At 40.9% G+C, this 144179-nt stretch overlaps 3 protein-coding genes across 3 annotated transcripts in view; all 3 read left to right on the forward strand.

The window, feature by feature from the left end:
* Nucleotides 1-19611: 19611 nt before the first annotated feature.
* LOC131495882 (ankyrin repeat domain-containing protein 26-like) lies at nt 19612-62387 on the forward strand. Its single transcript, XM_058701055.1, has 9 exons — nt 19612-19680; nt 27238-27367; nt 27676-27737; nt 34126-34292; nt 47009-47179; nt 49392-49425; nt 50006-50141; nt 59859-60072; nt 62117-62387. Exons 2-9 carry the CDS (start codon nt 27259-27261, stop codon nt 62370-62372), a joined length of 1149 nt encoding a protein of 382 aa, XP_058557038.1. The 5' UTR covers nt 19612-19680; nt 27238-27258; the 3' UTR covers nt 62373-62387.
* Nucleotides 62388-62518: 131 nt separating this feature from the next.
* Nucleotides 62519-107413, forward strand: LOC131496455 (ankyrin repeat domain-containing protein 26-like). The gene is made up of 7 exons (XM_058702013.1): nt 62519-62668; nt 64792-64914; nt 97328-97618; nt 98158-98375; nt 99617-99845; nt 105904-105948; nt 107326-107413. Exons 1-5 carry the CDS (start codon nt 62519-62521, stop codon nt 99825-99827), a joined length of 993 nt encoding a protein of 330 aa, XP_058557996.1. The 3' UTR covers nt 99828-99845; nt 105904-105948; nt 107326-107413.
* Nucleotides 107414-131226: 23813 nt separating this feature from the next.
* Nucleotides 131227-144179, forward strand: part of LOC131495868 (ankyrin repeat domain-containing protein 26-like) — a 253686-nt gene continuing 240733 nt past the window's right edge. The window contains exons 1-4 of the mRNA XM_058701042.1: nt 131227-131680; nt 136415-136529; nt 136691-136864; nt 143263-143369. Of these exons, the coding sequence (XP_058557025.1) occupies nt 131430-131680; nt 136415-136529; nt 136691-136864; nt 143263-143369 (647 nt within the window). The 5' untranslated portion in view covers nt 131227-131429. The remainder of the gene's footprint in view (nt 131681-136414; nt 136530-136690; nt 136865-143262; nt 143370-144179) is intronic.

Genomic DNA, 144179 nt, shown 5'->3' on the forward strand with positions numbered 1-144179 from the left:
CACTGATGAAGGAAATTGAAGGTGACGGAAAGAAAGAGAAAGACATCCGATGCTCACAGATGGGAAGAATACATATTTTTAAAGTGTCTACACTACCCAAAGCCATCGACAGATGTCATGCAATCCCTGTCAACATACCAACAGCATTTGTCACAGAGCTACACAAACAATCCTAAACGTTGTATAGAACCACAAAAGACGTTGAATGGCCAAAGCAACATTGAAAACGAAGAAACCTGGAGGTATCGCAATCTCAGCTTTCAAGTTCTATTCCAAAGCTGTAGTATTCCAAACAGTATGGTGGGTACTGGCGTACAAAATAGCCTCATCGCTCAGTGGAATAGGACCGCAAACCCAGACATAAATCCACCACTGTATGGTCAGTTCATCTTCCACAAACAGGAAAGACTATCCAGTGGGGAAAAGGCAGTCTCTTCACCAAATGGTGTGGGGACAACTGGACAAGCCACATGCCAAAGAATGAACCTGGACCAATTTCTCTACCATATCCACAAATAAACTCAAAATGAATTAAAGACCTAAGTGTGAGACTTGAAACCATAAAAAAAAAAAATCCTTGACGAGAACACAGGCCGTCATTTCTCAAACTTTGGCTGTAGCCACATTTTACTAGTTATGTCTCTTGAGCCAAGGGAAATAAAGCAAGAATAAAGTTTGGGGACTATATCAACCTACGAAGCTTTTGCACAGTGAAGGAAACAGTCAAACCTGAAAGGCAACCTCTGGAATGGGAGAACAAATTTGGAAATATTTGGCAAATCCAGTAAAGGGTTAGTATCCACAATGTCTAAAAACTTGACACATGTCAACATCACCCCCCTCCAAAAAAGCCCAGTTTACAAATGAGCAGTACACATAACCAGACCCTTTTCCAACGACAACATACAGATGGTCAACAGACACATGAAAAGATGCTCCCCCAAACTACAACGAGATACCACGTCACACCTGTCAGAATGGCTACACTCCAAGACACAAGAAGCTAGTGTTCGCGAGGATGTGGAGACAAAGGAAACCTCTTGCACCGTTGGTGGAAATGCAAATGGGTGCGGCCCCTGTGGAAAACAGTATGCAGGTTCCTCAAAAAATTAAAAACAGAACTCTCCTATGATCCAGTAATTGCACTACTGGATACTACCCAAGAGAATACAAAAACATGAATTCCACGGGACACACGCACTCCTGTGTTTATTGCGGCATTGTTTCCAACAGCCAGCGCAAGCGTCCATTGACAGCTGAGTGAACGAAGAAGAAGCCCTACATGAATGTATGTGTGTGTGTATATGTATATCCATACACACACACACACGCACGCACACACACATGCACACACACACACTGTAATATTACTCAATCATAAAACAATGAAATCTTGCCATTTGCAATCACCTGGATGGAGCCTGAGGGTAGTATGGTAAGCAAAGTCAGGGAAAGACAAATACCATATGATTTTACTCATGTAGCACTTAAGAAACAACAAACGAGCAAAGGGAGGAAACAAAAGGGGAGACAAACCAAGAAATAGGCTCTTAACTGCAGAGAAGAAACGGATGGTTGTGGAGAGCAGGTGAGTGGTGGGAAAGGTGAAAGAGATGATGGGGATGAAGGAGTGCCCTTGTCATGATGAGCACGGGGTGAGTATGGAGTTGGTGAATCACTATATTGTACAACTTAAACTACTATAACTCTGGATGTTTCTATTACTGGAATTAAAATAAAACTTAATGACAAAACCAGAGGCCAACTTTTCATTATACCAAGAAACTTCGTGGAATAAACAGATAGGTGACCTTTCCCTTAACTTTTTTAAATTTTGTTTTTAAATGAATGAACATGTTTTTGTTGTATTTTTTTGCTCTAAAGGCTTTCTGACAAACCTGGTCCTGACGATTCATGGTCTACCTCATCTAGCGAAGACTTAGATTTTGGTACCAAGGTAAAGTACCCTCCCGTGAAACTCACTTTCCTGCTCTGAATTGAGTTTTCTCCCTTATTCACTCTGAAAATTTAAGAGGAGCCTGTGTATCATCATTTTATGTGTGTCATGGAAAGTTAGCAAGGACAAACCACTCTACAGATACATGACGCGTTGAATGTTTTGTTTTGTTTTGTTGTACTTTGGTAAATCCTACAGGTGGAGGCTGATAAATGAATGGGCTGGAAAATATATAATGACCGTCAAATTATATTGGGAAAAGCTTTCCCACAATGGAGGCAATATGACGTTTGCTTAAGGATAAGGATTCTTACTGTGATCATAACATGACTGATAATACTCATGCCTAAATGAAACCTGATTGGGTCCAAGTATCTATTGTAGGTTGCCCCCCGCCCCGGGCACGTTTTATTTTGGTGAGATACAGCATTTTCCTTTGGCTCTATCCTTTGTTCTCCATTTAGAATAAAATCATATTAGAAAATGTAGAAATTTAGATGTTTACATTATTTCTCAACATTTACCTTACAAAGGTGTTCTCCTGTAGTTTTGAAATAACTCCATGAGGGGTAAGTTAAAATTGTGCATCTCCCCGAAGAATACGTATTTTGCTGAAAAGAGTAGCTCTATGGGCAGAGGCTCTTCATAGCCAAGGTGTCAAATTTCTAATTTCAGAAATCTTGCCCATTCTAGCTTTGAACACTATCTCCTCCTAGTCCTTGTGTCAGATTCTAAAATTTAAAGTTTCAGACATCTGATATTTGTTTCAGTATTCATTTCAAAGCCCCTAAATCATGATAAGCTCCTGGAGGTTAGGGAACGCACTGGTTTGACTCCTGGAGCTCCTAAAATAAAGTCTTGCTTGGAAGAAGCAATGTCATGGTTTTTGAATGTGAACAAATGAGTAGGGAAATGGAATTCCGTAGAATGGAGTTTGAAAAGTAACCAAATACGCATGATATATCACAATTAAATATGTGAAGTTAAAAAGTCAGGCTTCAGTTTATATTCCGTTTTAGTGTTTAACATGTATACACGCAAATGAATTCTATTGAGGAAATCAGGAGTTACATAAGAAAGAAGGTTACAGTCTATTTTTAGTATCCTCCCATTGTGAGCTTAGAATTGCAGAGAAAAAGTCCTCAGCCTTTGTTTGTTTAACCCCATCTGTGTCCCATTACCTACATCCTTTGAAGGTTCCCATTTCTTCCTAGAATTCTCATTCCCAATTCTTTCTCCATAGTGAATGTTGACGTGTTAGGAACCTCTCTTTTTCTGTTCTTTTGTTAGTCTAGTAATAATTTCTAGCTTTTCGGAAGCGAAAGATGCCAGGAATTGAACAATGTATTTATAGTGAAAAAAATTAAATTCTTTATTACAGTATTTATAACCAGATAACTGTAGAGTGATAAGAGTCAGTATTATTAGGGATATACTGTGAGTCAAAGCCTCTCTTTTACATAAATATTATATAGACAGATACATAGGTAGATGGATATGGATATAGATAGATAGATAGATAGATAGATAGATATAGATAGATAGTTATAGGTAGAGATATATATAATATACACATATATACACATATATATTTACACATATATAAATACACACTTATATGTATACATATTTATGTTCACCTAAACGTACACACACACACACACACACACACACACATATATATATATATATATATATATATATATATATATATATATACATATCACACATATATAAAGACATATATTTTTAAAAGGTTTAAAAGGGACTATTTTTCATAGTATATTCCCAATCCTACTTATGTACCTGTTGAAAAATGTATGTTGTTTCCACTTGCCTTCTTTGGCTCACATTTTTCCTTTTCTTTTTTGTCTTAAGCTCATGCTTGATTGATTGGTCATTTGTTTTTGTTTTTGTTTTTGTTTCCTTTTTCCCTCTTCTCACCCCGTGCTTTTTACGGTATTTTCAAAATTTTTTCAAAGTTTATTTATTTTTGAGACAGAGAGAGACACAGAGTGCAAGCGGGGTAGGGGCAGAGACAGAGAGAGACACAGAATCCAAAGCAGGCTGCAGGCTCCGAGCTGTCAACACAGAGCTCAAAGTGGGGCTGATAACCACAAACCGTGAGATCATGACTCATGAGCTGAAGGTGGATGCTGAACTCACTGTGCCACATATGTGTTCCCCGCACCAGGCTCGTTTTTAATGGTTTACCCCTACCCTAATTTGTCCTTGCAGAAACGATTTCTTTAGTGTCTGTTCTTTTAGTACATCACTTTCTGTCAACTCCATTGTCAACATATTGGTTATGGAATTCTACTGTCTGTGTGTGGTTTCCATCCAGGACTCGTTGCCCCACAAGGTTTATTATTCTTGTTTTTCTCTTTCTTGGAAGGGGCTGAGCTAAATGTTTTTGAAATGTTTGCATTTCTCTTGGAAAGGGAGGGAGAGAGAGAAAGAATGAGCAAGTGCTCGTTGTTGTGATCTGACAATAGGCAAGGTATGATCTCAGTCCTTTTATATTTGTGGAGGGCTGTTTTGTGACCCAGGATGTCACTTGGAGACATTGGAGAATGTTCTATATGCACTTAAGAAGAATGTGCGTTCTACTGCTGTTGGGTGAAAAGATCTTAATATATCGGTGTTGATACCCGTGTATATAAATGTATATATATGAGGCCAATATATATCTATGTATATCTGAATACATCTGGTCCAGTGACACATTGGATCAGTGTTTCCTTACTGATTTTCTGCCTTGACGATCCACCTTTTGCCATGAGTGGAGTCTTAAAGTCGTCTACAATCATGGTATTTGTATGTATACATTTAATCATGTTTGTGAGTAATCGATTCATACGTGTGGGCGTTTCACTTTGGGGCCATAAACATTTGCAGTTGTTAGCTCCTCTTGATGGATAGACCCCTTAATTACGACCCAATGCCCTTCTGAATCTGTTACTACAGTCTCTGGTTTAAAATCTAGTCTGTCTGGTGGAAGTGTGGCGACTCCAGCTTTCTTTTGACTTCTAGTAGCATGATAGGTGGTTCCGCATACCTTCACTTTGAACCTGGAGGTGTCCTGGGGTCTAAAATCAGTTTCTTGTTGACAACATATAGATGGATCTTGTTGTTTGGTTTTGTTTTGTGTTTTACCCATTCTGATTCCCTTTGTCTTTTGACTGGGGCATTGAGTCCATTCACATTCAGAGTGATTAGTTAAAGATATGGATTTAGTGTCATTGTGTTATCTGAAGGTTTCATGCTTTTGGTGAGGCCTCTGGTCCTTTGTAGTCTCTGCTGCTTTCCACTCACAGAGTCGCCCGTTAGGATCTCCCGCAGGGCTGGTTTAGTGGTCATGAACTCCATGAGGTGTTGTTTGTCTGGGAAAGCCTTTCTCTCTCTTTCTATTCTAAATGTCAGCCTTGCCTGGGAAGGGATTCTTCGCCGCAGATGTTCCCATTCAGCACATTGACCGTTTCCTACCCCTCCCTTCTGCCCTGCCAAGTTTCTTTGGACAGGCCTGCTGCTAGCCTTACGTGTCTTCCCTTGTCGATTAAGACCCGTTTGTCCCTAGCTGCTTTCAGAATCCTCTCCTTATCTTTGTAGTTTTCCAGTTTCGCTATGGCATGTCGTGGTGTTGACCTGGGTTTGTTGATTTGGAAAGGAATTCTCTGTGCCGCCAGGACTTGGATGCCCGTTTCCTTCCCCAGATGAGGGAAGCTCTCAGCTATAAGTTGTTCCAAAAAAACCTTCTGCCCCTTTCTCTCACTCTTCTTCTTCTGGGACTCCTAGGATGTGGCTAATATTTCATCTCACTGAATCACGTAGGTCTCTAGTACCTGCCTCGTGATCTAGTCATTTCCTTCCTTTCCTTTCCCTGCTTCATCTTTGTCCACAATTGTATCTTCTGTTTCACCGATTCTGTCTGCTGCTTCTCCCGTCCTTGCTGTCACTGCATCTAGTTTACTTTGTATCTCCTTTACACCATTTCATGTTCAGCGTTCATCGTGACGATTCCTTAGGTCCTTGATCTCTGAAGCAGGAGATTGTCTGCTGTCTTCTATGCGTGGTTTCAAGCGCAACTATGCGTCTTATGAGTGTCATTCCAAAAATGTGCTCACCTATATGGTTTCTGTCTCTTTTGCGCCCTTCTCTGGCTGTCCTTTCTTCCCGGAATTTTTTTTGAGGGGAATTCTCCGATTTCGTCGTTTTGGCTAGATTCCTGCCCTTTATGTGTGTTAATCGCTTGTTCTGTGTCCCACACCTGCGAGTACTACTGTAATAAAAAGAGCCCCTACACTGTCCAGGGCCTGGCAGTTGAACAAATTTTTTTTGAGTGTGTTGTGTGCACTCTTTGGGTGCGTCTTTGGCTGCTGTCCTCGCTACTTGGAGTGGCGGTTTGGGCCTTCCACCAGGTGTGCTTTGATTTGTTTGTTGAAGTAATCCTGGAAAAAAGGGGAAGAAGGTGGGGAAGAATCCTTAGCCCAAACAAAAAGAGAAATGACTGGAGTTGAAAAAAAGACCAGGAAGTGACTCAAAGGAGCTATAGGGCTTAATCCAGAAAGAGAGGGAGGAAAATGAAGAAGGAGATCTAGAAAAGTATAGAGAAAATGTACAATCAAACAAACAAAGAACCAGAACAGAGGAACAAAGGAAAAAATATATATATAGATATATCTCTATATATCTATGTATAGATATATAGGTATATATTAAGATATATAGATAAATGTAGATATATAATTAGTTTTGACCCACGTGAACTCGAGACTACTAGGCTGTTTCCAAAGGGAGAAGGGGAAAGAGGAGAGTAGAAAGAGAAAAAAGGGAAAAGAGAAGAAAGGGAAAGCAAAGGAAAGAAAAGATGGGCGCTTGGGTGGCTCAGTAGGTGAAGCGTCTGACTCTTGAATTTGGCTCACGTCATGTTGTCACTGTGGGTGGGTTCGGAACCCCCAACAGGTTCTGCAGTGAGAGCATGGATCCTGCTCGGATTCTCTCTCTCTCCCTCTCTCTGCATCTCTTCTGCTTGATCACTCACTCTCTCTCTCTCAAAATAAAGAAATAAACATTAAAAAAGAAAAGGAAAGACAAAAGAATAATAACTCAAATGAAAACAAACAAACAAACAAACAAACAAACTAAGATAGAAAACCGGAGGAGAGTTGTCTATTGGTGCCTGGGACCGGTGGCTGTGCTGGTCTAGAGCAGGGGCTGTCTGGTCCCATCAGTGTCAGTCTCACTCCTATAGAGAAGCAGTTACGAGGCACAGAGTGTCAGGGTTTGGTGTAATGGGCCTGCCTTCACTGAGGCTCACTGTCCATTCCCTGAAGCCCCACGATGTTGGTCATGGGGAGAGACATGGCGACACCCCATCTATCCTGCCCACACGAGGTGTCTCAAAACTCACTGTTTAGGCTATCCTCACGGAATAGCCTGGGGAGCTGGCTTGCCTTGCTGCACAGTCCCCTGTGCCACCCGAGCACTGAGCTGGGATTCAAAACCCTGTAGGATCCCGCTTTGCTCGGACCTGGTAGTGGAGTTGCGCCACTCTGCCCAGTGGACAGAGGGCCTCTGGCTCGTGCCTGCATGGTCTTTTTCCCTTGGGCAGGGCAATACCTCCCCTTTCCACCATACTCAAGGTGTTCTCTCCCAGTGTAGCCCTGAGATTGCTACCAAGCCTAGGGGCGGCTCCCTCCCCACCAGGCATGGGAGGTGGTAGCTCTGGTCGAGAGAAAGTGTGGCCGCCTTGAAAATTCTGTTTTTTACCCTCTAAGGCTGTTTTCCAAAGTAGAAACTGGCTCTCTGGACCTCTCCTTGGTCTGTGGTCCGGACAGGCTTTCTCATATCCAAATGCACGTCCCACAGCCTCTCTCTGTCTCTGCCTTCCTTTCGTTTCTCCACCAAAGGCCTTCCCCCACTCCATGCCTGTGCTGCCCATTTTATTTCTCCCAATTCTCATACACACCCTTCTGTCCCGCCAAGCTGTCACTCTGCACCTGTGGAGATTTTTCTGTCCCTCTGCAGCCTGTATTCCTGGTATTCCAAGTGTTGTGACCTCAATACTGCTGTGTTTGAGGGACAAGGGGAATTCTGATCCCCTCCCCTGCCATCTTAACTCCCCCCTCCACCTTTTGCTTTGCTTTTCGCAATTTCAAAGTTGGCTGCCTAATCGACTAAGTCACCCAGGCCCCCCAAAGAATACTTGTTTTCGATGGGAAGATGTTCAAAGGCCAATAAAATGGCCCTTGTGTCCAGAAAAGAATGGAAAGTTAGAATGGGTTTTTGATGTTCTCATTTGGGGCTATAATAAGTTCCCGTAAGCTCTTAGCGATGACATCATAAAGGTATACATTTGACCCTTGAACAAGATGCGTTTGGAATGTGGGAGTCCACATACATACAGATTTTTTTCAATAAATACAGTACCATCCTGTAAACATATTTTCTCTTCCTTATGATTTTCTTTTTCATCTTGTTTTTTTTTTTTAATTATTCATTTTGGGAGAGTGAGAGAGGACAGAGCACGTGAGTAGGGAAGTGGGGACAGAGAGAGAATTTTCATCAGGCTCCACACTGTCAGCGTTCAACTCAGGAAGTATAGATCATGACTTGAGCCAAAGTCAAGAGCCTGACCCTGAACCGACAGTGCCACCCAGCACCCCTTCCTTACGATTTTCTTAGTAACCTTTCCTTCAGTTTATAGTGTAAAAATACAGTATGTAATACATATAACAGGGAAAACATGCATTAATCGACTGTGTATATTGTTGGTAAGCTCAGCATTCCGTTATCCTAATCCTGACCTCCCACGCTCAGTTTACAGAGTCAATGGCCAAATTAGGCCGAAAAGGTAGATTAGACCTAGAGAGCATATACAAGCGATTCTGCTTTAACGTTCTGGTTTTCAATACATATATACTTTTTGATTTTTAAGTGTGATTGCTTTTAAAGTAGGAAATTCAGTAGGAATTTTTGTTTTTTTTTTTTATTTGGTTTTGAGGTTTCAAAAGATATTTGTGGATTGTCGAGGGCATGGCCATCAGAGCCCGTAACCCTTGCTTTGTTCAAGGGCCAACGGTATAGTGATTGGGTACTTTTGAGATCTTCTCAGTGAGATTAGTGTAAATGTTTTGACCTTAATTAATTGGTCCTTGTATACTGAGTACGTACCAAGCAGTTAGCTGCTGAGTGTACAAGTGGAGGGTTTAGGTTGTTGTGGTCGGAGCAGAAAAGTAAGTCAACAGCAGTCTGTTAGAAGTCACAATAAAGGCTTCATCGATAGGAAATGGACAATGTTAGTTGAGAGAATATTGGGGGCGTTTGTAGTGAGGATGAGGATGAGAGTGGGAGTGGGAATTTTGGTAGTCAGAAAAGATCTGAGAGTGGCAAAAGGTGCCAAGTGAAAGATGAGAAGGCCCAGTCGTGTAGACCGTGGCGAGGGACATTCTGGACAGAGAGGACCACGGATCATCATTTTACTCCAACGCCTTAGAGTGACCAAGCTGTAGGAAGGCTCACTCCATCATCATAATCATTATTATTATTGTTGTGTGTAAAAAAGAAAATGTGCATAGTGAAATGAGTGCTTGGCACATTTTAGGTGACTGAGACATACATGTTCTTATACTTGCCGTTTGAATGCTTACTACACATTCTGAAGAGTTCCATACCTATATCTACATTGTTTCTGCTACTAGTTCATCACAATTTTAAGAAAAGTTTCTCTTCCAACCTTGCCGTTCGATCCAACCCTTCTTTCGTCAAGAAAAAGGTCAAGCCTGTGTTTACCTAAACGAAGCAGCAGCTTCGACAGTGTTTTGTTGATACACAACATGATATACTCCAAAGTTTCTGATCATGTGAGGTATGAATTGACACTGAAACAAATGTCTGCCATTTTATTAGAAGCAGTTTTCCTTTATAGCAAGTACACTTTTAAAGATTCTGTTTCAAAACTTATTTCAAATGTCCTTTCATTTTGGTCAGGAATGCAAAGGAAGGGGTTTTGTTAGTTCCTTTTTGAAATCTGCATACAAGCCAGGCTTCTGCCTTTGAAAGTATTTATTCTGGCCTTCCATGATCCGTTTAGAGAGTCAATAGCCAAATGAAGATTCAAAGGGACGCTGAATCAAGAGAGCATATATGAGGTTTTGTATTTAAATGTTTTGGTGTTCAATACGGTTTTCTTATTTGTAAGTCTGATTGTTATTAAAGTCATAAATTCAGATATTTTCTTGGAAAAGGATTAGGAAGTCTTCACGCAACTCATTACTGATGCTACTTTTAACAGAGTATGTCTGAGAAGCCCAACAAATATGTCCCTCATGTCTCTGGAGCTGTGGATCAGAAAGGGCAAAGTATATTAAATGGACAAGTAGAAGGTAAGCACTGTATTTTATTCAAAGGTCATTTGACAGAATGTTGATTGAAAACAGGAATACTGATATATTCTAATATCTAAAGAAAACGGCCTGTTAAGTGCATAGGAAAGAGAAAGAGATGTGAAAAGGAGATAAGTTGCATATCGTATGTGGTGTCAGCAACAGATTAAATTGAGAGTGCCACCAAAGGAGCTAAATGACTAGTTCCCTTTCAAGACACTGGAAGGCCTAAGGAACCTCAGGAAAGAAGAGACGAGCCAAACAGGGAATGATGTGAATGGCGGAGACTACAGGGAGTAAATGAAGGAAAGTAAGCCGGTGTGTATTGTGTTTCTACTGGAAGGTGGTAAAATACACTAGTTCTTTAAAGGGAAGAGCAGACTATTTAAAATGCAGCAACACTATCAGGTGAGCTTCTCGTACCAGAATTTGCCAGAGTGGTATCCCCAAATGTTCCCACTCTTACTGTGATCCTCACTGTTGGCAAGACATTAAGGACTGACCTAGCTGATGATGCAGAGTTATGTCCTAACTACCATGGGTGAACATAAGCATTTGTAGTCAATGATAAATGTATATACGTTAATGCCTTATAAAATGGGGGTACTTCATACGGTAGTATCATTTAGGGCAAAATAAGAGAATTGGAAGGAGGGTCAGATAGGGAGACATCAAGATAACTCATCTGACATTTTGGATGCCGTATTTGTGGCTTTTGATTATTTTGGCAATAACTGCCTTTAATAGGTGAACTATATTTTTAATGTTCTAGGAACATAAGGGAAAGAAACAAAAGAACACTATAATCAGTAGTATGTTATCATATTCTGTCTGACAGTTCTGATTGTTGTAGAATGATCCCTGTTACTTCTTTGATTCCTACCTGCCAGAAAAATGAACTAAGTCCTAGGTAGTTGGAGAAAATTAACTGATTTTTCATATTTCAGAGAACTTTTATATGGTAGAACATAGGGGCAATCACCAGGATTTGCTCTCTCTCTCTGTTTTTTTTTTTTTCAGAGTAAAATAAGATTGTTGCTTGTTTCACACTTTCTGACATCATGATTTCATCTATTCCTTTTAAACCTTTCTTCAAATGGATAAATAGGGATGTAGGAATTTTCAAGGCAAATACCAAGAAAAGAGATTCCAGGAAAGGTATTCTGTGACATAACCTTCTGACTGTAACCACGTGAAAGACATCAACCGAAATAATAAAATTGCATATAATGCAGTTGTGTTAGAGGCATCCCAATGACACCCAGATTTGATTATTCACTAGAAGAGCTCACAGGACTCAGCATATAGTTGTAGTCATGCGTGTGGCTTGGTATGGGGACAGGCTAGAAAGGCCAATGAGCACCGAGCAATGGTGTATGGGGTGAAGGCCAGAGGAAAGCAAGCGCAGGCTTCCAGGAATCCTTTCTCTATGGAGTTAGCAGGATGTGCTAAATTCCTCCAGCATGAAATTAGGACAGCACAAGTGAAATGTTGTCTGCCAGTACGAGGCTTATGGATACTCAGTGCCCGAGGTTTTCATCAAATGCTAATCACATAGGCATCTTCTCCTTAGCATGTCCCCAAATTCCAGGTTTCCACCAAGGAAATCAAGTGTACAGCCTTAAGGACATTGCTTGTACCAGCACTTAGGCACAGTGAACCACTCTTAACCAGCTAGGGAATGGTGGGAACCCTCCTGAAATCCAAGATCCCAGGGAACCACCAAGGGCCAGTCATTCAAGTAGGATGTTCTGAGGGTAGCCATCTTTGGCCTGCTGGATGAAATCTGTTCTGCATAGGAATTATAGCCCTGACGTCATTTTTGGTGGTGTCTTCAAATTTTGTTTTGCTAGCATGGAGCATGATGGCTACCATGGTACTGGTTTCAGTTTCATCATCCATATGAAGTAGGTATTTGTATAAAAATTACAAGGGCAATATGAGGTCATTATAATCTTTTTTTTATGTGATTAAGCTTTCATTATGATTCTTACGTATGATCAACATAATGATTTTTGATTTAAAATTAGAATGAAAATCTCGTAATTATATGGAAAACCCAGGTTTGATTCCTATGGTGCTGAACCCCTGTTTATAGGTATAAGATTTTGGATCATATTCATCAATTGTTTTCTTGCCTAAGTATACAAATAACCATTGTATTTTTGTGTTTTGTGTATGCATTTTCATACACTTCCAAATGGGAGACAGTACCCCTATTGTGTTACTTTGATCTCTATTTTAATGTTCAAGGTGACTGTATCATGAGTTGGTATATGCTAAGAGTAGCTTCAATGGAAACCATATTTTGTTGTTTTTGTTGTTTCATACATTTAATAAGCCTGATGTTTTACATCAGTTTTAAGTTCACAGCAAAATATAATAGGAAGTACAGAGAGTCTGCATATACCATACCATGCTCCCGTACACGCCTAGCCTCCCCTGTTGTTAACATCTTGCACGACAGTGGTCCATTTTTAGTAGGAATTTTTTATTTCAGTTCCTTGGTTTAGTTTTGAGTGAGAGAGCATGCATGCGTGTGAGCAGCCAAGGGGCAGAGGGAGAGGGGGGAAAGAATCCTGTGCTGTCAGCCCAGAGCCTGATGCAGGACTTGATCCCATGAACTGTGAGATCATGACCTGAGCTCAGATCCAGAGTTGGACGCTGAACCGACTGAGCCACCCAGGCACCCTGACAACAGTGGTGCATTTTCTATGGACACGAACTCTTCATTTGGAGGCCAAGTCTCTAATTTGCATTAGTGTTCAGCCTTGGTGTCATACGTTCTATGAGTCTTAACAAATGTGTAATGATGTGAATCCACCTTTGTGGTATCGTGTGAAAGAGTTCCACTGCCTTAAAAGTCCTCTGTGCCGTGCCCGTTTCTCCCTACATTCACCCCAACCCTTAGCTCCATAGCCTTGCTCTTTCCAGGTGTCATATAGTTAGAATCATAGAGTGGATGTCTTTGAATGTTTAGAAAGTGAAAATATCCTGGTAATTGAATGTAGGCATTCAAGATATTCTTTGCCCTTTGTTTTGTTTAGTTGCTCATCAGTAGAGGATCTGATGACCTCTGCCTTCCATGACAAAAAGTATGATTTCTCTAGCTGTGTGTCACCTAATGGGGAGGGTTGAGAAAAATGACCTCATGAACCACTACAGAGCACTCACATTGGGATCATCCTCCTCTGTGATGTGCGGCGGGTCTAGATAGACTCTCTAGCAATGGAAGGAGACAGCCTCAAGAGGTTAGAACTATATCAAAGTGGAATGCCAAATCTTTCCTTCTTACCTTGCCATTGGAAATAAGGCCAGGGAGAGTCTGTTTGCTATTGTTTGGCCACGCTGCCAAGTACAATAGCTATAGAGCACACGTTGTGAGGGGGTGTTTCCTCCTAAAACTGAAGAGTGTCTGCTGAAGAGCTGGGGAAGTTCTGCCGTGTTACAGCAAAATAAAGATATTCTCTTTCAATTCCTCTAGTAGTGGAAGTCCAGAAAAATCATGCTAGCTTCAGTCTGACATTGTCAGCTCATGATAATCATTCTCCGAACGATACCCGTTTCCTCCAGTGTCACAGTGTCGGTCAGCGATGGCCATTGTAAACATCAGTTCCCCTGTAGGTGTCAAATTCTGATAAAACCCATTCTTGGTTTTGGTCAATATAGAGGAGAAAGTAAGATTTCTTAGTGCTTTAAGCCTACGAATGGTATAATTACCATTCAGTGTAGTGTGGTTTCCAGGTGTGGTCCGAAAGCAATACTTTTTGACAAATCATAAGCCGTACACTTGTAATTTTCCTCTATTTATCGATTGTCGATTTAACATGTATTTTGCTTTCTTCTTTAGGAGCAGATAAGAATGCTGAGGAAGATTCTAGAGCCAGGTAGGATTTTTATGGATTTGTAAAAATGACATTTGCTGGGGCACCCGGGTGGCTCAGTCGGTTAAGGGTGTGACTCTTGATTTCAACTGAGGTTTGTGAGTTCAAGCCCCACGTCGGGTTTTGCGCTGACAGCCTCCTTGGGATATCTTTCCCGATTTCTGTGGGCACTCACTCTCAAAGTATAAAGGAATGAAATGAAATGAAACGGATAATGAAAGGAAAGGAAAGGGAATGAATGAACTGAAAATTATGTGTCTCCTAAGGGAACGCAGAGAACAAAAGCAGTTGTTGCGTGTTCTACACTGGACCAGACACTATATCCTATGGGTAACATCTGTTCCGTTATATAGTCATTGTATAGCTTTGCCAAGTAGCTGTGCTATTGTAGCCTACATTTTATTCCTTTGTCAACTGTGGTTCAGGGAGGTTGATGACTCGACCATGATTCCATAGTTCACGGGTTGCTGAGGGGCTTTGCCCATCAGCCCGTGAAGCTTCCACATCCATTCCCTGGTTCCTCAGCAGCACTGAGATGAAGATACAGATCCTAGGGCAGATCAACTCAGAATGTCAAAGGTAATGATGTCGGAACACTAATTTAGGGTTTGCTTAAGAACCCAGGTTAGTCCAAGCATTTGGCCTCATATATTTGACCACTAGTGCCAACAAAAGTCATTACTGCAGTGGTAACTAGTCCCTTGTTTTTACCATCCGAGATTTTAGGGTGGATGTCAGCTATGGCCATGGTGTCAAGGCTTTTACATAAAAAGCAAGATGTCGTCAGGCAACTCCTTAGATGTAGTGATATCCCCTCTTCTTGAGACAAATGAGTTTTCTGTAAGGGAAGGATATCTAGTTGTAGACCATGTTACATTAATTAAACTCACTCTCTATTTCGAGGATATTGCTATATGATTCTCTGTTGCCTAAGTTCCCAGGCTGGTTTCCCTTTGGGCTAGTATCCTTGTCTAGTTCTAAGAAGCTTTTTGGTTTTTTTGTAGTTTTTTTTTTTCCAATGACTTTTTGTACTGTGTTTTTGCCTTTTGACTTTCTTCTCTTTTTTCCTTGGTATTTCTTCTTCTTTTTTTTTTTCCAATAATTTCCCCACTTCTTCCAGCTAAGGACTCTCCATTTTTCCAGAGGCCAAATCAAAAGCACTTAGAGTCTCCAGATGTAGGGATCCTCAGAGATTAATTCTTCAAAACACCCTCTGGTGTGTCAACCTATGTTTAACCTCCTTGCCCAATGGTTGTTTCCCTGGAGAATTTGAAACTCAAAAGAGATTGAAGTGACCTATTGGGATATGATAAGTGACAGAAATGCGACTTAAATTCTGGTTTTCTTTCTTTCTTTCTTTCTTTCTTTCTTTCTTTCTTTCCTTTCTTCCTTCTTTTTTTGTCTTGATCTTGCAGGGAACTGTTTTAATAATAGAAGCCTGGGGAGTGGGTCTAATGAATACAATGAAGGAGGGTAAGAATCGAATTAGCAGAGGAGACCAGGTTTCAAGGAGAACAACACTGAGTTGGTTAGGAATACGAGTTTGAGAAAAGATGTCAGAATATGGGGGGGTTATGCCAAGTGAGATAAAGGTGAATGACAGGAATGAAGGACCCAGGATTAGGGGAGTTGTTTAGAAAGACATATTCAAATAGAGAGTTCAAGAGGGTCGTGACCAGGTTTCTGCTTTTGTGTGTGTTGGTTTCATTGAAGGTGCGAGCATACCTCAGATTTTCTGATGAGAGAGATTAAAAATCATTTGAGCTTCTGGGCAGAGTCTGTTTACAGCAGATAGAAATATGATATCCCCTACTTCCACCCCAACTGAGGGAGGATAGCTTAGATCCTCTCAAGGAATTGGGGGTGGGGGTGGAGATTCCGAACATCAGAGATGTATGGCCCAAGGCAAGCTGTCTCCTCACTCCACCTCTTTTCCTCAATCTGTGATGCCCTTCCCATGTACTTGTAGGGCTGGGCAGGGGTAGGTCTGACTTGTCAAATCAGTAAGGGAGCTTCATCTGGATCGGTGATAACATGCCTATGTTGAGGTGACTGTGTGGATGAGTGAGACTCCCAATTCGCTTGTTCTCCAGGAGCAGGACATGGTTCCTACCCTCGGTCATTGGAGCCCATCCTTGTTGTAGGAGTGTATGGCTTCATAGGCTAAAGATTGAAAGGTTGGGGAATGCCACAGAACCGTGCCAAAGAGTGATGTAGGAGTGGGAGCTCATAGGGAAGAAAATATTCAGGCAGCGTATAGAGAAATAGAGGCACAACTACCGGGACCATTTTGATCACAATCTCCCTCCTTGGGTAGCTGAATGCCCCTGAAGGCTTGGAGTGTCTTGCTAGTTATTATGGACCTAAATAAGGCAAGACCAGTGTGGGAACAAAGTTGGCCTTGGGAACTTTGAGTCTGTCAATCTCTAGTTAGTACTACCACTCATAACGTAGAAACCTAAACTTTGATACGTTTACTTAAACGGAGGTCTACGTGACACACAATGTAATATGTGATGCAACAACTCTGGATGTTTCACCGTGATCGCCATAAGCGTAGCTCCCATCTGTCAATGTATGAGGCTATTAGGATACCACTGACTAGATTCCCTATGCTGTACCTTTGAGCCTTGTGATTTATTCATTCTATAACTGGAACCCTGAACTTCCCTCTCCCCTTCCCCCATTTTGTCCATCCCCCCACCTCCCCTCCCTTCTGGCAAGAGTCAAATCTCTGCATTTATGGTTCTGTTTCTGCTTTTGCTCTGTTTGTTCATTTATTCCCCTTTTTACATTCTGCACAGAAGTGAAATCATACAGGATTTGTGTTTCTCTGTCTGACTTATTTCACTTACCCTCATGCCATCTAGGTACATCCATGATGTTGCAGATGGCAGGATCTCATTCTCATTTAGAGCTGCATAATATTTCATTGTGTGTGTGTGTGTGTGTGTGTGTGTGTGTGGTCTCTTCATGTATTGGTGGACACTTGGGTTGCTTCCATATCTTGTCTATTGTAAATAATGCTATAATAAAGATAGGGGTGTGTATATCTTTTCAAATTAGTATTTCCATTTCCCTTGGGTAAATAAATACCCAGTAGTGGAATCACTGGATCCTATGGTATTTGTGTTTTTAATTTGTTGAGGCCCCTCCATACTGGCTTTCACTGCGGCGATACCAATTTACATCCCATGACCGGTGCACAAGGGTTGTTTTTTCTCCACACCCTGAGCTACCCTTGTTGTTTCCTGTGTGTGGAAACTGAGCCATTCTGACAGATGTGAGGTGAGACGTCATTGTGGTAAGGTTTACACATTTAATTTTCAACCATTTCAGAGCATTCCCTGCCTGTCATATTTGTTTATGGAAACTGAGACTGGGTCTTTCCTGGAGATTTCACAGGTTAGGAGAGGTCGAGGCCAAATAGAGAACAGAAAGCTTTTTTAAAAACAGGGTCCAAATTGTGAAAGACCTGTACTCTGGAAACCGTAAAACACTGATGAAGGAAATTGAAGGTGACGGAAAGAAAGAGAAAGACATCCGATGCTCACAGATGGGAAGAATACATATTTTTAAAGTGTCTACACTACCCAAAGCCATCGACAGATGTCATGCAATCCCTGTCAACATACCAACAGCATTTGTCACAGAGCTACACAAACAATCCTAAACGTTGTATAGAACCACAAAAGACGTTGAATGGCCAAAGCAACATTGAAAACGAAGAAACCTGGAGGTATCGCAATCTCAGCTTTCAAGTTCTATTCCAAAGCTGTAGTATTCCAAACAGTATGGTGGGTACTGGCGTACAAAATAGCCTCATCGCTCAGTGGAATAGGACCGCAAACCCAGACATAAATCCACCACTGTATGGTCAGTTCATCTTCCACAAACAGGAAAGACTATCCAGTGGGGAAAAGGCAGTCTCTTCACCAAATGGTGTGGGGACAACTGGACAAGCCACATGCCAAAGAATGAACCTGGACCAATTTCTCTACCATATCCACAAATAAACTCAAAATGAATTAAAGACCTAAGTGTGAGACTTGAAACCATAAAAAAAAAAAAATCCTTGACGAGAACACAGGCCGTCATTTCTCAAACTTTGGCTGTAGCCACATTTTACTAGTTATGTCTCTTGAGCCAAGGGAAATAAAGCAAGAATAAAGTTTGGGGACTATATCAACCTACGAAGCTTTTGCACAGTGAAGGAAACAGTCAAACCTGAAAGGCAACCTCTGGAATGGGAGAACAAATTTGGAAATATTTGGCAAATCCAGTAAAGGGTTAGTATCCACAATGTCTAAAAACTTGACACATGTCAACATCACCCCCCTCCAAAAAAGCCCAGTTTACAAATGAGCAGTACACATAACCAGACCCTTTTCCAACGACAACATACAGATGGTCAACAGACACATGAAAAGATGCTCCCCCAAACTACAACGAGATACCACGTCACACCTGTCAGAATGGCTACACTCCAAGACACAAGAAGCTAGTGTTCGCGAGGATGTGGAGACAAAGGAAACCTCTTGCACCGTTGGTGGAAATGCAAATGGGTGCGGCCCCTGTGGAAAACAGTATGCAGGTTCCTCAAAAAATTAAAAACAGAACTCTCCTATGATCCAGTAATTGCACTACTGGATACTACCCAAGAGAATACAAAAACATGAATTCCACGGGACACACGCACTCCTGTGTTTATTGCGGCATTGTTTCCAACAGCCAGCGCAAGCGTCCATTGACAGCTGAGTGAACGAAGAAGAAGCCCTACATGAATGTATGTGTGTGTGTATATGTATATCCATACACACACACACACGCACGCACACACACATGCACACACACACACTGTAATATTACTCAATCATAAAACAATGAAATCTTGCCATTTGCAATCACCTGGATGGAGCCTGAGGGTAGTATGGTAAGCAAAGTCAGGGAAAGACAAATACCATATGATTTTACTCATGTAGCACTTAAGAAACAACAAACGAGCAAAGGGAGGAAACAAAAGGGGAGACAAACCAAGAAATAGGCTCTTAACTGCAGAGAAGAAACGGATGGTTGTGGAGAGCAGGTGAGTGGTGGGAAAGGTGAAAGAGATGATGGGGATGAAGGAGTGCCCTTGTCATGATGAGCACGGGGTGAGTATGGAGTTGGTGAATCACTATATTGTACAACTTAAACTACTATAACTCTGGATGTTTCTATTACTGGAATTAAAATAAAACTTAATGACAAAACCAGAGGCCAACTTTTCATTATACCAAGAAACTTCGTGGAATAAACAGATAGGTGACCTTTCCCTTAACTTTTTTAAATTTTGTTTTTAAATGAATGAACATGTTTTTGTTGTATTTTTTTGCTCTAAAGGCTTTCTGACAAACCTGGTCCTGACGATTCATGGTCTACCTCATCTAGCGAAGACTTAGATTTTGGTACCAAGGTAAAGTACCCTCCCGTGAAACTCACTTTCCTGCTCTGAATTGAGTTTTCTCCCTTATTCACTCTGAAAATTTAAGAGGAGCCTGTGTATCATCATTTTATGTGTGTCATGGAAAGTTAGCAAGGACAAACCACTCTACAGATACATGACGCGTTGAATGTTTTGTTTTGTTTTGTTGTACTTTGGTAAATCCTACAGGTGGAGGCTGATAAATGAATGGGCTGGAAAATATATAATGACCGTCAAATTATATTGGGAAAAGCTTTCCCACAATGGAGGCAATATGACGTTTGCTTAAGGATAAGGATTCTTACTGTGATCATAACATGACTGATAATACTCATGCCTAAATGAAACCTGATTGGGTCCAAGTATCTATTGTAGGTTGCCCCCCGCCCCGGGCACGTTTTATTTTGGTGAGATACAGCATTTTCCTTTGGCTCTATCCTTTGTTCTCCATTTAGAATAAAATCATATTAGAAAATGTAGAAATTTAGATGTTTACATTATTTCTCAACATTTACCTTACAAAGGTGTTCTCCTGTAGTTTTGAAATAACTCCATGAGGGGTAAGTTAAAATTGTGCATCTCCCCGAAGAATACGTATTTTGCTGAAAAGAGTAGCTCTATGGGCAGAGGCTCTTCATAGCCAAGGTGTCAAATTTCTAATTTCAGAAATCTTGCCCATTCTAGCTTTGAACACTATCTCCTCCTAGTCCTTGTGTCAGATTCTAAAATTTAAAGTTTCAGACATCTGATATTTGTTTCAGTATTCATTTCAAAGCCCCTAAATCATGATAAGCTCCTGGAGGTTAGGGAACGCACTGGTTTGACTCCTGGAGCTCCTAAAATAAAGTCTTGCTTGGAAGAAGCAATGTCATGGTTTTTGAATGTGAACAAATGAGTAGGGAAATGGAATTCCGTAGAATGGAGTTTGAAAAGTAACCAAATACGCATGATATATCACAATTAAATATGTGAAGTTAAAAAGTCAGGCTTCAGTTTATATTCCGTTTTAGTGTTTAACATGTATACACGCAAATGAATTCTATTGAGGAAATCAGGAGTTACATAAGAAAGAAGGTTACAGTCTATTTTTAGTATCCTCCCATTGTGAGCTTAGAATTGCAGAGAAAAAGTCCTCAGCCTTTGTTTGTTTAACCCCATCTGTGTCCCATTACCTACATCCTTTGAAGGTTCCCATTTCTTCCTAGAATTCTCATTCCCAATTCTTTCTCCATAGTGAATGTTGACGTGTTAGGAACCTCTCTTTTTCTGTTCTTTTGTTAGTCTAGTAATAATTTCTAGCTTTTCGGAAGCGAAAGATGCCAGGAATTGAACAATGTATTTATAGTGAAAAAAATTAAATTCTTTATTACAGCATTTATAACCAGATAACTGTAGAGTGATAAGAGTCAGTATTATTAGGGATATACTGTGAATCAAAGCCTCTTTTACCTAAATATTATATAGATAGATAGATAGATATAGATAGATAAATAGAGATATATAAGATACACATATATACACATATATTGTTACACTTATGTATAAACACACACTTATATATATACATATTTATGTACACCTATACATACACACACACACATGTATATACATATGTGTATACACATATATGGAGACATATATCTTTAAACGGTTTAAAAGTGACTATTGTTCATAGTATATTCCCAATCCTACTTATGTACCTGTTGAAAAATATATGTTGTTTACACTTACGTTCTTTGGCTCACATTTTTCCTTTTCTTTTTTCTCTTAAGCTCATGCTTGATTGATTGGTCATGTGTTGTTTTTTTTTTTTTCCTTTTTCCCTCTTCTCCCCCCATGCTTTTTATGGTATTTTAAATTTTTTTTAAAGTTTATTTATTTTTGAGACAGAGAGAGACACAGAGTGCAAGCGGGGTAGGGGCAGAGACAGAGAGAGACTCAGAATCCAAGGCAGGCTGCAGGCTCCGAGCTGTCAACACAGAGCTCAACGTGGGGCTGATAACCACAAACCGTGAGATCATGACTCATGAGCTGAAGGTGGATGCTGAACTCACTGTGCCACATATGTGTTCCCCGCACCAGGCTCGTTTTTTTTTTTTTTTTTTTTTTTTAATTTTTTTTTTTTCAACATTTTTTATTTATTTTTGGGACAGAGAGAGACAGAGCATGAACGGGGGAGGGGCAGAGAGAGAGGGAGACACAGAATCGGAAACAGGCTCCAGGCTCCGAGCCATCAGCCCAGAGCCTGACGCGGGGCTCGAACTCACGGACCGCGAGATCGTGACCTGGCTGAAGTCGGACGCTTAACCGACTGCGCCACCCAGGCGCCCCGAGGCTCGTTTTTAATGGTTTACCCCTACCCTAATTTGTCCTTGCAGAAACGATTTCTTTAGTGTCTGTTCTTTTAGTACATCACTTTCTGTCAACTCCATTGTCAACATATTGGTTATGGAATTCTACTGTCTGTGTGTGGATTCCATCCAGGACTCATTGCCTCACAAAGTTTATTATTCTTGTTTTTCTCTTTCTTGGTAGGGGCTGAGCTAAATGTTTTTGAAATGCTTGTATTTCTCTTGGAAAGGGAGGGAGAGAGAGAAAGAATGAGCAAGTGCTCGTTGTTGTGATCTGACAATATGCAAGGTATGATCTCAGTCCTTTTATATTTGTGGAGGGCTGTTTTGTGACCCAGGATGTCACTTGGAGACATTGGAGAATGTTCTATGTGCACTTAAGAAGAATGTGCGTTCTACTGCTGTTGGATGAAAAGATCTTAATATATCGGTGTTGATATCCATATATATAAATGTATATATATGAGGCCAATAGAGAACTATGTATATCTGAATACATCTGGTCCAATGACACATTGGATCTGTGTTTCCTTACTGATTTTCTGCCTTGACGATCCGCCTATTGCCATAAATGGAGTCTTAAAGTCGTCTTCAATAATTGTGTTTGAATGTATACATTTAATCATGTTCGTGATTAATCGATTCATATGTGTGGGCATTTCACTTTGGGTCCATAAACATTTGCAATTGTTAGCTCCTCTTGATGGATAGACCCTTTAATTATGATCCAATGCCCTTCAGAATCTGTTACTACAGTCTCTGATTTAAAATCTAGTCTTTCTGGAGGAAGTGTGGCGACTCCAGCTTTCTTTTGACTTCTAGAAGCATGATAGGTGGTTCCCCATACCTTCACTTTGCATCTGGAGGTGTCTTGGGGTCTGAAATCAGTTTCTTGTTGACAACATATGGATGGATTTTGTTCTTTGGTTTTGTGTTGTGTTTCATCCATTCTGATTCCCTGTGTCTTTTGATTGGGGCATTGAGTCCATTCACATTCAGAGTGATTAGTTAAAGATATGGATTTAGTGTCATTGTGTTATCTGAAGGTTTCATGCTTTTGGTGAGGCCTCTGGTCCTTTGTAGTCTCTGCTGCTTTCCACTCACAGAGTCGCCCGTTAGGATCTCCCGCAGGGCTGGTTTAGTGGTCATGAACTCCATTAGGTTTTGTTTGTCTGGGAAAGCCTTTCTCTCTCTTTCTATTCTAAATGTCAGCCTTGCCTGGGAAGGGATTCTTCGCCGCAGATGTTCCCATTCAGCACATTGACCGTTTCCTACCCCTCCCTTCTGCCCTGCCAAGTTTCATTGGACAGGTCTGCTGCTACCCTTATGTGTCTTCCCGTGTCGATTAAGACCTGTTTGTCCCTAGCTGCTTTCAGAATTCTCTCCTTATCTTTGTATTCTTCCGGTTTCGCTATGACATGTCGTGGTGTTGGCCTGGTTTTGTTGACTTGGAAGGGAATTCTCTGTGCCACCAGGACTTGGATGCCCGTTTCCTTTCCCTGATGAGGGAAGCTCTCAGGTATACGTTATTCAACAAAAACCTTCTGCCCCTTTCTCTCACTCTTCTTCTTCTGGGACTCCTAGGATGTGGCTAATATTTCATCTCACCGAATCACGTAGGTCTCTAGTACCTGCCTCGTGGTCAATAATTTCCTTTCTTTCCTTTCTCTTTCATCTTTGTCCACAATTGTATCTTCTGTTTCACCGATTCTGTCTGCTGCTTCTCCCATCCTTGCTGTCACTGTATCTAGGTTACTTTGTATCTCCTTTACACCATTTCAGCATTCATCGTGATGATTCTTTAGGTCCTTGATCTCTGAAGCAGTAGATTGTCTGCTGTCTTCTATGCGTGATTTCAAGCGTAACTATGTGTCTTATGAGTGTCATTCCAAAAATGTGCTCACATATATTGTTTCTGTCTCTTTTGAGCCTTTATCTGGAACTCTTTTCTTCCAGGAATTTTTTTTGAGGAGAATTCTTCGATTTCATTGTTTTGGCTAGATTCCTGCCCTTTATGTGTGTTAATAACTTGATCTGTGTCCCACACTTGCGAATACTACTATATTAAAAAGAGCTCCTACAGTGTCCAGGGCCTGGCAGTTGAACAAATATTTTTGGAGTATGTTGTGTGTACTCTTTCGGTGGGTCTTTGGCTGCTTTTCTCGCTACTTGGAATGGTGGTTTGGGCCTTCCACCAGGTGTGCTTTGATTTCTTTGTTGAAGTAATCCTGGAAAAAAAGGAGAAGAATGTGGTGAAGAATCCTTAGCCCAAACAAAAAGAGAAATGACTGGAGTGGAAAAAAAGACCAGGAAGTGCCTCAAAGGAGCTAGAGTTCATCCAGGAAGAGAGGGAGGAAAATTAAGAAGGAGATCTAGAAATGTATAGAGAAATTGCACAATCAAACAAACCAAAAACCAGAACACAGCAAGAAAGGAAAAAAATATATATATAGATCTATCTATATATACCTATATATAGATATATAGGTATATATTAAGATAGATATAGATAGATAGATAGATAGATAGATAGATAATTAGCTTTGACCCACGTCAACTCGAGACTACTAGGCTGTTTCCGAAGGGAGAATAGGAAAGAGGAGAGTAGAAAGAGAAAAAAGGGGAAAGAGAAGAAAGGGAAAGCAAAGGAAAGAAATGATGGGCGCCTGGGTGGCTCAGTTGGTGAAGCGTCTGACTCTTGAATTTGGCTCATGTCATGTTTCGCTGTACGTGGGTTCTTAACCCCCATCAGGCTCTGCAGTGAGAGCATGGATCTTGATCGGGTTCTTTCTCTCTCCCTTTCTCTGTACCTCTCCTGCTTGATCACTCACTTTTTCTCTCAAAATAAAGAAATAAACATTAAGACTGAGAAGAAAAAGATAAAAAGAATAATAATTCAAATGAGAACAGACAAACAAAGGTAGAAAACCAGAGGAGAATTGTCTACTGGTACCTGGTACTGGTGGCTGTGCTGGTCTAGAGGAGGGGCTGTCTGGTCCCATCAGTGTCAGTCTCACTCCCACAGAGAGCAGTTATGAGGCACAAAGAGGCAGGGTTTTGTGTAATTGGCCTGCCTCCAGTGAGTCTCACTGTCCGTTCCCTGAAGCCCCACGATGTTGGTCATGGAGAGAGAAATGGCGACACCCCAATCTCTCCTGCCCACACGAGGTGTCTCAAAGCTCACTGTTTAGGCCGTCCTCACAGAATATCCTGGGGGCCCGGCTCCCCTTGCTGCAAATTCTCCTGTGCTCCCTGAGCACTGAGCTGGGATTCAAAACCCTATAGGATCCCACTTTACTCAGACCTGGTTTTGGAGTAGGACCACTCTGCCCAGTTGACAAAGGGTCTCTGGCTCATGCCTGCAGAGTCTTTTTCCCTTGGGCAGGGTAATACCTCCCCTTTACACCATACTCAAGGTGTTCTCTCCCAGTGTTTCACTGAGAGCCTAGGGGCGGCTCCCTCCCCACCAGGCATGGGAGGTTGCAGCTCTTTTCTAGAGAAAGTCTGGCAACCTTGAAAATTCTGTTTTTTAGCCTCTAAGGCTGTTTTGCAAAGTAGAATTGGCTCTCTGGACCTCTCCTTGGTCTGTGGTCTGGACAGGTTTTCTCATATCCAAATACACTTACCACAGCCTCTCTCTCTACCTTCCTTTCATTTCTCCACCAAAGGGCTTCCCCCACTCCATGCCTTTGCGGACCATTTTATTTCTCCCAATCTGCATACACACCCTTCTGTCCCGCCAACCTGTGTCTTTGCATCTGTGGAGATTTTTCTGTCCCTCTGCAGCCTGTATTCCTGGTATTCCGAGTGTTGTGACCTCAATACTGCTGTGTTTGATGGTCAAGGGAAATTCTGATCACTCTCCTCTGCCATCTTTCCTCTTCCTGCCTCCTTTTATTTTCCTTTTCACAATTTCACACTTTTGTGTAGGTTTGCAATATTATATCAGTTTAATATGTTTTATAGATATTTACGATGGGCTTTTCTTACAGGAAGTGTATTGATCTGAATTTTCTCTCTTTTCCTTTTTTTAAAGTTTATTCATTTATTAATTGTAGAGAGAGACAGAGAGAGCATAAGTGGGGAGGTGAAAAGGGACAGAGGGAGAGAGAGAAAATCCCAAGCAGACCCTGCACTGTAAGCGCAAAACCAGATGGGGGGCTTGAACCCATGAACTGCAAGATCATGACCTGAGCCAAAATCAAGAGTCAGGTGCTAACTGAATGAGGCATTCAGGCGGCCCTAATATTTTCTTTGGAAGTCCCCTGGGTACTTTTAATTTAATATGCCTTAGTTTAAAGACATTGTTTCTGACCCATTCCCTTTCCTCTTCCCTGACTCTTTGTAATCTGCTCTGTCATTTGTGTTCCCTAGCCTAATAAATAGCAGCCCTGGAACAGGAAATGTCCTGGACTCCGAACTTCCCTGAAATCACCATATCCAGTCACTCACCACATTCGATATGTTGTACCGGCTTACCATTTTTCATATGTTATTCCTGTAATTCACTCGCTCACCTATAATTTTGAAGTACTCTTCTGGTTTTGCTTCCTTTACGTTCGTCCTACATTGCTGCCAGAGTGACCTTTCTAAAATATACTTGTGACGATGTCACTCCTCTGCTTATTCAATGGATCCCCATTACCTGAAGGTGAAAATTCATGTTCTAGCATAACACTGCTCTTTTTTTTTTTTTGGTTTCGTCCTGATGTTCTAGTAATATCTCCCTGTCTATCCCATTCCCAATAACTCTGTTCCAGTTTTGCCATATTGCATAGGTGTTTTCACTTACTATATTATTTCATACTTGATTCTTTTGCCATTATAGAATGCCCTTCACACCCTCCCTGTGCACTTTGTCTATCTTTTAAGATACAGCCCTATCTTCCCAGCATTTGCTGAGCTTCCCAAATGTAAGTCTTTTCTCCTTTGTGCGTTCACTGTACGTTATTCACTTCCCTTGCAGAACTAGTGGATGTTATTTTTCTGTCCTTACCTGTTTTCATGCATCTCTACTGCTACTAGCATATAGAACAGACTCTGTCTTGTATTTATATTTCCAGCTCTTCCCCAGATCGTGGCTATGACTTGACAGATACAGTATGTGCTTGTCTTTTTGAGTGGGTGAGTGCATGACCAAATGAATCAATGTGATATTTTTCTGAAGTTGGGTTTTTGTTTTGTGCTGTTTTTCTAGGAAGGAACATCAAAGTCAGCAATGGAAGCAAAAGAAGATGGTGTTGGTATTATTGAAAATGTGCCACCAGAGCAAGCAGTTAATGACAGTTTGACTTCTGCTGGTGGAGTGCATAAAAATTACAGAAGCGGTAAGCTAGTGAATCTCTGTGAGTTGTTTTCCTATGATTAAATGCTAGTATGAAAAAAATCTGGAAGTATGTAGATCCAAATATATTATCCTTTTTTCGTGAAGGTATTTTTTTGTTGCTATCTTTCTTTAGAAGTATCCCAAGTACTACCCCCTTTTACTTGTGGAAAATCGTGAACCCCCTGAACATTTTTCTGCTATTGGTTTTATTTTATTGAAATATTCATGAATGGAGATAGACTTGTGTATGTGTTTAAAATTCATAGTAACACATATTTTCATTAATTTATCTGTGACCCTATTCTGTAGATATCATGTCAGCAATAAAATTAGGAGAAGAGGAAGATGTAGAATCACCTTCTCTTCATGAGGTACTTTCTTCTTATTATTTTTAAGTATAGGCATGGAGTGATGTTAAAACATCCAAGACATGCGTTGACTTTGACTTTTGAATGATTAAAATAACATCGCAGTCATATTTGTAGTAATATAAGTAAAGTAATGATGATGTATTCTAAGGTGACAACTAGGGAAGGAGGTAAAAAAGTCCTGATCTCTTAGGCCCAGGCAGCTGCTGCATAATGCTACAAGCGCTGTATTTGAAATCAAAGACATGCTAGCATCTTGGTTCCGTCACTTCCTAGCTGTGGGATCTTGGAAAAACTTGCCCCAAGGTCAATGACCTCGTTCCTAAAAATGGCACCAATACCCACCTCTTGGTTATGCATAATGAACAAATGTGGCAAAGTTTTGTAACCTGTAAAGGGTGCTATAGAAACAGAAGACAAAATGATCACAGTGGCTTTTAGTGACTTACTAAATATTGAGGATACTTTGGTGAATGTTTGTTTATTGTTGAGAGTGGGGTGGGGGGAGAGAAGATCCGAAGCAGGCTCTGCACTGAGAGCAAGGAGCCCAATGCAGGATTTGAGCTCATGAACTGTGAGAACATGAGCTGAGCCAAAGTTGGGCGCTTAATCAACTAAGTCACCCAGGCCCCCCAAGAATATTTGTTTTAAATGTGAAGATGTCTGAAGGCCAATAAAATGGTCGTAGGGTCCAGAAAAGAATGGGAAATTAGTAATGGGTTTTTGATTTTCTAATTTGGCACTATGTTAAGTTCCGGTAATCTCTTAGGGGAGATATCATATAGGTATACAGTTGACCCTTGAACCAGGTGGGTTTGTACTGTGGGAGTCCACTTACACACAGATATTTTTCAATAAATAGAGTACCATAGTGTAAATGTATTTTCTGTTCCTTATGGTTTCTTTTTCTATTAATTCTTTCTTTTGAGAGAGAGAGTGAGTACAGAGTACGTGGGTAAGTGAGGGCAGGGTGAGAGAGAGAATCTTAAGCCGATTCACACTGCCAGCATATTTCTTTCTCTTTGATATTAATTCATTTGGCTGCTAATAATTTAAAGATTTCTAATTCTCTAGTTATTAATCCTTAAAAAGTACTCAAATGCACTTTAGTGCTTGTTATAATGGATGGTAAGCTAAATAGTTTTTAAGGTGTGTAACATTAAAAATCATCTAACTTATTTTTTGGTCGAGTTAACACGTAATGAATTGTTTAGTTCCAAAAACTGACAAGCTTAAGTTTATGAGTTCATATTTTTCTTCTGTCTTAGGCTAAGGCAAGTTAGTTTTCACTTCTTACAGGAAGTTACAATCCAGTGACTTGGGAACAGCTAAACATAGATGAAGAAAGTTAACAGTACAATTGTAATTATTTTCTCATTTTTCTTTGTCCGTACTTGATTACTTAAGGACAAGGTGTTTTTACAAACATGTATCCTGGCAGAAAAGACATGTGAAAATCAAAACAAGGAAATTAACCATCCGTTTTTGCAACTGCAAAAAATGACTCAAGGACCAGCAATGAATAAGGAATGTGATAGGGAGCATGATATATCTCTATATTTAAGACATGCTTCTATGCAAAACTTTGAGGAAATGTGGATCAAATAAGGCAAATTAGACTGGAAAAATAGCTTAAAGCTCATCACCAGTGAGTGAAAGCTGAAGTTTGGTGAAATTTGTTAACAATACAGCATTCCTACTCATCTTGAAGAAGAACCACCACGGGGTCACTCTAAGGAGGAACCAACTGAAAGGAAATACCTTCGAATTGGACAAATACTGTACTTGACTGTGAGGAAGAAGATGCATTTGGAGTGTCTGTCTTGGTAGTATTTCAGGCATTTCCTGAACAAAAAGAGCCTAGTCTTTTTTTTTTTTTTAGAATATTGGTAGGATATTTATTGAAATTATGAACCGCAGAATCTAAGCAGGTCGTGGGGAAAAGGGCAGATGAAAAAAATTCTCTTCTTAAAGAAGAATGTTGTAATAAGTTTAGGAGCTAGACATGAAATTTTGACCCAAACATCTTTAAGATGCACAGACACACACACACACACACACACACACACACACACACACACACACATTTCTTTCTTTTTTTTCCAATATATGAAATTTATTGTCAAATTGGTTTCCATACAACACCCAGTGATCATCCTAAAAGGTGCCCTCCTCAATGCCCATCACCCACCCTCCTCCCCCTCCCACCCCCCATCAACCCTCAGTTTGTTCTCAGTTTTTAACAGTCTCTTATGCTTTGGCTCTCTCCCAATCTAACCTCTTTTTTTTTTCTTCCCCTCCCCCATGGGTTTCTGTTAAGTTTCTCAGGATCCACATAAGAATGAAACCATATGGTATCTGTCTTTCTCTGTATGGCTTATTTCACTTAGCATCACACTCTCCAGTTCCATCCACGTTGCTATGAATGGCCATATTTCATTCTTTCTCACTGCCACGTAGTATTCCATTGTGTATATAAACCACAATTTCTTTATCCATTCATCAGTTGATGGACATTTAGGCTAAAAAGAGCCTAGTCTTGAAAATGTCATTCTCTCTCATTCATACTCTGGGTCCCCAGAATATGCTTGCCAGTGATCTTCTAAGCTTTCTTTAAATGAAAGCAAATCATCCGGGACATATAAATCAAAACCACACTGAGATACCACCTCACACCAGTCAAGAGTGGCTAAATGAACAAACCAGGAGACTATGGATGCTGGGGAGGATGTGGAGAAACAAGAACCCTCTTGCACTCTTGGTGGGAATGCAAACTGGTGCAGCCACTCTGGAAAACAGTGTGGAGGTTCCTCAAAAAAATGAAAAATAGATCTACCCTATGACCCAGCAGTAGCACTGCTAGGAATTTACCCAAGTGATACAGGAGTGCTGATGCGTAGGGGCACTTGTACCCCAATGTTTATAGCAGCACTTTCAACAATTGCCAAATTTATGGAAAGAGTCTAAATGTCCATCACCCGACGAATGGATAAGGAAATTGTGCTTTATATACACAATGGAATGCTACTTGGCCATGAGAAAGAATGAAATATGGCCATTTGTAGCAACGTGGATGGAACAGGAGAGTGTGATGCTAAGTGAAATAAGTCATACAGAGAAAGACAGATACCATATGTTTTCACTCTTTTGTGGATCCTGAGAAACTTAGCAGAAGACCATGGGGGAGGCGAAATGAAAAAAACAAAAAAACAAAAAAACAAAAAACCTTCGAGAGGGAGAGAGGCAAACCATAAGAGACTCTTACAAACTGAGAATAAATTGAGGATTGATGGGGGATGGGAGGGAGTGGAGGCTGGGTGATGGGCATTGAGGAGGGCACCTGTTGGGATGAACACTGGGTGTTGTATGGAAACCAATTTGACAATAAATTTCAAATTAAAGAAAGAAAGTAAATCAGACTATGAAAATGAGAACAAACCAGACATTGAGCATCTTTTTAACAACAATGAGGATTTTAAAAATGATATAGAAAATAAAAAATAAAGAACCCACTAGTTACATTTAAAGTGAAAGAAGGCCAAGAGAGTTTGACATGCAAATGGCAAAAAATATGGACCAAAATACCACCGATTGTATATGTGCTGCCGAAGCGAGCACGACCACCGATTAAAATTAGACCTCAGTCTAGTGATTCAGAGAGCCTTTTTGATTTGTGGCTTGCCTCCTGCGATGTGATGAAACACATGGTTCAAACAAAAAAGCATGATATTTCTGCTGTCACAAACACTTACGAGAAAACAAAACCAGTACAAGACTTTTTTCCAGAAGACATTATATGCAGATAATGACAGTACTCATAACTGTAAAAGTATTGATTCTGAATTAGAAATTGTGAGTTCTTCTTCAGCATCTAGTTTTCCAGCATCTGAAGTACATCTAAGTGAAGAATTACATCAAGATATGCAAAGGTTTAAGAATGAGATAGGCATGTCACAAGTAGAGTTCCTGTCTTTGGAAAGAGATAAAGTTCAACCTCCAAAAGAGAAGGAGGTCTGCCTTGATGTTACTCTTGTTTTTTCTCTTTAGCAATTATCTGATCCATTCTGATTTTCCACTCAAGAGAACAAGAGTGTGCATACAATGGAATTGTCTAAATAAGTAATTGTGTCTGGAAATAGATTATTTCTGCTATCTAACAAATAGGAGTTCAGGGAAATATTCTTGTGATTTGTTTTCCTTAAAGTTTCTGTGTCAGTCTTCCAAGTAGTATATGAACTGGGAAATTAACTTAACTATATAAGTACCATGTGACCTCATGAACCAGAATAACCATAAAGAAACTGCTTAAAAAACATAATGATCTCCAGGTTGTTTTTTTAAAATATATTGGCTTAAATATAAATTGCATTTCCATGAACAATAAAATGAGAAAGAAGCAATAACTAAGAGAAGGAATACAAACACATTCCCAGCTAAAGCAATCTATGTATTGCTTCAGTATGTGTCCGTAGACTCTGGGTCTAGGGTTCTTGCTTGTCTAGCAAGACAGCAGTGGGATGCAGGATTACAATGGGAGAGACAGCTAATGTCCCGGAGAACACAGGAGCCCGGATTAAGGGTCCTTGCTCTGTTTTTAATAGGATCAGAAGGCTTCCAAACATGGTGATGGATGTGCACAAAGAGACAATCAATCTGTGAACATGACCTCATGGGCATGAGGGAAAGGGGGTTTCAAGATATAGGGTGTTAGGGGTTAGGGTCAATGTAAAACAAAATCCTGGTGCCTGGCAGATGGTTGTTAACAGCTGACCTGAGGCAGCTTCTCTATTTATCTTAGCTAGTCTAGGGGAGAAGACAGATGCTACCCCAGGATCCACAAGGCACCTTTCTTTTGCTAATTAGCTCCCCTCTGGGCATCTTCACCCTGCAGCCTACAGCCTATAGCCCTACTTACCTGTTTACCTCATTTGGTCCTTCCTTCCTGTGAAAGCAGCTTTCTGCCATAGTACTAAATTGGGGAGTGTGTCCTCCTGAATATCTAATCTTGTTTACCTCTCACACCTTGGTCTTGGAGCCTTTGCCCCACCCTCTCTATACCTAGATACCTAATATTGTTTACCCAAACTTGGGTGTGAGCATCCTATGGCTTTGTAATTTTCTATGCCTGGTTAACCCATCAGTTCAGGCTCAGGGAATTCCTAAGCTTATTCCCCACAAAAATAGGCAGTCTTGTCTGTTTTATTCACATTCTTGGAACTTAGAATTTCAACATGACCCCTTTGAGATAGGCTTAATAACAGCTATTTGTATTATCACCCCTTTTTTCACATTTTTAAAATCTCATTCTCAGATGTTTCTGTTGAGTCAAACCTTCACTAAAGTATGATACCTTTTGGCCTGTATGATTTTTACCATGTAGGTAGCATAAACCTTCAGCAAACCTTCAGTATTTAACTCCAAGGGAGAAAACTGAGTTTTGAGATGTGTGGACTTTAGAAATAGACAAAATCTAGAGATACCCTCCTTTAAAAGAATAAGTAGCTAATCTCCTCATCCCCTATCAAGGTATTAATTTACTGTGCCAAAGTCACACTTTTCATGCATCTGACTAATTTAATGAATTTGTGGTCATTTCTCTGATTCAGCATTCAAGAATTGTATCGTCTCTTTTGGTGCCATAAAATGCTAGCTAATGCCACTTTAGGAACTTGGGACAAATCGTTTAAGCTTTTTGAGTTTTACTCGCATTATCAGTAGCAAATGGGATTAAAGGTGATCATTACTTTTATACCCTCTCCCTATAAAATTTTATGGTTATTGAATGTGAGATTCGGAGAGCATTACTAATTACCCATAATTCCACCCTAACGTCCATTTCACTTTGTTCCTTTTGGGTTGTGGCAGACTTTGGTTCATAAATTTTAGGGGACACTGTGACTTTTTTTGAGAACCTTAGGATCCAAAAGAAAAGAATTGTAAAAGGCAGTCAGGGAAAGTATAGCTCCGTGCAGAAAGAGGAAAGCTTCCTGGTTTTGTTACTGGAGCACCTCCATGTCACATGTTTTAAATCTGGCTGTTGTGTTAAACCCAGGTGGTAAGGATAGAAAAGGACAAATTTTGTCTCTTGTCTTTTTATTTCTTTGTATCTCTTGGTCAGATGGGGTGGGGGTGGGTGGGGAATTCTCAGTAGCAAAGTGTGGATATGAATAAGAGTACAAAATTAAGAAAGCCCTTTTAGAAATTTTGGTAACTTCTGCCTTTTTTTATTTTCAACAGAAATGAAGCAGAGTTTATAAAAATTACAATTATTGTAATGATAAAGTAAACACAAAATATTTTCCTCCATTGAATTTATGACAAACTAAGTGTCAACTGATAAAGTTAATGAAAAAACCTTCTTTTTATTGACTAAAGTAACAATTACCTTTAGTATCAAGTTCCATTAAAAGTTGAAGAAAAAAAGAAGCACAGAGGAAGTGACATGGAAGTATCAGAAAACATACATGATGCTGCGGCTGCTGGATTAATTCCACAAAGACAGAATGGAAAAACTGATAACGATCAATTGCCTATTACAGAAAATAAAGATTCTGATATGTAAGCCTATAGCAATATTTAAATAGTAGATAATTGTTATTTTCCTATGCAACAATCTTTTCTAGTTTGAGCTAATGTTCTTGATGAACAAATTTCGTATTTTTTGTGGAGAAATTTCATCCTACGTGCTAATGAGAAAAATGTAAATACCAATGAGATACCATTTTTTGCAGTCATAGTGATAAATATTTTATTTAAAAAAATAACCAAAGTTAGGAAATGTGAGGAAAATGACATTCTTAGACACTGTGGCTGGATGAAATTGGTAACTCCTTTCTGAAAGGTGATTTAGCAGTGTATTTCAAAATTTCAAATATGTTGGGCCACGTGGGTGGCACAGTTGGGTAAGCATCCAACTTTGGCTCAGGTCATGATCTTGCACTTCATGAGCTTGCGCCTTGTGTCAGGCTCTGTGCTAACAGCTCAGAGCCTGGAGCCTGCTTCAGATTCTGTGTCTCCCTCTTTCTCTGTCCCTCCCCTGCTTGTGCTCTGTCTCTGTCACTGTCAAAAATAAATAATATAACGTGAGAAAAATATTTCAGGTAGGTCATCTCTTTATTCCAATGGTGTCATTGCCAGGACTGGGTCCTTCTGAAATATGTGACTTCTATAAGCAAGCGTGTGTGCCTGCACATGCAAACACATACACACACACACACACACACACACACACACACACTATAAGGGCATTTATTATATATTACATATACAAAATAGGACAGATATATTAAGGTTACTTATATAAATATGTTACATGTATATGTGAAGGATATTTATTATAGCATTCCCATATCAAACATTTGGAGATAGTCTAAATGTTTATTGAATTATTTTGAGAGACAGACAGAGAATGTGCACACTCGGGAGCCCAAGCATTGAGGGGGAGCAGAGACAGAGAGGGAGAGAGAGAGAATCCCAAGCAGACTCCACATTAACAGTGCAGAGGCCAACACAGGGCTCGATCTCACGACCACAAGATATGAGCTGAGCCAACATCAACAGTCAGATGCTCACCAGACTGAGCCACCTATGGGCCCCAGAGATAGGCTAAATATCCATTCATTAATATGGAAGTAAAGTTTCACTTCTATAAAGTAATGGAGTATGTGACCATTTTAAAAAATGAATTTAGGTCTATGTGTACTGATGGTTTAACAAAGTATATTTAAAGCATATGGTTTGGTTTGACGTCATGTCTTATGCACATTTTGTTAGAATACTTTTAATATCTACTGAATTGCAAACGGAAGTTCCCTGCTACACTGGCAGTCTACCAACAAAATTGCTAGTTATTAGATTTTTGGTTTTGTTTCCCAGTGCATGAGTGCTCCAATGTTGGACCCTCAACTTAATCTGATTATTGCCAAGAGGATTCACGTGGCAACATGTCTCATATTCTATATAAATATTTCATGGCCCCTGTGCTATAAGCCAAGATTCTGGTAATGCAATGAATCGTTTTTATAAAGGTACCTTGCTTGCATGCCATTATCCTGCCTTTTTAGAGAATATATTTCAACATGAACCACAACAAATTTTTCAACAGTGCCTTCATGTTATACAATTTGTGACAATTCAGTTTACAAAGTAGGACTATTTTCTGCATTCCCAACCCCTTTTACTTCTGTGTATAAAATTTTAATATGACTCATTACTTTGGATAGTATAAAATATCCTAGAGTTGGGTGACGTTTTAAAAATGTTTGTTTATTTTGAGAGAGAGAGAGAGAGAGAGAGCGAGAGAGCATGCACACATGAGTGGGGGAGGAGCAAAGAGAGAGGGAGAGAGAGAATCCCAAGGAGGCTCCATGCAGTCAGTGCAGAACTCAATGCTAAAGAACCTAGAGATCATGTCTGAGCTGAAATCAAGAGTTGGATGCTTCGTGCACTGGGCTACCCAGGTGCCCTTAGAGTTCAATAATTTTTATCAAGCACGAAATACTGCCCTTGAAACTTAGTTTTTCTGTGGTCTTTCTAAGCATGAGAAAAATGGTAATCAGCTTATATAATATATATCTAGAAAAAATTTAAGGAGTCTTCTCAGTGTATAATTTTGTGAGTTATTTTGTACCTTGGTCTGGCATTTTAAAAAAGCAAAAAAAAAAAAACACAAAAAAACTAGTGTTACATATATGCAATTTTTAAGACTTCCAAATATTACAAGAATACCTAATCATTATGTAACAATTGAAAACTACAGCAATAATAGAAAATTAAATCAACCATGACCATTCCACTTAGCTATGAAATCCATCAACAGCCTTCTTCACTCTTTGATCCTGATTTCCCTCCCTCCCATCCACTCTTGAATTCATTGTAGCAATTTTCCCTCTCATTCCTCCAGAATTGTTTTTTCAAGGTTACCACCGATTTTCACTTTAATAAATCTAAACAATTTCATACATCTCATTTTACTTAACCTTTCAGCGATATTTGACCCAGTGGAAAACTCTCTCCTCCAAAATTCTGTCTCCATGTTGCTTGTAGGCTGTCACTCACTCATCTGATTTTCCCGCTGTCTTTCTAGTCTGTACACCTCAGCCTGATTTGCTTGTTTCTTCTCGTCCCCCACCTTTTAACCCATTGATGTCTTCCAGGAATTTGCCTTTGATTTTCCTTCTCTTGACTTTTACTATCTTGTATATTCTAATGATCCTCAAGTTTACTTCTCCAGCCCGGATCTCTCTCCATAATTCCAGGCCCGCCTATCAAACTGCCTACTTGATATCTCTTTCTCGATAGCTATTGCAAACTTAACATGTCCCAAATTGAACTCCTGATATTCTTTCTTTATATTTGCCTTTCATGTCTTTCCTAATTGAGTTAATAACAGTTCTATGAGTTGCTCTGCTAAAAAACTTGGTGTCATCTATGACTCCTGTCTTTCTTTTCTTTTTCTTTCACTTTTTCTTTCTCTTTTCATTTTCCTTTTCATACACATCACATCTCATCTGTCAGCAAATCTTGTCATGTCTTCCTTCAAATATATCGAGAGGGGCGCCTGGGTGGCGCAGTCGGTTAAGCATCCGACTTCAGCCAGGTCACGATCTCGCGGTCCGTGAGTTCGAGCCCTGCGTCAGGCTCTGGGCTGATGGCTCGGAGCCTGGAGCCTGTTTCCGATTCTGTGTCTCCCTCTCTCTCTGCCCCTCCCCTGTTCATGCTCTGTCTCTCTCTGTCCCAAAAATAAATAAAAAAACGTTGAAAAAAAATTAAAAAAAATATATCGAGAATCCAAACACATCTTCCATGACCAAGAGACTATCATCTGTTGTTTATATTGGTGTAATAGGTAACTAAATGGTCTTCTTGTTTGTTTGTTTCTTCTTTTGTTTTTCCTCTGTTTCCGTTAATTCTAAACACATTGGATCTAGTAAAACGTAAGTCGGATTGTGTCTTTCCTCTGCTCAAAGCTTAATTGCCTCCCATTTCACTCAGAGTACATGACAAAACTCTTTCTAATGCCGACAAGGCCTGTATATGATCAGGTGTCTCCTTCTCTCTCTCTGATTTGAACTCTTTTCTACCCCTTTCATTCTGTCCAGCCATACTGATTTCTCACTACTCTTTAAGTACTTCGGACATACTTCTGTACTTGCTGTTGACTCTATCTGCAATGCTTTCCCTCAGATACCTCATGGCTTGCTTTTTCCTTTTTTGTTTGTTTTTCCTTTCAGGTTTTTGCTTAAAAGTCACTTTCTCAGCAAGGCCTTTCTTGGCCATCCTGACTAGTACTTCAACTACCCTTTTCCCTATAACACATCAAAATGTGATTTCTCTGCTTTCGTTTTTCTCCTCTAATACTGTATATTTTGCCTGTGTAGCTTATTGTTATTGTATGTTTACTTCACTCATGAGTAGGATTGTTATCTGTTCATTGCCATGTCCTCAGTGCCTAGAAAATGTTCTAGTCTATATAGTACTTCTTCAATAATGTTTATTGAGTGAACGGAGTTTAACTTGTGTGTATAGTTTTTAACATAATACTAGTCCCCACCTTGACAAAGTTTGGCATGGGTTCATTCTGACAAGTAAACCTGCCAGTTATATACAGTTTTTGGATTTTAGGGGGCCCAATATTGTGTTTACTTGCTACTTATTCTTTTAGTTGTATTTATGTTAGTTTTCATTATGGTGAAATGTATCAAAGGAATAGCAAACTTCCTTTATATTTATTAAGGAAACTAAAATATGGTGGCAAATTATTATAGGACTTAAAAAATTCTCGCCAAAGATTATGAGCCCTCAATATCTGAAATAAAAAGATGAAGTTGTAATTGATCACTTACAAATAAGAGCGAGCTTTGCTGGTTAGGTATAGTCGTTTCTGACAGAGCAGTCTGCTATTCTTATACAGGGTTTGGGGAAGAGTGGAGTTTAAGGATGGGGGGACTTTCAGAAAATTAAATGGTTTGTCATCATCTGAAGCACCATGCTTATTTGGGTGATACTGTTGTGGATTGGTTGCCACGCTGAAGCATGTGTATTGGAGTCATTTTTGTCCTTTATTTGCTGTCTTTCAGAAGGAAGGAGCTGAAATGGATTGGTTGGTGAGTAGGGCTGGTGGGCATTGATTAACACATTTAAAACTGATTCTGGTGGCTTCTTGTTACCATGGCTACGTGTTAGGGTTTCTTTTTGTTTTGTTTTGTTTTTTCTAAGTTTGAGGTGGCTCTCACCAGATGTTTTCTACTTAAAAGTTGCTTCTATTGACTGGGTTCAAATTGAAAGCTATTTCAAATTCTATAATTACAGATTCATTTTTGAAATTTGAGTTGAGAGGAATTGTTTGACAATTGCTTTCAGAAAGATTCTTCTTTTCTTGGATGTTATTTCCACGAAGAAAGTTATCTGTATAACAGTTTTTGAAAAAAAATTGTTAGTTTTGTTTTTGTTTTTGGTGCTCTTCGGGGCTCATGTTTAAGTCTTAAATAATCCGTGGGAAATTTCATTATTTTTGGAAATGTACGTAGCTGTATGGTAATAATATTCTGTTGCATGCATTTAGTCCATGAAAACAGAATTATAATTTTCTTTTTGGTGAATCCCCCATTTTTTTCTATCAGGATTAGATATTAGGCTAAAAGTATACAAAATTTACCAAATCATTTTTTTTAATTGTTTAAAATGTTTCTTCATTTGGAGAGAGACAAAGTGAGAGTTGGGGAGGGGCAGAGAGAGGGGGAGACAAAGATTCCAAAGCAGGATCCAGACTCTGGGCTGTCAGCACACAGTCCGATGTGGGGATTGAAGCCACAAACCCTTAGATCACAAACCGAGCCAAAGTCATACACTTAACGTACTGAGCCATCCAGGCGCTGCAAACCATTTTTTTTAAACAAAAGCACAACTAATCAGATGATTGTCATTTTTGAGTGATAGATAATAACATATGAGTACTTTTGAATTTTTTAAGTTTTTCCAGATTTATGAGATATAAGTAACATACATCTGTGTAACTAACTGTAAGGTGTACCTGTATTAATTTGATACACTTTTATATTGTCAAATGATTACCACAATAGTGTTAATACTTCCATCATCTCACATAAATATCATTTTTTGTTTGTGATGATCTAGTCTTGTAGCAACTTTCAAATGATATGATACAGTATTGTTCACTGTAATCACCATCCTGCACATTAAATCCCCAGAATTTATTAATCTTGTAACAGGTAGTTTGTACCCTTTGACCAATATCTACCCATTTCTCACAGCCTCCTAACCCTGGCAACCACCAGTCTGTTCTGTTTCTTGTGCAGTTTTTTTTTAATTCCACATATAAGTCAGATCATGCAGTGTTTGTCTTCTGTGTCTGACTTCTTTTCACTAAGCATAAAGCCCTCAAGTTTCACTCATGTTGTCACAAATGGCAGGATTTCCTTCTTGTTTGTGGCTGAAAATATTCCATTGTAACTGTATACCATATTTTTTTAATCCATGGATCCACTGATGGATGCTTAGGTTGTTTCTTGACTATTTTTTTTAATTTTTTTTAGCGTTTATTTATTTTTGAGACAGAGAGAGACAAAGCATGAACGGGAGAGAGTCAGAGAGAGGGAGACACAGAATCTGAAACAGGCTCCAGGCTCTGAGCTGTCAGCACAGAGCCCGACGTGGGGCTTGAACTCATGGACCGTGAGATCATGACCTGGGCCGAAGTTGGCCACTTAACCGACTGAGCCACCCAGGCGCCCCAAGTTTCTTGACTATTGTAAATAATGCTGCAATAAAGATAGGGCTGCAGATATCTCTCCAAGATAAGGATGTCATGGCTTTAAGATATATACCCAGAAATGGGATTATTGGCTCATATGGAGGTTCTATTTTTAGTTTGTTGAGGAGCCACCATACTGTTTTACATAGTGGCTGTCCCCATTTACAGTCCTACAGGAGTACAAGGAATCCCTTTCCTGTACATCCTTGCCAACGATATCTCTTGTCTTTTTGACAATAGCCATTTTAATAGGTCAAAGTGATATCTATATACTGCAGTTTTGATTTGCATTTCCCTGATGAATAGTGATATCGAGCACCTTCTTGTGTACCCCTGGCCATTTGAATATGTTTTGAGGAGAGACGTCTTTTAAGGTGCCTTGCCCAGTTTTTAATTATATTTGTTTTTAGCTGTTGAATTGTACGAATTCCTCACACATTTTAGATATTGACGTTTTTCATATTTGTAGCTTGCAAATGTTTTCATCCTTTCCATAGGTTGCCTTTCCGTCATGTTGCTTGTTTCTTTTGCTGTGCAGAAACATTGTTGATTGCATTGGTTGTTTTTGCTTTTATTACTTGTACTTTGGATGTCCTATTCTATTTCCTGGAGATTCTTCTGAGGGGAATTCTTCCGTTTGGTCATTTTGGACAGACAGTCCCTGGAGTGGTGAGGACCCGCAGGGCACTTCCCCCGTGCTGTGGTGTATAACTGGAGTTGGTGGGCGGGGCCGCAGTCCGACCTGATGTCTGCCCCCAGCCCACCGCTGGGGCCACAGTCAGACTGGTGTGTGCCTTCTCTTCCCCTCTCCTAGGGGCGGGATTCACTGTGGGGTGGTGTGGCCCGTCTGGTCTACTTGCACACTGCCAGGCTTGTGGTGCTGGGGAGCTGGCGTATTAGCTGGGGTGGGTAGGCAAGGTGCACGGGGGCGGGAGGGGCAGGCTTAGCTCGCTTCTCCTTAGGTGATCCACTTCAGGAGGGGCCCTGTGGCAGCGGGAGGGAGTCAGATCCGCTGCCGGAGGTTTGGCTCCGCAGAAGCACAGAGTTGGGTGTTTGCGCGGAGCGAGCAAGTTCCCTGGCAGGAACTGGTTCTCTTTGGGATTTTGGCTGGGGGATGGGGGGGGGAGATGGCGCTGGCGAGCGCCTTTGTTCCCCGCCAAGCTGAGCTCTGCCGTCCAGGGGCTCAGCAGCTCTCCCTCCCTTTGTCCTCCAGCCTTCCCGCTTTCTGAGCAGAACTGTTAACTTCTGACCTCCCAGACGCTAAGTCGCGCTTGCTGTCGGAACACAGTCCGTCCGGCCCCTCCGCTTTTGCCAGCCCGACTCGGGGGCTCCGCTTGGCCGGCGAGCCGCCCCTCCGCCCCGGCTCCCTCCCGCCAGTCCGTGGAGCGCGCACCGCCTCGCCGCCCTTCCTACCCTCTTCCGTGGGCCTCTCGTCTGCGCTTGGCTCCGGAGACTCCGTTCTGCTAATCCTCTGGTGGTTTTCTGGGTTCTTTAGGCAGGTGTAGGTGGGATCTAAGTGATCAGCAGGACGCGCGGTGAGCCCAGCGTCCTCCTACGCCGCCATCTTCCGGAACTCTCTGGATGTCCTATTCTAAATCATTCGTAAGATCTATGTCAAGGAGCTTTTATCCTCTGTTTTCTTCTAGGAGTTTTATGATTTAAGATTTTATATAGAAGTCTTTATTTGCGTTTGGGTTGACTTTTGTGAGTGGTGTAAGGTAGAGGCACAGTTTTATTCTTTTGCATGTTAATATCCAGTTTTCTCACCATCATGTATTGAAGAGATTACCTTTTCTCTTTTGAGTATTCTTGGGTCTCTTAACAAAGAGACTTTATGCATGGGTTTTTAGTTGACTTTATGCATGGGTTTATTTCTGGGTTCTTGATTCTGTTTCATTCATCTTTGTGTTTTGTTTTTGTGTGTGTGTGTGTGTGTGTGCAACTTCATACGGTTTTTATTACCATAACTTTGTAATAGTTTGACACCAGCAAGTGTGATGCTTCCAGCTTTGTTCTTCTTTCTTAGGATTGTTTTGGCTATTTGGGGTCTTTCTTGTTCCTTACACATTTGAGGAATGCTTTTCCTATTTCTGTGAAAAAGGTCATTGGAATTTTGACAAGGATTGCATTAACTCTGTGGGTGGTTTCAGGTAATGTGGATATTTAATGATACTAATTTTTCGAATCCATAACAACGGGGTATCTTCCCATTTGTTTGTGTCTCTGCTATTTCTTTTACCAATGTCTTGTAGTTTTTACTGTACCTATCTTTCAGAAATCCTTGATTAAAATTATTCCAAAATATTTTGTTCTTTTTGATGCTTTGGGGAAGGGGATTTTTTCCTTATATTTCTTTTTCAGCTATTTCATTGTTATTGTTTAGAAATGTAACGGATCTCTTGATGCTGATTTTGTAATTTTTTTTTACTAAATATAATCTATTGTCAAATTGGTTTCCATACAACACCCAGTGCTCATCCCAACAGGTGCCCTTCTCAATGCCTATCACCCACTTTCCCCTCTCCCCCACCTCCTATCAACCCTTAGTTTATTCTCAGTGTTTACAAGTCTCTTATTGTTTGCCTCCCTCCCTCTCTGTAACTTTTTTTCCCCATCCCCCACACCCATGGTCTCCTGTCAAGTTTCTCAGGATCCACATATAGGTGAAATCATATGGTATCTGTCTTTCTCTGCCTGACTTATTTCACTTTGCATAATTCCCTCCTATTCCATCCACGTTGTTGCAAATGGCCAGATTTCACTCTTTCTCATTGCCAAGTAGTATTCCACTGTATATATAAACCACATCTTCTTTCTCCATTCCTCGGGTGATGGACATTTAGGCTCTTTCCATAATTTGGCGATTGTTGAAAGTGCTACTGTATACATTGGGGTACATGTGCCCCTATGCATCAGCACTCCTGTATCCCTTGGGTAAATTCCCAGCAGTGCTATTGCTGGGTCCTAGGGTTGTTCTATTTTTAATTATTTTAGGAAGCTCCACGCTGTTTTCCAGAGTGGCTGCACCAGTTTGCATTCCCACCCACAGTGCAAGAGGGTTCCTGTTTCTCCACATCCTTGCCAGCATCTGTAGTCTCCTGATTTGTTCATTTTAGCCACTCTGACCAGCTTGAGGTGGTATCTCAGTGTGGTTTAGATTTGTATTTCCCTGATGAGGAGTGACGTTGAGCATCTTTCCATGTGTCTGTTGTCCATCTGGATGTCTTCTTTGTGAAAAGTGTCTATTCATGTCTCCTGCCCATTTCTTCCCTGGATTATTTGTTTTGTGGATGTGGAGTTTGGTGAGTTCTTTACAGGTTCTGGATATTAGCCCTTCCTTTATGCGATATGTCATTTGCAACTATCTTCTCCCATTCTGTCGGTTGCCTTTCGGTTTTGTTGATTGATTCCTTTGCAGTGCAGAAGCTTTTTATCTTGACGAGGTCCCAATAGTTCATTTTTGCTTTCCATTCCCTTGCCTTGGGAGATGTGTCAAATAAGAAATTGCTGCGGCGGAGGTCAAAGAGGTTTTTTTTCCTGCTTTCTCCTCTAGGGTTTTGATGGTTTCCTGTCTCACATTCAGGTCCTTCATCCATTTTGAGTTTATTTGTGTGTATGGTATAAGAAAAGTCGTCTAGTTTCATTCTTCTGCATGTTGCTGTCCAGTTCTCCCAGAAGAAAGAGACTGTCTTTTTTTCCCATGGGATACTCTTTCCTGCTTTGTCAATGTTTAGTTGGCCATACATTTGTGGGTTCACCTCTGGGGTTTCTATTCTATTCCATTGGTCTGTGTGTCTGTTTTTGTGCCAATACCATACTGTCTTGATGATCACAGCTTTGTAGTAGAGGCTAAAGAGACAGAGTGTGAACAGGGGAGGGGGAGAGAGAAAGAGAGAGAGAGAGAGAGAGAGAGAGAGAATACAAAGCAGGCTCCAGGCTTCGAACTGTCAGCACAGAGCCCAATAGAGGGCTTGAACCATAAACCATGGGATCATGAACTTAGCTGAAGTCAGAAGCTTAACTGACTGAGCCACCCAGGCACCCCTGCATCTTTATGTTGATTTGGTATCCTTCATCCATGGAACAGCTTTTTGGTGGTATCATCAGGATTTTCTATATATAAGAACATATCATCTGTAAACAAAGACAGTTTTACTTCTTCTTTTCTGATTTGGATGCCTTTTATTTCCTTTTCTTGCCTGACTGCTTTGGCTAGGACTTCCTCTATCCTGTTGAATAGGAGTGGTCAAGTGGGCAACTTTGCCTTGTTCTTGAACTTAGAGTAAAAGCTTTCCGTTTTTTACCACTGCATATGATGTTGGCTATGGGCTTATCATATTGGGTTTCATTATGTCCAGGTGTGATAATTCAGTACCCACATTGTTGAGAGTTTTTATCTTGAAAAGATGTTGAATTTGGTCAAATGCTTTTTTCTCCCATGCTGGGATGATGATATGATTTTTTTTATCCTGTTAATGCGGTGTATCAAATGTATTTATTCGATTTGATTTCTGAAGGATAATTTTGCTGAGTAAAGTATTCTTGATTGGTAGTCTTTTTTCTCTTAGCACTTTGAATATGTAATCCCACTGCCTCCTGGCATGGAAGGTTTCTGCTGAGACATTGCTAATAGCCTTATGAGGGTTCACTTGTAGTCACATAGTCTTTGCTCACTCTTTTTCATTCTTTTGACTTTGTTCTCTGCTGACTGGATAATCTGAGAGTTCCTGTCTTTCAATTCACATTTTTTTTTTTGCTTGACCCATTTCCTGTCAGTGATCACTCTTGCTTTTTTCATCTCCTTCATTATACTCTTCAGCTCCAGGATTTTTGTTTAGTTAGCTTTTACTATTTCCAGCTCTTTGTTAAGCTTCTCATTTTATTCATAGAGTGTTTTTCTGATTTTATTGAATTGGCTTTTTGTGTTTTTCTTGTAACTCACTGAGTTTCCTTAAAACTGCTATTTTTGAATTCTCTTTTGATTAAATTACAGATCTCCCTGTGTTTCCGATTGATTACTGGAATATTATTGTGATCCTTTGATGGTATAATATTTCCTTGATATTTTATATTCTTTGCAGTTTTGCATTGCTGTCTTTGCATTTGAAGTAGCAGTCACCTCCTCCAATCTTTAATGACTACCTCTTCAGTGTGTCCAAACCTGATTTTTTTGCTCCGGTGGGATGCTGGAAATTCTCTGCAGGACACCTGGTTTTCCAAAAAGGCTCTCTCATCCACGGGTGATTATCTTAGAGAGTGTTTTCCAGGGAGGGGCTCACCGATGTGGCTGAGAGGGAGGGGCTGGAGGCGCTTTATGGGCTATTGCTAGGTCCACAGATTAGACTGTAGTATGTCTGCCTGTTACCTGATGCACGGGTAGGCAAGACTTGTCCTCGGTCCCTTGGAATACGGTGCTAGATCCCCACAGCTCCTGCAAAGGCAGTTTTGCCCGTGGGTGGATGAGATGCCAGTTTGTTGTAGGTGGGGAGACGCAACAACGTACATCTTGTTCAGCTATGATACTGATATCGCTCTGACATATGGGTATTTTATTTTTTTCTTTTTTTTTTTTAATTTTTTTTCAACGTTTTTTATTTATTTTTGGGACAGAGAGAGACAGAGCATGAATGGGGAAGGGGCAGAGAGAGAGGGAGACACACAGAATTGGAAACAGGCTCCAGGCTCCGAGCCATCAGCCCAGAGCCTGACGCGGGGCTCGAACTCACAGACCGCGAGATCGTGACCTGGCTGAAGTCGGACGCTTAACCGACTGCGCCACCCAGGCGCCCCCATATGGGTATTTTAAAAGTAGTTTTTCCCCTAAGATATTTCCCTGATTTCTTCTTTCATGTTATATGGACCTCCTGCTACTTTAAAACTTTGTTGAAATTAAGCATTCTTATATTTAAAAGCAAAGCCACAAATAGAGCACACATCTAGTTATTACTCCCATGTCTAAGAGTCACTGCCTTTAGGAAATGAACTCTAACTTTTTAGTGTAACCTTCAAGGTTCTTCAGAATTTCTTTCCTGACTGATCTCTTACTACTTGCTTCCATGTATTTTATGGTTTTTTTTCCAAGTTCCTATAAGCTTATACTTTTTCCTTTCAAGGCACCTAGATGCCATCTGTGTAATCTTTGTGCTCACATTCTAATCTCTAAGAAAATGGTTTTCTCCCGTTTCTTTCCCTGGCGACCTCTGCTGTTTATTTTCCCTCTTCAGTAAAGCCTTTCTCGTCCTCACTTACAGCTTTTCACATGTCAATTCTTACAAATCACATTGTATTCTAATTGTATATTTACCTGTGTTTGAAGCAACAGATGAGTATTTCCTTTTGTACGGTTGGTACTTCAGCACTGTTCTCTGAATTAATCAAATTAAGTCAGATGGGTAAAATTCAGAACTTGATGAAAATTGTCTTTTTATTCTTTATCAGTAAAATTATTAGAAAACATTGGCTTTTTTATGGCTTTTTAATGGCTTTGTTTTTTTTTTTTAAGGAGGGAACCTGGTTTACATGTGAAGAAGTTAAAGAAAGGTGAAAATGAAAAAGGGACATCAAAAGGATCTGTGATCACACCAGTGTTGCAGAAGGCAGATTCCCTAACTGGTGGTCCACTACAAAAGAATGATGGCAGCCATTTCAGTGAAAAGGATCAGCATGAAAGCAGGTAAAATCTATAGATTCTTTATGTGCCTGTGAAGGAATTTTAGCAGTGATTACCTTTTGTGGAAATAAAATGCTGTAGTGCAGGTAGGTCCAAGCTAAAGCAAGAAATACTCAACATATCAAACACACTGCTTGAAAAGTTGTGATGAGGGTAAATGACTTTGTCAAGGAGCAGTTTGAGTAGTCACCATGAAGCATGGAAGATGAGTAAGTGTAAACAACTCCTTACAGCATTTTAATAGGGAAAGGTAATAGAGAAATGGATGATAACTGAAAAAGAATGTGAATTGCAAAGGCATTTTCTTTCTCTTTTTATTTTAAGATGGGAGCTTTTAGAGAATGTATTCTGTTGGAAATGATCAATAGAGATAGACATGGTTAGTTAATTTAATTTTGTTTGCATTTGCAAACATTAGGAAGTTTGTTGATTGTATTACATTATCTTTTAAAAATTATAGTAATTGTCTTTATTACTCTTATTCATGTGATTTTGTGCAAGAAGTTGATTTATTCTGAATTGGTTCCACAATGGGGTATTCTCATACAATTGAATGTGCAGATTTAAAAATATATATGTATGTATCCAAGTATATATATATATATATATATATATATATATATATATATATTTGTATATATGTATATATATAAAATATATTAAATTAAATTAATTAATTTATTAAATTAATTAATTTAATTAAATAATTAAATAATTTAAAATAAGTAAATCAATTTAATTTAATAATTTAATTAATTAATTAATTAAATATATATTTATATATATGGCTGTATAATTTCTTATATGTATGTATATGTATATTTATTATATGTATATTATATGTATAATATACATATTATATTTTTATGTATATGCATATGCATAATATACAAATTATATGTATAATTTCTTATATATGTATATATAAGTATATGTGTATAAGTTCTATATGTATATATTTGTATACACACACACACTTATCATAAATGTATGCAAACACTGAGGCCATTCTGAATAAAACTAATCCTTCCTTGATGATTTTACATATCCAGTGCCTTTGATAGTATCACAAATAGCTATGATTGTGTTAGGGACTTTAAAGTATCTGGTTCTATTAAATTAATATTATTTAGGTTCTGGGGAAAGGGGAAGATTTTGTTTATTTACAATTGGAAAAGAAACTAGTAATCCATAACAGATTATTCCTTTTGGACTAGAGAGCTCTAAATTACCAAAACCATGCTTCCTGTACCAACAGTGCCATTGACACAGATTGTATGCTCAATAAGTATGTGTTAAATGTGGAATTAAACAGTGGAATGAATGAATGAATGAATGAATGCCTGTTGAGGAACTTCTCTAGAAGAAGCAAATCTTTAGTTTACTGAAAGTAGATTTCTCATCTTGCCAAGTATAAAGTCTCTTAAAAAATGTGTAAGATTCAGAAATTGTTATGTATCACTATAGCTAGAAATCGAATCATAATATAGATTCATTTGCTGTCATATTAGTTAGAAACACTGGAGTATTACTTTAACCACATAGTATAAAACACATGCTTTGAAGGCACATTCCTGGGTTTGAATTCAGGGTCTGTTCTTGGCCAGCGACGAGGTCTTCTTGGGAAAGTCACTTCGACTTTCTGTGCCTCATTTTCTTCCTGTGTAAAATACCTAATATAATAACCTACTTCATAGGATTGTTGTGGGGCTTCAAATACCTTGAAGACATGTAAAGTGCTCATAGTAATGCCTAGAGAGTAGTTGCATAGTGAATCTTCAACACGTTAATATCATGATTGTTAAAAAGGGGTTCTTTCATATAGGGACTTAACTTGCACTTTCCAAGTAGGTTTTAGTGCCAGTAAAAGTTTATTTTTAGTAAAATGACAACAACACAAACAATGGTATCATTCCTATCAAATAATGCAAGTAGCATTAGGATTTTCCTTTGCTTTTGTTAGTTATTACCTAACTTTAGTACTTTGTTGTGCTCGCTTCAGCAGCACATATACTAGAACTGGATACACCTAATCCCTTGTTAATATTAGCAGTAGTATGTTTTCTATGTTGTTTAATGTTACTCTGTTGTTTAATCCCCTTTGTAGAAAATTAGATTCAAATGCAGAGATTTTATATCAGAAACAATAGGTTTAGATACGCTTTGTATTTTAAGTATTTAATATTTGCCTGAAAAGAATTGTTTTTTTTTTCAGACCTGCAAAGAAAATTTCTAAGAAAAAGAACAAGGTAAGCAAAAGAGACAATGTAATTTTATTTTATTTATTATTTGTTTTATTTTTATTTTATTATATTATTTTGATACATATTTGTTAGGAATATTGTTCAGTGGCAAAAAATTACTTTATGAAAGATGTAGTGAAAAAATAGAAAATCTTCCTTTGTTGTAGAGACATTTGCTGTGAAAAAGTTATTTAGAAATACTAGCTATGGATAACAGTGTCTTTTTGATAAAAATCCGTTCTTTTAAAAAGTCTCTATGGTTTTGCTTTTAAATGTTCATTCACTTATTTTTAAAATGTATTTTGAGAGAGAGCACGCACAAGTGGGGGTGGGGGCTGAGAGAGAGGGGGAGAGAGAATCCCAAGCAGGCTCCATGCTGTCATTGTGGAGGTCAACGTGGGACTCAAACTCAGGAACCCTGAGGTCATGACCTGAGCCAAAATGGAGTCGGATGCTCAACCGATTGAGCCAGTCAGGTGCCCCTGTTTTTGCTTTTATAAAAAGATGGCTATTTATCACTTCTCTACAACTAGTATATTTTATAAATATTTGGGGGACATTTTGAAATGGTATTATTCATTGGTAGGTCAAAAAGCAAATTACTTCTATGGATGATCTTGTCGACTTCATTCAGTCATCTGAAGCAGCTTCAGAGCATTGTGAGTTGCCTTACTCTAAGAATTTCATGTTGCTGATTGAACAACTTGGCATGGATTGTAAAGGTACGTATATTGCTGTAGTAATATGTGCACACCTTGCCTACTACTGCACCATAGAACACTGCTGTATTATAGAGCTGCTCATCTCAGAAATATGTTTTATATTAAAATAAAAGCAGAACTATTGTATCCTCTCAGCCAAAGAGTCATCATTTCTACTGTACCTTTCTTAGAGGGAATGGCACATCTAATGTGTTTGTTAACTCTGCTTCTCTTCTGTGCCTTCACCCAGTTCAGGTCATTATTTTTCTCCTAGATGACTGAAATAACTTCAGGACTGTTTTCCCTGCTGTTCTACCTCCCAGGACCTTGGTCTACACTGCAACCATAATTAGTATATGTTTTAAAACAATGTGTCTTTCATCATGGTACCCCCTTGCTTAAAGCTTAGCTAGTACTTCTCATTGCTATTAGGTTAAAGGCCACAGTCCTCTGGCTTCATCTTGTATTGTTTTACATCCTTCTTTCCGTCTGTGTCTTATCCACTGTTTTAGACATTTCTTCCTGTGAAAGAGCTTTTCGTTTCCAACATTTTTAGTTCATATATGAAGTTTAGTTCATATATGAAGTGTGTCATTTGATAGTTTTGACATATGTTTACACGTATGAAACGATAACCATAATCCAGACAGTTAACATATTCATCACCCTTAAAAATCTCATGTCCCTTCATATTCCCTTATTATGAAGCTGCCAAATTGTTTTCTAAAGGAGTTGTACGGTTTTCCATTCCCAACAGCAGTCTGTGAGAGCACCAATTCCTACATACATATTCATGAACACTTAGTATTGTCAGCTTTTTGAATCCTAGCCATTCGGATGGATATTTAGTATATATCTCATTATGGTTTCAATATACATTTCCCTAATAACTGATGAGCATATTTTCATGTGCTTGTTTGCCATCTGTGTATCTTCTTTGAATTGTCCAAATCTTTGGTTGTTTTAAAAATTTGTTTGTTTGTTTTCTTACTTGTTGAGTTTTCAGAATTCTTTGTATATTCTAGACACAGTTCCTTATTTTGTTTTCTTTTTTTTGTGGTTGTTGTTGTTGTTGTTGTTTCCACTGAGGCATTTTATTTTCACATATGTATTACATCCCTAGAAAAAGAATCCCAGGATTTCCCCTTCTGTGTGTTTTCATCTTGCTTCTTCATGGTCCATGACTGTAGCTGAGGTGGTCAGTATAATGAAACCAAACTGAGCAGATTATTCTGCCATTTTTCTAGATCTTTGCATTTTCCATCAATTCTGGGGCCAGTCACTCCACGCTTGCTTAACCTGCCTGTGAGTTTCACAACAATTTACCCAACTCTTTTGATCATCAATGATTTTAAATTCACCAGTGTAACCATGCTTCATCATCACAGTTAGAAAGTGGACAATGTCTTTGGAGCATGGCCTAGTAAGAACCTGGCGTTTGCTTCTCTTTTCAGTATTGTTATGCTTTGGGAAGCATCTGCCACGACATTCACTTGCATCATGATGGTGGCACAGAAAGATGGTGGAAAGAGCTAGGTACAGTTCCTTTCTCACCTCTCTTTTTTTTGCAAGGTTTTTCTTCTCCCACTCTGTGACTTTTCCTTGTCTCAACAGTGTTCTTAAATTTTTTTTCAACGTTTTTTATTTATTTTTGGGACAGAGAGAGACAGAGCATGAATGGGGGAGGGGCAGAGAGAGAGGGAAACACAGAATCGGAAACAGGCTCCAGGCTCCGAGCCATCAGCCCAGAGCCTGACGCAGGGCTCGAACTCACGGACCGCGAGATCGTGACCTGGCTGAAGTCGGACGCTTAACCGACCGCGCCACCCAGGCGCCCCTCAACAGTGTTTTTAAAGAGCAGTTTTTCTTTTTGGTGAAGTCCAGTTTACACATTCATTTGTTCTTGTATGATTCTTGCTTTTGGTTTTCATATCTAAGAAATATTTGCATAGCACAAGGTCACAAAGCTTTTATCTCATGCTTTCTTTTAGAAGTTTTATAGTTTTTAGGTCTTACATTTAGATCTATGACCTATTTTATATTCTTTTTTTATTTGTGAAACAGAGTATGGATACAAGTTAATTCTTTTGCATATGGATATCTAGTTGTTCCAGCACCATTTATTGAAAAGGCTGTGTTTTCTCCACTTTATGCCATTGTTCCTTTGTCATAATAAGTTGGCCACATATGTGTGGCTTTATGTATGGGCTCTATTCTGTCTCATTGATCTCTTTGTCCATCTTTGTACCAATATTATGCTGTTTAAATCACTGCCAGTTTATAAGGATTTTTGAAATCAGGTAGTGTTTGTCGTCCTGCTCTGTTCTTTTCAGTGTTCTTCCGCTACTCTGGATCCTTTGCATTTCCACGTGAATTTTAGAATCAGTTTGTCTGTTTCTTAAAACAAACAAACAAACAAACAAACAACAACTCTGGTGGTCTTCTGGAAATTAAGTTTAGATTATGTTGAATCTACAGATTTATTTGGGGAGAATTGGCTTCTTGACTCTATTGAATCTTTTAACCCCTGAACAGAGTATATATCTCTCCCTTGATATAGGTCTTTTAAAATTTTCTCAGTAATATTTTGTAGTGTTTAATGTATAGGTCTTTCTGTCTTTTATGATATTAACTGTGATTATTTTTTTATTTTAAGTGCAATTGTAAATAATACATCTTAAATTTAATTTTTTTTAATGCTTACTCTTGAGAGAGCGACAGAGCATGAGTTGGGGAGGGGCGGAGAGAGAGGTAGACAGAATCTGAAGCAGGCTCCAGGCTCCAAGCTATCAGTACAGAGCCCGACGTGGGGCTTGAAATCACCAACGGTGAGATCATGACCTGAGCCTGAGCCCAGTGCTTAACCAGCTGAGCCACCCAGATGCCCTGAAATTTTAATTTTTGATTCTTTATAGCTAATATATAGAAATACAGTTGATTTGTGTGTAATGATTCTGTATCCTCCAACCTTGATAAATTTATATGTATGGATATATTTAATATTAGAGAGAATACATGAGCAGGGGAGAGGGGCAGAGAGAGAGAGAGAGAGAGAGAGAGAGAGAGAGAATCTTAAGCAGTCCCCATGCTCAGTGCGAGCCTGACATAGGGCTCCATCCCATGACTCTGGGATCATAGCCTGAGCTGAAATCAAGAGACAGACATTCAACCGACTGAGTCATCCATGTGCCATAATACATTCATTTATTAATTCTAGTAGCGTTTTTCTTAATCCTGTCAGATTTTCTACATAAGCAAAGGTCATAAAATTCATTTTTAACTACTATTTTACTAACAATGGTAAATATTGTAGACTTGTAGCCAATACATTCTCTGTCACAACTAATCAGCTTTTCCATTGTACTATAAGAGCAGCCAATAGATACTGCATAAATTAATGGACATGGCTGTATTTTGATAAAATTTAATTTACCAAAACAAGTAACATGGACCATAGGCTGGAGATTGCCAACTTCTATTTTGTGACCATGTCCTTGCTAGTAGAGACAGTTTCACTTCATTTTCTATCTGGATGTCCTTTGTTGCTTTATCTTGTTTGATTGCATTGGCTAGACCTGCTAGTATAGTGCTGAACAGAAGAAGTCATTCAGTGAATGTCATTCCTGTCTTCTTCCTGATCTTATAGGAAATGCATTCAGTTTTTCACCATTGTTTATAATGTTAGCTATAGAGTTATCATGACTTGTTTTGTTTTGTTTTAAATCATATTGAAGTTCCCTTGTATTCCAGGATTGCCAAAAGTTTTTATCTGGAATGGATGTTGAATTTTGACAAGGAACTTATTTTATCTACAGAGATAGATACGGTTTTTGAATCTTAAACCAACTCTGCATTTCTGGGATAAACCCCATTTGGTAATAACAAATTATCCCTTAGCGTATTGTTAGATTCCCCCCCCACAAACACACATGGCTGTAGTTTAATTAATTAATTAATTAAATATAATTTATTGTCAAGTTAGCTAACGTACAGTGTATACATCGTGCTCTTGGCTTTGGGAGTATATTCCCATGATTCATTACTTACATACCACACCCAGTGCTCATCACAACAAGTGCCCTCCTCAATGCCCATCACCTATTCTCCCCTTCCCCCACCCCTCCATGAACCTTCAGTTTGTTCTCTGTATTTAAGAGTTTCTTATGGTTTGCTTCCCTCTCTGTTTGAAACTATTTTCCTCCTTCTATTCCCCCATGTTCTTCTGTTAAGTTTCTCAAAATCCACATATGAGTGAAAACATATGATATCTGTTTTTCTCTGACTGACTTATTTCACTTCACATACTACCCTCCAGTTCCATCCATGTTGTTGCAAATGGCAAGATTTCATTCTTTCTCATTACCAAGTAATATCCATTGTATATATAAACCACATTTTCTTTTCCCATAAATCAGTTGATGGACATTTGTGTTCTTTCCATAATTTGGTGATTGTTGATAGTATAAATGTTGGGGTACATGTGCCCCTATGAATCAGCACTCCTGTATCCCTTGGATATATGCCTAGTAGTGCAATTGCTGGGTTGTTGGATAATTTTATTTTTAACTTTTTGAGGAACCTCCACTCTGTTTTCCGGAGCAGTGGCACCACCCATGCATTCCCACCGACAGTGCAAGAGAATTCCCATTTCTGCACATCCTCACCAATGTCTGTTGTTTCCTGTGTTGTTAATTTTATCTACCCTGACCGGTGTGAGGTGGTATCTCAATGTGGTTTTGATTTGTATTTCCCTGATGATGAGTGACGTTGAACATTCTTTCATGTGCCTGTTGGCCTTCTGGATGTCTTCTTTGGAAAAGTGTCTATTCATGTCTTCTGCCCATTTCTTCCCTGGATTATTTGTTTTTTGGGTGTTGAGTTTGGCCAATTCTTTCTAGAGTATGGATACTAATCCTTTATCCGATATGTCATGTGCAGATATCTTCTCCCATTCCGTTGGTACCTTTTAATTTTGTGGATCGTTTCCTTTGAAGTGCAGAAGCTTTCTACATTGATGAGGTCCCAATAGTCCAATTTTGCTTTTATTTCCCTTGCCTTCAGAGATGTGTTGAGTAGAATTTGCTGTAGCCAAGGTCAAAGAGGTTGTGGCCTGTGTTCTTCTCTAGGGTTTTGATGGTTTCCTCTCTCACATTGAGGTCTTTCATCCATTTTGAGTTTATGCACGGTGTAAGAAACTGGTCCTGTTTCATTCTTCTGCATGTTGCTGTCCAGCCCTCCCAGCACCATTTGCTAAAGAGCCTATCTTTTTTCCATTGGATACTCTTTCCTGCTTTGCCAAGGTTTAGTTGGCCATACATTTGTGGGTCCATTTCTGGATTCTCTATTCTATTCCATTCGCCTTTGTGTCTCTTTTTGTGCCAATAGTATACTCCCTTGATGATCGCAGCTTTGTAGTAGAGGCTAACGTCTGGGATTGTGATGCCTCCAGCTTTGGTTTTCTTTTTCAACATTATTTTGGTTATCTGGGATCTTGTGGTTACATACAAATTGTAGGATTGTTTGTTCTAGCTCTGAGAAGAATGCTGGTGCAACGTTGATTGGGATTGCACTGAATGTGTAGATTGCTTTGGGTCATTATCGACATTTTCACAATGTAGCTTCAATGCCAACTTCGTGAAAGCTTGTCTTATCTCTCTACTGCTTGCAGTCCTGGATACTCCAAGTAAACTGTAAACATCCAGATCTGTGCCCACTAAAATGGCCATATACACTATTAGGAAACAGAATGACCCTTTTCAGGTCCCGGACGTAGTCATTTTCATTGAACCAGACTCCCATTCTTTCTCTGATACAAGTTCTGATGAAAGTGAACATTCATATATACAGCTGGTTCCAACTGAGAGGATATGCAGGTTTGAGAACTTGTGTTCACGTTACTCCAAGAGCGAATCAAGCATCATGAAATTTTCTCCCAAAATGTCAATCTGTGTAGGCTCAGTAATCTCCACTTCCTCAGATCACAAAAGATATCAAAATACTTTGAGGAATCTAACCTTCTTAACATTCTGTTTCTCCTTTCTTCCTTTAATCCTAAATGTCTAAATCTTCTCCTTACCTGAGAATGGTCTCTGGCTCATTTCTAACTCCTTGTCATGCAGCCAAAACATACGTTTGTAAAGTATAGCGGTGGAGGTAACAAATATTCAGACTAAAATAAGCAACCAGAGGAAAATCGAGAACATATTGTCCAATACCACCATGGGACAAGTGGTTCTCCTAGGGGTCCTTCTCAGCGTGGGTGTGGTGGACTTGATCTGCGCCAAGCTTCAGGGCCAGGTAGAAACTGCCGGTAAATGCAATAGGAAGGATTTCTGGCTGCCATCAGCCCAGAATAGGATGTGGGGAGAGGGGAAGGATGGGGACATCCCATGAAAGAGAATGCTGGCATATGAAGTCTCTGGCAGGACTAGGGTGAAAAGAGCCTGAGTAACTGAAGCTTAAGTGAGAGAAAGGGTCGCAAGAAGCTGGGAAGCGAAGTCAGAAGAAGGCTGATGATGTAGGTAGTGAGAAAAAGGTGGGGAGCTAGAACACAAAACTCATAGCAGGGGCGGAGATGAAGGGAGGAGAGACAGGTGCACAGGCATTGGGATTTCCCTTCCAGAAGGCCATGCCTCTGCCACTGCCGCCGCCTCCCGCTCCAGCAGAGCCTGGGGCCCGGCCCATGCCCACCTCAGTCTAGGGGGGTCGCCTCCTACAGCTACTCCCCCACCTTCAATTCCCGGCAGGTGGCGGACCCCGCCCCCACAAGGCCAAGTGCCTGCTGTGAGCCTGTGAACAAAACACCTGCTCTCCAGCCACTGCCAGGGTGGGGCGGGGCAGGGCGGGGCACTTGGGAAGCTGGGGGAGGAGCCACAAAGGCAGCAAGGAGCACCGCACTTCCCTCTTCTTTTTTAATGTATACATTCAGTGCTATCAGTCTTCATGTGAGTGCTACTAGGGTAGCACTACAAATTCTACTATGTTTTCATTTTCATTCAGTTCAGAATCCTTTCTATTTTTTTTTTCTTTTTTCATTACTTCTTTGACCCAGGGGATATTTCGAAGTGTTCTGTAGTTCACAAACAGTTGAGTATTTTCCAGAGATATTTTTGTGCTTGTTTTTGATTTGATTGTTTTGTGGTCAGGGAACACACTATTATGACTTCAGGCCTATTGACTTCTTCCTTTTATTAAGGCTTATTTTTGACCCAGAACATAGTCTTTTTTGGTAAGTGTTCCATAGATCCTTGAGAAGAATAGTGGTGGCCAAGTCTACTATGCCCTTGCTGATGTTGAGCCTATTGAAATATCAGACTATAATTGTGAATTTGCCTATTTCTATTTTCAGTTCTATCAATTTTTACTTCATGTACTTTGAAGCTATTAACAGATACATGAACATTTAAGATTGCTCTTAATTGACCCTTTTATGATTATATAATGACCTGTTTACTGCTGGTAATGATTTTTTTGCTTGAAACTGTTTTGTCTGCTATTCATATAGCCACTCTAGCTCAGCCTTCTTTGGTCAAGTGTTAGTGTGGCATATCATATTTCTATCTTTTGAACAAATTTCTGTCTTGACATTTAAAGTGCATTTTGTATAGGTGGCATATAGTTGAGTCTTCCTTTTTTATCCATTTTGACAGTCTGCGTTTTAGTTGAGGCTTTTAGACCGTTTTCATTTACTGTGATTTTTTTTCAATATATGAAATTTATTGTCAAATTAGTTTCCATACAACACCCAGTGCTCATCCCAAAAGGTGCCCTCCTCAATACCCATCACCCACCCTCCCCTCCCTCCCACCCCCCATCAACCCTCAGTTTGTTCTCAGTTTTTAAGAGTCTGTTATGCTTTGGCTCTCTCCCACTCTAACCTCTTTTTTTCTTTTTTCCTTCCCCTCCCCCATGGGTTTCTGTTAAGTTTCTCAGGATCCACATAAGAGTGAAAACATATGGTATCTGTCTTTCTCTGTATGGCTTATTTCACTTAGCATCACACTCTCCACTTCCATCCACGTTGCTACAAAGGGCCATTTACTGTGATTTTTGAGATAGTTGATTTGAATCTGTCATCATGCTGTTTGATTTGCATTTGTCTTATCTGCTCCTTGTTCCCGTTCTCTTCTTTTTCTGCTTTCTTTTAATCGAGTAATTTTTATGATTCAGTTTTATCCATTTATTTATTTATTCACGTATTCATTTATTCATGTATTCATTTTTTCACTTATTTATTTAGGCTTCCTAGCTAGAACTTTTCAGTTTTGCTGCTTTAGTTGTTGGTTTAGGGTTTATAGTCTATGGCTTCAGCATCACAGTCTCCCTTCCAGTAATGTTATACCACATCGTATATAGTTTAGGCAAATTACAAGAGTTGACTTCCATTTCTTCTTTCCTAGACAGATCCTTCCTGGGTCAGTGGGATTATAGTTTTCATGAAATTTAGGAAGATTTGGGCCATATTTTTTTCCTGTCCCTTTCCCCTGCCTCTTTGGGCAATTGTATATTTCCCAGTTGAAGTTTTCTCCCAGGTTTCCAATGTTAAACTTCAGTCTTTTGTTTTGTGATGTCTAATATGTGTTTATTCCTACCCATCGTATTGTTCATGGCTAACATAATTTACATCTCTGTAAGTGCTATTTGGTTTTTAAAACTATAGCTTCTATGCCTCTAGTTATCTTTTCATGCTTTGTTTGGAGATATAGTTAAGTTACTTACAAACAATTGGATCCTTTAATCTTGCTCTTACGAATTATTGGCTGAATCCAGAGTGGTGATCAGCCTAAGGCAAATTATGAGTTTTTCTATCTTAGCTAATGTGAATAGACACTGTCCCTCGTGCTGTGGGAGCACCAGGCAGAGTTTCCTCTACTCTTTTCAGATTTTTTTCCCTTGATGACTAGGAAGTAACAACCATGTATGCACTGGTTGTTACTCTGCTGAATAGCCAAAGGGGACCCTGTGCAGATGCCCAGGGTTCTTTCTGTGTCCTGCTTTCTCCTCTCCTGGATGCTGACCTGTCGTCTCTATCTGTCTTGACTTCACCACACTCTCAGTTTTGCCACCTTGACACAAGGAGTATGGTGAAATCTACTTAAATAATTTATGTCTCCTGTGTCGTAGCCTGAAAACTCTCTCAAGGGAATGAGTTTGGGCATACGTGTTAGGCTAACGTGTTTTGTTTTCAGGGATCATTGTCCTTCATTTTCTGAAGATCTGTGTCTTGAAAATCATGTTAAAATTGTATTTTGTCTGTTTTGTTTTTGCTTGCTTCAGGTAGGAAGATAGGAAGATCAATCAGTATGTGTTACCCCATCTTGTCCAGAAGTAGATTACAGTGGAACTTCAGCACATGCTCTAGACTGTCGAGAGTGCTTGTCTTCCTCCTTTGCTTAATTGCCTCCTGCTCCTCCTTCATTCCTCAGTATAGTTATCTCTTCCTCAGGGACATCTATCTTCCTTGGGCCCAATCTAGATCAAGTTATGATCACAGAACTCTGTCTTCTAATAGGAACTATCTGAATTTAGAATTACCGTTTGAGTTGTCTTTCTCCTTCACTAGACTTTAAGCTAATCAAGAGCCAGGGGTCTTCTCTATTGTATGTGTAGAGCTGAGTATAACATCTTCCAATGAAGGTATATATTTATTCAATGTTTGAATGAGTGAATTGAAGATGCACAGGCCTGTATATGCAAAAAGTACTCATCTATTTTATTTCTGTTTCTTCTCTGATGCAGATTATGCTGGCTTCTTAAAAATCCAAGATATACGTGTTTCCTATGAGAAATTAAGGAAACTTAACAAAAATCACTGTAAACTTCTTATGGGAAAAATGACAAAAATGGAAAAAATGGTTAGTGCACTACAAAACGAGCTACAAGAAACCAAAGACATGATATCACGGTTAGAGCATCAAAAAGTTGAATGGGAACGTGAATTCTGCAGTTTGAGGTACAGCATCTTGGCTTTAAGGAAATATTTCAACTGTTTCCTTTTTTTCCAAAGATGTGTAGAGGCAGTTTTGTAATTGCTGACTTACCTTATGGGATTTTTCTGGAAAGAATACTTGTTTAGTGTTGTGAGGTGTGCGATTCTTGGAAAAAACACAGCAAGTTCTTAACAGTGAATACTTCTAATACTTTAATGTATATTCCAAATCACAATTTTAATGGCCATATAAAAGTCCACCATAGTCCAAGAAACATCATTATTTAAGAGATTGAATTCTGCCTGTTTTTCATCTTTCTGTATTTTAATTAATGCTGTCAAGAATGTCTTTTATAGAAATCTGTTTCTACATGTCTGGTTACTTACTTGGAATCAATTCTTCAATATAATGTTATCTGGATAAGGTATAAAAATTTTAAAAAAGGTCTCTGATCCATATTTTTAAATTGTTCTCAGGAAAGTTTATATTACTTTCTGTACCTACCAACAGAGTATAAAATGGTCATTTTTCTCAAGACAGTAAAATTCCCCAAAATTGATTCCGTTTGCTTCTTAACATGCAGGGGTTAAAAGGTAAAGTGGGGGTGCCTGGGTGGCTCAGTTGGTTAAGCATCTGGCTTCGGCTCAGGTGATGATCTCGTGAGTTTGAGCCTTGCTTTGGGTGGGCTCGAGCCCGGCTTTGGGTGAGCACGAGCCCTGCTTCAGGTGAGCTCCTCTTCTCTCACTGTCTCTCCCTCTCGGTCTGCCCGTCATGGGATTCTGTCTCTCTTTCTCTCTCTCTGCCCTCGCTCACTTGAGTCATCTCTCTCTCAATAAAAAATTTAAACAAAGTAAAATGGGGGCGCCTGGGTGGCTCAGTCAGTCAAGCATCCGACTTTGGCTCAGGTCATGATCTCAGGGTTCGTGAGTTCGAGCCCCACATCGAGCTGTGTGTTGTCAGTGCAGAGCCCACTTTGGATTTTCTGCCTCCCTCTCTCTCTCTATGCCCCTCCTTTGTTTGGATGGGCTCTCCCTTTCTCAAAAATGAATAAACTAAAAAAAAGTAATACAGAAAGTGATTACTGATAAGTTTTTTCAACATCTCTGTCATAGGTAGATAAAATTAATTCAAAAGTGTATGCTGAAAGGTCATATTACTCTTTATTGTTTACTTAATTAATACGTATCCTGTCGTGTTCTAGAATGGATGTTTAAGTGATTCCTAAAGTAGGTATGCATCAACAAGGTAAGTTGCAAGTGTTGTGGAAGAAGAAACAAAAAGCATAGGCAACAGATATTAGACTAGTCAGCGTAGTCTTGGATGACAGTAATCTGCACATGTATGTTGTGTAAACAACATCCACAGATGCTCTCTTTCACTGCACATCATTTTTGGAGGTACCTGTAAGGTTTCATCAAGTGGAGATTTCATTTCCAGTGAGTTGATAAACTTGCTTATAAACAGCAACTTCTCTTTTTTTTTTTTTTTTTTTAATTTATTTTTGGGACAGAGAGAGACAGAGCATGAACGGGGGAGGGGCAGAGAGAGAGGGAGACACAGAGTCGGAAACAGGCTCCAGGCTCCGAGCCATCGGCCCAGAGCCCGACGCGGGGCTCAAACTCACGGACCGCGAGATCGTGACCTGGCTGAAGTCGAACGCTTAACCGACTGCGCCACCCAGGCGCCCCCAGCAACTTCTCTTTTTAATGAGAAACTGAATTATCTGTCCTATGGAGGAATAATTATACCTGTGGGAAAGGGGGTAATTTTCAACTCTAACTTTCCTGAATAATTTCAAACTTCCTTTCCTACAACATCTACCAGAGTTATTACTGACTGAAACTAACGAAGTTGCATAATGCTTTCTCCTGGCTTTTTTTCAACTGTATATATGGTTTGGAAGAGATTGAAGTGACAAATTAAAAACATGAGCCCTACAAGAAAAACAATCGGAAAACATAGAAATTTTTCATTTGGATAATAAGCCAACATTTGTGGAACCAGATCATCAAATGAACTTTTTATGTCTAACAAAGCAAATTTTAAAAGAAGCACATGTAATTGCAGATGTACCTTAAAACAAGAAGAAGAAGAAGAAGAAAGAAGAAATGCTGATATGTTATATGAAAATATTAGGGAAAAGTTAAGAAGAAAAGAAGACGAATATAAGAAAGAAGTTGAAACAAAACAACAAGTTGAACTCGCTCTTAGAACGCTAAACATGGAATTGAAGGCCACCAAAAATCAGGTAAATCAGTTTTTGATAAAAACTGTATTTCCATCCATATTACATAGTGTAATATTATACATATATATTTTATAGTATCCCTTTGACTCAAGATATATTATTTAGGTTTAAAATAAATTAAAACATGGGATTATGTTCTTTTGAACATTTTTTTAAAGTTCTCCACTTCAGCTTTTGACCTTTTTTTTTTTTTAACGGTATGAGACCAGAATCATAATGAAATGTGTCTCCAGGTTTTAGAAGAGCGCAGTGACACTCAGTGGCAACTTTCTCCAGATCAGAAGGCCAGAGTCTTACAAGATGGAAGTCCAAACAATCACCTTTACAAGCAAAAGGAGCTAGAAATGGCTCATAAGAAAACTAGTTCTAAGGTATCTTCTTTAGTTATTTTGAAGTACATGTGTGTATGTATTTGTATATATTCTATTTTTGAGTTATTATTACTTTTTTCTAGGTGTGTGTGTATGTATATATATATGTATGTATGTATATATATATATATGTGTGTGTGTGTGTGTGTTATGTGTACATATATATGTATGTATATATGAAACTGAACTGTGTTCATCATGGAAACTATAGAGGATTTTAAAAGCACATATATTTTGAGGAGGGTCATGGGGGATGGTGGCATTTTTGCTTCACTGGATAAAATAATATTCTTGATTAAATGCATTTGTCTGCAACAAATAGTGACATTCATAATGTCCTCATCCAAGGGAGAGGCTTTTATTACTTTCTGTAGGAATTGATGAGCTCTCCCTAATCTCAAAACTATTGCTACTAGCAACATGTGTTTTGGTTTTGAACAGTTACTTCACTGCCTTGATATATTACTAGGTTAGTTGAACACTTCCGCTAATGGACAGGAGGGCAAGTGTAGCCAGTTCACTGATCATATTTTCGGTATCAAGTCTCCTACTTTTGAGAAAAGTAACAGTTTTGCTTCAAGAAGCATCCTATTTCATTACAAGGAACTTTTGATAACAATGGTATGCTGTGGTATATACTTAATGATAATTTATTGATAGGTATTTTATTCCTAATAAAATAGCTGAGTGTATTTCCCCTCTTTTATATTTATTACTGTTTTCAACAAGAGGCAATACAAGTTATTGTAGCAGTAAATAATCTCATGGTATTCTAAGAGATGTATAAATTTCACCTTATTTCCTATGAGTATTTTGAAATACAAGACTTCTTTCGTACTTGTGTATTTACACTAGAGAAGTGGCAGTGGTTGGTGCAAGAGCACTTGTTGTGGAGTGAGAAGACCTGGGGAGAGTCCTACAGCTCACCATTTTAATCTCTCCATTCTAGAATTGTGATAACCAAATGAGTTCATTGATGTGTGTAGAAGTGTTTCTATTATAGTACAGTGCCTAGATTTTTCAGTTATCAATAGATATAATTCTTATAACTGACTATAGAAATGGTAGCAAAGTAGATACCTATGAAATATTCTCAGGAAAGAAAAATTTAAGGAAATTTAATCTGTCCGAGTATATGCAGAGCTAAGGATTTTACTGTGGGGTCTCTGTGTTCGATATCTACTGTAAACTCAATTTTTAAGTGTAGTCAGGTTTATTAATCTTTTATTTTAGGCCTTCTGGTTTGTTGTAAATCAGAGAAACGCTTTTCCAATTCTGAGATTCTGAACACTTTTCTCACAAATTCTTTTTAACTTTCATGCCTTCATTTTCTACAGTTAAAGTTCTGAACTTTTTGGAACTTACGCTTGTATAAAATTTGAGATTTGGAGCCAACTTTATTTTTTTTCCAGTTGGATATTCACTTACTGTAATCCTTCCTTCCTTCCTTCCTTCCTTCCTTCCTTCCTTCCTTCCTTCCTTTCTTCCTATGTTTCTTTATTCATTAGAGAGAGAGAGAGAGAGAGAGAGAGAGAGAGAGAGAGAATGCAAGCAGGGGAGGGGCAGGGAGAGGAGAGGGAGAGCGATAATCCTCAGCAGGCTCCTGACTGTCAGCACAGGGCCTCATGCGGGGCTTAAACCCACAGAATGTGAGATCATTCCCTGAGCCAAAATCAAGAGTCAGACACTCAACCAACTGAACCACCCTGGCACCCCCTGAAACCTTTTCATTGTTTAAACATAGATTATGCTTTCATTTAAAAGAAAATCATGATAATGCCATTTTATTGAGTGCTATCTGAAAATGTTTTTGGTTTTACTTAGCTTTCTGATGATCATGAGAAAACACAAGATCGGTTGCATAAAAACCACATGTTGCAGGATAAAATTGTCGTGCTGAGACTGGAAAGAGACACCATAAACAATCAGAAGTAGACAGGGAGATAACACCTTTTGTGTCTTTAACTGAATTCAGTGAACAGGAATGTGTATGTGTTACAAAAAGACGGTGAATTGATGTATGTGTTGATATTTCTCAAAGTACGTATGTGAGAGTTGTCTATTATTAACATAATTTAATAATAAGATGATTTAGAAAATCAGTAACAGAAATGTCTTATTAGGTAGTTGTGAGACAACTTCAACAAGAACTGGCTGATACTCTGAAGAAACAGTCTATGTCACATCTTCATCTGGAAGATGAAACACGGAATCTCAAGAAGAAATTAGGTCAAATCAGAAGTCAGGTATGTAGTAAATGTAACCTGTCAACAGCTAACTTATAGCTAGTTAAATAATATAAAGTGTTTTAGGATACCAATTTCCATGGACCACTTTCTTTGGTATTTTCATTATAATTAATTTATTATGATTTTAGTATCTTTACAATGCATTTATTTCATAAACTTCTGCCTCTCCTTCTCCTATTTGTGTTATACATTGTTTTCTTATAATACTTACTTTTAGGAAAGTTGAGGCTTTTGTATCCTTCCTCAGAGAAATTGAGAGACTTTTTTCGTTCTTTCTTTAATTTAAATTTTTTTGACAGTTTATTTATTTATTTTGAGAGAGAAAGTGAGAGAGAGTGTGTGCATGCATGTTAACAGGGGAGGGGCAGACAGAGGAGAGAGAGAGAATCCCAAGCAGGCTCCATGCTGTCAGTTTAGAGCCAATGTGAGGCTCAGTCTCATGAACCGTGAGATCATGACCTGAGCTGAAAGCAAGAATTGGACGCTTAACTGACGTAGCCACCCAGGTGCCCCAAGAGACTTTGTCCCCTACTAAACAATGTTTTTTAATGATATCTCTATTACCATGATGAGGCAAGCTGGATCAAATCAGAAGATAATGTTTAATGGAATGATTCAGATAATTATCTTAGTTCTCATCTTCACTTTTGAGAAGAATGTATATTGATTTCAGGATGACTTGTACAGAAAGATCACTTAACAAACCACTTGAACTTCGGCATTTCCTTCATTTTCTTTGCCTTTTAGACATATTGTCAAAGCACGGAAATATTCTGATCATGTGTAGTATGGACGCCCAAAAGCGAGAATTAAGAACATTCTCTGTGTCCTGCCATTGGGTTTTTTTTTTAAAGCTATTTTGAGGTACAATACACATACCATAAAAGTCACCCATTTGCCACGCACAGTTCACTGTCTCTGTGTACACTCGTGCAACCATCACTGCCATCAAGTAGAATGTTTTCCTCATCCTGAAAGGAAACCCTTACCATTGCCCCCAGCCTCAGGCAACCACCAGTCTACTACTTGGTCTCTCAATGGAGTTGCCTCTTGTGAATATTTCATATAAATGGAGTCACACAACGTGTGGTCCCTTGGGACTAGCTAGCTTTACTTAATGTTTTCTGGGTTCATCTGTGTTGGTTACAGCTTATATCAGTGCTTCATTTCTTTTTATTGTCAAACAGTACTCCATTGTGGGCTAAGGCCCTTGTTCATTCATCAGTTGATGGACCTTTGGGTTGTGTCCACTTCTTGCCTATTAATACGGCTGCTTATGAACATTTACGTAGTTCTTGTGTGGATATCCGTTTTTAATGTCTCTGCCATCAGATTTTATCCTCTGAGTTAATCGGGTTGATTTTACCATCTCTCAGCCGTTACTCATGCTGTCCTGTCTTTTTAGTTTCTGTTCCTCTTGAGTAAACCTATGTTATTCAGACTTGGCTCACAGTCTCCTTTCCAATGAATTTTCTCTGACTGTTCTAACTCCCATTAGCTTTAACTCTCTTGACACTTGTCATCTAGCCTGTGCAGAACAATTTAGTCCTTTATTTGACATTGTTTTTATTTTTTTCATGACAGGTAATTTCATCTTCCTAAGTATAAATTTAAGGGATAGTAATATTTGACACGGGTGATACTTATCCTTGTATAAATTGAAAATACTTTAACTTAACAGTTTTTCCAATAAAATTAATTACTTTATACCGTATCAATAAATTCTTCTTGAAAACATTGGTATAGCAAAGCTTTTATTCTAAATGTATGCTAAGAAATGAAATACTAAATTGAGGGGTGCCTGGCTGGCTCCAGTCTGATTAGAGTCTGCCTTTGGCTCAGGTCATGATCTCCATGTTCTTGAGATGGAGCCCTGAATTGGGCTTTCTGCTGTCAGCAGAGCCTGCATTGGATTCGTTGTGTCCCTCACGTTCTGAGCCACTCAGACTCGTACTCTGTATCAAAAAATAAACGTTAAAAAATGTGTGTATATCTCTATACACACACACACACACACACACACACACACACACTTATATAAGTAAAACTATTAATGAAAGCACTTAATCAAATAGAGGAGAAATGTTCAATCAAATGTTTAGTTTTTTTTTTCCCTCTCACTATGAAAAAGCACGCTAAATTTGTCTTTCTTTCTTACACAGCCAGAACTGTGATTTACAGATTTGTATCACTTTACCAATGCAAATATCTGGGGACAGCTTTTCTGATATGCTTTTACCACAAACCCTTAATCTCTTCATCAGAGTACATGCTAAAGCAGCCTAACGTAAACAGTATGGACATGAAATGATGGAGGAACTTTAGTTTCACAAGTCTCGTTTATTTCCATGTCAGTGGCTTTCCCTTGCCTCTGATGGTCATGTAAAGGATCTACTACTGAGTCAAAGAGGTGCTATTTGTACCGTAGTCTGTGAGCATTGTCCACTCAGTGGTATAGAGAGGAAGTAAGTTAAAAGGATTATAAGTGGAAAAAAGTACTGTTGGCTAGTGGCATTGGCAAAGTTTTTTGAAGTACTGAGGAGAGATTCTGGGCCTCATGCTCCCCATTTGCTACCACTTGCGGTGGAATGAAGAATAACTTCAGTATAATTTGTATAGGGGAAAACTTGTATTGGCAAGCCACCTGCCTAAACTATCACATTGTATTGGAACACAAACTACAGCAACAGTAATCATGCTACATGCAGACACTTAGAGCTGACTATGTGCCACGTACCCTTCTAAGTTGTTCATCTATTATTTCCTAATTTAATCTTCACAACATCCCAGTGGGGTAGATACTATTATTATTTATTTTGAGATCACTTTTTTAAGGTCCTTTGTTTTGAGAGAGACAGAGAGAATGTGGGGAAGGGCATGTAGGGAGAGAGAGAAAAAGGGAGAGAGAGAGAGAAAGAGAGAGAGAGAGAGAGAGAGAGAGAGAGAGAGAATCCCAAGCAGGCTCCTCACTATCCATGCAGAGCTCGATGTGGGGCTCAATTACATGACCCTGTGATCATGTCCTGAGCTGAAATCAAGAGCCAGACACTGAACCAACTGAGCCAGTCAGGTGCCCCAGTAGGTGCTATTATTACCTTCATTTTACAGATGCAGAGATTGAGACATGGAAGTTTTAGGTAGTGTGCTCAAGGTCATACAGCTCATAATGAGCAGAACTGGGAAATCAGACCCAGGCATTCTGGCCCCTACTAGGATATTATTTCTCAAATTCTTCCATTAAATATCTTGTTGTCACTGAAAATAGCATGTTCAGTTTTATAATCATGAGAATAGCAACGTCATTCACCTATGTGAATATGTAAAATCATAGTTGATGTGGTGCTTGGAATATGAAAATAGAAATGTTTACCATGAGGTAAATTCTTATATTTCCTCCATTTGACCAATAGATACATTTGTACATTTATGTGATCATATATAATTTAAAAACATTAACAATGTTATGTTTTTGTAGGAGAGTAAGGTTGGTAAACTATTCTGTAAGAGTATTGAAACATTTCATCTTTGTAAGCCATAGTCTCTGTTGTAGAAGCTGAACGCTTTTGTTATGACCTCAAAGTAGCCATCAATCAGCATGTAGAGGAGAGAGTGGCTGGCTCCAAAAATATTTTACTTACAGCGGCGCTTGGGCGGGTTAGTTGGCTGAGGTCCTGACTCTTAATTTCCACCCAGGTCATGATCCCAAATCCCACATCATGAGACCAGTCATGAGACAGAGCCCCACATCAGGCTTCGCCCTGAGCTTGCAGCCTGCTTACCATTTTCTCTGTCTCTCCCTCTGTCTCTTTTCCCCACTTCTGCATGCTCTCTCTCTCTCTCTCTCTATTTCTCTCTCAAGTCAAAAAAATTAAAGAAACAGGTGATAGTGTTCTAGTAGATTTTCAGTGGTTAAAATTATTTTTTCTCTATTTTAGTTGCAAGAAGAACAGGAACGACATGCAGAGGCCGTAAGATATGCTGCGGAGATGAAAGATCATGTGCAAAAGTATAATTTAAACCTCTTAGAAAATAACTTGTTTATTTATAAAGCAGATAAACAGTGTAGTATGGGAAATGTATTAGTTATGCCAGTATATCATTGTTAAGCTGGATACAAATTCCAGCTTTGAGCTATTTTTAAATGCAGAATTGTGGCATATTATCTCTCAATTTTGCACCTTATCCACAAAACACGATGAGAAAAATGGCACAATTCCAAAATCTTCCTCTTGACGAAATTTTAAGGATTTCTGTAATACCCTCATTTGTTCAGAAAGTATGTGTTGTTGTTTTAAATTTATGTGTGAGAATAATTACCTTAAGATCTGCATTTTAGGCTACAGGTTAAAAATGCCATGCAAGAAGCAACCATCAAACATCAAGTGGCCCAGATTCAAGATCTTGAGAGCAACGTGATAAAGACACGTTGGGTAAGTCGGTCTCTTAATGTCTGTCCTACTGAAAAGGAATCCGTATTTCACTAGTAGTAGTACATAAGAATGTTTTGGATCCCATGGAAAATCTCACTGCTGCAAAGGTTTGGTTGATATTGTTCCTACTTGCTACTAGTGATGTAATTCTTCTATATAGATGAAGTTGATTGAATTCATAAAGTAATGACCTTTATAGTGAGATTTTCATAAAAACATTGTGAGAATCTAAAAAAAAGCAACATTTTATATATACCACATTGAGCATCTGTTTTAGTCCACCTTTGGCTACTGTTAATAATGATGCTGTGAACATTGGCATACAGATGTGTGAGTCCCTGCTAATATTTTTCAGCGTGATTCAAACATCCCCAATCTTTGAGTGGTCATTTGATCTTGAATACTGACATTCTCTTGTAATCTCATCCCTTCAGTGAGAGTTTGAGAACGGGTTATTTTAATGATGATTTGTTGTAATTTGTAATTATAAGTTTGCAATTTATTATCTTCATTAACAATGACCGGCAGATCATTATGCAAACGTCCTTCTCAAAGGAATGGACTTTTCTCCTTGTTGGATTTTGTAAAGGAAAAGAAATGCCAGTGAAAAAGGAGAAATGGCTGCTCTGTCAGGGCCTTACCTAGTAACATAGTGCTCCTACCATTGCAAGTTCAGACTCATTTTTTTTTCCATTCACTTCAGTTAGTCAGACTTTCAGAGATTTCACAATTCAATCTCAGAAAAGACTAATGTGCCATTCAGGATTCTCATTTATTGATATGTAGTGAAACCCCAACTGTTTTCCAACCAGAACAGTTAATGTCCTCACACTCTCACCCTCCTTTGTAGGATTCTCATTGTAAATCCTAAGTGGGAGCAATGAGGTAGATACGCTGACCAACTCGTTTCTGTCAGTCACAAAAGCTATATAATATACATCCAAGTTTCATTAGACAGCTATACCCGTCAGGGGAACTAGAACATTCTGTTGACTGGTCCTTTTTGTGGCTGAAGAGACATTGAAAATTACTTCCTTTTCTAGACGTCTTATTAATGAGTCACATTGTATTAGGGAACTTTTCATGCGAGTAACATGATACTCAGTTGTTCAGTCTTCTATGAATGAGAGTGCTAGGCATTGTCCTGCTACTGTGTCCTGAAGAAATCTTTAAGGTCTCAAAAACTAAAATTTGTAAGAATATCCGAAACTGGTGAAGCTTATTAAAGAATAACGAGGGATTTAGTGTAGATACCTATAGGAAGGAATTAGGGTTATGGCATGAAATTACCTGCCACTTTAAGGTCTTCTCTGCGAATCAAAAACTTAAGATTGCATTAGGCCAACTCAGTCCATAGCTCTGACTTCTCTAGAAGGTCTTTATCTCCTGAATCCCCAAACCAGGGGCTACCTGGGTGAAGGCATTTGATGCACACAATTTTGAGGTGAAGAATCTGGATTGGGAAGAAGAGGTAGCTCTAGCCAACTTAACCTTCCTAACAATATAGTCAAGTATGCATCTGAAAGGAACTTCAGAAGACTTCCATAAGTTGAAATCTCTATGGACGAAGAAGTTACTCAAAAGGAAACAAAGGCAAGCCAGTGATCATCCAGCCCTTGTGATAAATGTCGTGTTATAAGAAAAGTGAGACAAAGTATGCTGGTCAGTATCCTAAGGGTAAGGGTGCTCCCTAAGACTCAATAAGAAAAACACACTCAAAGTAACACCAAAAAGAGTCCAAATAAAATGTACACGATTAGCTGTCTACAAAGGTACTCCATGTCAAGTAATGATTTTTGAGTGTGCGGTTGAGGATGTTGTCTATGAGCACCTACATGGAAGAGCGAAAAGTACACATGGCCTAGGTAAAGGGGCCCAAGCTAGAAATGTGAATTAGAGAATCTGGTTGTGAAGCCTTAAGAGCAATTCAAAACACAGATAGCAAGGGGCAAGGACTTAATGTCAGGGGTTGCCGTCCTTCAGAATTACAGTGTGGTTAAAAGAGAAGAGGGAGGGCATGGTCATATTTCTCAGCTGCTGCTGAAAAGTGAAGCAGGATAGAGACCTTAATAAAATTAAAAAAAAAAGAGGTTCTTGATGACTCTCAAAATGTCTTAGTGGAATGATAGGAGTGAAAGTTAGATTTTAGTGTAAAAGAAGGAAATAAGTGAAGAAAAGTTGATTCTGTGGATGAGACGATACATTAAAGAATGCTCGAGTCCACTGCAAGGGGAGAAGCAGCGTGATAGGTGGACAAATCTTCAAAAGTTAAGCAAATGGTTACTAGAAACGGAGAAATTGAAATCTTTCTTCCTTATGCAGCCAGTGCTGGAATTTACAGATTTGTAGCACTTTACTAACTGCAAAGCTCTGGGGCCAGCTTTTCTGATATGTTGTTACCACAAAGCCTTAATCTCTTCATCAGAGTACCTGCTAAAGCAGCCTAATGTAAACAGTATGGACATGAAATGATTGAGGAACTTTGGTTTAGCAAGACTCGTTTATTTCCATGTCAGTGGTTTTCCCTTGCCTCTGATGGTGATGTAAAGCATCTCTTACTCAATCTAAGACGTGCTTTTTGTACCGTGGTCTGTGAGTATTGTCCACTGAGTAGTATAGAGAGGGAGTTAGTTAAAAGTATTATAAGTGGGGGGAAAAAAAGTACTGTTTGCTAGTGGCATTGGCGAAAGTTGTGTGAAGTACTGAGGAGAGATTCTGGGCCTCATGCTCCCCATTTGCTCCCACTTGCGGTGGTATGAAGAATGACTTCAGTATAATTTGTATAGGGGACCACTTGTATTGGCATACCACCTGCCTTAACTATCTCATTGTATTGGAACGCAAAATACAGCAACAGTAATCATGCTAAATGCATACACTTAGAGCTGACTATGTACCACGTACCCTTCTAAGATGTTCATGTATTATTTCCTAATTTTATATTCCCAAGATCCCAGTGAGGTAAATCCTATTATTATTTATGTTTCAGATCACTTTTATAAGATTCTTCATTTTGAGAGAGAGAGAGAGACAGAGAGAGAGAGAGAGAGAGAGAGAGAGAGAGAGAGATTGTGGGAAGAGCAGGTAGGGAGAGAGAGAGAGGGAGGGAGAGAGAGAGAGATTGTGGGAAGAGCAGGTAGGGAGAGAGAGAGAGGGAGGGAGAGAGAGAGAGAATGCCAAGCAGGCTCCTCACTACCCACCCAGAGCTGGATGTGGGTCTCAATCACGTGACCCTGAGATCATGTCCTGAGCCGAAATCAAGAGCCAGACGCTGACCCGACTGAGTCACCTAGGTACCCCAGTAGGTGCTGTTATTACTTTCATTTTACAGATGCAGAGACTGAGACACGGAAGTTTTAGGTAGTGTACTTAAGGTCATACAGCTCATAACCAGCAGAATTGGGAATTCAGACCCAGGCTTTCTGGCTCCTACTAGGATTCTGCTTGTCAAACTCTTCCATGAAATATCTCGATGTCACTGAAAACAGCATGTTCAGTTTCATAATCACGAGAACAGCAATGTCATTCACCTATGTGAATATTGAAAATCATAGTTGATATGGTGCTTGGAATATGAAAACTGAAATGTTTACTATAAGGTAATTTCCTATATTTCCTCCATTTGACCATTAGATACATTTGTATGTTTATCTAATCATATATAATTTAAAAATATTAACAACGTTATGTTTTTGTAGGAGAGTAAGATTGGTAAACTATTCTGTACCAGTATTGAAATGTTTTCGGCTTTGTAGGCCATAGTCTCTGTTGTACATGCTGAGCTCTTTTGTTATGACCTAAAAGTAGCCATCAATCAGCATGTAGAAGAAAGTGTGGCTGGGTCCAATAAGATTTTAGTTACAGGAGTGCTTAGGCTGCTTAGTTGGTTGAGCGTCCTGACTCTTAATTTCCACTCAGGTCATGATCCCAAACCCCACATCATGAGACCGGTCATGAGACCGAGCCCCACATCAGGCTTTGCCCTGAGCTTGCAGCCTGCATACCTTTTTCTCTGTCTCTCCCTCTGACCCCCTTCCCACTTGTGTGTGCTCTCTCCCTCTCTGTCTCTCTTTCAAGTACAAAAAAACAAGAAACAAAAACATTTAGTTACAGAAACAGGTAATGGTGTTCAACTAGATTGTCAGTATTTAAAATTATTATTTTTTCTTTATTTTAGTTACAAGAAGCACAGAAACGACATGCAGAGGCCGTAAGATATGCTGAGAAGATTAAAGATCATATGCTAAAGTATAATTTAAACCTCACAGAAAATAACTTGTTTATTTATAAAGTAGATAAGCAGTGTACTATGAGAAATGTATTAGTTATGCGAGTATATCATTGTTAAGCTGGATACAAATTCCAGCTTTGAGCTATTTTGAAATGCAAAATTTTGGCATCTTATCTCTCAATTTTGCACCATTACCACAAAACACAACTAGAAAATTGGCACAATTGCCAAATCATCTTCTTGATACAATTTTAAGAATTTCTGTAATACCCTCACTTGTTCAGAAATTACACGATACAGTTTTAAAATTATGTGTGAGAATAATTATCTTAAGATCTGCATTTTAGGCTAAAGGTTAAAAATGCCAGGCAAGAAGAAACCATCAAATATCAAGCGGCCCAAATTCAAGATCTTCAGAGCAACTTGCTAAAGGCAAGTTTGGTAAGTCGATCTCTTAATGACTGTCCTACTGAAAAGGAATCCTTATGTCACTAGTAGAAGTACATAAGAATGTTTTGGACCATATGGAAAATTTCACTGATCAAAATATTTGGTTGATATTGTTCCTGCTTGCCAGTAGTGATGTAATTCTTCTATATAGGTGAAGTTGATTGAATTCATAAAGTAATGATGTTTGTAGTGAGATTTAAATAAAAATATTGTGAGAATCTAAGAAGAGCAACATTTTATATATACCACAGTGAGCATTTGGTTTAGTCCTCCTTTTGGCTATTGTATATAAAGGTGCTGTAAACATTGACATACAGATGTGTGAGTCCCTGCTAATATTTTCCAGTGTATTTCAAATGTCCCCAGTCTTTGAGTGATCATTTCATCTTGCATTCTATCTTTCTGTTGTAAACCCAACCCTTTAGTGAGAGTTTCAGAAAGAGTTCTTTTAATGATGATATGTTGTAATTTAAAATTACAAATTTGCCACATATTCTCTTCATCAACAATGACTAGCAGGTCATTATGCAAACGTCCTTCCCAAAGAATAGAGTTTTCTCTTTGTTGGTTTTTGTAAAGGAAAAGAAATGCCAGTAAAAAAGTGGAAATGGCTGCTCGGGCAGGGCCTTACCTAGTAACATAGTGCTCCTACCATTGCAAGTTCAGAAACTCATTTTTTTTTTCCATTCAGTTGAGTTAATCAGCCTTTCAGAGACTTCACAATTCAATTTCAGAAAAGACTAATGTGCCATTCAAGATTATAATTTATAGATATGTAGTGAAACCCCAACTGTTTTCGAACCAGAACAGTTAATGTCCTCACACTCTCACCCTCCTTTGTAGGATTCTCATTGTAAATCCTAAGTGGGAGCAATGAGGGAGATACACTGACCAACTCGTTTCTGTCAGTCACAAAAGCTATATAATATACATGCAAGTTTCATTTGACAGCTATATACGTCAGGGGAACTAGAACATTCTGTTGACTAGTCCTTTTTATGACTGAAGGGACATTGAAAATTACTTTCTTTTCTATACGTCTTATTAATGAGTCACACTGTAATAGGGAACTTTTCATGCGAGTAATATGACACTCTGTTGATCAGTCTTCTATGAATGAGAGTGCTAGGCATTGTCCTGCTACTGTGTCCTAAAGAAATCATTAAGGTCTCAAAAACTAAAATTTGTAAGGATATCCGAAATTGATGAAGCTTATTAAAGAATAACGAGCGATTTTCTGTACATCACTATAGAAAGGAATTAGGGTTATGGCATGAAATTACCTGCCACTTTAAGGTCTTCTCTGCGAATCAAAAACTTAAGGTTGCATTAGGCCAACTCAGTCCATAGCTCTGACTTCTCTAGAAGGTCCTTATCTCCTGAATCCCCAAACCAGGGGCTACCTGGGTGAAGATATTTGATGCACACAATTTTGAGGTGAAGAATCTGGATTGGGAAGAAGAGGTAGCTCTAGCCAACTTAACTTTCCTAACAATATAGTCAAGTATGCATCTGAAAGGAACTTCAGAAGACTTCCATAAGTTGAAATCTCTATGGACTAAGAAATTACTCAAAAGGAAACAAAGGCAAGCCAGTGATCATCCAGCCCTTGTGATAAATGTCGTGTTATAAAGAAAAGCGAGACAAAGTATGCTGGTCAGCATCCTAAGGGTAAGGGTGCCCCCTAAGACTCAATAAGAAAAACACACTCAAAGTAACACCGAAAAGAGTCCAAATAAAATGTACACGATTAGCTGTCTACAAAGGTACTCCATGTCAAGTAATGATTTTTGAGTGTGCGGTTGAGGATGTTGTCTATGAGCACCTACATGGAAGAGCGTAAAGGACACATGGCCTAAGTAAAAGGGCCAAAGCTGGAAATGTGAATTAGAGAATCTGGTTGTGAAGCCTTAAGAGCAATTCAAAACACAGAGAGCAAGGGACAAGGATTTAATGTCAGGGGTTGCCCTCCTTCATAAATAAGGTGGGGTTAGAAGCGCAGAGGGAGGGCATGGCATTTTTCTCAGCTGCTGCTGAGAAGGGAAGCAGGATAAATACCTTAATAATTTTTTTTTAAAAAGGTCCTATATGACCCTCAAATTTTCTTAGTGGAATGATAGGAGTGAAAGTTAGATTTTAGTGTAAAAGAAGGAAATAAGTGAAGAAAACTTGAATCTGTGGATGAGATGATACATTAAAGAATTTTCGAGTCCACTGCAAGGGGAGAAGCAGCGTGATAGATGGACAAAGTTTCAAACTTAAGCAAATGGTTAATAGAAAAGGAGAAATTGAAATCTCTCTTCCTTATGCAGCCAGTGCTGGGATTTACAGATTTGTAGCACTTTACCAACTGCAAAGCTCTGGGGACAGCTTTTCTGATATACTGTTAGAACAAAGCCCTAATCTCTTCACCAGAGTACCTGCTAAAGCAGCCTAACGTAAACAGTATGGGCATGAAATGATTGAGGAACTTTAGTTTAGCAAGACTTCATTATTTCCATATCAGTGGCTTTCCCTTGCCTCTGATGGTCATATAAAGCATCTACTGCTCAGTCTAGGCGGTGTTATTTGTACTGTACTCTGTGAGCATTGTCCTCTGAGTAGTATAGAGAGGATGTAAGTTAAAAGTATTATAAGAGGGGAAAAAAAAGTACTGTTGGCTAGTGGCATTGGCGAAAGTTGTGTGAAGTACTGAAGAGAGATTCTGGGCCTCATCCTCCCCATTTGCTGCCACTTGCGGTGATATGAAGAATAACTTCAGTATAATTTGTACACGGGGCCACTTGTATTGGCATGCCACCTGCCTAAACTATATCATTGTATTGGAATGCAAAACACATCAACAGTAATCATGGTAAATGCATACACTTAGAGCTGACTATGTGCCACGTACCCTTCTAAGTTGTTCCTGTATTATTTCCTAAATTTATATTACCAAGATCCCAGTTATGTAGATACTATTATTATTTATTTTGAGATCACTTTTTTTAAGGTTCCTTAATTTGAGAGGGAGAGAGAGAGAGATAGAGTGAGAGAGAGACAGACTGTGGGGAAGGGAAGGTAGGGAGAGTGAGAAAGAGGGAGAGAGGCAGAGAGAGAGAAAGACAGAATTCCAAGCAGCCTCCTTGCTGTCCACGCAGAGCCCAATGTGGGGCTTAATCACGTGACCCTGAGATCATGTCCTGAGCAGAAATCAAGAGCAACACGCTGAACCGACTGAGCCACTCAGGTGCCCCAGTAGGTGCTGTCATTACCTTCATTTTACAGATGCAGAGACTGAGACATGGAAGTTTTAGGTAGTGTGCTCAAGGTCATACAGCTCATAACCAGCAGAATTGGGAATTCAGACCCAAGCTTTCTGGCTCCTACTAGGATACTGCTTGTCAAACTCTTCCATGAAATATCTCATTGTCACTGAAAATAGCATGTTCACTTTCAATCACGAGAATAGAAGTGTCATTCACCTATGTGAATATTTAAAATCATAGTTGATGCAGTGCTTGTAATGTGAAAACAGAAATGTTTACCATAAGGTAATTTTCTATATTTCCTCCATTTGACCAGTAGATACATTTGTATGTTTATCTGATCATATATAATTTATAAATATTAACAACGTTATGTTTTTGTAAGAGAGTAAGTTTGGTAAACTATTCTGGAAGAATATTGAAACATTTTCAGCTTTGTAGGCCACAGTCTGTGTTGTAGCAGGTCCACCCTGCTGTTATGACCTAAAAGTAGCCATCAATCAGCATGTAGGGGAGAGTGTGGCTGGGTCCAAAAAGATTTCAGTTACAAGGGCACTTGGGTGGCTTTGTTGGTTGAGCGTCCTGACTCTTAATTTCTGCTCATGTCATGATCCCAAACGCCACATCATGAGAGCGGTCATGAGACTGAGACCCACATCAGGCTTCACCCTGAGCTTGGAGCCTGCTTACTAGTATCTCTGTCTCTTCCCTTGACTCCCTTCCCCATTTGGGCATTCTCTCTCTCTCTCTCTGCCTCACTAAGTCAAAAAAAATTACATTTGGTTACAATAACAGGCGATGGTGTTTTACTAGATTGTCAGTAGTTAAAATTATTTTTTTTCTTTATTCTAGTTGCAAGAAGCAAAGGATCGAGAGGCAGAGGCCATAAGATATGCGGAGAAAACGTAAGATCATATGCAAAAGTATAATTTAAACCTCACAGAAAATACCTTGATTATTTATACAGCAGATAAGCAGTGTAGTACGAGAAATATACTTGTTATGCCAGTATATTATTGTTAAGCTGGATACAAATTCCAGCTTTGAGCTATTTTGAAATGCAAAATTGTGGATATTATATCTCAATTTTGCACCTTATCCACAAAACACAAGAAAAATGGCACAATTCCCAAATCTTCCTCTTGATACAATTTAAAGAATTTCTGTAAGACCCTCATTTGTTCAGATATTATATGGTATTGTTTTACATTTATGTGTGAGAATAATTATCTTAAGATCTGCATTTTAGGCTAGAAGTGCAAAATGCCAGACAGGAAGAAACCATCAAACATCAAGCGGCCCAAATTCAAGATCTTCAGAGCAACTTGTTAAAGACAAGTTTGGTAAGTCGGTCTCTTAATGTCTGTCCTACTGAAAAGGAATCCGTATTTCACTAGGAGTAGTACATAAGAATGTTTTGGATCACATGGAAAGGCTCACTGATCCAAATATTTGGTTGATATTGTTGCTATTTCCTATTAGCGATGGAATTCTTCAATAGAGATGAAGTTGATTGAACTCATAAAGTAATTACTTTTATAGTGAGATTTTCATAAAAACTTTGTGAGAGTCTAAAAAAGCAACATTTTTACATATACCACAGTGAGCGTTTGGTTTAGTCCACCTTTTGGCTACTGTTAATAATGCGGCTGTAAACGTTGGCATACAGATGTGTGAGAGTCCCTGCTAATATTTTTCAGCGTGTTTCAAACTTCCGCACGCTTTGAGTGATCATGTCATCTTGAATTCTGACTTTCTCTTGTAGTCTCAACCCTTCAGTGAGAGTTTGAGAACGGGTTATTTTAATGATGATTTGTTGTAATTTGTAATTACAAGTTTGCAACTTATTCTCTTCATCAACAATGACTAGCAGGTCGTTATGCAAACGTCCTTCTCAAAGGAATGGACTTTTCTCTTTGTTGGATTTTGTAAAGGAAAAGAAATGCCAGTGAAAAAGGAGAAATGGCTGCTCTGTCAGGGCCTTACCTAGTAACATAGTGCTCCTACCATTGCAAGTTCAGAAACTCATTATCTTTTTCCACTCACTTGAGTTAATCAGCCTTTCACAGATTTCACAATTCAATCTCAGAAAAAACTAATGTGCCATTCAGGATTCTCATTTATTGATATGTAGTGAAACCCCAACTGTTTTCCAAGCAGAACAGTTAATGTCCTCACACTCTCACCCTCCTTTGTAGGATTCTCATTATAAATCCTAAGTGGGAGCAATGAGGGAGATACACTGACCAACTCGTTTCTGTCAGTCGCAAAAGCTATATAATATACATGCAAGTTTCATTTGACAGCTATACCCATCAGGGGAATTAGAACATTCTCTTGACTGGTCCTTTTTGTTGCTGAAGAGGCATTGAAAATTATTTTCTTTTCTAGACGTCTTATAAATGAGTCACATAGTAATAGGGGACTTTTCATGCGAGTAACATGACACTCTGTTTTCAGTCTTCTATGAATGAGAGTGCAAGGCATTGTCCTGCTACTGTGTCCTGAAGAAATCATTAAGGTCTCAAAAACTAAAATTTGTAAGGATATCTGAAACTGATGAAGCTTATTAAAGAATAACGAGGGATTTAGTGTAGATCCGTAAAGAAAGGAATTTAGATTATGGCATGAAATTGTCTGCCACTTTAAGGTCTTCCCTGTGAAACAAAAACTTAGTTATCTTTCAGGCAACTCAGTCCGTAGCTCTGACTTCTCTAGAAGGTCCTTATCTCCTGAATCCCCAAACCAGGGGCTACCTGGGTGAAGGCATTTGATGCACACAATTTTGAGGTGAAGAATCTGGATTGGGAAGAAGAGGTAGCTCTAGCCAACTTAACCTTCCTAACAATATAGTCAAGTATGCATCTGAAAGGAACTTCAGAAGACTTCCATAAGTTGAAATCTCTATGGACGAAGAAGTTACTCAAAAGGAAACAAAGGCAAGCCAGTGATCATCCAGCCCTTGTGGTAAATGTCGTGTTATAAGAAAAGTGAGACAAAGTATGCTGGTCAGTATCCTAAGGGTAAGGGTGCTCCCTAAGACTCAATAAGAAAAACACACTCAAAGTAACACCGAAAAGAGTCCAAATAAAATGTACACGATTAGCTGTCTACAAAGGTACTCCATGTCAAGTAATGATTTTTGAGTGTGCGGTTGAGGATGTTGTCTATGAGCACCTACATGGAAGAGCGAAAAGGACACATGGCCTAGGTAAAGGGGCCTAGGTAAAGGTGTGGTTAAAAGAGCAGAGGGAGGGCATGGTCATTTTTCTCAGCTGCTGCTGAAAAGTGAAGCAGGATAGAGACCTTAATAAAATTTTTAAAATTTTTTTTCAACGTTTTTTATTTATTTTTGGGACAGAGAGAGACAGAGCATGAACGGGGGAGGGGCAGAGAGAGAGGGAGACACGGAATCGGAAACAGGCTCCAGGCTCCGAGCCATCAGCCCAGAGCCTGACGCGGGGCTCGAACTCACAGACCGCGAGATCGTGACCTGGCTGAAGTCAGACGCTCAACCGACTGCGCCACCCAGGCGCCCCAATAAAAATTTTTAAAAAAAGAGGTTCTTGATGACCCTCAAAATGTCTTAGTGGAATGATAGGAGTGAAAGTTAGATTTTAGTGTAAAAGAAGGAAATAAGTGAAGAAAAGTTGATTCTGTGGATGAGACGATACATTAAAGAATGTTCGAGTCCACTGCAAGGGGAGAAGCAGCGTGATAGATGGACAAATCTTCAAAAGTTAAGCAAATGGTTACTAGAAGAGGAGAAATTGAAATCTTTTTTTCCTTATGCACCCAGTGCTAGGATTTACAGATTTATAGCACTTTACCAACTGTAAAGCTCTGGGGCCAGCTTTTCTGTTATGCTGTTACCACAAAGCCTTAATCTCCTCATCAGAGTACTCAGTAAAGCAGCCTAACATAAACAGTATGGGCATGAAATGATTGAGGAACTTTGGTTTAGCAAGACTCCATTATATTCATGTCAGTGGCTTTCCCTTGCCTCTGATGGTCATGTAAATCATCTATTACTCAATCTAAGAGGTGCTATTTGTACTGTAGTCCGTGAGTATTGTCCACTGAGTAGTATAGAGAGGGAGTTAGTTAAAAGTATTATAAGTGGGGGAAAAAAAAGTACTGTTTGCTAGTGGCATTGGCGAAAGTTGTGTGAAGTACTGAGGAGAGATTCTGGGCCTCATGGTCCCCATTTGCTGCCACTTGCAGTGGTATGAAGAATGACTTCAGTATAATTTGTATAGGGGACCACTTGTATTGGCATGCCACCTGCCTTAACTATCTCAATGTATTGGAATGCAAAATACAGCAAAAGTAATCTTGCTAAATGCATACACTTAGAGCTGACTATGTGCCACGTACCCTTCTAAGTTTTTCACCTGTTATTTCCTAATTTAAGCTTCCCAACATCCCAGTGGGGTAGATACTATTATTATTTATTTTGAGGTAACTTTTTTAAGGTTCTTTATTTTGAGAGAGAGAGCGAGATTGTGGGAAGGGCAGATAGGGAGAGAGAGAGAGAGGGACAGAGAGAGAGAGAGAGAGAGAGAGAGAGAGAGAGAGAGAATCCCAAGCAGTCTCCTCGCTGTCCACGCAGAGCCTGATGTGGGGCTCAATCACATGACCCTGAGATCATGTCCTGAGCCAAAATCAAGAGCCAGACGCTCAACCGACTGAGCCACCCATGTGCCCCAGTAGGTGCTGTCATTAACTTCATTTTACAGATGCAGAGATTGAGACACGGAAGTTTTAGGTAGTGTGCTCAAGGTCATACAGCTCATAACGAGCAGAATTGGGAATTCGTACCCAGGCTTTCTGACTCCTACTAGGATGCTGCTTCTGAAACTCTTCCATGAAATATCTTGTTGTCACTGAATACAGCATGTTCAGTTTTATCATCACAAGAATAGAAATGTCATTCACCTATGTGAATATGTAAAATCATAGTTGATGCAGTGTTTGTAATATGAAAACAGAAATGTTTACCATAAGGTTAATTCCTATATTTCCTCCATTTCACCAGTAGATACATTTGTACATTTATCTGCTCATATATAATTAAAAACATTTAAAAACGTTCTGATTTTGTAGCAGAGTAAGGTTGGTACATTATTCTAGAAGAGTATTGAAACATTTTCAGCTTTGTAGGCCATAGTCTCTGTTGCAGCAGCTCAACTTTATTGTTACAATCTAACAGTAGCCATCAATCAGCATGTAGCGGAGAGCCTGGCTGGGTCCAATAAGATTTAATTACAGGCGCACTTGGGCGGCTAGGTGGTTGAGTGTCCTGACCCTTAATTTCCACTCAGGTCATGATCCTAAACCCCACATCATGAAAGCGGTCATGAAACCGAGCCCCACATCAGGCTTCACCCTGAGCTTGGAGCCTGCCTACGATTTTCTCTGTCTCTACCTCTGCCTCTATTCCCCACTTGTGTGTGTTCTCTCTCTCTCTCTCAAGTAAAAAAATAAAAACATTTAGTTACAGAAACAGGTGATTGTTTCTACTAGATTGTCAGTAGTTAAAATTATATTGTTTTCTTTATTTTAGTTGCAAGAAGCAAAGGATCAACATGCAGAGGCCATAAGATATGCTGAGAAGATGTAAGATCATATGGAAAAGTATAATTTAATCCTCAAAGAAAATAGCTTGATTTTTATAAAACAGATAAGCAATGTAGTATGAGAAATGTATTCATTATGCCAGTATATCCTTGTTAAACTGGATACAAATTCCAGCTTTTAGTTATTTTGAAATGCAGAATTGTGGCACATTATATCTCAATTTTGCACCTTATCCACAAAAGACAATGAGAAAAATGGCTCAATTGCCAAATCTTCCTCTTGATACAATTTTAAGAATTTCTGTAATCCCCTCATTTGTCAGAAATTATATGGTATTTTTGTAAATTTATTTGTGAGAATAATTACCTTAAGATCTGCATTTTAGGCTAGAAGTGCAACATGCCAGGCCAGAAGGAACCATCAAACAGCAAGCGGCCCCAATTCACAATCTTCCGAGCAACTTGTTAAGGACAAGTTTAGTAAGTCAGTCTCTTGATGTCTGTCCTACTGAAAAGGAATCCTTATTTCAATAGGTGTAGTACATAAGAATGTTTTGGATCATATGGAAAAATCTCACTGATCAAAATGTTAGGTTGATATTGTTCCTACTTGCTATTAGCAATGGAATTTTTCTATAGAGATGAAGTTGATTGAACTCATAAAGTAATGATGTTTATAGTGACATTTTCATAAAAACATTGTGAGAGTCTAAAAAAGCAACATTTTATATATACCACAGTGAGCGTTTGGTTTAGTCCACCTTTTGGCTACTGTTAATAATGCTGCTGTGAACGTTAGCATACAGATGTGTGAGAGTCCCTGCTAATATTTTTCAGCGTGTTTCAAACTTCCGCACGCTTTGAGTGATCATGTCATCTTGAATTCTGACTTTCTCTTGTAGTCTCAACCCTTCAGTGAGAGTTTGAGAACGGGTTATTTTAATGATGATTTGTTGTAATTTGTAATTACAAGTTTGCAACTTATTCTCTTCATCAACAATGACTAGCAGGTCGTTATGCAAACGTCCTTCTCAAAGGAATGGACTTTTCTCTTTGTTGGATTTTGTAAAGGAAAAGAAATGCCAGTGAAAAAGGAGAAATGGCTGCTCTGTCAGGGCCTTACCTAGTAACATAGTGCTCCTACCATTGCAAGTTCAGAAACTCATTATCTTTTTCCACTCACTTGAGTTAATCAGCCTTTCACAGATTTCACAATTCAATCTCAGAAAAGACTAATGTGCCATTAAGGATTCTCATTTATTGATATGTAGTGAAACCCCAACTGTTTTCCAAGCAGAACAGTTAATGTCCTCGAACACACACCCTCCTTTGTAGGATTCTCATTGTAAATCCTAAGTGGGAGCAATGAGGGAGATACACTGACCAACTCGTTTCTGTCAGTCGCAAAAGCTATATAATATACATGCAAGTTTCATTAGACAGCTATACCCGTCAGAGGAATTAGAACATTCTCTTGACTGGTCCTTTTTGTTGCTGAAGAGGCATTGAAAATTATTTTCTTTTCTAGACGTCTTATAAATGAGTCACATAGTAATAGGGAACTTTTCATGCGAGTAACATGACTCTCTGTTGATCAGTCTTCTATGAATGAGAGTGCTAGGCGTTGTCCTGCTATTGTGTCCTAAAGAAATCTTTAAAGTCTCAAAAACTAAAATTTGTAAGAATATCCGAAACTGGTGAAGCTTATTAAAGAATAACGAGGGATTTTCTGTGTATCCCTTTAGAAAGGAATTTAGATTATGGCATGAAATTGTCTGCCACTTTAAGGTCTTCCCTGTGAAACAAAAACTTAGATAGCTTTCAGCCAACTCAGTCCATAGCTCTGACTTCTCTAGAAGGTCCTTATCTCCTGAATCCCCAACCAGAGGCTTCCTGGGTTGAAAAATTTTGTGTGTGTGTGTGGGGGGGGCGTTACTCTTTTGTTGTATCTTTAGTTTTATTTTTTTTTAATTCGCATCCCAATTAGTAAGCATTTAGTGAAGCAATGATTTCAGGAGTAGATTCCTTAATGCCCCTTGCCCATTTAGCACATCCCCCATCCCACAACCCCTCCAGCAACCCTCAGTTTTTTCTCCATATTTATGAGTCTCCTGTGTTTATCCTCCTCCCTGTTTTTATATTATTTTTGTTTCCCTTCCCTTTTGTTCATCTGTTTTGTCTCTTAAAGTCCTCATACTAGGGAAGTCATATGAGTTTTGTCTTTCTCCGACTAATTTCACTTAGCATAATACGCTCCAGTTCCATCCACGTAGTTGCAAATGGCAAGATTTCCTTCTTTTTGATTGCCGAGTAATACTCCATGGAATGAATATATATATATATATATATATATATATATATATATATATATATATATATCACATCTTTTTTTTTAATTTTTTTAACGATTTTCTCATTTTTGAGACAGGGGAGACAGAGCGTGAACAGGGGAGGGTCAGAGAGAGGGAGACACAGAATCTGAAACAGGCTCCAGGCTCCCAGCTGTCAGCACAGAGCCCGATGCGGGGCTCAAACCCATGAACCGTGAGATCGTGACCTGAGCCCAAGTCAGAAGCTTAACTGACTGAGCCACCCAGGCACCCCGAACATCTCCCTTTTAACGTGATTATTATCCATTTCTGTATCGTCTTTAAAGAACTAATCCATTCTTTTGCCCGTTATTATATTGGATTGTCTTTTCATTATTGGAAGAGTTATTTAAATATCCTACATGCAAATCCCTTAGCAGATATGGGATTTTCAGGTATTTTCTCCTATTTAGTCACTTGCCTTTTCACTTTCTTGATGGTGATATTTGAAGCATAGTAGTTTTTAATTTTGATGAAATAAACTTAATCTGCTTTTGTCTTTTGGTGTCATGTCTAAGAAATCATTGTGAAATCCAGTCACAAACACATACACGTAAGCTTTTTTCTAAGAGTTTTATCATTTTAGCTCTTAGATTTTAAGTTAATTTTCTATATATGCTATGGGGTAGAGGTCTGATTTTATTGCTTTGCATGTGGATATCCATTTGTCCCAGTACCGTTTGTTACAAAGACTAGTCTTATTCCATTTAATTGTCTGGCACCCTTGTGGAAAATCAGTTCACTATAATGTGAGAGTTTATGTTTAGATTCTCAATGTTAATACATTGATCTGTATGTCTGTCCTTATGCCAGTACCATATCAAATTTTATGAAAACTTTTTCCATGTTATCTTGCAAATTACCAGTCACTTATGTAATAATAAAAAGCCAATGTAGTAGAACTTAACTTTGCTCCTATAGAGATTTTTGTTTCTTGAAGGACCCTTTCGCCAGCCTATGCCTTGCTGACCCCATGACTCGATGTGAAGTCAGGCTCAAAAACATAAAATGCTCTTTCTTTAGTGTGTTCAGACTTTTATTTATTTATTTATTTATTTATTTATTTATATTTATATATTTTTTAGAGCGTGCACAAGCAGGACGAGGGGCTGTGTAGGGAAAGAGAGAGAGAGACAGAGAGAGAAGAGAAGAGAGAGAATTTTTAGCAGGCTTCACACTTAGTGTGGAGGCTGACAGGGGTCTTGATCCCATGACCCTGGGATCATGACCTGAGAGGTTGAGGTTCAACTGACTGAGCCACCCAGGTTCCCCGCCTGTGCAAACTTTTAGTGTCTCAGTCAGTGCTGCCCACTTTCATTTCCATCATATCTTGGCCATAGGATCTCTTGACTCAGTCTACCGTTTACTTCATTATGTTTTATTATCTCATTATAATGCATAGACTCATCCATAGTTTTCACCATCTAGGAAGGAAAAGATTAACTCTGGGCTATTCCTCTTTCCTGTTAAGCAATCTTGCTAACCCATCATCTTACAATTCACAATGAGATCCTCTTCTGACCTAGTTCTTGTGTGTAACACTGGTGTTAATCCTGTTCTTGGCACAGAACCTACATTCTTGGAAAACACAGTAGCCTGTTTCCCCTTCTTTCACTTAAATAGAAAGATATGCATAGCTATATGTTTTAGCTCAGTGTATAATTAATGGAATAAACATTACATCATTCAAATAATACAGCTGTACAAAGTGAGGTAGTATTAAGTTGATTTATCAGAGACAAATAGTAGATTGGTAATTTGAATGACAACAAACTTTTGAAGCCAACTTGTATGATATGGAGAAGCATTGTGGGACAACACAAAGATGAAGTGATCTTACCTCCCCACACAAAGAAGGTTGGAGTAAGGTAAAGGAGAATGTGGAGTTAATTTAAGTAGTGCTAAAGGACAGTGCATTTGTTTTGCTACTGAAAAGATGAAAAATGATTCCATAACATTCTCTTTATTTCCTCACCGAGGAAAGGAGAATGAAGATTGAGCATTCAATGGTTTAAAAAATACTCAAAACTGCCTATTTCCTTTAATTTAAATCAGATCAAAGGCCCAATTTCGGTTATCAAATTGACTCTTTCTAGTTTTTCAACTATTGTGCTTCAAATCGTATGTCTCTGTGTTTCTACCTTAACTTGAGGGGACATTCTAAAGAGGCATTCCTTCCTACTTGTAAGAATTGTTGGAATTGAAGGGAATCTTAGAAAAAGATCTTAGAGATAGGAAGAAGGCAGAGGAGTAGGAGGACTCTAGGCTTGCCTCATCCCACGAATACAACTAGATAACAATCAGCTCACCCTAAATACCCCAGAAATTGACCTGAAGACTGACAGAACAAACTCCACAACAAAAGGGAGAGAAGAGGCCACATCAAAGAATGTCCTTGATGCAGAAATGTCGTCTAGAAGAGAAACAGATCCTGGCTTCTGCAGAGGGGAGGGAGTTGAGGTTGTGGGTAAGGGTGAGAGAGAGGAACGCACAAGGGAATGCACAAAGAGAACATTTCCCCATAGCCACTGGCTTGGAAAAATTTCGTGAGTTCTTGCAACCAGTAGTGCGTAAAGTCTGGAGTTTTAAAGGGAATCCGGTTTAGCTGGTTTAGAGCCCTGAGGTACTGCACTGCTCATGGACAGAGGGCAGGCAAACAACGTGGGAGCATATAGCATGGGTAGAGTGGTCTGAAGAGTGCCTGGGGCACACAGTGGGGAGATTATTTGCTCTTCTCAGAGCACGTCCCTCAGAGGCAAAGTTCAGAGAGACCTGTCTGTAGGAACAAAGCCGCTGGCTGGCACCATCTCCTTCTCCTGCCCCTCACCACAAACATAAAGCCACCTGTAAGAAGCAGTGCATTGCTAACACTGGGTACCTAACTTGCTTACACCAAACGCCACCCCCTTGCACTCTGGTGGAACTACCTTTCTCAATCACTCTTGCTTGAGTTCCAGCACAGCTACCCCTCCCCCAGAAGACAAGGACAAATGCCTGCCCACACCACATCTCCCAACCAGAGAGTTTCCCTTGGCCTCAGTTCCAGGAGAGGTGGTGACAGGTCTCATTTCCTAAGCAGACCAGAGCACACCTAGTTAAAACTCGCTATGTTCAGGCCAGGGACCAAACACTCACCAGACCAGGCAAAGAGAGCCTCTGCAGATGACTGGCCTGAAGGATAGCATAGCCAGAACACAACAGCAGACCGCATGCAGCACACACTGGTGACACTCCCTGAAGTGCTAGACCCTGGGCATTACATGACGTCTTTTTCCTAAGTCCATTACTTTCGGGAGCAGGTGACATAACTGGCTTCTCTAACACACAGAAGCTGGCAGATATTTAGACAAAATAAAAAGACAGAGGCATTTATCCCAAATGAAAGGACAGGATAAGGCCATGGCCAGAGACCTAAATGGGACAGATGTAAATAACACGCCTAATGGAGAATTTAAAACCATGATCATAAGGATATTCACTGGACTTGAGGAAAGAATGGAAGACATCCGAGAGACCCTTACCACAGACATAAAAGAGTTCAAGAATCAGAGATGAAGAGGGCAGTAAAAATGAACAGCAAGCTGGAAGAAGCAGAGGAACAAATTAATGACCTAGAAGACAAAGTAATGGAAAGCAGTGAAGCTGAAGAAGACAAAGACGAATTATCCAATGCAAGAATAGACTTAAGACACTCGATGACTCCGTCAAATGTAAAAACATTCATATGATAGGAGTCCCAGAAGAAGAAGACAGAAAGAAGGGGACAGATAATTGATTTGAAGACACAATAACTGAATAATTCCCTAATGTGGAGAAGAAAACAGACATACACATCCAGAAGGCACAGAGAACTTCCATCAAAATCAACACCCAAGACATGTTGTAATTAAATTTGCAAAATATACTGCTAACATCTTTTTTTTTTAGTGTTTTGTTTTTTGCTTTTTTTTTTTTTTTTTAATTTCCGTGACAGAACGCAGACACAAGCATGGGAGGGGTAGAGACAGAGAATCCCAAGCACTCTCTGTGCTGTCAATGAAGAGCCCACTGGAGGGCTTAAACCCACGAACTGCGATGTCACGACTTGAGCTAAGATCAAGTCATGCTTCACCGACTGAGCCACGCAGGCGCCCCACTGCTACAAATCTTAAAAGCAGCAAAACAAGTCATTCACTTCCAAGGGAAAACCCACAAGGCTAGCAGGAGTTTTTTCAACAGAAACTTTGTAAGGCAGAAGGAAATGGCATGATATATTCAAAGTGCTGAATGAGAAGAATCTGCAGCCAAATATACTCTATCCAGTAAGGCTATCATTCATAATAGAAGGAGAGATAAAGAATTCCTCAAACAAAAATGGAAGGAGTTTGTGACCACTAAATCAGCCTGTAAGAAATATTATCGGGGACTCTGAGTGGAAAGGAGAGATCAAAAGTGACAGTATAAAGGAAGGAAATGTAAAAGCAGTAAAAATGTATATTTCTGTAAAAAAAATATCAAGGAATGCCCCCCAAAAGGATATACAATATAATAGCTTATCAAAACATGGGGAGGAGAAAAAAAATGAGCTCTAACTTAAGTGACCATCAACTTAATATAGACTGCTACACGCAGAAGAGGTGATATACAAATTAATGCTTATCATATACCAAAACCCACTAATAACCATGCAAAGAATAAAGAGAAAGAAATCCAAATATATCATTAAAGCAAATTAGAAAGACATCAAAGGGAGAAAAACAATAAAGGATTTGAGAAAATCTCCAGAAACAACCACAAAACAAGTAGTAAAATGACAATAAATACATACCTGTCAATAATTACTTTGGATATAGATGGAATAAACACTCCCAACCAAAAGACCTAGGGTGACAGGATGGATTAAAAAGACCCATCTGTATGCTGCCTATAAAAACCTCATTTTAGACATAAAGACACCTGCAGATTGAAAGTGAGGGGATGCTTGCACTGTTGGTGGTAATGCAAACTGGTGCAGCCGCTCTGGAAAACAGTGCGTAGGTTCCTCAAAACAATTGAAAATCGAACTACCCGACGACCCCTCTATAGCACTACTGGGAGTTTATGCAAAGGATACAGGAATGCTGATTTATAGGGGCACATGTACTCCAATGTCTATAGCAGTGCTGTCAACAATAGCCAAATTCTGGAAAGAGCCTAAATGCCCATCAACTGATAAATGGATAAAGAGATGTGGTTTATATATACACTGAAATACTCCCTGGCAAGGAGAAAGAGTGAAATCGTGCTATCTCTTGCAATATAGATGGAACTAGAAGGTATTATGCTACATGAAATAAGTCACAGAAAGACAGATATCATATGTTTTTGCTCCTATGTGGAACTTGAGAAACTTAACAGAAGACCGTGGGGGAAGGGAAGGGGAAAAATAGTTACAAACAGAGCAGGAGAGGGGCAAACCATAGGAGACTCTTGAATGCAGAGAACAAAGAGAGGGTTGATGGGGGCGGTGGGTAAGAAGGGAAAGTGGGTGGTGGGCATGGAGGAGGGCACTTGTTGGGATGAGCCCTGGGTGTTGTCTATAAGTGATGAACCACGGGAATCTACTCCCAAAACCAAGAGCACACTATACACAGTGTATGTTAGCCAAGTTGACAATAAATTCTATTAAAAAAAAATGAAAGCGAGGGGATGAAGAAAAATTTATCACGTTAAAAGAAAAAAAATAGCGATACTTTTGTTAGACAAAAGAGTCCTTAAAACAAAGACTGTGGGGCACCTGGGTGCCTCAGTCATTTGAGCAACTGACTAGGTCTTGGCTCAGGTAATGATCTTATGGCTGGTGCCTTTGAGCCCCATGTTGGGCTCCAGGCTGACAGCATGGAGGCTGCTTGAAATTTTCTCTCCCCCTTTCTATGTCCTTCCCCAACTCTGTCTCTCTCAAAATAAATAAACAACCAAAAACAAAGACCGCAGCAAGAGCCAAAGAATGCTACTATATCATAATAAAGGGTACAATCCAATAAGAAGATCTAACAAATGTAAATATTTATGCACCCACCACGAGAGCACTCAAGTACATAAAACAATAACCAACATAAAGGAACTAATTGATAATAAGACAGTAATAGGGTACTTTAACACCCCATTTACATCAACAGATCTTAACAACCAAAGAAACAATGGCTTTGAGCCATACAGAGAAAGACAGATATCATATGTGTTCACTCTTATGTGGATCCTGAGAAACTTAACAGGAATCCATGGGGAAGGGGAAGGAAAAAAAAAAAAGAGGTTAGAGTAGAAGAGAGCCAAAGGATAAGACACTCTTAAATAAAACTGAGAACAAATTGAGGGCTGATGGGGGTGGGAGGGAGTGGAGGGCAGGTGATGGGTATTGAGGAGGGCACCTGTTGAGATGAGCACTGGGTGTTGTATGGAAACCAATTTGACAATAAATTTCATATATTTAATAAAAAAAAAAAAGAAAAAGAAACAATGGCTTTGAATGACAGAGTGGCCCAGATTGGACTTAAGAGATTTTTTCAGAACGTTCCATCTTGAAACAGAATACACGTTGTTTTCAAGTGTCCATGGAATATTCTCAAGAATGGATCACAAACAAAAAACAGGCCTTAATTATTAAAAACAATACATGCAGGTTAAATAACATGCTACTACACTGGAATGGGTTAAGCAAGAGATACAAGAAGAAACTTAAAAAATTACGTGTATACAAATGGAAATTAAAAAAAAAAACAAAAACAAAAAAAAACAATGGTCTGAAACCTTTGACATGCTGCAAACGTGGTCCTAAGAGGGAAGTACATAGCAATATAAGCCTACTTCAAGAAGCAAGAAAAAATTCGACCAACCTAACCTTATACCTAAAGGAGCTAGAAAAAGAACAACAAATGAAGCCTGAAGCCAGCAGAAGAAAGCAAGTAATAATGATCAGAACAGGGGCCCTTGGGTGGCTTATCTGGTTAAGTGTCTGACTCTCGATTTTGGCTCAGGTCATGATCTCACAGTTGTGAGATCGAGCCCCGTGTTAGGCTCTCTGCTGGCAGCATGGAACCTGTCTGGGATTGTCTCTTTTGCTTTCTCTCTCTCTCTCTCTCTCTCTCTCTCTCTCTGCCCATCCCCCACTCATGTGTGGTGTCTCTCAAAATAAAATTTAAAAAAAGAGATTAAAGCAGAAATGAATGATAGACAAACAGAAAACAGAAAATACTAGAACAGATCAATGAAACCTAGAGCTGGTTCTTTGTAAAAATTAATAAAACTGATAAGGTGTTAGCCAGAGTAATCAACAAGAAACTAGAAAAGACCAAAATAAAACCACAAATGTGAGAGTAGAAATAAGAACCAACACCACAGAAATACAAACATTTATGAGAGAATATTGTGAAAAAATGTATGCCAACAAGTTGGACAACTTAGAAGAAATGAATAAATTCCTGGAAATATATAACTTACCAAAGTAAGACAAGAAGAAATAGAAAATTTGAAAAAAAATCAATAACCAGCAAGGAAACTGAATCAAGAATCAAAAAAACTCTCAACAAACACAAGTCTAGGACCAGATGCCTTCAGACGTAAATTTTAACATGTAAAGAAGAGCTAATACAAAAAAAAAAAAAAAAAAAAAAAAGTTTAACCTGTCCTTTTCAAATTGTTCCAGAAAAACATAAAAGGAAGGGAAACTTCCAAATTCATTCTATGCCAGCTTTACCCTGATACCAAAACCAGATAAAGATGCCACAGAGAGAATTACAGGCCAGCATCTCTGATGAACATGCAAAAATCTTCAACAAAATAAGCAAACTGAATCCAACAATACATTAAAAAATCATTCACCGGGGGCAGAAGCAGCTGGGTGGCTTAGTCAGGTAAGCATCCAACATCAGCTCAGGTTATGATCTCATGGTCCATCGGTTTGAGCCCAGTGTCAGGCTCTGTTGACAGCTTGGACCCCGGAACCTATTTCAGATTCTGTGTTTCCCTCTCTCTCTGTCCCTCCCCTGCTTGTGCTCCTTCTCAAAAATAAACATTAAAAAAATCATTCAATCACTCACTATAACCAAATGGGATTTATTCCTGGTTTGCAGGGGTGGTTCAATATTTGCAAATCAATGAATGTGATATCTCATATTAATTTTCAAAAAAGCATAAAGTCATATCATTGCAATAGATGCAGAAAAAGAATTTGACAAACTATAACATCCATTCATGATACAAACCTCAACAAAGTAGGCTTAGAGGAACCATACCTCAACATAATAAAGGCCATATATGGAAAATGAACAGCTAATATGATCCTAGCTGGGGAAAAACTGAGAGAAAAATTTCTTAGATCTTGCTTCTAGTTATCTGCTTCTCATGAGCACCATTGGTTGTTAATAAATTAATCTTAACATTTATTATATCCTACTTTAATGGAGACCAATTTCTCCTATACAAGTTTATGTGTCTTTTTTTTCATCCACTTTTCAATTTATCATTTTTGTTTTTTTCTTAACAAACTCCCCAAAGGTTAGATTTATTTTGTTCACAAATCTGTTAGGAAAAGTGTGGCCAGGACAGCTAGTCTCTGCCCTGCTCAGCTTCAGGTGGGGCAACTGAAAGGTTTGGGGCTGGATCCATCTGAAGATTTGTTCACTAACGTCTGGTGGTTGATGCTGGCTGTTGCCTGGGACTTCAGGAGGCAGCAGAAACAAACTGACACACCTAGACCCTCTTTGTGGCCTAGGATTCCTCACTAGATGGGGAGCTAGATTCCAAGTAAGCAGCCTGAGATACAGAGCAAGGCAGAAGCTGTATCGCCTTTTGTCATCTAGGCTTGGAATACACACAGGATCATAGTCACATATTCTGTTCATTAGGAGCAAGTCACTAAGGTTGTTCCATGGCCTTTTTTTTTTTAATGGAATTAATATTTAAAACCTATGGGGCGCCTGGGTGGCGCAGTCGGTTAAGCGTCCGACTTCAGCCAGGTCACGATCTCGCGGTCCGTGAGTTCGAGCCCCGCGTCAGGCTCTGGGCTGATGGCTCGGAGCCTGGAGCCTGTTTCCGATTCTGTGTCTCCCTCTCTCTCTGCCCCTCCCCCGTTCATGCTCTGTCTCTCTCTGTCCCAAAAATAAATAAAAAATGTTGAAAAAAAAATTAAAAAAAAAAAAAAAACCTATGGACACCTTTAAAAAGTAGTATAATTTACCCGCTGGCCACAAATGTTTGTATTCTTCCCACCTGAAAAATACATTCACTCCCCTCCCCCTCGAATACCTCCTGCAAGTCTCAGTTATCATGGCATCAGCTTCAGGGCTTGAGTCCAAGATCTTACCATCTTAATCAGGTGCAGTGGGGATAAGCTGCCTGGGTTATGGTATCTCAAGTATAGCCCCTTGATTGCAAGGGTTCTCAATATGAGGACTTGAGAACGAAAGAGACAGTTATTTACCACTCACAAATGGAACATTCTAGTCAACTGCTGAAGACTCTCCCATTCAGAAAAAGAAGATGGGAAGCACCATAGTCCATAAGAGTTTTGAAATATAGCCTGATGCATGCTGTCAGTTTTTAAGTTAGGACTTAGTCCTAACCACGGGAATACTTCCTCCATGTCTCTTCCCTTTCTTTACTCTTTAAACTCTTGGTTCCTTCCTTTTCATAAGGAATGACTTGTATTTGCAGCTGTTTTTTCATCCTGCTTCCTCCCTGTGGGACTTCTAAGACCCAAAGGCCTCTTTTCATTTTACACTATTTGGCCCCTTTTAGTCCAAGGTAGCAAATAGTATGTTTGCTACTATAAATCTCTTACCTTTTTTAGTTTTCTGTAAATATTACTGGATTTCATGTCGTGTTTTAGCAAAGCGACCCTCGCAAGTCCTTTTGAGATAAGCTTTTCGCTTCAGTTTCCTGTGAAGCTCTTATAGGAAAATGCCTTTAAAATTCGTCTACTCTTGGGGCTCCTGGCTGGCTCAGTTGGTAGAGCATGTGACACTTGATCTCTGGGTGCTGAGTTTATGCTAATTCCACACCCATGTCGGGTGTGGAACCTACTTTAAAAAAAAATCTTACACTCTTAAGATCCTTAAAGAAATTGGAGGCATACCTTAAATCTTCCTGTTTTCCTGGTAGCACCCTGGATTTTTTCTTAACCCAAAAGCCATTTCTTTATTTTAGCATTATTTGACAGTTCAACATGTAGAGAGGCTGTAAAGGAGAAACAGATACTTGAACCCTGTAAGTCCTGGTTCCTTTCAGTTGCATAGTCTTTCTTTAGTTTCTCTTTCCTATCCGTTTCACTTTCAGGTATTTTGTAGCATGACTTTCCTTTCCTCCGGTGTCATTTTCTTCACTTGCTTAGAGACCCTTGCTGTCAGCCTCTTCATAGGCCTTCAGGGTTCCACTAAGAGTCTTGTGGAGGCCATTTTTGGGTCTCATCCTTACGCTTTTCTACATCTTTCCACTTCCACCTACTCTTGGTTCAAAGGAAGTTTACTTTTAGGGTTTTTTGAATAGCAGCACACCATTTTTAGTATCAGTATCTGTGGTAGCAATTTACTGCTGCATAATAAGCCACCTCAAAACCTAGTAGTTCAAAACAGCATTTCTCTTGTTCACCAATCTTATTTTAGGCAAAGCAGAGTAGGGCAACTCATTTCTTCTTCATTTGGCATCAGCTGGCATAACTGGAAGCTGGAGACTAGAATCATCTAAAGGCTTGTTCACGCACGTGTTTGGCTGTTGAGGCTGGCCTTTGGCTAGGACGTTGGCTAGTCTCAGCTGGAGTATCTACACGAAGACTCACTAGGTAGCCTAGGATTCCTCACAACGTGGTGGCTGGGTTCTAAGGGTGAGCTTCCCTAGAGAAAGAAAGTCAGATGGAAGCTGTATCACATTTTCTAAACTGGCCTTAAAAATCACAGCAGTTGGGGCGCCTGGGTGGCTCAGTCGGTTAAGCGTCCGACATCAGCTCAGGTCACGATCTCGCGGTCCACGAGTTCGAGCCCCGCATCGGGCTCTGGGCTGATGGCTCAGAGCCTGGAGCCTGCTTCCGATTCTGTGTCTCCCTCTCTCTCTGCCCCTCCCCCGTTCATGCTCTGTCTCTCTCTGTCCCAAAAATAAATAAATGTTAAAAAAAATTTTTAAAAAAATCCCAGCAGTTCTGCATATTCTGTTCACTAGAAGCCAGTTACTGAAGCCAGCATATATTTAAGGGGAGGAATTTTCACAGAAGTATCAACGAATTTATTAAACCACCACATCCATTCACCTTGTCTTACCAATCATATAGAATGGATGGAAGTCCTTCCCAACTCAGCATCACTGAAACTCCACCAGTTTTGTTGTTGTGGTTGTTTTTGTTTAGTATGATCTCTTATTTTCTGGAAAGTAACAACGGATTACAAGATAACAGTATTGAATTAAATATTTTTTTGCTTCAAAAAATATGTGGATCATCCAATTAATGTTTTATACTGGGAGATGTGATTTCTTAACACATCCTGGAGAATCATTTCTCCTGTGAATGCACTTCAAATTAGCATAAAACATTTGCAGTTCAGAAACAGACCATGGTGTTAGAGTCATTACTTATAGATTCATGAATTAGAGTCTTGTTTCCAGAGTCTTATCTTGGGACGTATTTTTTGACGTGGGCATACATAAGTCAATATGATATTGCTAAAACTTCTTTAAAAGTTATGGAGTGTTAAGATGGGGGAAGGGCCAAGAGACTTTCTCCTAAGAGGGGACTTATGAAAGAAAGATATGAAAAAATCATAGAAAATAAAAGTATAGAATTGAGTGCAAATGTTGTGTAGTAAAGAGAATGATAGCAAAGATCTATTTCAGTAACACCTGATGGCTTTAACTTGGCTCTTGATTTTCTGAGTTGTTTAAGGTTCCACATTCTAAGACAGGTAACATTTTATTGCAAATGCGTTTATTTAAAATTTGAGTGCCTGGCTGGCTCAGTTACTCTTGATCTTGAGATTGTGAGTTCAAGCATCACACTGGGCATAGAGATTACTTAAAATCTGAAAAAAAAATTTTTTTTCATAGTAGTTTTGAGTTAGACTCTTTTCACTCCCTTCCAAACTATAGTGTTTTATTCATGCAGGCTGATGTCCTTACAACAGAACTGGAAACTACATCTTCAAAATGTCTACACCTGGATGCAAAAAATCAAGTTCTTCAACAAGAGTTATTATCAATGAAATCTTTCGAAGAAGAACGTGAAAAACTAGAGAGCAATAACAAGAAGTTACAGCAAGAAGTAGTAAAATTGAAACAATTTATGGAAATGAATATGGTAGAACGCAGTCAAGTGGAACAGTATAAACGGGAGATTGAAGAAAGAGCACGACTGGACATAGAAGAAAAATTACACGAAGTCAACCTGTTTTTACAGGTTAATTGATTGATCTGTAATGTGCTGTAATTCATTTCACTGCAAATTACATTTTGGATAGATGTATTGTAGGGGTTTCCTCTACTTGCTTTATGGTAATTTGTAGATTTCTGGAGGCATTTGTTCCCCCCTTTAAAGATTTCAGTTTTCATCATTATTCCTACTAAATCGAGAGGATAAGAAAAAATGATGATTTAAACAACTAGTCTCACTATGAAGAGGAAAAGAAAAATGATTTAAAAATTGCACTGTACTTGGATTATTCTTAAGTTTATTGTTGACTTTTAAAATTTTGTCATTGATTCTACTATTTGAATTATCAGATTGTGTGAATACTAATACAAGAATGATTCAACTTTAATTTTATAAATCATATGATAAATATGATATGATATTTATGATATGATAAATATTTTACATTTGAGCTTTTTTTCATTTAAAATTGCTCTCTGAATCATTGACTCCGAACTAAAGGAAACAGGTATAATTAGTTATTCAGTTTATAGCTATTTTAAAACTATCCTGTTAATTTGCTTTAGGCACAAGCAGCAGCTCAAGAAGACTTGGACCAGTTAAGAGAAAATGCTCATGCTTCAACGAGAAGTCAAATGGAACTTAGAATTAGAGATCTGGAATCTCAGGTCTCTACAATGAAGACTTCTCAAGAAGATTCGACTAAAACAGAGTTGGAAACCTACAGGCAACTCTACCTAGAAGAATTAAAAGTTAGAAAGTCCTTGAGAAATAAGCTGAACAGGTAAGTCAAAACAGAATCATAGACAAGAAATTTAGCTTATTAATTTGCTTCTAAAGCATAATTTCTGTGGAGCCAAGATCATGAGATGAGTAGGAAGTGAAAGCCAACTAGATCGTGTCATTTTGAGAAATGATGTTTCTAAGTGAACTTACCTTTGAAATGTTAGTCCAGGACAGTTTCAATCCCTCCTCTTTTTTTCGGTTTTACAGACCTCTTCCCCCACCCCCTCCCACACCCCCTGCCCTGTATATTTTCCATTGATCGGATCTGCTAGTCTTTAAGTGCATTGTTTGAAGCTTTCTCATTTAGAAGCATATTAGTATAAAATTGATTGTCAGAATTACCCTAAATAGAAATGTCGATGAGTTTCTTTTTGGAAGATTACATCTTTAACCTAAAAGGTCAAGTACTACTACTACTATTCATCCTGGCAGCTTGGTACATTTATTCTCTTGATTGTGATCTTTGGTATGATTACTAGAGTGGGCCTTGAGAAAAACTATCCTTTATGCTTTTTCTACATTACATAAAGGCATACAGGTGAAATACAGAAAGACTCACACAGGGCTGAAGGGTAGTATAATTCCCAAAATGGCTAAAAAGAGCACCATGGTGGAAGGGAGATATGTGGAAGACTGAAGACAGAAAGGGCAGATTCTGCCTCCAGTGCCTTGGTAACTGTTATAAGCTAATTGCCTCTGTAGCTGTTTTAGTTCTTTCTGATCACACGTCTGTCATCTACTATCTCCCCTAGAGATTGTTGGTCTCATGATTCCTCAGTGTCAAATGCTCAGTTTCTTTGAGATAATAAGTGAAATGTACAAGAGTGGTGAAAGCAAATGCTTGAAAATGTCTTTGAGGGATGGTTTAGTTTTATATCTGTAAACAGGTTTACTAAATATAAGTGTGTATATATAATGGTATCCTGAAGCATCCTGTCAGTACAGCCATCCCAGAAGACAGCAAGTATTATTTGTTAAGCCATGTACATCACTGATAGCCACTTATTTCCCTTCCCTAATTTGAATTGTTAGGAATCCCCCTGGAAACAAAAGTATTTCTTTAGAACAGTTTTAAAAGTACAATTTTAGATAGTAGGTGTGCTCTGTCACATGTTCAGTGCTAAAACACTGTTCAATGGCAAATGCTATTTACTATTATGGAAACTTAAAAAAAATGTATGTCATTTAGGAATGATTTAGGGAAAAAGAAAATGTATTTGTGTTTTTTAATCTTCACAGGACTAATGAGAGACTGTCAGAGAGCAATACAAAACTTCTTGTGGAGAGACAGCAGCACCAAACTTTACTCAGGACCCTTACTATGAGCCCAGGCCTGGAACCACCTTATTGTGGACATTTTGAAAATAATTTAGTGCTCAATGGAAACTTTACTCCAGGAGGAAACTTAGTGATTCCTACCTTGAACCCACGGCCGTCATATGACTACTGAGAGACTTCCTTGTGGAAGGTTAGTTATATTATCTGTTTTACTTTGGGTTTCAGATATCTGATATAATAGTTACTTTTATTTTGGTGAAATTCTGAGTTGTTTAAGTAACTAATACATACGAAGTAAAAGTCATAATTATATGTGCTAAGAAAGAACTGAGGTAAAATTATATATATATATATATATAATATAATATATATAATATATTATATATATAATATTAATATAATGTATATAATATATATTATAATATAATATATAATATATATAATATTAGTCCCTTGATCTCTCATTTCTAAGAGATACTTATTTTTATTTTATTTTACTGAGAGAATGAGTGAGTGCATGCAGGGGAGGGGCAAAAGGAGAGGAAGAAAGAGAATCCCAAGCAGGTTTCATGCTCAGCACAGAGCTGAATGTGGGGCTCTGTCTCAAAACCATGAGATCATGGCCTGAGTCAAAATGAAGATTTGGACACTAAAAACAACTGAGCCACACAGATGCACCACAAGAGACACCTAGTATTAACTGTATTCAGTAAATACAACTAAACTGACCCATGTAAAATTTCCTGAAAAGCTTTCATTTAAATTTGATTTTAGAAAGTAAATGTGATTGCCTGCTAACCATAGGTACACTTAGATGCTTGGACTTATTTTCAGTTGGCAGTGGTTCATAAACATTTGAACGTTTTGTTATAATCCAGTTTTTGCACCCCTGTATGTCAGTGAATGTTCGTCCTCCAAACACTTAACGACATGAATGTTTACTATTTAAAAGAATCCATGGGGGTGCCTGGGTGGCTCAGTCAGATCAGCGTCTAACTCTTGATCTCAGCTTAGGTTTTGATCTCAGGGTCATGAGTCCAAGTCCTGCATTGGGCTCTACGCTAAGCATGGAGGCTACTTAAAAAAAAAAAAAGAATCCATGGTAAGTCCTTTTTATGAATTAAATCAACTTGTAACACTAAAAAGATTAATTTCTCTTTTAAGTTAAAATTTTGCTATTTTCTTACACGAGAATACATCTTTAATTGCTTTCTTATTTATGGCACTCTTTTTTCTTTTTCCTTTTTTTTGACTTATACCACCTTTGTTTCTATTTTTATAAAATATCTTGATGAGTGATTGTAGAGCATTTTATAAATAGCTAAATCAAGCAAATATTTGAATTTTTAAAATGAAACCTTTTTTTCTTCAAATGAGTTCTTTGCCCCTTTCTCTTTTCTTTTTCTGGAAGCCCTTGAATGCAAGTATTATTACACTGGATGTTGTCACACAGGTCCCTTAACCTAGCCTCATTTTAATTTTTTTTTTTTTATTTTTTATTTTTGGCTTGGATGATTTCTACTACCCTGTCTTGCAAATTGTTGATCTGTTCTTCTGCATCTTCTTATCTGCTGTTGATTCCCTCTAGTGTATTTGTCATTTCTGTTATTGTATCCTTCAGATCTGATTGGTTCTTTTTTATATTTTCTGTCTCTTTGTTGATGTTATCACTGGATCCATTCATTCTTCTCCCAAGTTCACTGAGCATCTTTATGACCATTACCTTGAACTCTTTATGAGGTACATTACTTATCTCTGTTTCACTTAGTTGTTTTCTTAGGTTTTCTCATGTTCTTTCATTTGGAATGTACTCCTCTGTGTCCTCAGTTTGTCTGACTTTCCATGTTTGTTCCTAAAATGGTTCCTATCAACTTTTTCTCTCTTTCGAGTGGGCGTTGCTTTTGAACAATGTACGTTAGTTATGAAGTCAAGGAAGAAGAGAATGTTTCTGTAAGTGTTGTCTAGTCATTTTTCTCGGTGGAGCTGTGACAGGTGACACTGGGTAGGCGGCAAGTAACCCTGGTCTTTTCTTTCTAAATTCAGAACACAGGAGACAGGGAGATGGAGATAAACTTAGTAGCTTTATTACTAATACACACTAACAAATTGGAGGATATGATTTAGGTTATGTTAGCCACATTGGGCTTCCTCCCAAATTGGGCACTTCCCCACACAGTTGTAAATTGAGGAAACAAATGCTTGACACCCACCCCGGGGGCAGGGTGCTTACCACAGAGCTGAGAGCAGACCCAAATTCATGTTACTGTGGGCAGGCACATCTTTTCAAAGAGGAGATTCAGAAACACATCAGCACTGCTTAGCTCCTTCTCCCAAATTCACCTGTTAGGTAAGTCTCCTTTCCCGTCGGGAGGGAGAGAGATAAGTCCACATGTGAGAAGTGAAGATTCACCTATAATTTCCGACTGGATTTAAATTATTAATAAAGTCAATTGTGTCTTTTGTACATACCAACGAATGATGAGAGGTTAGGCAGAAGCATGCTAGATGGGAAAGAGAAATCTGTGTTGGGTTTCAAATTTTGCTATAAATAACCACACCATGGGTTCACTCATTGGTTGATTGATGTTGATAAACCAAATTTTCTTTGGAAAGAATAAATAATGCTTTCAGGAAGAATTTCCTCAGTTTCAGCTTGCTTGCTTCACCTAAAGATTTTCTCTTTCAAGTTCTCTGTCCTGTGGTTTAAAAAAGTTGTGCTTGGCGCGCCTGGGTGGCTCAGTCGGTTAAGCGGCCAACTTCGGCTCAGGTCATGATCTCGCGGTCTGTGAGTTCGAGCCCCGCATCGGGCTCTGTGCTGACAGCTCAGAGCCTGGAGCCTGTTTCAGATTCTGTGTCTCCCTCTCTCTGACCCTCCCCCATTCATGCTCTGTCTCTCTCTGTCTCAAAAGTAAATAAACATTAAAAAAAATTAAAGAAAAGTTGTGCTTAAAAATTGACTGCTACTAAAAGAAGTTAACATAATTTCTGTTCCTTTATTTTCATTCATGACTTTAAAATTTGTAATTTAGTTAGAGAGCTACTATTGTGTACCTCATACCTAAGCATTACTGAACCACATGACAAAGTTTTATGTATTCATTTTCTCTGAGTCATACTTAAAATCCACGTATTTTTCCTGACTATGAGGAAGTAACTGGCATAGAACTCTAGGCTTGGTAAGACCACAAGTGTATTCCTGGTCTGCATCTAGTTGGTTTCATGACCTCAGGCAAAGTACACTCTCTCTGAGCCCTATTTGTCTATTACGCAAAATTCGGGATTTTGACTAAATTAGTGACTTTTATACCTTCAAAATAATTTTTTTCAAAGAAAAGAACGTTGTTTTTTGTTTTTTGCATTAAACTGTATTGTGTAAAACAGAGAGAAGTAGAGCTGTCTAACTAAAGGAGAGATGGAGACTACGGCTGTGACTTCCTTGTCCCTCAATCCTGCAGTGTCCCCAACCGAACCTTAGATTTCTATGGGCCATATTTGAATGTTAACAGTTAATGAGAAAATCCTTCTAATTAAAAATCCTTTAAAAATGTTCTTTGAATTAAAATTTGCTGATATATAGTTTTTCTGTGTATAATTTTCTCACCCTCTTATATTTCTGATCAATGGAAAGGTATACATAAAAGTACACATGTGTTCTTATTCATGGACTTGAAAGCTATTTTCACCATCGAAACACAGTTTTTACTTAGATAAAAATATAAAGGTCACAAAGGTAAATATTTAGGAAAAAAGCTTTTGGGGAAAAGATGCAACATTACCTTGGTAGCTCCTTAAGTCATGTCATATAGAAAACGAGGTTTATATTTTATATCGTATTTATTAATGGTAATATAAAATTGTTTGAATAAAGCCTTCTCCCATCATCTGGTATTGAGTTATTAATTTTATAAGTCTGGTATAGTCATGTTGTCCCATTCATTTTATAAGGCCTGAATATAATGCTACTGTCAAAAAAGTGTTATGGTTCCTCAAAAACTTAAAAATAGATATTCATTAATTCCACTGCTGCGTATTTACCCAAAGAAAATGAAAACACTAATTTGAAAAGTTGTATGCATCCCTATGTTTATGGAAACATTGTTTGCGATAACCAAAATAGGGAAGCAACCTAAATGTCCAAGGACAGATGAATGGATAAAGACAATGTGTAATATGCATACAATGAAATATAGCTCAGCTATCAAAAAGAATGAGATCTTGCCATTTGTGACAACATTGATAGACCTAGAGGGTATTATGCTAGGTGAAATAATTCGGAGAGAGACAAATAAATACTATCTTATTTCACTTACATGTGGAGTACAAAAAAAAAAAAACAAAACAAGTGAACAAACAGAATCATAACTACAGAGGACAAATTGGTGGTTGCTAAAGGGGAGGTGGGTAGAGAGGTATGGGCAAAATAGGTGAAGGGGAGTAAGAGGTACAAATTCCAGTTATAAAGTAAATAAGTCACAGGAATGAAGAATACAGCATATGGAATATCCTCAATAATATTGTATTAATGTTGTATGGTGACAGAGGGTAACTACACGTATGGTAGCAAGCTTAGCATAGTGTATACAATTGTCCAATCTGAATTTGTATACTGAAAAACTAGTGTAACATTGTATGTCAACTATACTTCAATTATAAAAAAGGTATTAGGGAAAACAGTCTTTGAAAATATTGGGAAATATGTCAGCCAAAACATTTGTCCTCACACCTAAATTTGTAAAGACATTGGAATCCTTATCACCACAGTGTTGATTATGTCCTGTACACTATTTTGGAGCCTGTTTGGGGCATTCAGGGAGAGGCTACCTTGTCTAAGAAAGATCTAAATAAGAACATTCTAGACAGGAACAGTTGTAATATACAGTTGACCCTTGACCAACATGGTTTTGCACTGTGCGGGTCTACTTTACTTACACATGGATTATTTTTGGATACTGTACAGTACTGTAAGTGTATTTCCTCTTCCTTCCATTTTTCTTAATGTCATTTTTTGCCCTAGCTTATTCTACTGTACGAAACATGTATGAACCGGCTGTTTATGTTACCGGTAATGCTTCCAGTCAACAGTAGGCTATTAGTAATTAAGTTTTGGGGGATGAAAAATTATATACAGGTTTTTGACTGTACCCCACCCCTGTGTTATTCAAGGGTCACCTATGGTTTTAAATATTCGTACACATTTCATAAGTAAGTGGATAACCATAACTTTAATAAGTCAAGTGTTTCAAAACTTGGTCCTAATTTGGAGAAAGGAAACAAAGTTACAATTGAAAATTGTATATTGTTTTCCTTATCTCTAATGGAGAAAGTTATACATCAGAAGCTAACTTTGAAAACTGTTGTAACCCTCTATTTTTCCTTTCTTCAAAGAGATTTTCTGAAATCTTTGTGTGCATATGAAAATAAATAAGTGTTTTAGTCATAATACAGATAGCAAAATATTTTTACTCAATTTTTTGACAGTAGAATTTCCACATGACAGTAAGACAGTCCCACTTTTTTCATTTTATATGTATTTAAGAGTCAGTCCTGAAAAATTAATAGCAAAAAGCATTCCTTCAAATTTTGTTTTTCTAAAAGTGAAAAAATGGAAAGCCCATTTTAAGGAACTATTCATTAAGGTAAAAAACTGATTAAACTTTCATAAATGGCAGTTTTTCTAATCATTTCCAAGTAATAATTCAGTATACAATATGATTCTTGTTTAAACTTTTTGTACCAGTAAGACCAAACATCACGTTTCAGAGATTATACACATTCAATAGATCAATATTGATTGTGCTTTTTATCACATTCACTTAAATAGTATTATATATATATGTATATATACATATATATATATAATATGCACATATTATATGTATTAGTATAATACACATAATGTATTATATATATAATATACACATATTATATATATGTATACAAACACACGTGTATATGTATACATATATATAATACATATGTATTATACATACATATACACGTGTATACATATACACGTGTGTGTGTGTGTGTGTGTGTGTGTGTATGTATCTGTTCTCCGTTATCTAAAACTAAAATAAAATAGGTAGGAATTTATTTTATTCATGTGATAGTTTTTCTATTTAAGCAATCCCTAACTTTGGTTTAATCTCTACAAGTATTATTTCAAGACCACATGTCGTAAGCTGTATATAATTCTTACCATGTCTTGTTTACCTTACACATTCTAAATAATATTTGGCTTATTTCAGATGCAGCGGGAGTTGGAAAAAGAATAACCAGAGCACTAGAAGAAGGTATGTTGCCAAAATGTATGAAGTTATATATCATTGATTTCTGAACTAAACTATAAATAGTAAATGTCATCCCTTTCCATTGTTTGGATAATAGATACTACATTCACATTTTTTGTACATATCTAATAAAAAATGTAAAAGCATGAGCATAATGAAGAACACAATTCCTCCTCATTTAGTCCTCATGTTTCATAGCTCTTTTAAAATCTCCCACAAGTCTAGGGGCACCCAGGTGGCTCAGTCGGTTGGGCGACTGATGTCAGCTCAGGTGGGTTCAGGCCCCACAGAGGGCTCTGTGCTGAAAGCTCGGAGCCTTGAGCCTGCTTCAGATTCTGTGTCTCCCTCTCTCTGTGCCCCTGCCCGCTTGTGGTTTGTCTCTCTCTCAAAAATAAACGTTAAAGAAGTTTTTTCAATCTCCCTAAGTCTATATATCTGTTATTATTTCTGGCGACAATCTTCCTTCACTGGTGCCATCCCTGTGGAACTGTCAACCTGCACAAGTCTCAGAAAAGGTGTGCTTTATCAAATTGTTGTTTCTGCTAGTGATAGAAGACCCAAAAATCCAAAGTCGTCTTAGTAATGCTTGGTTAAGTAATTAGAGGTCATATAGCTGTCACTTGACAGGTAACGGGTTTCAATCTTCACTCATTGACTTTGTCATTGCTTTTGCCCTCGGGTAAAACTTCAAATTCCTTAGCATGGAATGAAAACACCCAAATCAGTTTGCTTCTTGCCAGATGATTCAGCCTTGTCTCTCACTATTTGCCCTACTCTGCTGCTTTGCTCTAGCACCTTGTCAAACTAAACTACTCATAATTGCACAAGTGTTCTTCCTCACTTCTAGCTCTTTGTATGTGCTTCTTCCCTCTACCTAGCATACTTTTTCCTTGTCCTTCAGGTATCAGCTGACATATCACCTTCACCAAAGAGCAGACAATATTGACACAAAACTGGGATGTCCCTTCCGTATGTTCCAGTAGTGCTGTGTTTTATACCTGTCACTTACATCTGTTTACTTGGCTCTGTTTGGAAATGCCTGTTTGATTTTTCAGTTTATAGTTTATGATGGTTCAGGGTGGACTGTGTCCTCATCTTGTAATTTCACCTTGTAATGAAAAAACCAGAAACTCTGATATGTATCCACAATAGCAATTAATTCAGTGTGCAACCCTGAGCAAAATATATTTAATACTAATCTTGGGTTTCATATTGCAGTTGTACATAGGTATTTTTCATTTTTCTTAACATCATAAAGGCCCCAACTTTCTTTTTGTCTTTTTCTTTTTTTTTTCTTTTCTTCTTCTTTTTTTTTTTTTAATCACTTGTAGTTGAAAATTATTTTGGAGAAAGAAAATAATTCTTTCTTTTCCTTTTCAGCTGCTACCGAATTTGAATGAGGATCCTGTAGAAATCCTTTAGTATCTACTGATGATTCAATTCTAAATCAAGATCCAGTATGGAAAGCGCCACGAGAATATGTACAGATTTTGAACAAAAATTATACAATTTGAAAAATAAATAGAAAAAATTTACTGGATGCTTACAAAACATTTTCATTGCTTCCCAATTGAACACACTATACGGCAAAATCTTGATTAAAGGAAAAAGTTTTTGTTTCATATGTGTGTAATGAAAATCTTTATAATATTTCAAACTATGTTTCTTGGCATCCCATTAACTTTTAAGCACATTTTGTACGTGGAAACCAGCACTAGAGGGTTTTACATACATCAGACCGCTCCACTACCAGCGGTTTGAACAGCACCCAAACAACCAAGTTGTCATTAATACTTCAGTAGTGTTCATGGATGGCTTTTTGTATTTTCCAATTTTTATGACTATATGTGGGCCTAAAGATTTAGACATTATTTTGATGTATTCCTGCTGTGGCTATTGACAATGTTTGTACATATTACATTTTTTTTATAGTGCCATAAAACCTATCTATGATTTTAATTGTAAACACTGATTCGTAGCTCTTTCCACATGGAGAAATAAGATTTGCCAAAGGCTTTTCACCTTTTCTAGTTATTTATTTATTTATTTTTGATTTGCTTTTTAGAAACAAAGTTAGAGAAAATAAAAATTAGAGAAAAAAAAAGAACTCCCCCCCCCCGCCCCAAAGCCATTTGCAAGTAAATTGCTAATGGGATGCCTGATTCCTGTAGCATTTAAATCCTACAAGTCAGTACATTCCACATAACTACCATACAACCTTCACAATCAGAACATTAACTCTAATACACTGGATGCTTGAACAATGGGGTTAAGGGCTCTGACCCCACCCTCCACAGTCAAAAAGCCATGAACAACTTTTGACCCCCAAAGACTTAACCACTACTACTACCAATAATCTTTTGTATATGTATCATACTCTATTCTTAAAATAAAGCTACAGAAAAAAATACCATGAAGAAAATTATAAAAGAAAATACATTTCCAGTACTGAAAAAAATATCTGTGTGCAGTCAGTGCACCCATTAAAACTGTTTTGTCCAAGGGTTAAGTATAATTCTATCATTTATTCCTCATAATTCTTTTTTTTTTTAACGTTTATTTATTTTTGAGACAGAGTGAGACAGAGCATGAACGGGGGAGGGGCAGAGAGAGAGGGAGACACAGAATCAGAAGCAGGCTCCAGGCTCTGAGCCATCAGCCCAGAGCCCGACGCGGGGCTCGAACTCACGGACCGTGAGATCGTGACCTGGGCTGAAGTCGGACGTCTAACCCACTGAGCCACCCAGGCGCCCCCTCATAATTCTTTTTAAGTTTGGTCACTTATCTGTAGTATACGTTATACCAAGGAAGGTCCTGTTCAGAGCCATGTATTGAATTCAGTTGTATGTCTTAGTCTCTTTCACTCTAGAACAGTTCCTTTGTCTTTCCTTGACTTTCATGACTTTTAACCTTTTGACGAGTAAATTCCAGTAATGTGGAATGTCTTTCAACGTGGATTTTTCTTAGGTTTCCTTATGGTAAAATTCAGACCATACATGTTTAGCAAGAGTATCACTACAACCTACTCTTTGCATCCTATCATGTGACCTACAATTTTGAATTGTCCCCATACTGGTGATGTTAATGTTGGCCACCGGAGGTAGTATCTGCCAGGTTTCTCGCCTGGAATGTTAACTTTCCACTTTCCAATTATTTAGTATTTTATGGGGAAGTACTTTGAGATACGTAAATATCTCCTTTCTCAGACACCCTGTGCCAGGCTACGTCTTCTGCAGATGATTTGCCCCCTGCAGGTTCTGAAAACCCACACTGGGCTATTCTTCCCCTGTGCAGATGCCTCCCTACCCTGTTGAGTCTGTGATACTTCATTATTCTATACCATTCACTTTTCAGGGATGCTGTCACTTGAGCTCCAACACGGTGCAGGGTGACCTTACCGCACGTAATGCCTTCCCATTCTAAGCTCCAACACCTCACTCTGGACCCCAACTCCATGCCTCTGTTTCTAGGACTGGGAACTAAAATGTTGGGGATGAGAAAGAAGAAAGGAAGGAAGGGCTCCACAGGTCTTTTATAATCAACTTGGCAAGCTCTCCAAAGCTGTTTCTCATTGGAATTGCATCGAATCGGTCAACAGTTTGTAAGGAAAGACATTTCTTATACTGATTTTTCCAAACACTTAGTCTTTTAATTGTCTAAGCTTATTCCCCACAATATATTGTTTCTTACTCGAGTGTTTTATCTGCAGATTCCTTTGTATTTGGTACATGCAGCGACATATAATCTATAAATAGTGGCATTTTTGTTTCCAATTCCTAGAGCTTTCATTTTTTTTTTGTTTCCTACTATAAGAATGATGTTGAGTAAATGTGAGGATAGTGAGTGTTCATGTCTTCTTGAAATTGCAACATGTAAAAGTAGTTTCCTATAACTATGTAGATAGTGGGGTTTTTAAAAGTTTATGTCTTATTAGTCTCTTAGTTTGCTCTTGCCGTTTACAACAGATCACCATCAACACAGCGCCTTAAAGCCACACACATTTATCTCACATTTTTATGGGCCAGAAGCTAAGCAATGGCTTAGCTGGGTCCTTTGTTCAGGTTCTCACAAGGCTGTACTCAAGGTGTCTGCTAGACTACGCTTCCCCATTTGGGTGCTTCAATGGGGAAGAATCTGCTTCCAAGCCCATTGAGTTTGTTTTTAAGAGAATTTCCTTGTGACTGTATGACTGGACTCATTTCCACAGCTCTTTGCTAGTTGGAGGCTAGTTGGAGGCTTAGGTCCTAAGCGTTCCCAGACACTTGTCTTAGTCCTTTTGGCTGCTCTAACAAAATGCCATAGGATTATGAAAAAGAAAGTTTTATTTCCACCCTTCTGGAGGCTGGGAAGTACAAAATTAAGGCACTGGCAGATTCAGTGTACAGTGACGGCCTGCTTCCTGGTTCATGGACTCTGGTCTTCCTGCTTGGCGCAGGGCCAAGGGAGCTCTCACAGCCCTCCTTCATAAGGGCACTAATCCCATTCAGGAGGGCTCCACCTTCGTGACTTCATCATTTCCCAAATCCCCCACTTCTAAATACTATCACGATGAACATTAAGAGTTAACACATGTATTCGGGTGAGTGGGGACACAAATATTCAGCCTAGAGCAAGGCTGTTCCTTGTTCTTGGCCACGTAGACTTCCTCAATACAGCCACTTAGTTTAGGAGGCCAGCAAGGAGAATGTCACTTCAGAGAAGGCTCAGTCCTCCTTGGAGGGTGTTCACGTGATTAGATCAGGTTTGCCTAGCATAATCCTCTTTTGACTGACTCTGAATTAACTGAATTTTGTCTGCAACCTTCCTTTACATTTGCCATATTCTAAATTTTTTTCAACGTTTTTTATTTATTTTTGGGACAGAGAGAGACAGAGCATGAACGTGGGAGGGGCAGAGAGAGAGGGAGACACAGAATCGGAAACAGGCTCCAGGCTCCAAGCCATCAGCCCAGAGCCTGACGCGGGGCTCGAACTCACGGACTGCGAGATCGTGACCTGGCTGAAGTCGAACGCTTAACCGACTGCGCCACCCAGGCGCCCCTACATTTGCCATATTCTAATAGCTAGAGTCAAGTCACAGATCTTAAGAGAAAAGAATTATAAAGAAAAGGTGACAACACTAAAGGACAGATATTATGGGGTCACTTAGGGTCTTTCTGCTACAAGTATATTAAGCAAGTTCCCTTATAATACTAGTTTTCTAAGTTCTGTCATGAATGAATATGGAATGTTAAAAGATGTTTATTTCACATCTATTGAGATAATTATTTTTAACTGTTTATTTTTAAGAGAGACCAAGGAAGCCAGCAGGGCAGGGGCAGAGAGAGAGGGAGAAAGGATCTGAAGCAAGCTCTGCACTGACAGTGGTGAACCTAATGCGAACAACACGTGGGGCTTAAACTCATATACTGTGAGATCATGACCTGAGCCTAAGTTGGATGCTTAACCGACTGAGCTACTCAGGCACCCTGAGATAAGTTTTTAAAATATTTGTGTTGGGGCGCCTGGGTGGCGCAGTCAGTTAAGCGTCTGACTTCAGCCAGGTCACGATCTCGCGGTCCGTGAGTTCGAGCCCCGCGTCAGGCTCCGGGCTGACGGCTCGGAGCCTGGAGCCTGTTTCTGATCTGTGTCTCTCTCTCTCTCTGCCCCTCCCCCGTTCATGCTCTGTCTCTCTCTGTCCCAAAAATAAATAAAAAAAAAAAAAATAAAATAAAATAAAATATTTGTGAATGGGGGGAGAGGCCAAGATGGCGGAACAGCATGGAAGTTTTGTGTGTGTCTCCCATCCATGAAATACAACCAGGCCAACACGAAACCATCCTACACACCTAGAACACTGATTGGAGGACTAACACAACAGTCTGCACAACCCAAACCACAGAATTCAGTAGGAATTTACCCCAAAAGAAAGAGCATGAATAAACGACAGCCAGGGATTTAACCAACACAGGTACAAGCAAGATGTCTGAACCAGAATTTAAATTCACGATAATAAGAATATTAGCTGGGGTCGAAAATAGATTAGAATCCCTTTCTGCAGAGATAAAAGAAGTAAAAAATAGCTAGAATGAAATTAAAAATACTATAACTGAGCTGCAATCACGGATGGATTCAGTGGTGGCAAGGATGGACAAGGCAGAACAGAGAATCCGCGATATAGAGGACAAAATTATAAAGAATAACGAAGCAGAAAAAAAAGAGGGAGCTTAAGGCAAAAGAGCACAATTTAATCAGAGAAACCAGTGACTCATTAAAAAGGAACAACATCAGAATCATAGGGGTCCCAGAAGTGGAAGAGAGAGATATAGGGGTATTAGGTTTATGTGCGCAAATCATAGCGGAAAACATTTACGAAACCTGGGGAAAGACACAGACATCAAAATCCAGGAAGCATAGAGGACCCCCATTAGATTCAACAAAACCGACCATCAACAAGGCTTATCATAGTCAAATTCACAAAATACTCAGGCTAGGTGAGAATCATGAAAGCAGCAAGGGAAAAAAAAATGTTCCCTGACCTGAAAGGGAAGACATATCAGGTTTGCAGCAGACCTATCCACAGAAACTTGGCAGGCCATAAAGCAGTGGCGGGATATATTCAGGGTGCTGAATCAGAAAAATATGCAGGGGGACCTGGGTGGCTCAGTCGGTTAGGCATCCGATTTCAGCTCTGGTCATGATCTCGTGGTCTGTGAGTCCGAGCCCCGTGAAGGGATCTGTGCTGACAGCTCAGAGCCTGGAGCCTGCTTCGGATTCTGTGTCTCCCTCTCTCTCTGCCCCTCCTCTGCTCATGCTCTGTCTCTGTCTCTCTCTCTCTCTCTCTGCAAAAATAAACATTAAACAAATAAAATAAAAAAATAAATGCAGCCAAGAATTCTTTATCCAACAAGGCTGTCACTCAAAATAGGAGAGAGAAAAAGTTTCCCAGACAAACAAAAATTAAAGGAATTTGTGACCACTAAACCAGCCCTGCAAGAAATTTTAAGGGGGACTTTCTGAGGGAAGAAAAGTTGAAAAAATATATACATACATACATACATATATATGCATATATATATATATATATATATATATATATATATATATATCTCAAAAGCAACAAAGATTAGAAAGGAGCAGAGAACACCACAGAAACTCCAAGTGTACAAGCATCATAATGGCAATAAATTCATATCTTTCAGTACTCACTCTAAATGTCAGTGGCCTCAATGCTCCAATCAAAAAGCATGGGGTAACAGAATGGATAAGAAAACAAGGTCCATCTATATGCTCTTTACAGGAGACCTAGTTTAGACCTAAAGACACCTTCAGATTGAAAATAAGGGGATGAAGAACCATTTATCATGCTAATGGTCAACCAAAGAAAGCTAGAGTAGCCATACTTATATCAGACAATCTAGACTTTAAAATAAAGACTGTATCAAGAGATGCAGAAGGGCATTATGTCATAATCAAGGTGTCTATCCACCAAGAAGACCTAACAATTGTAAACATTTATGCGCCAAATGTGACAGCACCCAAGTGTGTAAATCCATTAATCACAAACATAAAAAAACCCATCGATAGTAATACCATAATAGTAGGAAACTTCAACAGCCCACTCACAGCAATGGACAGGTCATCTAATCAAAAAAAAAAATCAACAAGGGAACAATGGCTTTGAATGACACACTGGACCAGATGGACTTAACAGATATATTCAGAACATTTCATCCTAAACAAGCAGAATATACTTTCTTCTCCAGTGCACATGGAACATTCTCCAGAATAGACCATATACTGGGACATAAATCAGTCCTAAGTAAGTACAAAAAGATTGAGATCATATCGTGCATATTTTCAGACCACAACATTATGAAACTCGAAATCAACCACAAGAAAATATTGGGAAAGGTAACACATACTTGGAGACTGAAGAACAACCTACTAAAGAATGAATGAGCCAACCAAGCAGTTAAAGAGGAAATTGAAAAGTATATGGAAGTCAATGAAAGGGATAACACCACAACCCAAAGCCATTGGGACACAACAAAGGTGGTTATAAGAGGAAAATATATAGCAATCCAGGCCTTCCTAAAGAAGGAAGAAAGATCTTAGATACACAACCTAACCTTACGCCTTAAGGAGCGGGAAAAAGAACAGCAAATAAAACCCCAAACCAGCAGAAGACAGGAAATACTAAAGATTACAGCAGAAATTAATGCTATCAAAACAAACAAACAAACAAACAAACAAACAAAAAACAGAAAAATACCAGTAGAACAGATCAATCAAGCCAGAATCTGGTGCCTTGAAAGAATTAACAAAATTGATAAACCACTAGCAAGTCTGGTCAAAAAAGAAAAAAAGGAAAGGGCCAAAATAAATAAAATCAAGAATGAAAGAGGAGAGATCACAACCAACACAGCAGAAATAAAAACAATAACAAGAGAATAGTATGAGCAATTATATGCCAATGAAATGGGCAATCTGGAAGAAATGGACAAATTCCTAGAAACATATACACTACCAACACTGAAACAGGAAGAAATAGAAAATTTGAACAGACCAATAACCAGTAAGGAAATTGAATTAGTAATCACAAATCTGCCAAAAAACAAGAGTCCAGGGCCAGATGGCTTTCCAGGGGGATATTCTACCAAACATTTAAGGAAGAGTTAGCACCTATTCTCTTGAAACTGTTCCAAAACATAGAAATGGAAGGAAAACTTGCAAACTCTTTCTATGAAGCCAGCACTACCTTGATTCCAAAACCAGTCAGAGACCCCACTAAAAAGGAGAACTATAGATAACGTTCCCTGAGGAACATGGATGCAAAAATTCTCAACAAGATATTAGCTAACTGGATCCAACAATACATGAAAAGTATTACTCACCACGACCAAGCGGGATTTATACCTGGGATGCGGGGCTGGTTCCATATCTGCAAAACAATTAATGTGATTCATCACATCAACAAAAGAAAGGGCAAGAACCATATGACCCTCTCAATAGATGCAGAGAAAGCATTTGAAAAAATACAGCATCCTTTCTTGATAAAAACCCTCAAGAAAGGAGGGAGAGAAGGAGCCTACCTCGAGATCATAAAAGCCATATATTAACAACCCAATGCTAATATCATCCTCAGTGGGGAAAAATGGGAGTTTCCCCTCTAAGGTCGGAACAAGAGAGGGATGTCCGCTCTCGCCACTGTTACTCAACATAGTATTGGGAGTCTTAGCCTCTGCAATCAGACAACACAAAGAAATAAAAGGTATCCAAAACAGCCGGGAGGAGGTCAAACTTTCCCTCTTCGCAGATGATACGATACTCTATATGGAAAACCCCAAAGATGCCACCAAAAAACTGCTAGAATGGATTCCTGAATTCGGCAAAGTTGCAGGATATGAAATCAATGCGCAGAAATCGGTTGCATTCCTATACACCAACAATGAAGCAACAGAAAGAGAAATCAAGGAATCGGTCCCACTTACAGTTGCACAAAAAGCCACAAAATACCTAGGAATACATCTAACCAAATAGGTGAAAAATGTATATACTGAAAACCATAGAAAGCTTATGAAAGAAATTGAAGAAGACACAAAAAAAATGGAAAAAAAAAGATTCCATGCTCCTGGATATGAAGAACAAATATTGTTAAAATGTCGATACCACCCAAAGCCATCTACATATTCAATGCAATCCCTATCAAAGTAACACCAGCATTCTTCACAGAGCTAGAACATATAATCCTAAAATGTGTATGGAACCAGAAAAGGCCTCGAAGAGCCAAAGAAATCTTGAAAAAGAAAACTAAAGCAGGAGGCATCACAATCCCAGACTTCAACCTATACTACAAAGCTGTAATCATCAAGACAATATGGTACCGGCACTTGAACAGACAGTCAGAACAATGGAACAGAATAGAGAACCCAGACATGGACCCACAAACGTATGGCCAACTAATCTTTCACAGAGCAGGGAAGAATATCTAGTGGCATAAAGACAGTCTCTTGAGCAAGTGGTGCTGGGAAACTGGACAGCGACATACAGAAGAATGAACCTGGACCACTTTCTTACACCTTTCTTACACAAAAATAAACTCAAAATGGATGGAAGACCTCAATGCAAGACAGGAAGCCATCAAAATCCTCAAGGAGAAAGCAGGCAAAAACCTCTTTGATCTTGGTCGCAGCAAATTCTTATTCAATACGTCCCTGGAGGCAAGGGAAACAAAAGCAAAAATGAACTAATGGGACCTCATCAGACAAAAAGGCTTCTGCACAGAGAAGGAAACAATCAGCAAAACGAAAAGGCAACTGACAGAATGGGAGAAGGTATTTGCAAATGACATATCAGATAAAGGGTTAGTATCCAAAATCTGCAAAGAACTTGTCAAACTCAACCACCCAAACAACAAATAATCCAGTGAAGAAATGGGCAAAAGACATGAATAGACACTTCTCCAAAGAAGACATCCAGATGGCCAACTGACACATGAAAAAATGCTCCACATCACTCATCATCAGGGAAATAAAGATCAAAACCACACTGAGCTACCCCCTTATGCCTGTCAGAATGGCTCACATGAACAACTCAGGCAACAACAGATGTTGGAGAGGATGTGGAGGAGGATCTCTTTTGCACTGTTGGAGGCAATGCAAGCTTGTGCAGCCACTCTGGAAAACAGTATGGAGTTTCCTCAAAAAACTAAAAATAGAACTACCCTACGACCCAGCAATTGCACTACTAAGCATTTATCCACAAGATACAGGTGTGCTGTTTCGACGGGACACATGCACCCCATGTCTATAGCAGCACTATCAACAATAGCCAAAGTATGCTAAGGAGCCCAAATGTCCATCGATCGATGAATGGATAAAGATGTGGTATCTAGATACAATGGAATATTACTCGGCAATCAAAAAAGAATGAAATCTTGCCATTTGCAACTACATGGATGGAACTAGAGGGTATTATGCTAAGTGAAATTAGTCAGTCATAGAATGACAAAAATCATATGACTTCACTCGTATGAGGACTGTAAGAGACAAAACAGATGAACATAAGGGAAAGGAAACAAACATAACATAAAAACAGGGAGGGGGACAAAACAGAAGAGACTCACAAATATGGAGAACAAACTGAGGGTTGCTGGAGGGGTAGTGGGAGGGGGGATGGGCTAAATGGGCAAGGGCACTAAGGAATCTACTCCTGAAATCATTGTTTCACTCTATGCTAACTAATTGGGATGTAAATTCTGAAAAATAAAAAAATAAATTTAAAAAGTAAAAATAAAAAAATAAAAGAAAGTATTTGTTAATGTGTGGAATTACATTATTTGCTCATGTTAAACCAACTTTGCATTTCTCAGATTAACTGAATATAGTTGTGATTTCATTCATTTTTTTTTCTTTTCATGATTTTATATTTTTATGTTTATTTTTGAGAGAGAGAGAGACCGAGTGTGAGCAGGGGAGGGGCAGAGAGAGAGGGAAACACGGAATTTGAAGCAGGCTCCAGGCTCTGAGCTGTCAGCACAGAGCCTGACGCAGAGCTCAAACTCATGAACTTCGATATCATGACCTGAGCTGAAGTGGTCAACCAAGTGAGCCACCCAGGTGCCTCTAGTTTATTTTATTTGGGAGAAAGAGAGAGAGAGAGAGAGAGAGAGAGAGAGCGCACACAAGAGTGGAGGGGGGCAAAGGGAGAGAGAGAGAGAATCTTAAGCAAGCTCCAGTCTCAATGCGGAGCCAGACGCAGGGCTCAATCCCATAACCCTGGACTCCTGACCTGAGCAGAAATCAAGAGTCGTATGCTTAAACCACTGAGACACCCAGGCACCCCTCAGGGCCTACATTTTCATTTGGCACTGGGCCCCACAAATTTATCACTGCAAAGTTCCCACCAGGGCACATCCCCCCTCCCCCCACCCCACCCAACCTCCTCCCACAAGACCCTCCCCTCGACCCCACTGCACACTAGTCTCCCTCAGAATGAAATCCAACCTCCTCTCTGGGCCCACAGACCCCACCAATCTGGTCCTCAAATCTTTGCTGCCCTCGCCGCCCTCGTCCACTCGGCTCCAGTCACAGTCTCCACCTTTCCGTCTCAGTGTCCTCCCACTGGCTGCTCCTTGGCCTGGAATGTGGCTGCCTGCTCAGAGGGGCCCTCCTGGCCCTCCAGCTACAGCGGCTGTCCCCTGCCCAGGTCTTCTGCTCCCCAGCACTCACAGCGGAAGCTAGCAGTCTCCTTGTTTACCTGTTCGTGGTCTGTCTCCTCCACCCACACCCTGGCGCTCAGAGTGTCAACAGAACAGGGTCATCTTAAGCCTGCCAGCCTCAGTCAGCGGTCACCGGTCACAGTGGAGCCCCACCCCCTAGAACAAAGCCTGGCCCCGAGCAGACACTCCCTAAACAACTGGTGTCTGAAGACACACCTTGCCTGAGAAGTGATGACAAGTACCATCTAGTGTGGGGTGGCAGGCCCGGCCAGTGCGAGCCCATACATGGCAGGGTGTTCTCCCCTGATCCCAGCCCCAGAGAACCCGCACCCCCCACTCCCCGCACTCCCCATCTGGATCCGCACTGCCACTGAGATCAGCACAGGGTGTCTGGCAGTGCCAGCCCCTCCCACCAGGCTCCCCCATCCTCCAGGGGGACAATGTGCAAAGGGCCACTTCAGCACGGAGCTTCAACTCCATCTCTAGCCCACAGGCCTGAGGTGGGAGAGGGGAGGGGAGGGTGGGCCCCAGCCCTCTTCTGTCCTCTTGGAGCCTGCTCCAGCACAGGGCCAGGAGGGTGACAGATTCAAGCTGTAGTGCGGAGAGGCTTTGTTCCAGGAGCTGAGCCTTGCGGCCTGGGGGAGATGCCCTTGCACAGCGAGTGGATGAGACACATCAATGCACAGGGTCAGCGTGCTGGGGCAGAGGACAGTCCCTGTGTACCCAGGCAGCAGGAGTGGAGTGGCGCTCGCCCATGTGTACAGGGCACAGTTGTGAAGTGCAGCCATGCACTCAAGAGGCTAAAGTGCCTGTAGGGTGAAGGGAGAGAGAGGAGCAGACCAGGCGGGGTCTGGGCCAAGCTGGAGGGCAGAGGCCTGGGCTCAGAGTCGGCTCCCATCCTGCCTGGGACCCTCCGCCGCAAAACCAGGCACAAAGAACTCGCTCAAATACTGTTTCCCAAAACCTGAGCTGATAACCCGAGATGTGACCATCCACCCAGTCTCCCAGGCCAGGAGCCCGGCAGTCATCCTGAATCTGGCTTCTCGTTGACCTCGAGCTCCCCATCGCCAGGCACATCTCTTCGATGCCCAGGTACTTGTCATCCCACCCGGCCCCCTGTGCCACTGTCCCATGCTGCCTGCGCCACCATCCCCGCTCACCTGGACAACAGCAGGAGCCTTGCCAGGGAAGGGGCTCCTGGCTTCAGCCCCAGGAGCCAAGCAAAAGCCACATCTGATGTTGTCCCTCTCAGCTTGGAACACCTGCTCCCAGGATAAAGTCCAAATCCTCTAGGAGGCTCCAAGTTTCTGTGTAATCTTTCACTCCCTGCCCAGGTAGGCTCAGCTGAACTGCAATTCCCCGACTGACGAAGGACTGAGCTCCCTCACCCCTGGCCTGCACATCAGGGCTCCTCACCCTAAACTGTACAGTGCTGACCAACTCTCCTGGGGCCCCAGGACAGACCCTGATACAAAGGAGGTGCTGACGACAGCCCCCCCTCCGCCCCCAAATCCACATACCTGCACCTGCAGTCAGTGCTGCTGGGCTCTCACAACTGGTCGGGGGTTGTAAAAAGTCTAGTCCTGCCTGGGCAAGGCACACCCCGATGAGGTGGCTCATGTACAGGAACTCGACAGGTCCCCCACAATGGGAGGGAAGTGGTGGAGAGCGGAGACATGGGGAAGGGCTCCAGCCTTCAAAGCGCTCTGAGCAGGACGGCTGATGGTCCGGAGGAGACCGGCAAGGAAGGAGGGGAAACAGGAAGGGATCTCAGTTCACCTCTGGGTGCTCAGTTCACCCCTGGTTCACCCCATCAGTGCCTGGCACCATGCCCGGCTGCTGCTGGCTCAAAGGATGGGCTGGGACCCTTGCTCTGCCCCCCGCCCCCAACTCTGGAATCCTACTCTCTTGGAGGCAGAAAAGCGGGGGCTGGTAATGCCGCCTCACGGGGATCTGGGGAAGTGACCAGGCTGCTCCTGGCCCAGATCCTACAGCTCCGGCTCTCTGGGAGCCCGATCAAGGTATTCCACCTCCTTCAGGAGAGGTGGCCTGGAGCAGGTGCGCCTGGGGAGCCTCCGTGTAGCTGGAACAATGAGCCCTTTCTCTTTTCCCTTCCCAATGCACCTCTGCCCACCCCTGCCTTCGAGGGTCCGTGGTGCCCTCGGCTCAGGACCCGACTGTCTCCACCGGGGGACACTCAAGAAGCCCTCACCAAATGGCACAGGGCACCATGCAGGGCTGTAGGCACCGGGCCCCTGCTCCTTCATATGGAGCCGTCAGTCTGTTCTTGCTCCTCTGATTAGTCTTTTCCCTCTGCTAGATCCCGAGAGCATTCCAGAAAAGGGCCGCAAGTGCCCAAATGTCCCACTGAGTGTGAGAAAGAAGAGAAAGGAACAGCAGTGACCAGACCATCACCACAAGGGGACAGAGTCATTCAGGAGTCAAGTGGCCAGGGTCCAGGCCTTAGCAATGCCACTAAGCTTGCCGGGAGAGCCTGAGCACCAGGTGAAGTGCTCCATCTTGTCTCACCATCACGTGACCATTTCACAGAGGGGGAAACTGAGGTTTTCAGAGGGGACAGGACTCGCACCAGGTCAGGCAGCAGCGAGCTGTGGAGAGGTCCTGGCTCAGCAGAGACCACGTGCATGCCACTGCAGCTCACCAATGCTCAAGACCTCCCCGTTCTTGCCAGACCTCAGTTTCCCCCACTGACCATCAGGGGCACAGACTGGATCTTCCAGCTTCTGGCTGACTTGAGTGTTCCAGGTTCTAGAAGGCCCACATTCTAGGTCTGCTGCTCCATCTTCCTCCTCTGAGTTCCGTGATCCCGCTTCTCTGGTCTGGATCATGGGGTTCTACTTTCCAGGTGCTGTGTTCTGGTGCCTGGTCCCCAAGTTCGCCTCTCAGAAAGGTCTGCAGCCCAGGCAGTTTCTCCAGCCCACATGCTTCATTTTCATTCCCTGTATTCTCTCCCAGCCCCCAGCAGTCGGGGCCCACAGGTCACCACCTGAAGCTCCAGTTCCGTCGGCCTTCAGGGCTGCTTTAGGGCATGAAAATAGCTGGGGAGGCCTGTCCCAGGCCCCAGGTCACTGGGCTGAAGGGGATACTGGAGATCATACTCACAGCTGGGCAGGAACACTCTTCCCCACTCTTCCCTGTGTCTCCAGGACCACGTTTCTGACCACCCCCAGCCCTGCTGGCTTCTGCCCCCACGAGTCCGCACGGCGACAGCCCCCAAGATGGCACTTCCCGAGGACAGAGACCTTGGGTCATTTTTCTTTGGGGTCAGAGCCTGGTACTTCCTTAGTGGGTGTCTGTTAAACACTTGCAGAATGAATTAACCAGGTGTGCCCAGAGTCCCAGCAGGATTACACACTGTCACAGCCTCAAAGACAAGAGTTCACATATGACAGAGATGCTCACGCTGTGTGTGCGTGCAGGTGATGTGCACAAAACACGTGCTCAAAAACACAGACACGTCACATCCTCAAGTTAGCAGATCTGTGCCCCTGGCACCTAGCCTGGGCCCTGGCACTTGGCTGAATAATAGCTGATCGAATGAATGGGTGCTCTGTACTAGGTATATGGGGGAGATGGAGATCGAATCCTCACCCAGGATCAAGGCTCAGCTGTGATTCCAAAGACCATTTCCACGAGGTCGAACTTGACTACATTGTAGGAAGACCCCCTGGAAAGGCACTTCGGGGCCGGAGTCAGTAAGGAAGGCAGTCAACAGTGCTACACACCCACCTGGGCACCCAGATGGAGGTGAAGCAAATAGCCTTAGGGCCACCTCTGGCTGGGAGGGGCAGAGGGCAGCCTGGGGTGGGGTGGCTTTCCAGGTGGAGGTGGGAAGGCGAGGGCCCTGAGGCCTAACCCACACGACAGAAAGGACAGCAGAGGTTTGAATGGAATTCTGGGTGTGCTACATCCCAGTAGTCCCAGGTCTGGACTCTCTCTGACCCCAATCCCGAGAAAGAGAGACACATAGGCTAAGCTGTCTGCCCCAGGCACGCCTGTTCTGGGGGATGGGCCCGGGGCCAGGGTCCCTCTGGAAGCCACTGACACTTGGTGACCCCAGAGTCTCATGAATGGGGAGCTGGCTGCTCTCAGGGCACCTTTTCTTAGACCTCTCTCCTTTACATGGTAACTTCATTTTTCTGGCTATAAAGGTTTCACCTACAACCTAGGAAATGTGAAAATCACAGCGAAAGAAGGGTAATATCACCCACCATCCCTGGCCTAACATTTGGGCCTAAGTTCTCACAGGCTTTTTTTCCCGTGCACCTTCTTGCTAGAATGAGCTATCGATGTGGATTTCCTGCCAGCTTTTGGACAGCAAGCCTTTTCTCTAAGGAGCTTTGTCCTCCACATGGGAAGACCTAGTGCAGACCTGAGCCCTGGGGACTTTGCTCTCCTGGGCTTCTTCCCATCCCCCTCAGACCTGACCTGGATCCTGCAGACAAATGTTCCAGCCGGGGACCGGAGTGGGGGAGGGGTACGGCCACATAGCCCTGGGCTCTCCTCTTACAAGCCACAAAGGGACTACCAACCACTCCCCAGGGTGCTCTGGGTCAGTCCCAAGCACCTCGGGCCTTCAATGTTTCCTCTGTGAAATGGACGTGTTTGGCTAGCTCCCCAGCGTGGTCTCCTCTCTGGGCTGCAGGGACAGTTGCCTGAACTGGGCTGCGCCTTACAGCTGTTTTCCCTGTCCACTCCACTGGCATCTCAGACCAGGCCCTCAAGGTTCTCAGCATCTTGTGGAGCAGCCAGATGGAAATCCTGTCAGGGTGGGTCAGCCTGGCCCTTGGGGTTGGAGTCAGGCAGGGCTTCCTGGTGGGGTCTTAAAGGATGATCCAGCACCTGCCAGGAGAGGAGGGGAAGGCCACTGCAGACAGAGGGATAGCAACTGCAAAAGCCCAGCGGCAGGGCGGGGCGGGGCGGGGCGGGGGTGGCGGAGGTGTGTGTGGGGGAAGCCAGCACCTGGATTCTAGTCTGGATGGGGTGCTGGTGCATTTCACCCTCCCCACATGCCAGTGCCTGGAGGCAGACCACAGAGTCTGTTACATCCCCCACTGGTGGCTGTAGGACCACTGCCCCTACTCAGGTATGGCCCTGAACTTCCGTGACAGCAATAATATGCCAGGCCCCACAGCAGTCCTGGACACCCCTGAGAGGGGGTTTGCCTGGGGGCCCTTTGGGGCCAGGCTCTGTGGTTTAATGGCTCTGACAGAGGTCATCCCGCACACACAGAATGCCCCTGCCCCATTCCCTGGACCTCTCCGCCTTGGTGGAGGAGCCTCACACCCTCTGCTCTAGTCCTTATGGCAGGTATAACCTTGGACCCGTCATCCACACCCTGTGGGCCTTGGCTCAAAGACTGGAGACTGATCTGGGCTGTTCCAAGGTCCAGATGGGACCAGAGCTGGCTCTGCCTGAACTGACCACAGGGATTCCCAAACACCTACTATGTGCCAGAGCCCTCAACACTGCCTCTTTGTTTCTCTCTCCTGCCAGCCCGGAGGCAGGATCTCTTCCCACCACCACAGACACAGAAGGCCCCTGGATGCAGGTTTTCTGACCCTGGGATGTGGGCATAGGTGAAAATGTAGAGCCACACCTCCAAGCCACAGCTAGAACCAACTGAGATAATGTGTTACTGCTTCAGAAACTGTAGAGTGCAGACTCATTTATTTTTTTTTTCACACAATGGGCAAGGCTCCGTTCTGCAGGACCCCTCCCAGCTGTGTGACCCTACTAAGTCACCTGTCTAGGGCTCAGTTTCCATTGAACGAAATAAGGATTACATCAGCACCCCCTCCCAGGGCTCCTGAGATACTGAAATGAAATCAAGCAAGAAAGCACCAGCCCCTCACTCCCATCCAAGCCATAAATGAGTTCGGACCATTAATATTCACGGTCCTCAGAGATGGCCCGGAAGGCACCTTCTCCATCTTTTGCCTAAACCGGCCAATCTGCACTGCTTCTGGAAGTGGCCCTCACCTGTCACACGACCCAGCACCATTCATTAAGCAGTTAAGAAACAGTCATCAAATGCCTTTTGCATGTTAGGCAACGTGCCGGCCCCCAGAGAGTGCCTGTGTGCCCAGCCTAGAAGCCCCACGTGTCATGGGCAGCCCTCCCTTGTTCCGCCTTCCCCGGCCACCATCGCTCACCCACCATGATTCCCCCAGGCTGTGTGCCAGGCCCGGGTTAGCAAGAGTGGGGCCACGATCGACCTGCCCAGAGTATTAAACAAGCTCTGTGGGGTCTGTGGCCAGCTGCGACCTGTTTCCAGAAGGGAACAGCAGCAGCAGGTGCCTGGATAAAGGCAAATTGGGGCGTGGGGGGTCAGTGTGGTGTGGTGTGTGCAGAGCTGGGTTAGGGTAGCAGGGGGCAGAGGCTGAGAACACAAGCGGGGGCAGGGTCATACGGATCTGGGTTAAGGGCAAGGGAGTCTCTTAAAGCAGCCTGAACTCCACTGGGCCGGGCAGTGGTTCTGGGAGTCTGCAAGCCTCTGTATCCCCAGGACAACATTTTAAAATCTGGGTTTCCAGCCCCCTCTCCCGTAGTGGGACTCTGACTCAGCGGGGTGTGGCAGGGCCTAGGAAGTCTGTATTTTCCCCCAGGCCACCCAGGTGAGGCCACATGGGGCTTCCATAGACAGAGCCCAGGACTATGGGGAAGAAAGGAGTGGCAATCAGGGCCACAAGGAGGGTGGCCTGGAGGCCAGGACACCAGTGACGTGGTTGTCTTGGGCGTCCAGGCTTCAGAGACCGTTCCCTTTTGAGTGACTGAGGCGCCTATCCAAGGGGCCCCATCGGGCTATGGGGGTCCTTTAGGCTGGATACAATCCCAGCCCCACCACTTCCCGGCCCTGTGCCCCGGGCCCCAGGCACACTCAAACTGCCAAAAGGGGAGAATAATAGTACCTGCTTCAAGGGAAGTTAGCAGGCATAGCTGAAATGATGCCGACAAAGTGCTTGGCCCAGCGCCGAGCACATAGTAAGTGCTCGATAAATAGCAGCAAATTATTATGACTCAGAGGTTGAGCCTGGGAAGTCATCCTTTATGGGCCCCAGTCAACCAGAATCCTGGAGTCTGCCTCTGGCCACCCTCCCTTGCTCAGACCCCCATCTGGGCTGCTGCTTCTGGGAAGTTCCCAGCCTGCTAGGAGAGGGCAACTGGAGGGCAGACCCCGAGGAGGCCCCAGCGTCAGAGCAAGCTCTGGTCTCCTGCCTTGGCCCTCACCCTGCCCCTCCCAGGGGATTCCTCCTTCAGCAGGAGCCAAAGTCTAGAGCCAAACAGGCTCTAAATTCGTAAAGCAATGGAGTAATTAGGGTGTGTGAATGATTGTTTCCAACTTTATTTTTCTAGATAAAACAAAAATAAGTGGGCCAACAGGGGAATTTCCACATGGGGCGGTGCAAGAAAAAGTATTTTGGGACCCCGTTAACTTCCTGGGTTACAGGCAGTGCTGTGGGCCCATGTCAGCCCCACTCTAGACCACAGGAGGGTGGTCCACTACCCTTCTACCATGCCTGCTTTCAGCCCCGCCCAAAGCCTCACTTCCCCTTCCCTTCTGGCAGGTGTGGCTAAGCAGGGTCCCTGTGACCATCCCTCCATGGTGTCAGGATGCCCTCTGGAGGGTCAGTCTCCTCCCACAGGGATGGAAAGGGAGGAGGAATGGGTAAAAGAACAGGGATGCTCCCTGGGGCTGAAAGTCATTCACTCATTCATTCATTCTTTCATTCATTCAAGCTCCTATAGGATAGGGAACTCACGGTCTAGTGGAACACGCCACAGCAAACACACTGAAGAAAGAGAAGTGGTGCTCTGCCCAGCCCACAGCAAGGAGCCTCTCTGCACAACGAATGGATGCTCAAGCCGAGAGGCAAAGGATGGGTGGTCGATAACAAGACAGAGCCTCCATTGCCCCATCTGCAAAAGGGATTATCACAGTACCTCTATCACAGGTTGTTGTCCAGATGCAATGTTAGCTACTAATATTTTTATGGGCAGGCAGGGTGCACAAGAGAGGGGCTGTAAGGCCAGAGAAACAGCAGAAGGGGAGGAGGGTCTGTGGGATTTGGGGTGGAGGCTTTTGAAGGGTGACAGAGTTTCAGGGCACATAGGAAGAAGTGGGTGGAACAGACATTCAGGCAGAGGGAACAGCATAAGCAAGGGAATAGAATCTGACATTTGAGACCCGTCTGGACCCTTTCTCAGAGCTCTGTCAGGTTAATGCTTGGGATCCAGTTAGGTCATGCTGTGCAGACAGCCCAAACCAGGCTAAGGTCAAGAGGATCCAGCACAGAAGTGACGCAGGGTCAGAGGTGCAGAGGTTCCCAGGAAGGGAGGCCACCAGTCCTCCTTCCCCTCTGCCCTCCATCTCACCATGGGTTACTTATTCAGAGTGGTCTCTTTTCCTGGCCTCAGCCTGTCGGATGCCTCCCTCTCTCAGCTACAGTATGGCCTGGCAGCTCTCCAAGTCTCTGGAGCCTTCTCTCCTTATTCAACCATCATTTATTAAGCACCTACTGAATGCCTGGGTGCTAAAGCTGGCATGGACCAGCTCCCACTGCGAGATGGTTAAGCTGTTGGTAACCTCAAATAGGCCTTGCTGGAAGATTTACACCATGGAAACCTGCCAACGCTGTTTATCAGGTACCTTTTTCTCCCAGAGGGCCTGTTGCCAGCACACCATTGCCCCCTGCCCAAGCAACGGACACAGAAAGGCAGGCCCCCGCCTATAGGGACTCACACACAAGAGGGAGATGATAGCCTACTGGAGCAGGCTGTGTAATCTTCCTGGACGCAGGGGTGAACTGGGAGACCCATTCTGGAAGAGGGGGCATAAATGCCCACTAGAAACAGAACCAAGCTGTTCAAATAGCACTAGTGTGCCTTGTTCCCATTTTACAGGCAAGGAAATAGAGGCACTGAGAGGCAGAGTCACCAGTCCACATTCACACAGTAAGAAGTAGCAGAGTTGAGATTTGAACCTGGGCCACTGGATCTGGAGTCCTTGCTTTTAACTTCTGCCCTTGACTGTCCCATGGTGCAATTATTGCAACGCCCAGTCCCCCATCCCCCCAATCCCGGCCCCCCCCACACACCCCTAAGCAGCCAGCACAGGGCCACGCAAGACCATGGAGGCCCGACTGGTTTTGCTGCCCAAATAGATTCCATTCTCCTGGGGCTAAGGTCTGTGTCCTCTCCACCCGGCTGCCCATGACAGTGCCCCTCGCAGGAAGATATTGTGTTTGTTGGTCTCAGTGTCTGAAGATCCTTCTGGAAGGGAGCTCTGGTCCCCCATGTGCAGGCCTAGGGCTGACTAGGAGGAAGGGGTGCATCGTGCAGCATGGAGAAAAAAGAGGCTTTGGCCTTGGGGAACACAGCAGGGTCCATTGAATGCCATGGCTAAGGTGCCTATAGGGGCACAAGGAGGGCCACCCCACCCCGGTCGCCACCCACTGCTTCTCTCTTCTTCCAGAATAGCATGAGCACACGGACTTACAGTGCCCCCAGCCCTGGCTTCCCTGGATCACATCCAGCCCTCACAGGATCCTCATCGCCACAGGGTAAATTGAGACTGGCCCACCAGCTGACATCAATGCCCCCATTTTCCAGGTAAACATACTGGCACAGCGGCCAAGGATTTCCCGAGGCCTTCTCAGGGGCTGGGCTCCCTACACTCCACCTCATGCAGATCTCCCCACAACCCTGTGGAGGAGTCTCCCCGTTTGGCAGATGTGGACACTGAGACTCAGAAAGCAGACTTGCTTGGGGTGGTCCAGCCACCAGCAGATGTGGGCCAAGCAGCCCTGACTACAGCAGGGACCCTGGGCAGACTCCAGAGGGGCTGCTGAGCCAGATGGCAGCACTGCCGCCCCATCAGTTCCTCGCTGTCCTTGGGAGCTTGCTTGTGCCAGATCGCTGGGATGGCCTGACACCTCACCTCCACTTGGCCCTCCTTCCCTTCGTTCACATGGGTCACTCCCATACCTGACTAGCCCCCCCTTCCACAACTCCACCCCGACCAGGCGCTCACATCTCACAGCCTCTGTTCCAGCCATTCCCTCTACCTAGAGTGCCCTTCCCTTTAGTTCTGAGCAAGCCAACTCTTCCAGCAACTTCTCTCTCCTCCCTGGGCTGGCAGAACCTCTTCCAAACTTTCCCAAGACCCTGTGCCTATCTCCTCAGCACCTGGAGGCCTGGATCTTCAGTACCTGCCCTGCCCGGGGAGGTGACCCGCCAGTATCCACAGCTCCTCATCAAGGCAGGTCAGGACTGGTGTCCCAGGAGTGGCAAGGAGTGCTATGGGGATGGGGCAGTGCCAGTTCTGGGGGGCCATGGAGGGGTCTCTCTGGGGTAGTATTCCTGCCCACAGGCCTTCTAGGGAGTCTTCCAGAGCCAGGAGAGTCATGTGACCTCCAGCTACTAGGGCTGGCTGAGACTCACCTCTGCTTCTCATGGCACTCCAGCTCAGGTGTCATCATTCTGACTTACATCCAAGCTTCCCTCCCCAACTCAGCTTCCAGAACTCACTATTTGCAGATATTGATAGAGCCCTCCTCCGGCCAGGTTCCCTTCCCCACCCTTTGCAGTGCAGTGAAAAGCAACTGAGCCTCGCCACGCCCCCCCAACCCCAACGAAAGGACTAAGGGTGCTCTCCCCACGCCCCTCTGCCTGGTACAGACGAGCAGCCACAGTCCCAGCCTCCGCCTCGCCCTGTTCCACGACCCCCAAGCTGGAGGCTTGGGGAGTGGGGGGCACAGCTCACAAAGAGCCTTTTGAGCCCAGCGCCTAGGGGACGCCCCTGCCCAGGCCTAGGGAGGGGATCTAAGGCATGAGGCTTTGCCCTCCAGGGCCTGGGAAAGGTCCTAGGGCCAGCCTGGTTGGGTGAGGGGGCATCAGAGCCCAGTAGTCTCCCTGGAATCCCGCCCCCACATCTTTGTCTCTATGCCCCCAATCCCTGTTTCTGGGGATCCCATTCCCTCCCATAGGGTGACGCTCAGGGAGGGAGTGGGCTGTGTGAGCCCTGAGGGCTTGGCGGGGTGGGGGTTGGGCCGGGAGCCCAGAGATGGAGGCGGAAGGCCAGGAGTGCGGGGATGGAGGGACTGCGGCTAGGGTTACCCTGGACGCCAGGGTCAACTCACCCATCTCCAGCCTGGTCTCGGCAGCGGAGGCAACAGCAGCAGCGTCGGCGATGGCTGCGCGGCACTCGAGGCCCCAGCGGGGAGATACTGGCGTCTGCTACAGCCTCTCACCCCATCTCGAGCTCCTGCAGAGTCTGGGGCGAGCGCAGGGCATCGTGGGCCTTGAGGCCCCGCGCCCGGCCCACATCCCCGCCTCACGCCCCCACCTCCACCACTTCCGCCTTCCAGGCACTGCCGCCAGGCTGCACCCTGGGACGCGGCGCGGGGGAGGGGCCCCCCCCGGGAAGGGTGTGTGGGGCGAGAGGGGTGCCAAAGGGAGGCCGGAGCTAGGCGAGAAGAGGTGCCAGCTCCTGCCAGGCTCCCCGGCTCCGGACCCCACCCCATTAGCCCACCGGAGCCCCCTGCCTTTTGTTCGCAGTTCCCCTGTAGGCCCGGGGCCCTATAGTCTCCCTGGCATCCAATAGTCTCCCTGGCATCCGACCCTCACCTTTCTGTCTCCACGCCCGCAACCCCCGGGCCCGGGGCTCCCACTCCTGCCCCAAGGGTCACGCTCAGGGAGGGAGTGGGCTGTGGGAGCCCTGACGCTGTGGGAGGGTGGTTGTGCCGGGAGCGCGGAGATGGAGGCTGAGGGCCAGGAGGAGGGCATGGATGGAGGGGCTGCGGAGCGGGTTCCCTGGGATGCCAGGGTCAACTCACCCATCTCCAGCCTGGTCTCAGCAGCGCAGGCAACAGCGGCGGCGGCGGCGGCGGCGGCGATGGCTGCGCGGACCTCGAGGCCCCCGCGGGGAGATGCTGGCGTCTGCTGCAGCCTCTGACCCCATCCCGGGCTCGGGCGGAGGCTGAGGCATGCGCCCGGCATCGCGGGCATCGCGGCCCCGCGCCCGGCCCATAGCCCCGCGTCCCGGCCCCACCTCCACCCCTTCCCGCAGTCCAGGCACGTCGGACAGGCTGCACCCTGGGACGCGGCGCGGGGAAGGGGCCACCTGGGATGGGCGTATGTGGCGAGAGGGGTGCCAAAGGCAGGCCTCAGCGCGGCGAGCAGAGGTGCCAGCTCCCGCCTGGCTTGGCAGCTCCGGACCCTGCCCCACCACCCACCGGAGCCCCCCCCCCCCCTCCGTTCACAGTGCCACGCTGGGCCTGGGCGTGGGAGTGGGAGCCCAATAGTCTCCCTGGCATCCGACCCCCACCTCCCTGTATCGAAGCCCCCAACCCCCGGGCCCGGGGTTCCCGCTCCCGCCCCTAGGGTCATGCTCAGGGAGGGAGGGGGCTGTGGGAGCCCTGAAAGCGTGGGGGGGGGGATTGTGCCGTCAGCGCGGAGTTCAAGGCGGAGGGCTAGGAGTGCGTGGATGGAGGGGCTGTGGCGCGGGTCCCCCGTGACGCCAGTGTCAACTCACCCATCTCCAGCCTGGTCTCAGCAGCGGAGGCAACAGCGGCGGTGGCGGCGGCGGTGGCGGCGGCGTTGGCTCCGCGGCCCCCGGAGCCCCAGGCTGGGAGATGCTGGCTTCCGCCGCAGTCTCTCGTCCCATCCCGGGATCCGGTGGCGGCTGCAGCGGGCTCCAGGCTTCGCGGGCGTCGCGGCCCCGGCCCGGCCCCTATCCCCGCCTCACGCCCCACCTCCACCCCTTCCCACGGTGCAGGCACGGCCGCCTGGCTGCACCCTGGGCTGCGGCGCGGGGAAGGGGCCCCTCGGGAGGCGCGCGTGGGGCGAGAAGGGTGCCGAGGCGAGACCCGAGCGTGGCGAGCAGAGGTGCTGGCTCCCGCTGGGTTCCGCGGCTTTGGACCCCGCCCCACCCCCCACCGGAGCCCCCTCCTCTCTGTTCGCTGCGCGGCGCTGGGCCTGGGGGGGGGGTGGGGGGCATCGGAGCTTTGGTTACCGTTGACAGTTAGGCCTCTGTGCGCATGCGCAGTGGATGCCTCTTCTGAAGTGCGCAAGCGCGCTTGTGTCTGGCGGTATTGCTTGTTGCCGGTTACTGAGAAGTGGCAGCTACCAAAAGGCGGATCCTCACTGCTGGGGTGTTGTGGCCAGGCGGGTTTGGCCTGTCTCCGGCGCTAGTGTTGGGCTCGGGAGGTAGTGGAAAGGGAGGGCGGGGTGAAGTCTCTGTGGAGCCCGCAGGCTTCACAATGAAGAGGAATTGGGGGTTCGGGAGGGAGAAGGGCATGTCGCCCTTGGGCTCCGCTTCTGGCTTGCAGAGGCAGGGCAGGGGCGTTGGGCAGAAGAACAATGGAATTGACAACTTGCTGCTGGGTTACCATGTCCAAGACAGAGATCTCAGAAAGATCCACAAGGCTGCCTGTGTGGGCAACGCAGCGCAAGTGCAGCAGATTCTGTTCTTCGCGGAAAATGGCGTGGATGATAGAGACAAAATGAACAGGTAATAGGGGCTTGGAGGCTGGCAGGGAGGAGGCGGGACGGACCTGGGAGAAGAGCACACCTGGCCTAGCTCTACCTGTGCATCCGAGCCCTCCCTCGGGGAGCTGGGTTCTCTTCCCTCCTGAGGTCCCGCTGCCCCTCGGTCGTGGGAACCCTATGTGGTCTAGCACCAGGCCAACAGCGTGAGCGGCAAAAACAGTCTTCAGCTGCCCTGGCACGTACCCCGTAATTCCTGAATAGACCACTTGACTCTCAAATTTGACATGATTTACCCAAATTTCAATAGTAATACACACGAAATTAAGTGTCGACAACATGTTGTTTGTAATGGACTCATTTTCATACCATAACGTCACAGAAAAGTGCATAATGGGAGAAATAATTCCTGTAATCAACTTCTGGGCTAGAAATTCTTGGGACAAAATCCAGTATCCAGTTTATGTCTGTGTACACTTGGTATGTGTGCTATTTCCTGAGGGACCTTGGAAGGACATTTTGAAGTGGAAGATGGCTCTGAATAGGAGGACTCCTTTTTCTCAAAATGTGTGCCCTTCCTGTATTTGTCAGTGTTAGGTAAAGCAAATGAAAGCATCCTGGTTTTAAGAATTTTGAGCTACACATGCTCTTCTTGTGATGTCATTAAGGAAAGTTTTGGACTCACTATCTTGTACATCTGAAATTTATAGAACACTGTATGTTAACAAACTGGAATTAACCTAAGAACTTATGTTTTTATATAGGAGGTAGATTTGCCCTTCCAGATATCAAAATATACCTGAAATTTCCTCAAATTATTCATTTACACACAGCTGAAAAGACAGATAAAGGAGTGGTGCAGTGTAGAACATGACCAACGCTCAAATATACATAAGACTTTAGAATTTCATACTGGTGACATTTCATATTAGTAGGAAAAGGTGAACTATTCGTAAGTAGTGGAGAAACAGCCGATTTGGAGAAAACTTGTTAGAATTTTATCTCCCTAAATTAAGTTCCAGATGGGATGTCAATTTAAAAATTTTAATTGGCAAAATAAGAAAAGTAACAGAAAAAAATCCTACAAATGCCTATTTACCCATCCTAAGAATGACTTGAAAAGCAAGACTTTTGGGGGGTGCCTGGGTGGCTCAGTCAGTTAAGCCTCTGACTCTTGATTTCGGCTCAGGTCATAATCTCAGGTGTTCGTGTGTTCAAGTCCTTCGACGGGCTCCCTGCTGTCAATGTGGAGCATGCTTGGGATTCTGTGTTGCCTCTCTCTCTCTCTCTCTCTCTCTCTCTCTCTCTCTCTCTCTCAAAAAAAAAAAAAAAATGGGGCCCCTGGGTGGCTCAGTCAGTTAAGTGGTCTGACTTTGGGAGTCATGATCCCGTGCTTTGTGGGTTCGAGCCCCGCTTCAGGCTCTGTGCTGACAGCTCAGATTCTGTGTCTCCCTCTCTCTCTGCCCCTCCCTTGCTTGCACGCTGTGTCTCTGTCTCCCAAAAATACATAAATATTAAAAAATATTTTTTTATATCAAGAATTCTGGAGATTGATTTAGCAACATAAAAAACTAAAAGCCTCTATCAGAAAATAATATTATTAAAATAAAAGACAATGCACTTGCAAATATTTACAACATATTTGTATCAGACAACAGAATCTATCTTCGTTTTACAGAGAAGTCTTTGAAATCAAAATGAACAAAAACCTGTAATTTGAAATCGTGCAAAGTATTTCTTTGCATATCTACAAGGGACCAGTGGACATAGGGAAATATAGTGTCCCTGGGAAAAAAGAAATTTAAGTGAAAAAGCGACTGAAATACAGTTTTCCATCTACAACCTTTGTGAAAATAGAGTGATGGTGCTTATACTGCCGCTAAAGTTTAAGTTGTTTTCAACTTTCCAATAGACAATTTCGTGTAAGTACCACATTTAAAAAATATGTATTCCTTTTACCCATCAATTTTATTTCTACTAAAATATCTTTAGGAAATCACTAGAGATAAATGACATACATTTTGCTTTTCTCAGCACTATTTAAAATAGCAATGTATTAAGAAGAACTCGTATAATGGCTTTTATAAGTAAATGTCATTACATCCATAAGATGGATATGTGATCATTGAAAGTGGCATAGATAATAGATATACACAGAGATGCAGAGCTGTGCTTTAGTTGATCATTAAGTGAGAACAAAAATCAGTGTGATCATAGGTACACACAAGCAGACTACGGTTTTATGTTAAGCCCAAATATGCACAAAATGGGATGACATTTGTTATTTCTGAGCCTTTGTATTTACATGCATTTTTCTTTGCCTTCAAAGAAAATCTGTGCTTTCTACAGGAAAAGGTGTATAAAGGTCCTATTAAAAGTTTATTATCAACAGAAAGGGTTTATTGTCGTTGAAGTAATCCTGGAGAAGAGCAAGAATATTGATCTTATATACATAAAAATAATTTCTCACTTTGTGTTAAAAAATATTTTTGGATGTAAAATAAGAAAAGTGAGTTAATTAAAATGATTTTTGAGGATTGGCATATTTGGACAACTTTTGGCCTCTTCAGAAGTAAAGGGAGTATTTTTATTTGCACTTGTAGATTTTATTATGCATATATTAAGCATATACATATGTTTTCTGTTATAGGTAGCTTTATTACGAGTAATAGGTAAATGGTTTATATTAATCATGAAAATAAAATATATTAGTTGTGTGCTTATGAAAAAAATAAGACTTAGCAGATATAAGTGATTATTTACTGTTTCAGAAGTATGCTTTCCTTTATATACCTTTTCTTTAAAAATATTGAACTCTCCAAATGTATTTATCCACTCTTTCCATCCATTTATTTATCACCTAGAACCTGCACATATATTATTTAGCGGACATACTCTACCCAAGATCCTTTTGTTCACAAAGACTTCATTTTGCACAGTATGAGCAAGATGAGGAATTTTATTTATTTATTTTCTAAAGATTTTATTTTTTTAAGTTTATTTATTTATTTTTTGAGAAGGATGGGGTGGGGGTGGGGATGGGGACAATGGAAGGACAGAGAGAGAATCCCAAGCAGGCCCCGTGCTGAAAGCAGGAACTTTTCCAATACACTTTTCCAAGAGTCCCAGCATGGGGCTTGAGCCAGTGAACATGAGATCGTGACTTGAGCCCGATCAAGAGCTGCACGCTTAACAGACTGAGCCACCCAGGTGCCCCAGCTTTTATCTTGTTTACTTTATGTTTTAAGTGTTATTTATTGTTGAGGGTGAAAGCATGAGCAGGGGGAGGGGGAAAAGGAGAGGAGGGACAGAGCATCTAAAGCAGGCTCTGCACCAGATTTTATTTTTAAGTAATCTCTATACCCATCGTGGGGCTCAAATTTACAACCCTGAGATCAAGGTCCTATGCTCTACTGACTGAGCCGGCAAGGCACCCCTAAGATGAGAAATTTTACATTGAAGTATTAGGATTTACTCTCAATGGGAAGTTTTCCTCTTTCCTGTCAAAGTTTCTGAAGATAGGAAATTGTAAAAGATAACCTTTACCTGCCCTTCTGAAATTTACGATAGTAGTAGGTACTAATATTGATCACTGGAAATACTTGATTTTCGTACAATCTGTAGACCTCAATACTTAATAAAATGAGCTGTTCCTAGTCATTGGAATCCTGAGTTTCCTGTGGCTTAAACTTTCTTGAGAAGCAAAGTAAGGAGTCCTTAAAAAATGTTTTCCTTTTGTTAATTTAGTCCTCTTTTCCTATAATGCTTTTCAGAACTAAAATTTATTTAAGTGCCAATCATATGACTAGAACTGCAATAGACCTATTGTATATACCATCATTTCACATAATGGAAGGCACCAAGATTCTATGGTGTCCCACTATTTTATATGCCAATTATTTTTTTAAAGTCCTGCCATTTACAGTTGTAAGACATTTTGAGTTAGAAATTGCATTCCAATATCAGAGATATTAAAATGTGACAAAATGAGCATCTTAGAATCATTGAAACGCAGTATTCTTGCTAATCCTTAAAACATATCTGCAAAGTAGGTGTAATTGTATCAAGGTACCTAATTGAAGTGTTGTTTATGTAAAGCAGTAGTAATGGTAAAAATTATATTATCCAACAACTATTGAGATGTTATTTAATTATATTATCCAACAACTATTGAGATGTTATTTGTGCTAGGAAATGTTCTAAATACTTGCATAGATCCTCATTTAAGCATCACAACGAGGTCTTGTGAGATAACTACTCAGTATTTCATTTCATTTCATTTCATTTCATTTCATTTCATTTCATTTCATTTCATTTCATTTTATTATCTTTTTTTTTTTTTTTACTAATCTCTGCACCTACGTGGGGCTTCAAACTCACGACCCTGAGATCAAGAGTTACATGCTTTTCAGACTGAGCTAGCCAGATGACACGAGACAACTACTATTTTTATCCCCTTTTGTTGAGGACATTGAGGATAAGTCTAAGCAATAACTAGTGAGTGACAGAGTTAAACTAGGATTCAAACCCAAGTGGAGCTGAATCCCCAGGTCATGCTCTTTCTCTTCAAACAGGCCACTCTTTTATTAGTGTGATGAGTAATCACTACTAAATATTGTACTTTCTCCAGAGGAAAACTGAATCTTTGTTTTGGAGGCATAGGAATAACATGCTACTTAATGTTTACAATTTCCTGAATTAACTGCAAGTTTTGAGAGAGTGCACTATCATTTCCTAAAAAGTCCTCTCACTTTTTTAGGACTGCTCTCCATTTGGCCTGTGCCAATGGCCATCCAGAAGTGGTGAGCCTCCTAGTAGAGAGGAAATGTCATCTTAACCTCTGTGATCATGAAAACAGGACAGCTCTCATGAAGGTATGTAGTACCAGCTATGTCTGCCTGAGATAGATTTGATGTCATTACTTAGAATGAAAATGAAATTATTGCCTTGAAACAAAACGAATTGGTGAAACCTGTGGCATGCTTACTTTAAATTCTCAGAATTTACACTCTGTTTCTTGGCATATCACTGACAGGCCGTACAGTGCCAGGAAGAGAAATGTGTAAACATACTATTGGAAAATGGTGCCGATCCAAATATTAGGGATGTGAGTGGCAACACTGCTCTCCACTATGCGGCCTTTGGTGATAATATATCCATAATAGAGAAGCTGCTGCTATACAATGCGAATACTGAAGCAAGAAATAAGGTAAAGAACTAATTTATACATTATTTGAAAATTTATATATACACGTGAATATTTTAGCCACAAAATGTTTTATTTCACACACACACACACACGCATGCACGCATGCACACACATACTCACTCACTGAATTCTATATATCAGGCCCTTTCATCATGGAAATAACTCCAATGCCAAGTCAGGGAGGGCTAGAAAAAAGTAGTGCCCACAGAAAGGGCAAAGTTGTATCTCCCAGCCACCCTTCCACCCCAGAAAGAAAATGTTTCCATTAGTGCCTACAAGTGGATGGTAGTCTCAGAGCCCATAAAGGACTAAAGGTCTAGAGGGGAGTGAGGCGACGATGGAGGCTGGGTGCTATGCAGAGGCTTAGGCAAGGGGTGCTGCTGGGGATAGGTGGGAGGAGGAATGGAGACCCAGACCCAGCAGGGAGAGCTTGGATGTGTGCAAGCGGGAGGAGAAAGCAACAGGTTGTAGGTGCTGGGCACTGCAGGCCCCGGTGCTCTGAAGATGAGGGCATTGGGGTCAGGTCATGTCTGGACATCCAGCAAAGGCATCTACTTGTGTTGGTAGCCACTCGGCCAGCCATGTACCATGTTGGGGTGTCCCACTTCAGAGAGTAGCTCCTGCTCAACCTTGTGTAGCTCCTCAGCAGGGTTGTAGCTGTACATGGGGAGTAGATGATGGCCACACTTGCTGGCCCACCTTCCTTTTCTTTGACATGCATTACCTCTCACTGCTGAAGCCCCTAGAGGAACACCCTTGGTTGACATGGGCAGGGTCAATTTTACGTATTCGGAAGTTCAAGGATTCCCTGAATGAAAATATTTGGCAGTAACTTATTTATCTAAGATTTCTTTCTTTCTTTCTTTCTTTCTTTCTTTCTTTCTTCCTATTATTTTTTATTTATTTTTGAGAGAGAGAGAGAGAGAGACAGAGACAGAACAAGAGGGGGAGAGGGGCAGAGAGAGAGAGGGAGACACAGAATCTGAAGCAGGCTCCAGGCTCCCAGCTGTCAGCACAGAGCCCAATGCAGGGCATGAACTCATGAGCCATGAGATTAAGACCTGAGCCAAAGTTGGATGCTCTACCAACTGAGCCACCTAGGCACCCCTACGATTTCATTTTAAATAAGGATACTTCTAAAGAAACAGAGAATACTGCTTTGTTTTATGTATTTATGGCAAATATTTATGAAAACAATATATTTGTTAAAGGTAAAACTTATTTTTTTTCAAATATTTTTCCCATCCAATTTTTTTTATTAGTGAAAAACAACACAGGAAAGCAAAATTTGCCCTAGGCTTTGTCTTAAAACTCAAAGAAAAGAAATGCATTTTACAATAAAAAATATTGCTGCTGTTGACAAGTTCCTATTTGATAAAAAAGTGATTTATAAAAATGGGATTTATCTTTTATTGGCCAAGGCTTAAGAGAAAAAAGGGGAAAGGAGGGAGCAGTCAGAACTAAGTGGGCCAATTTGGAAATTTGACAAGTGAGAGAAAATATCAAGAAGAGGTTGTTTGTTTTATTGTTTTTTTTTCCCCTTCAGTTTATACGTTTAGTCAAGGAGTCTTCAATGTTTGAGGGGAATAATTGTTACTTAGGGAAAGAGTGAGTTGCAAACCTGCCTAGAGACCAAGTGTAGGAGGACTCAGAGGAAATCAGATTGGCAGTGAACAGGTGGTTGATTAAGTGGTCAAGGAGAAAAAAGAACAAATAATTAACTGTCATATAATCCTATTCTGGCAGAAACAGCCACTTAGGTAAGAGTCTAAACTCTGCTCTGAAATCTAGAATATCTTGATTGGAAGTAAGAAGTTTAAAAGTAATGCAATCAAGTTGCATTTGGACTTTACATTTAGTCCCTGTTCTACCTCTGCTCAGGGAAATTAAATGCAGTTTTGATAAGTCATTTTTTTGGCTAAATATTTAAATGATAGAGGGAGTTGGCCACATAGATGAGACTGATGTGATTGTCTGCTGCACCACCTCTCAGCTAGAATTGTGGTGGTGAATCCCCGTGCCCTGGGGAAGTTTCAATTTTTTTTTAACAAGCCTAAACTCTCCCCTGAAGAGTTTGAGTAAATCTAGTAACATGTATACATAGACATGGATATTTAGAAATATTTTTTTTGAGACTGTGCTACAACTCTTGGTTAAGAACTACTGGGGTGTGTGGGTGGCTCAGTCGGTTAAGTGTCTGACTTCAGGCTCAGGCATCATCTCACAGTTCACAAGTTCTAGCCCCGTGTTGGGCTCTGTGCTGACAGCTTAGACAAAGCGTGGAGCCTGCTTCATATTCTGTAGTCTCCCTCTCTTTTTGCCCCTCCCCTGCTCGTGCTCTTTCTCTCTCTTCCACAAAAAGTGCACATTTAAAAAAAATTTAAAAAAGCTAACTATTGAATGCAGGGGTACACAGGTTTTTCGGTTGATTAAGTGACCGACTTCCACTCAGGTTGTGATCTCATGGTTTGTGAGTTTGAGCCCCACATTGGGCTCTGCACTGATGGTGCAGAGACACATGAGAATCTCTCTCCCTGCCCCTCCCCCACTCGCTCATGCTTGCTCTCTCTCTCTCTCTCTCTCTCATATTCATAGCCATTTGGTTATTACAAGCAGTGTTTTCCTGATTGCAATAGGATAAAATCTTCAATCTTCTTTATTAGTTGAAGCTATGTGACCGACTGTCTTATGATGTCTGTTAAATTCATATCGCCCTGGTATAATCCAAATGGTAGTTTTAAACATGGAAATGTAGTTAGTGACAATGCAGTTGGGAATTGTTTTCATAATTTAGTTTCGGCATAGTTGTGAACTAATTTGTCTATTTGATTAACAGTCTGGGAGAATTAAACACAGATAGATTGCGGTTTTAAGAAGCGTTGGAAAAATTCTTAAAGTGGGTGTTACGAGTCTTTTTGTTGTGATTCTTTTAGACAGAGAGAGTGTGAGTGGGGGAGAAGGGCAGAGGGAGAGAGGGAGAACCTCAAGCAGGCTCCAAGCTCAGTGCCAAGCTTGATGCAGAACTCAGTCCCACAACTCTGGGATCATGACCTGAGCTGAAGTCAAGTGTCAGATGCTCAAGTGACTAAGCCACCCAGGCTCCCCTCTTATGAGTCTTTTTTTTTCTTGTTTTTTAAAATATTTTTTTAACATTTATTTATTTTTGAGACAGAGAGGGACAGAGCATGAATGGGGGAGGGGCAGAGAGAGAGGGAGACACAGAATTGGAAGCAGGCTCCAGGCTCTGAGCCATCATCCCAGAGCCTGACGCGGGGCTCGAACTCATGGACTGTGAGATCGTGACCTGAGCCGAAGTCGGACGCTCAACCGACTGAACCACCCAGGCTCCCCTACCCTCTTATGAGTCTTAATAGCAATTTTTATTACATGTCGGGGCCTAAGTTTTTGCTAAAATGTGATACTGATACTTCAGGAAAGATTTACATACAAATATTTGCTTTATGCACAACCAAAATACCCGTGGGCTATTGACTAAATTTGTCCCCTGGATGTGTTTCGTTTCCTCCATAAATTGAGTCAACATTTAAAATTATGACACTCATGCAGAAATCTGGATCAGACACTTCTTATAGAATCATACCTGGTACTTTGAGCCCATACTACTGTTTGGTATGCATTTCAGCGGCTGACCTTTTTATATGAGGTATGTGTGTCTACAGTTTGCTACTGTCCCCACTTAGGTTCTTCACTTACTCAAGTCACCTACTTTGCCTCCATAAGCAATGCGTTTACAATTACTGTTTTATTATATATATGTATATATATATATATATACACATATATATATCATATATTTCTGTGATATACACAAAAACATACACACATATATTTATACATATATATATATATATTAGACTGTGCTAATCAGATCTCTTTTGGACACAAAGAAATCTTGGTAATTTTTTTTAAAGTTAATTTTGAGAAAGAGAGAGACAATCCCTAGGAGGCACTGGGTTTGAACTCATGAATCATGAGACCATGTCTTGAGCCAAAGTCAGGAGTCAGATGCTTAACTGACTGAGCTACCCAGTCGCCTCTGTTTTATGGTCTATTTTGATAAAGATTTCAAGGGTTTCAAGGCAATCCATATTAATTTATAATATATATTTTGTATTTTATGTTAGTGTCTTCGGAATAGGATTGAATTTTCCAGGTTAGACTTTCTAAGTTGTTTTTGTATTCTATTCATTTTTTTTAATGTTTATTGATTTTTCAAAGAGAGAGAGCACGTGCATGAGTGGGGGAGGGGCAGAGAGAAAGGGAGACACAGAATCCCAAGCAGGCTCCAGGCTGAGCTGTCAGCATAGAGCCCAATGCAGGGCTTGAACTCACAAACCATGACATCATGACCTGAACCGAAGTCGGCCTTTTAACTGACTGAGCCACCCAGGTGCCCCATAAGTTAGTTTGAAAACAAGACACTTTTTCCTTCTGTATACTATAAATAATCGTATTCCTGGGGCGCCTGGGTGGCTCAGTCGGTTGAGCGTCCGACTTCGGCTCAGGTCATGATCTCGCTGTCTGCGAGTTTGAGCCCCGTGTGGGGCTCTGTGCTGACAGCTCAGAGACTGTAGCCTGCTTCGGATTCTGTGTCTCCCTCTCTCTCTGCCCCTCGCCAGCTCATGCTCTGTCTCTCTCTGTCAAAAATAAATAAGCATTAAAAGAAACAAAATTTGAATAATCATATTCCTATTGGAATATTTGCAAACTGTATTAGATTAATCATGGTTACAGTTGAATAGGTTATGCCTATTGCAGACAATATTCTCTTTCTCCTCAGCATTGTTCCCTAAAAATGCAAATAATGTAGTCACTTTCATTATGCTAAAAATGATCTGTATAAATCAGTGTTTGAATTTTTATTGATAAGCCATTACATTTTTATTTCTAATTTATATTTTGCCTAAAATATAAAGTAAGTAGCTATTCCAGTGGAAACTGGAATACAACTAGAATACAAACAATTTTTTTAGAAGTAGATACATATTAGGGTCCCAGGATTATTATAATTGACAATAAAATTTCATATGGAGCTTCCTAACAGTTAAGATAAAAATTTAGCATTTTATAATAGGAGAAAGACCATGGGCTATTTAATATTAAGTAATCAAAGTTCATTTGAGGCTTAACTCTTGGAGTTCTGAGCCCATCTCCTTAGTGACCCATTTGGAGCAGTGATGCCTTATGTTGACATCTCGGATGTCAGTGGATCCTGATACCACTGACAGAAGACAAGCAAGTTTGTATAACTTGGGGAAAAGCTTCACCTTTATCGGAAATCTCTCCAAACTATATCCCTGAAACTCTGATTCCTCAAATGTGAATGTTTGCCACAAAAAGGATTGTCAAATGGGGACTGAGCAGATTTACATGGATTTCTGTAATGCCAGACATATAATGCAGTTTTATAATATTTCTCAAACATAGATGATCATGAAATATTTCCATTGGGACATAGTACTTACCTTCTGGCAAAGTAGGTATTCTTTGGAAGATAATTTAAGAAACACTACTCCAGAGATGATCATTTAGGTTATTAATTCAGTAAAAGTACTTAAATCATATACTGCTGTGTTTTGGAGTTTGGAGATACAGAGATAAGAAATAGCCCCTGCTCTCAAGAAGCTCTTGGTTTAGATAGGGAACAATACAGTATACCATGATAAGTACTGTGATAGAAGCAACAGTCTTGGAACCAGTGAGTGTTTGAAGTGAGTTTAAGAGAATGACTTCATATGATCTGTTGAAGAAGGTGGAGAAGAGCTATTTTATTAAAAACAATTTTTAATGTGTATTTCTTTTTTTTTTCAACATTTTTTATTTATTTTTGGGACACAGAGAGACAGAGCATGAACGGGGAGGGGCAGAGAGAGAGGGAGACACAGAATCGGAAACAGGCTCCAGGCTCCGAGCCATCAGCCCAGAGCCTGACGCGGGGCTCGAACTCACGGACCGCGAGATCGTGACCTGGCTGAAGTCGGACGCTTAACCGACTGCGCCACCCAGGCGCCCCTAATGTGTATTTCTTTTTGAGAGAGAGAGAGAGAGAGAGAGAGAGACAGAATCTGGAACAGGCTCCAGGCTGTGCGCTGCCAGCATAGAGCACAATGCAGGGATCGAACTCACAAACCCTGAGCTCATGACCTGAGCTGCAGTTGGTCACTTAACCAACTGAGCCACCCAGGTGCCCCAGTGGAGGAGGGCTATTTTAAAGAGAAGCAGCAGCAGGTGAAAGCACAGTGGTGGGAAGGAAGAGGCCATTTTTTATTTACTTTTTGTATTATATGTTTCAGTTTAGAGGATCTTTTGTATGTTTTAAAATTCCGTATGGAAAGGTGTAATTTTGTAAATTCTAAATTGTTTTTGCTCTTTTACAGGATAACATCACACCACTTCTAGTTGCCGTAAATGAAAACAAACAGCAAATAGTGGAAGTTCTGGTAGAAAAGGCAGCAAATATACATGCAGAGGATAAATTAAAAAGGTGCAGTAGTTTTCTTTTCAACCTTAGTATGGTTCTACAGCGGTAATAATTATTCAAGTCAGGAAGATTAACTTCAGAAGAAGAAGATTAATTTATAATTATATAGTGAAAAATGTCAACACATCACCAGTTAGGTAGAAAGCAATTATTCTGACTGGGCAACATGAAGAACAGGGTATAGCAGAATTCATATTCCTTGATGATGTTGACTCATGTCATTTGCAGTGTTTATTTTTAAGTAGGTTCCATGTTCGGCGTAGAGTCCAATGCTGGGCCTGAACTCATGACTCTGAGATCAAGACCTGAGCTGAGGTCAAGAGTCTGATGCTTAAACAACTGAGTCACCCAGTTGCTCCTGCAATGTTTTTTGTTTGTTTGTTTGTTTGTTTGTTTGTTTGTTTGTTTGTTTTCTGCCACATGATTTTGTGTTAACTAAAGGGATTTCATTTTAGTTTTATAAAGGGTGGACTCTCAGCTCTTAATTTACTTAATGGCACAATATTGGCCTTCTTAACCCTTTTATGGTATTTTTTAAACTTCTACTTCATAGAGGGACCTGGGTGGCTCAGTTGGTTAAGCATCCAACTTTGGCTCAGGTGATCATCTCATGGTTCATGGGTTAAACCCCACATCAGGCTCTGTGCTGACAGTGCAGAGCCTGCTTCGGATTCTCAATATCTCTCTCTCTCTCTCTCTCTCTCTCTCTCTCTCTCTCTCTCTCTCTCTCTCTCTCTCGGTGTCTCTGCCCCTTGCCCACAGTCTGGTGTGCACTCTCTCTCTTTCTCAAAATAAATCGTAAATAAACTTAAA

Source organism: Neofelis nebulosa, chromosome 15 (genome assembly GCF_028018385.1).
Source record: "Neofelis nebulosa isolate mNeoNeb1 chromosome 15, mNeoNeb1.pri, whole genome shotgun sequence".
NCBI classification, from domain to species: Eukaryota; Metazoa; Chordata; class Mammalia; order Carnivora; family Felidae; genus Neofelis; species Neofelis nebulosa.

Bases quoted from the DNA above. Each gene is read 5' to 3' on its own strand.
- LOC131495882 (XM_058701055.1), top strand. From the start codon at position 27,259: ATGGAAGCAAAAGAAGATGGTGTTGGTATTATTGAAAATGTGCCACCA. The intron at 49,426-50,005 runs GTAAGCAAAAGA...ATTCATTGGTAG, and splicing joins TTTCTAAGAAAAAGAACAAG to GTCAAAAAGCAAATTACTTC. The intron at 60,073-62,116 runs GTACAGCATCTT...ATGTAATTGCAG, and splicing joins CGTGAATTCTGCAGTTTGAG to ATGTACCTTAAAACAAGAAG.
- LOC131496455 (XM_058702013.1), top strand. From the start codon at position 62,519: ATGTGTCTCCAGGTTTTAGAAGAGCGCAGTGACACTCAGTGGCAACTT. The intron at 64,915-97,327 runs GTATGTAGTAAA...TTATTCATGCAG, and splicing joins TAGGTCAAATCAGAAGTCAG to GCTGATGTCCTTACAACAGA. The intron at 97,619-98,157 runs GTTAATTGATTG...AATTTGCTTTAG, and splicing joins AAGTCAACCTGTTTTTACAG to GCACAAGCAGCAGCTCAAGA.